A 144,179-nucleotide genomic window follows, 5' to 3' on the forward strand; every position below is an offset into this window, starting at 1 on the left:
CTGACCACTCCTTCTGACCAATGATTGGCCGGAAGAGCTTCTAAACAACGCTACTGTGCCCGTCTCCCTTTAAAACTAGCTTCATGTAGTCTCAAATGAAAGAAAGGCTTGTATTTATATAGAGCCTTTCATGACCTCAGGGCCTCCCAAAATGCTTTACAGCCAATGAAGTACTTTTTGAACTATAGTCACTGTTGTACTGTAGGAAACGGGGCAGCCAATTTGTGCACAGCAAGATCCCACAAACAGCAATGTGAGAATGACCAGATAATCTATTTTAGTGATGTTGGTTGAGGGATAAATATTGGCCAGGACACCAGGGAGAACTCCCCTCCTCTTCCTCAAAATAGTGCTGTGGCATCTTTTACATCCATCTGAGATGGCAGATGGTTTCAACGTCTCATCTGAAAGACAGCACTGCTGACAGTGCAGCACTCCCTCAGGACTGCACCAACTAGAGTATCATCATGGATCATATGCTCAAGTCTTTGGAGTGGGACCTGAATTCATGACCTTCTGACTCAGAGGCGAGAGAGCTGACACAGCCACAGCTGACATTTCATCCATTACCAGTGTGAATGTTTGTTGGGATGCCCTGGATTGAGATAACAATGTCCCTAGTGTTTCGGGCCATCCTAGATAATAGTGTCAATGTATAGCCTTAATACACATTTTCCAAATGCCTGCAGCCTGTGGCCTTCCTTTTAAAACCTGTACGAATCCACTTTGTTTCTAAGCCGAACACTTAAAAAAGTAACTTTTTTCCCAATTTTTTTCTATGGAAGAAATGGGCAAAAAAAAATTGGTTTACATCCAATGAGTTACTTTTGAAGTGCTGTTTTGTAGGCAACAATGGGAAGTAACTGCCCAATATTATTTCACCTCATGACCAGACAGATGATTGACTCTAGAGTTCATGTACAATTGGTACCAACTTGTCTTGCAGCCTGATCAACCCCGAGCTGAGCTTCTGACCCCATATCTTCTCCATCACAAAGACCGCCTACTTCCACTTCTGTAACGCCTGCCTCCGCCCCTATCTTAGCCCATCTGACGCTGAAGTTCTCATCCATGCCTTTTCCACTTCAGACTTGATAACTCCAATGCTTTTCAAGCTAGCCTCTTATCCTCCATGCTCTATAAACTTCAACTCATCCAAAACTCTGCTACTTGTATCCTATCCCACACCAAGCCCCGCTCATGTTGATTTGCTCCCAGTCCTCCATTGCTTCTAACTTAAAATTCTCATCCTTCTGTTCAAATATCTTCATGAACTTGCCCCTCCCTATCTCGATAACCTCCTCCAGGCCTACAACCTCCCCACCGCACTCTCCGCTACTTCGATTGTGACCTCTTGTGCATTCCTCCTTCCCTTTGCCCCACCGTTAGTGGCCATGCCTTCAGCTGCCTAGGCCCCACGCTCTGGAATTCCCTCCCTAAACCTCTCCATCTGTCTCTCCCCCTCTAAGACCCTTCTTAAAACCTACCTCTTTGGCCTAGCTTTTGGTCACCTGTCTTAATATCTCTTTCTTCAGTTCAGCGTCCATTTTTGTCTGATTACACCCTTGGGAAATGCCTTGGGATGTTTCTCTAAGTTAAAGGCACTTATATAGATGCAAATTGTTATTGTTTTCATGGCACTAATACAATATGAAGAGGCTAACCCTATGAGGTAGGATTTGCAATGATGTTTCCTATTAACCTTTACTTTTCCAAACAGATGTACAATTCCCTCCTAATAACCTCCTCCTGCCAGTCATGTGAGAGTATTATTCTGTAGAGATGATATCACAATCTCTCACAGTTTTCAGTCTGTGTTACTTCACGACTGCCTAACGCTGGCGTACACCGGGGATGTTCCCCATTACTGGTATGAATATAAGGGATGGTAGTGAGGAGCAGCAAACATCACCAATGACAACGCCATTCTGTGAAGTTCCACTTTTATGTTTGAAGGGAACCAGCTGTGGATTGACTGAGTACAAAGTCAACCGAAGCAGCAAGTTAAACTAGTCCACTCCTGACCGATTTGATACCTGGGGACACTTCAATTTCAGTCGATAAGAGATTTCCAAAGTGGCAAGAAAGCAGCTTTGGAGAGGTGAGTGGCAGCTCAGTGGCAAAAGGCAATCTTGTTGCTTCACAGGCAGGTGGGTTTAGAATGTTGCGGAGGGATAGCATCACAATGACCACTGTGAGATTGTGATTAAACAAAAGCTAGCGGTGCGATCCCTTACTGGGTAAAGGCGTGGGGCCCCCCGGGGGGGGAGGAGTGGGGTTTGCCTGATATAACACTGACAACACAAAGTTGCAGTTTCATTCTCCGGCTTGTGTTGGGTTAGCTGGTCTCAGTTGGGTCACTACTTTTGCCCTCATGCCCTTGGAGTAGGAAGGAGGGATATCAGCCTGGGTTGCTGCACCTGGTTGCAATCTGATACTCCACCCACCGCGGGATGGAAGATTCTCTGGTTGAACTCGACTGTTCGCAACCTCAGCATTCTACGCGACCCTGAGCTGAGCTTCTGACCCCATATCCATTCCATCATAAAATCCGCCTACTTCCACCTCTGTGGCATCGCCCACCTCCGCCTCTACCTCAGCCCATTTATCTTTGAAATCCTTTGTCGCGTTAAGATACCAGCTTTTTTTCCCCGGATTTTCTAAACTGAACTCAAATTCTTCCAACTGCCACAGTGGCATTTGAACTCACATTCTCTGGATTACTCGTCCAGTAACATAACCACTAAAACAACGACAACAACAACTTGCATTTATATAGCGCCTTTAACGTAGTGAAAACATCCCAAGGCGCTTCACAGAAGCGTTATCAGAAAAAATTTGACACTGAGCCGCATAGACGGATATTAGGACAGGTGAGAGGTAGGTTTAAAGGAGTGACTTAAAGGAGGGGAGAGAGGTGGAGAGATGGAGAGGTTTATGGAGGCAATTCCGGAGCTTAGGGCCTAGGCAGCTAAAGGCACAGCCACAAATGGTGGAGCGATGAAAATCGGGGATACCCAAGAGGCCAGACTTGGATGAGTGCAAAGATCTCGGAGGGTTGTAGGGCTGGAGGAGGTTACAGGGATAGGGAGGGGCGAGGACATGGAGGGATTTGAAAACAAGGATGAGAATTTTAAAATCGAGGCATTGCCGGACCGGGAGCCGATGCAGGTCAGTGAGCACCGGGGTGATGGGTGAACACTACACTGCCACACCCTGCCTGTTCTCCAGCATCTCTTGATGGCTAGTTTCGCAGCTGCATTGGAATTGATACCATGTACACCTCTTTCCTCCAACACGTCCATTCAGTTATGTCAACATTCAAGATTAGATTGGGTAAGTGGATGAAGGAAAAGAGGGGGGGGTGGGGGTGAAGGGATATGGGAACAGGGTGGATAAATGTGATTGGGACTATTTGCTCACATAGAGGCAAACGCCGACCTAGAATGTAATTCCTATATAGTTATCTTTTACCGAGATTCCTCAGTCACTCAGTTCCCTCCTCCACCCATTTCCCAGATCTGTCAACATTGGGGGAGTGTTGACAGTGACACAGATTGCAAACACATTACTCTCTCCCCCTCCAATATTCTCCCACCTCTCCTGCAACAGTGCAGTCCTGCGTGCGCCATTCACCTTCTGGCTCCTTGCCATGCGGCTATTCTTGATCTGTGAGCCGTGTCGGTGAGAGATGGCCGGTTGTGCGACCGCAGGGGGCATCACAACCATGATTGACTCCCTGCCCCCCCTTTCTTAGTCCAGGTATAGCTGGTAAACACAGTTAAATATGTGGAGCTCTGCTTATTTTTCAGAGCGACATACATTAAAATAATTAACATTTTAAACTAAAATCTATAATTGCCGCCACCCCTCCCAGGGTACAGGCCAAAAAGAAGGGAGCAAATTATTTTTTTAATTGTACAGAGTAAAAGGGGATTACATTCTTGAATAATTATACATATCAATATAATTCCATTCACTTTATGGCTAACCTCTCTCCCCCCACTTACTAATACCGGTGTCAAGATGAAAGATAAGATCCTCATATTCTTACCATTGGTTAAAAATGCAGGGGGAGCTACCCTGACACCCACCCTGCAACAACAACAACCTGCATTTATATAGTGCCCTTAACATAGTAAAACATCCCAAGGCACTTCATAGGAGCGATTATCAAACAAAAATTGACACCGAACCACATAAGGAGACATTAAGATAGGTGATCAAATGCTTGGTCAAAGACGCAAGTTTTAAGGAACGTCTTAAAGAAAGAGAGAGAGATGCAGAGGAAATGAGGTTTGAGGAGGGAATTCCAGAGCTTAGGGCCCAGGTGGCTGAAGGCACGGCCGCCAATGGTGGAGCGAAGGAAGTCAGGGATGCGCAAGAGGCCAGAGTTGGAGGAACGCAGAGATCTCGGAGGGTTGTAGGGCTGGAGGAGGTTACAGAGATAGGGAGGGGCGAGGACCATGGAGGGATTTGAACCTGAGGATAAGAATTTTGAAATTGAGGCTTTTGGGGACCGGGACCCCAATGTAGGTCAGTGAGCACAGGGGTGATGGGTGAATGGGACTTGGGTGTGAGTTAGGATACAGGCAGCAGAGTCAAGTCGAAACAAAGTATTTAGGTGTGAAATACAAAATGTCTGTGTAGTGCTTTAAGTCCCTTGTTTTCTTCATTTTGCTCATTTCAATCACTAAAGTTTTTTTGAATCATTGTATGTTTGAGAAATCCACACCAAAAAAACAAATAGTTCTGTTGCATTGGAAGATATTCTCCACCCTCATCCAATTTTTGGGGAAATAACAGGACCACTGTGGAAATTCATCTATTCTGACTCTATTTTCCAAGTTGCTCTTTACCACAACAACAACAACTTGCATTTATATAGCGCCTTTAACGTAGTAAAACGTTGCAAGGCACTTCACAGGAGCGATTATCAGATAAAATTTGACACCGAGACATATACGGAGATATTAGGACAGGTGACCAAAAGCTTGGTCAAAGAGGTAGGTTTTAAGGAGCAAGTTAAAGGAGGAGAGGTAGAGAGGTGGAGAGGTTTAGAGAGAGAATTCCAGAGCTTAGGGCTTAGGCAGCTGAAGGCACGGCCGCCAATGGTGGAGCGATTAAAATTGGGGATGCGCAAGAGGCCAGAATTGAAGGAGCGCAGGGATCTTGGAGGATTGTAGGGCTGGAGGAGGTTACAGAGATGGGGTGGGGGGGTGGCTTTACTCCCTTTCTTTTGGTTCTGCTTCAAGCCACTTACTACTGGCTGATCAAGGTAGTGGCCTAATCTTGGCCATCTCCCAGTGTACCTCTGCAACTGAAGTTAGATGCACACCATGTCGATTTGTGGTCTAATTTTGACATGCCTTCCCATACAAACCCACCATGCTCGTGACTCAGAGCCTTCTATCCAAACAGTCTCCCCTATCTGAGTTCCAAAAATCACTGCTTTGAGGATTGTGGACAGGACGTTGGTCGTACCAATCTAGGGTTAATGTTCGGTGGTAAGTCTAATTTTGACCTTTCATCTCCTCCTTATTTCTTAATAATCACTCTGATCCTGTCAATAACACTTGGCATGCTCATGGTGAGTCGCAGGTTTCTCTAAACCTGGCTTTGTTTTACTGCTTCTCTCTTACTCTTCTCCTTTTGCTGATCTCTCTCCCTCTCTGTTTCTCCTCTCTGTTCTGCTGGCCTCTGTCTGCTTTTCTGTTTTTTTCCTCTTTTCTTTTTCCTCTCTCTGTACTTCTGTCCACCTCTTCTCTTCTCCTTTCGTTTCAGCCAGGCGGTGGGTTGTCAGTGACGGGAGAGATCTGGCCAGCACCAGAGGAGGTGTCGAATGCCAGGTTGTCCGAGAGGTGAATGATCCATCCAGGGCCACAACTGGCAGGGTGTGATGGGTAGCACGAGAGGAGAAGGATTGGGCCAGGGCCGATTTTCTGGGTTGCGAGTACAGGGATGCATCCAGCAAGGACTGCAGACCAGGATTGTAAAGTAAGGTGGGTGACACTGTGGGGCATTGTGCCATAGCCCTAACTATCTTTGGGAGAACTGAAAGGTAGGTATAAAAGTGGTAAATATATAGACTTTACAGCTAAGATAACACCCTGGTGCGACATTCAGGTATGATGGTACTAGCACTAGCTTGACAAACAATTCTTGACACATAAAGACTTGGATTTATATTGTGCCTTTCACAACCTCAGCACGTCCCAAAGCGCTTTACAACCAATGAAGTGCTTTTGAAGTGAAGTGACATCACCGGCAGACGGGAAGTAAATGTGACACAAACAGGAAATCTCAAAAATATCTCATCCAGCACTTCTGAGAAGGCAGCACTCCCTCAGTACTGTCCTGAAGTGTCAGCCTAGAATATGTGCTGTACAATATGCTTATCTCATTACTCGACATATTTTGTATCAGACAGAATAAGTGAAGGGTTTATGATGATCCAAAGTCATCCAGGGCCCTCAGCAAATGTTGTTCCACAGTCCACTTCACGCCATCAGCACTTAGCTGAGTCTTCACCCTCATAAAATTTTCCGCACATTGGAAGGTCTAGTTTTTTTTTCTATCCCCAATTTTCTTCCCTCCCTTCCTCTCTTGGAAGTGTGGACCTACTCACCAGGGATATGGGTGCATTGGTGTCGGTCTATTATCTCTGATATCTTGTTCAAGTCACCATTATTCATGTTGGAGGCTCAACAGTGAGAGCTTGCAGGCTATCTGACTGGAGGACAACAGAGCTGAGTCCTGCCCTGTCCTCACCCACATCTACACACCCCGCACTTCCAATTGGATAACATTCAGAACCCGGACCAATTTTTCCTTTCTTAACACATGGGTTCTTAATGCAGGGAGACAAATCGTAGTGCTCCTACCACAGTCCCAGATGAGATCAGCGTTTGACCCTGGGACTTTCACAGTCTGTGTGACTCGAGATGGACACTTTCCTTCAGAGAATTGGGCACACAAAAGGGACTGTATTCTTAACAAAGATGTTACAACCAAGAATACTTGTTTCTTTAGATAAAGATGTCTCTTTTCTCAGCTGTGTAAAACAGTGAAAAAATTATTTCCTGTTACCCTTAATATTAGAAGTTAGGAAACAGTTCTTCACAAATCTCATTGAAACATATAAAATTCTGACAGGGCTAGACAGACTGGATGCAGGGAGGATGTTTCCCCTGGCTGGGGGGTCCAGAACGAGGGGTCACGGTCTCAGGATACGGGGTAGGACATTTAGGACTTAGATGAGGAGAAATTTTTTCACTCAGAGGATGGTGAACCTGTGGAATTCTCTACCACAGAAGGCTGTGGAGGCCAAGTCACTGAATATATTTAAGAAGGAGCTAGATAGATTTCTAGACACAAAAGGCATCAAGGGGTATGGGGAAGAGAGTGGGAATATGGTATTGAGATAGATAATCAGCCATGATCATATTGAATGGCGGAGCAGGCTCGAAGGGCCGAATGGCCTACTCCTGCTCCTATTTTCTATGTTTCCATACAAAAGGTGGTAGAAGTGTGGAACTCTCCCCCACAAAAAGCAGTAGATGCTAGCTCAATGAATAATTTTAAATCTGAGAGCGATAGATTTTTGCCAGCCAAGGGTATTAAGGGATATGGTGCCAAGGTGGGGGGATGGAGTTGGATCACAGATCAGCCATGATGTCATTGAGTGGCAGAACAGGCTCGAGGGGCTGAACGGCCTACTCCTGTTCCTATAACAGCCAAAAAGATAATGTTGCCGCAAAATACCCTTTGGTTGGCACTTCTGAAAGCAGCTAATGGTGAAGACGTTAAAATAAAGTCATGGTAATGCTTTGAAATAGTACTAATAAAAATGGTGTTTTAAACTGCAGGACATAACAACCAGGAAGAGGGTGAAAGGGGAAATGGGAGAGAGAGAGGGAGGAGGAGGGGGGGGGGAAGACTACAATTCCCATAACGCCCCGCGGCCCCGCCGCGCATGGCAGTTAGGGAGGGGAGGCGAGGCGGGACCAATGGGAGAGGGTTTTAGTGGGCGGCCGGGTGGCGGGCGGACCCAATGGGCGGCGGCGATGCTGGCGACGACGTCAGAGGGAGACGGCAAGCGATCCATGTGAGGTTAGCACACATGCGAGCCGGTGTCTTACGTCAGCGGGAGTCAGGCGGCGGAGAGCGGGGTTTGGACGGACGGACGGACGGAGGGAGAGGGAGAGAGAGGAGGAGGAGGACAGAGGGGGGAAGAAAATAAACACAAAAATAAAAAGACCGGATAAAGCAGCGGCGGAGCCGGGTGCTCGGGGCCGCGCGTGTGGTGTGGTGTAGTGTGCGTGTGTGAGCGAGTCCAGCCAGCCACTCTCTCACTCACTCGCCGTCTCTCTCTCTCTCTCTCTCTCTTCCCCCCGCCGAGGGCAGCAGCAGCAGCAGCAGCGGCAGCGGCGCTACGATCAGAAAATGGCGGACGATCCGACCGCAGCCGACAGGAACGTGGAGATCTGGAAGATCAAGAAGCTCATCAAGAGCCTGGAGGCCGCCAGAGGGTGAGCGAACATTTCAAAGACACACACACACACACACACACACACACGGGCTGCACTCACTTCACCTCACCCCCCCCCCCCTCTCCCCCTCCACTCCCCTCCTCTCCCCCTCCCCTCCTCTCCCCCTCCCCTCTCTCTGAGAGGAGGGGGCATGGGGCAGGGAAGGATTGGGGGGAGAGGGATTTGTGGTGGTCGGGGGGGGGGGATCTTACTCGAGTTGTTTCAAAATGGGTCAGAGAGGGGGGGGGCCACCACCTTGTGGCAATTTAATTCGAGACCCGGCTGCAATTTTTATATATATATATATATGTATGTTTTATTTATGACGCTATCTACGATTGTGTTTTTAAACTTCAAATTTTAAGCAAAGTTCAGGTCTTTCAAAGGCTATTAGGAGCCCACATATATGTGTGTGAATAGGTTGTTATATAAATTATCTGCGTGTGTTTGTGTAACACCCGACTGTTGCGCTGCATAAAAGGCTCTCCAGGCTCGATGGGACAAAAAAAAATTGCACAGTTCAGATGAAAGCTTTCAGAAGAATAATTTGCATTATACAGCTCCTGTTGTGATGTCCCAAAGCGCTTCAGCCAATTGAGTACTTTTTGAATTGTAGTCACTGCTTTAGAGAATAGCCAATTTGCGCACAGCAAAATCCCACAAACAGCAATGAGATAAATGGTTTAGTGATGTTGGTTGAGGGCTATTTTTGGCCAGCACTCCCCTGCTCTTCAAATAGTGCCATGGGATCTTTTACGACCATCTGAGGGGGCACATGGGGCTTCAGTTCAACATTTCATTTGAACGGTGGCACCTCTGACAACAACTTCCATTTCTATAACGCCTTTAATGTAGTAAAACCGTCCCAAGGTGTTTCACAGGAGCATCATCTGACAAAATTTGAGACTGGGTCACATAAGGAGATATTAGCTCAGGTGACCAAAAGCTTGGTCAAAAAGGTAGGTTTTAAGGAGTGACTTAGAGGAGAGAGAGGTGGCGCTTGGGCCCAGGCATCTGAAGGCAAGGCCGTCAGTGGTGGAGTGATGAAGTTTGGGGTGTGCAAGAGGCCAAAATTGGAAGAGCGCAGAGATCCTGGAGGGTTGTCGGCTGGAGATGTGGAGGGGTGAGGCCATGGAGAAATTTGAACACAGATGAGAATTTTAAAATTGAGGCGTTGCACAGTTCTCCCTCAGTACTGTACAGAGGCATCAGACTAAGATTATGTACTTAAGTCTCTGGAGTGAGGTTTGAACCCACTCGGAGGCCAGAGTGCTGCCACTGATGTTTGCAACTGAAGTCTAGTAACAATTTTCCCATAAATTTAGAAATATGATTGAAAAATCCAAGTGTGGAGTAATAAGTAGTACAAACTAGATAGTTGCACTCAATCTGCATTTCAGGACTCAGTGCAGTCGATGTAAATGGTTTCGTAACTGTTCTGTTCTCATCAGATTGTTGTGATTTTCCTTCAACTGGACAACATTGGGATTTTAGGCTAAAATGGAAGTTGAAGTCCTTGTAGATATGGTCACAATTACCTGATGTACTGGACCTCAGCAAATCAGTCTAGTTTAGGACGAGTGTGCTCAAGAGGAAAGTATCCCTCGTGTAAAATTTAACACTGTTAACATCACGTTTTGACCTCAGCTAGTGATTCAACTGTGAAAGGTATCACAGCCAACCTACTGTACTTGCCTGGCATCCACATGCACACACTTTGCAATAGCACAAGAGCCCTGCCTGTTTTGTGTCTCTGTCCACAACGGCTGAGAAAAGCTAACTCGGCATGGACTAGGAATTGAACTTGGAACAATCTGGTCTGTGTTTTCTTGCAATGCTGTTAGGAAGTTTAACTTGTGGGCCTGGGGACATTGGTCCTTGTTTGGGGTGATGAATCCCATGAATTTCTGCAATTACTTCATATAGTGGTATCCTGCCCAAGTACTGCAACATGGAAGCAGTGAAAATGCTGATCCGAGCAATAACAACATTTCCCCCCTCGTGCTGCCTTAATTTTCCGCTGCAAAACTTTTCGGGGCTGCCCGGCAGACAGAGTTCTCCTGGGATTGTTAAGAGTTCTAGGGCTTCTGGTGGAGTTGGCCCTTGCCGTATCCAATCACTGGAGCAGCAATCAACAAAGCAAACAGAATACTGTACCGTGTACCAAAACAGTAAAGTACAAGCTGGAGGAAGTAATGCTTAAATTGTACAGCGTTCTGTTTAGACTAGAACTTGAGTACTGAACCAGTCTAACCATTGAGACACAGGGGAGACATTCAAACCTCAGAGGCATGTTCAGGGAAATGACAGGAGACTGATTCGTGTTGATGAGGACTGAGTTATGAGGAGAGACTAAAAAAAACTTAGTCTTTTCAGCCTTGAAAGGAAGGTGACCTTGTATTACATACAGTCTACAGCACCGAAACAGGTCATTCAGCCCAACTGGTATATGCTGGTGTTTATAATCCACACAAGCCGCCTCCCACTATAATTAGCTCTTCCCACTCTGTCCCTAATCGAATTATACTGGCCGGGAAATTCCTCAGAGATGTTCCCGCTCCGCTGGTGCACCAGAGATGTGGCAGAAACCTTGTTCATGCATAAATGGGGTTTCTGTCGCACTTCCAGAAGAGTGCCTTGGAATGATTGTAAATGGTACAGAAAAGGTATATTCTGAACACTTAATTTAAATAAATCATCATTGGAGTAGGGAACACGGGGTTCAGAGGATTAAAGAGCAAATTTATCATGCTTGTGAGGGAGTGCAACACATAGAATGGGCTGGGTAGGGTAACATGGGAAAAATCTTGCAATTGTTTAAGGAACAGTTGGACATTTTGATGGGACTGTAGGGTGCATGAGTCGAAAGGCCTCCCATGTGCATGTCGGTCTTGTGATGCAGTCAGTATAAGGTGTTTGACAGTGCTTCTGTATGACTTGCCTGTTGAGATACATCCCTTGGTGGTGCCTCGTTGTTTTTCTATGTTTTGCATTTGGAGGCTGTCGCTCCTGTTGGTTACAATTTCACAGTTGCAACCAGCCCTTCAGCACCTTGCCACAGTAACAGTTCTTCATCTGTAAGTCTAGATAGTGACTGTTGGCAGACTATTTAGATGTGGGAACGTTGCAGCCAATCCCAGTCCATATACTGGCCTGATATCCACACATATACTTAGTTGTCAGAAGTGAGATTCAGGGTTGTTTATTCTCCTTCCCCCCCGCCCCCCCCACCCCTCCACTCACTTTGTGTGTGTATTTTCTTAGAGTGACCATTTCTTGGTTGTCAGCCCTATCCCCATCTCAGCAGAGTAGGTAACCTACTCCTGTGTCTCTGCTGTGACATCCATCAGGTGTGAGAGAGCAGCATAGTGATTTCTTATACTCTTCTGGCCCTTCTCTTTTCCTTCTCCCAAAACAAGGTGTTAGCCCTGGTTCAGTTATAGCGTGCTCGCCTCTTGAGTCAGAAGGTTGAGAGTTCAAGTCCCACTCTGGGGTCTGGAGCACATGATCTCGGTTGACACTTCAGTACTGCACTATAGGAGGTGCCGTCTTTCGGATGAGACGTTAAACCGAGGCCCTATCTGCCTCCTCAGGTGATTGTAAAAGATCCTATGGCACTATTGGAAGAAGAGCTAGGGAATTTCCATGAACTCCCGGTATCCTGGCCAATATTTATCCCTCAAAAAACATCACTTTTTAAAAAAAAAACAGATGGTGTCTGGTGTCTCTTTGCTGTTTGTGGAACTTTGTGCTCAAGTTGGCTGCTGCGTTTCCTTATAACGGTAACTACAATTCAAAAACTGCTTAATTGGCTGTGAAGCGCTTTGGGACGTCACAAAGGGCGCTATATAAATGCAAGTTTTTTCTGTGGCCAGGAAGTGGACTTGCCACTCAGTGGCACAGCAAATATGGGGCACGTGAGGTAGAGGAGTACAACCATGGCCCTGTATCATTTAACCTGTTTGTGCGGTGATTTGGGGTTCCATAGTCGTTTGGTGCTACATCATTATATTTCATTCACAGGTATGAAGCTCTGGATTTTGCAGCCTTAGCTGAGGCTTGCTAAAATTAGTAGCTGAAGCTGTGGCTGATCTCATCGGGTTAGCTTTTTCCTGTTGCCCAGACTGAGTGAGCAGCCATGTGACTTGTATGAAGAATGATGTTTACAGCACCCCAGCAAGATCTCCTTTGAATTGTTCACACTGCCGCAGAAAACGTAGTTGAATCGGACCCAGGAAACCCCGTCCAATCCTAAATGCATTAGATCTCCGGTACAAGAACTTCCAAAATAATGTTCTAATGGACTGAACTCTTGCCCCCAGCCACTTCTGCTGTAGATTTACCTGCACTTGTCCCCGAGCAATGGGTGAGGCCGCACTGAGCATAGCGTCAATCCTTTAGTTGGCAGCAGTGAGAATGAGATAAGCCCATTCATGTTCCCCAGGCTTCTGGGAGTTGCCCCATCAGTCACCGCTACTCCTGGAAAGAGTGAGGTCATTGCTTGATAAGAGCTTTCCTCTCTGACCGTTTGGTTCTCGGCCTCCTGAGATCACCTCTGCTTGCATGTGGGTTTTTATCCATGTTGCTTTGGTAATTGAATTGCTGGAGGATAACCTGATGATTTACCCACCCCCAGTTCTTTTTTAGCTCCCTTTGAAGGAACTTGCTGATATTGCCTTGTTTCCTCCCCCTCCCTCATAGTGCTCCTCACTAATACAGTTTTGCGACACGGGTCGGATCTATTTTGATCTTTTGTCTCATTGGGTGGATGGGGATGCAATTTGCAATGTATATTTTTCCCTTCATTTTTTTTCCTCACTCAGTGGCAAATCCTTGTGTAAGCCTAGACCATGAATGTCAGCAAGCTATTCGACCACGAAGGAACGGTCACAGCCAGGACATAACCTTTCCCCTGCCCGATGCACTTTTCTGTAGAGTTATATGTAGTTGAGGACTTGGGTGCTGGTATAAACCCCACGTCCTGTGAGAATACTTTTCATGAATTAAATAGGAACGGTATTTAAGGAGGCACCCATGTGTGCAGTGACCCATGGTTCTCGAACATGAAATTGTGTTATGGCAACATGGGTGGGCTAAACAAAGTCTGTTGTGACTAGGATTTTTAATAAGTGAGGAAGAGTGGAGCAGGGAACACAGGAGCCGCAACATCTCACAGCTGTGTTCTGAGGTTGACATTGTAATCAACTGGTGAATGGCTGTTGTTTCGGCTTCAGGTTTTGGTGAGGGAGCACGTTTTCCTCTTGTCCATCCCAACATTTCTCAGTGTATTTATGGACGACTGTCTTTTTCCTGGAGGCGATTCTCAAATCGTTGGGTGTGGAGCCATTAAAGGAGCAGTATGGGATAAATGTACAAGATCCACCTTTTCACCCAAAATCCTGGTGAAGTAAATCCCTCGACGTTTCAAATGTCCATGAGATTGCAGTGTCTAAACCTGAGTGTGCTTCTCCATTGCTTGGGTGAAACATTCGACCAGCATTCTTTTGCCATTTTGCTTCCACTTGTGTGCTTCTGAAAATGAATTACAGCAAATTTCTGTGCTTAAGCTTTATGAAGTTCATGTCTGGAGTGCTTGCTTTTGGCTTAAGGAATTAATTTGTTTTATTGTGCAGCCTGGTCACGCCTTCAGCAGATCAGACTATTGAGTACATCAGAGCCGAGCCCCATTTTGTCCACACAAATGCACTTTACAGCAGGGGTCACCGGATCGTTATTAGGAAAGAAAGATGAAGCAAGAACTTACATTTATATAGGAGCAAGAATCCTGACTGATTACAGCACAGAAGGAGGCCACTTGGCCTTTCGTGCCGGCTGTTTGAAAGAGCTATCCAATTAGTCCCACTCACCTCTTTCCCCATAGCCCTGCAATTTTTCCCTTTTCAATTATATATCCAATTCCCTTTTGAAAGTTACTATTGAATCTGCCACTCTTTCAGGCAGTGCATTCCAGGTTATAACAAGCCATTGTGTAAGAAAAAATTCTCCTCATCTCTGGTTCTTTTGCCAGTTACCTTGAATCTGGATCCTCTGGTTAACAAACCTCCTGTCAGTGGAAACAGTTTGTCCTTATTTACTCTGTCAAACCATTCATGATTTTGAACATCTATTAAATCTCCCCTTACTTTGCTTGCCCTGCCTTATCTGGGACCAGTTGTAGCACCCAGCTGGGTGAGATTAGCCAGTACAGCGCAGACTGGAGATAAGATTTGGGATCTCCTTCGTTCTTAAGGCTCAGTACTACACCAAGGGATTCACTTACCCTCTCAGCCACACGGGTGCCTCTGCCATATTCATATTCATATAAAAGAAAAAGTAGATATTGAGAATAACTGACTGCAAAGCCTTTGAACGTTGGCTTGCTCAGTTGGTAACGTGCTTGCCCTAGATCAGAAGCTCGTGGGTTCAAATTCCTCTCCAGGATTTGAGCACACAATCTAGGCTGATACTTCACTGCAGTGTCGAGGGAGTGCTTCACTGTTGGAGGTGCCGTCTTATGATTAGACACTAAATTGGGGCTCTGTCTGCCTGTTTCTGTGGACATTAAAGAACCCATGCCACTCTGAATGGGTTGTTATAACCCGGTGTCCTGGCCAAAATTCCTCCCTCATCCAATACTCCCAAAAAATACTGAGCTGAAAGTGCCATGTTCAATTGGTCATTCACCTCCTGGCTGTTTGTGGGATCTTGTGTACAGATTGGCTGCTGCATTTGCTTATATAACAGTGGCTGCACTTCAAAAACAATTCTTTGACCATGGAACATTTTGGGATGATTTCAGAACGTGAAAGGTGCTATATAAATACAAGTCTTCGCCTGTGATGGTTTATATAATACACACAGGTGGAATTCCATTCTTGGTGTGTTTTATTTTGCCAGCAGCAGATGTTGAGCTTGCAGGCTTCATGTAGTCTAATTCTTTGATTTGAATGACAGTGGTATAGGAATTCACTTCACGGGATTTTGAATGGGTACAATATACTGTGTGTGCATTGTAAGGCTGTGAAATTGAATTACTGCCTACAGCTTAAATCCACTTGTTCTTTATCTCGAAGTTTAAAAGTCCGTGTGTCTGATCCTTGGTGAGTGCAGTTTGAATCGTCATGCAATATTGGCGGTAACGTAATTTGGTTGAGAGATAATCTTGCTGAAAATGCAACGAAACCCATCCGTTGTGCTCCATCTGCCTGTTAAAGACTGTGAGGTATTTTTGCCTACTTTTCTCTCCTCTTCTGAGCGTACTGACTCCTGCTTGAGGTGCAAATCCATGATCAGTGCAGCTCTCTTGTATCTTGCACAAATGGCTGTTCTTCATGCAAGGGTATTCAACTGTGGAGGCGGACATTTTGACATTTGCACTTGCAGGTTGTCCCGAGTACACATTTGTAGTGTCCCGGCTGAGATCAGTTTAGCACAGACTAGGCAAGGAGCCGGGGTCCTTCTGGTCTGTGTGGCTCAGTGTTAGCCAGGCCATGTCTGAGGCACGATTGTAACCTTGGAGTCTGTTTCAAAGTGGTAATATGCATCTTGGTTCGGATGCCGTTAATGAGCGGCACCGGAATCTTTGTTACTGCCTCATACCATGCATCATTCTGTACACTTAATTCTAACATAAAAACCCTGATCCTTTAACTATCAGAACCTATTTTTTTTTATTCGTTCATGGGATGTGGGTGTCGCTGGTGAGGCCAGCCTTTACTGCCTACCCCTAATTGCGCTTGAGAAGGTGGTGGTGAGCCGCCTTCTTGAACCGCTGCAGTCTGTGTGGTGAAGGTTCTCCCACAGTGCTGTTAGGAAGGGATTTCCAGGATTTTGACCCAGTGATGATGAAGGAACGGCGATATATTTCAATATTGAGATAGTGTGTAACTTGGAGGGGACCGTGCAGGTGGTGATGTTCCCATGTGCCTGCTGCCCTTGTCCTTCTAGGTGGTAGAGGTCGCGGGTTTGGGAGGTGCTGTCGAAGAAGCCTTGGCAAGTTGCTGCAGTGCATCCTGTAGATGGTACACACTGCAGCCATGGTGCGCCAGTGGTGAAGGGAGTGAATGTTCACGGTGGTGGATGGGGTGCCAATCAAGTGGGCTGCTTTGTCCTGGATGGTGTCAAGCTTCTTGAGTGTTGTTGGAGCTGCACTCATCCAGGCAAGTGGAGAGTATTCCATCACACCCCTGACTTGTGCCTTGTAGATGGTGGAAAGGCTTTGGGGAGTCAGGAGGTGAGTCACTCACCGCAGAACACCCAGCCTCTGACCTGCTCTTGTTGCCACAGTATTTATGTGGCTGGTCCAGTTAAGTTTCTGGTCAATGGTGACCCCGAGGATGTTGATGGGCGATTCGGTGATGATAATGCGGTTGAATGTTAAGGGGAGGTGGTCATTGCCTGGCACTTGTCTGGCGCGAATGTTACTTGCCGCTTATCAGCCCAAGCCTGTATGTTGTCCAGGTCTTGCTGCATGCGGGCATGGACTGCTTCATTATCTGAGGGGTTGCGAATGGAACTGAATACTGTGCAATCATCAGCGAACACCCTCATTTCTGACCTTATGATGGAGGGAAAGTTATTAATGAAGCAGCTGAAGATGGTTGGGCCTAAAACAACCACTACCATCTTCCATTGTGCTAGGTATGACTCCAGCCACTGGAGAGCTTTCCCCGTGATTCCCATTGACTTCAATTTTACTAGGGCTCCTTGGTGCCGCACTCGATCAGATGCTGCCTTGATGTCAAAGGGCAGTCACTCTCACCTCACCTCTGGAATTCAGCTCTTTTGTCCATGTTTGGACCAAGGCTGTAATGAGGTCTGGAGCCGAGTGGTCCTGGCGGAACCCAAACTGAGCATCGGTGAGCAGGTCACTGGTGAGTAAGTGCCGCTTGATAGCACTGTCGACGGCACCTTCCATCACTGATGATTGAGAGTAGACTGATGGGGTGGTAATTGGCTGGATTGGATTTGTCCTGCTTTTTGTGGACAGGACGTACCTGGGCAATTTTCCACATTGTTGGGTAGATGCCAGTGTTGTAGCTGTATTGGAACATCTTGGCTAGAGGCGTGGCTAGTTCTGGAGCACAAGTTTTCAGCACTACAGCCGGGATGTTGTCAGGGCCTTTGCCGTATCCAGTGCACTCAGCTGTTTCTTGATATCACGTGGAGTGAATCGAATTGGCTGAAGACTGGTTTCTGTGATGGTGGGGCTATAAGGAAGAAGCCGAGATGGATCATCCACTCTGCACTTCTGGCTGAAGGTGGTTGCAAACGCTTCAGCCTTGTCTTTTGCACTCACGTGCTGGACTCTGCCATCATTGAGGATGAGGATGGGGATGTTCATGGAGCCGCCTCCTCTTGTTAGTTGTTTATTTGTCCACCACCATTCACGACTGGATGTGGCGGGACTGCAGAGCTTTGATCTGATCTTTTGGTTGTGGAATCGCTTAGCTCTGTCTGTAGCATGTTGCTTCCGCTGTTTAACATGCATGTGTTGTAGCATCACCAGGTAGGCACCTCATTTTTAGCACGGTGGTAGTGCCACACAACATGTTGGATGGTGTCCTCGGTGTGAAGACGGGACTTTGTCTCCACAAGGACTGTGCGGTGGTCACTCCTACTAATACTGTCATGGACAGATGCATCTGTGACAGGTAGATTGGTGAGGACGAGGTCAAGTGGTTTTTCTCTCGTGTTGGTTCGCTCACCACCTGCCGCAGGCCCAGTCTGGCATCTGTGTCCTTCAGGACTCAGCCAGCTCAGTCAGTAGTGGTGCTACCGAGCCACTCTTGGTGATGGACATTGAAGTTCCCCACCCAGAGTACATTCTTTGCCCTTGCTACCCTCAGTGCTTCCTCCAAAGTGGTGCTCAACGTGGAGGAAGACTGTTTCATCGTTTGTCTTGCCGGTGGGACAGGACGTACCCAGGGATGGTGATTGAAGAGTCTGGGACGTTGGCTTAAAGGTATGATTCTATGATTCTGGCTATGTCAGGCTGTTGCTTGACTAGTCTGTGGGGCAGCTCTCCCAATTTTGGCACAATCCCCAGATAATAGTGAGGAGGACTTTGCAGGGTCGACTGGGTTTGGTTTGCCTTTGTCGTGTCTGGTGCCTAGTGGTTCGATGCCAGGTGGTCCGTCCGGTTTTATTCTTATTGTGACTTTCCGTGGCGAGATTGTACAACTGAGCGGTTTGCTAGGGCATTTCAGAGGGCGATTAAGAAACAACAACATTGCTGTGGGTCTGGAGTCATGTCGGCCAGACTGGGTCAGGACTGCAGGTTTCCTTCCCTTAAAGGACATTAGTGAACCAGATGGGTTTTTATAACAATCCGGTATTTTCATGGCCACCATTACTGGTTTTTTTATTCCAGGTTTTATTTAATTGAATTTAAATTCCCCAGCTTCTGTGGCGGGATTTGAACTCATGACTCCGAATTAGTCCAGTCCTCTGGATTACTAGTCCACTATAACCACTATGCTACCGTACCCTGGTGATATCTGATGAGATGTACATCCTCTGATTTCCTCACCCCCCCCCCCCCCCCTCTTATTGCATTCTAATCCTTCTAGCAATAATCACAGGAACTGCAGGTTTTTATTTCCCCCTCAACGTTTCTCTCCTCTACTCCTGTGACTGAATTATTTAGATATGGTTTGACACCACCCACCAATGCAGTCTTGTAGTTTAATGCTGCTTAATTCAAATTTTTAAAATGTGGAATTCCCACTTTGCTTTATTTATGTTGCTTAATTCAAATGATTGTACAATTTTTAAAAAAAAAATTTGGTGGGGGTAACCTGTACCACCTCCCAAGTGGGTACTCCAAGCGAAAATCAATGGGCTATTCAAGCGAGGGATCCCCACAGCTGACTACCTTGTTCTCAATGGGTAAACATCCATACACTGGAATTGCATGGAGTCCGGTGGAATCGGGGGAGCCTGTGAAATTTGTTAAATAATTTTGGAGTGGTTTGCATTGATTTAAGGATCTCTGGCAGGACAGCAAGGGGGACAATATGGCACAGATCATGATTCAAACCTGGTAGTTTCCTGGACTTTGTGTATTTGCTAGCTCTTTCTGGTTCTCATTTGTGACTGGGCTTTCTTTATTTGAATTCTTATCACTTGTACTGATTTAACCTTCAATCCTAAAACTGGGGGAAAAAAATTGAAATGCTTATCACCTCTTAACCTGCTTTAGTAGTACTGAGAGCATTTTGTGTAAAACTATGACATGAAGTTGTTCTCCAGAGACAACATAAACGGGGAGTGATGTTCACAGACCATTGTTTCCTCCCCACCCCATTCATTAGATGTCGTGTGATGGACTTATGCACAAATTACCAGATGCCTCCAGCCAGCTGCTAGTAAAGCACAGAGCAGGAGTCGCCAAGTTTATTCAGTGGACTGGTACAATATGGTACTGGAAAAATCTACTTCACTGAGTTTAAATGTTGTGCAATCTGCTTGTGTAATCTTAATTTGTCATCTCAAACTGCTCGCACGGCTATTGTTGGACCAGTAACCACAAGCTTGTAAGGACAGGATCTAGTTCTACGGCTGGGTGTTTGCCACACTACAAAAAGTTTGCACATCTGCTGTTAACACTTTATTGAAACCCTTAATTGGCAGAAGGAAGGAAATTCTGACAGCGGGCCATTCAAACTTCAGCCATTTCGCGTTGCACTTCACTAAAATCCTACTAACGATACAGAACAGTAATGCAAGAAAGTACTGTGTGTTGAGGCATCTCACTGAGATTTCAAATTCATAGTACAACTGCGGAGGCTGTGCTTGCCTGTAATCCTAACTGGAGCTGTCTTGTGGAGAAGACTAAAGGATTAAGTTCCTATGCTTTCGGGGGTTACTATAGGTTTAGGTGATGTCAGCCCTCTGACGTGCCATCGCCCTTATACAAGGAATTGGAGGAAACCATTTAACAAAGAACCTCGCACTCTTGTTGGAGGTTGTGAAACCTCTTGTCTGGTCCCGCTGGGTGCCTCTGGAAGATGTTCTAGTTGAAAAGCTGGATGTCCCCCAATGGTGGCACTTGTGTCTGCTATTTGGGTGTGGCTGCAGCAGCGCATTCTTGCCATTGTTGGCCTGCATGAACCTTCCCTTGAAGTCAAGGAAGTTTGGGAAATTGCAAATGCAACTTATTGAAAATCTTGTGCTGCTACACCCAGTATAAGTGGGGAAAAGTTTGGCGCCGACTCAGTTACAGAATTGTGATATAAAAGGGTCCTCAAGAATGCTCTTGCGAGCTCGACTGCACCTGTTGAACAGATCTATTGCCTTTTTACTGTTCTCTGGTTCTTCAAAGATGCAAATGATGTCCCAAAATATATTGACTGCTTTCAAAATTGTGCAGTTTTGCAGGTTACTGTGGTCTACAGATGTGAACATTGGAATCCTAGTGTTGTGGCAGTCAGCAGATTGCTAAATGGTCAGTTGTTTTCATATCTCAATGGGATTTAATGAGATTTTGTTTTTTCTGATAAGCGGATGCGATGTAATAGGACCGGAGTAGAGTTATGACCTAGTGTAAAATGGAGCCTGTTGGAGACACCACACTATTATTGACGGCTGTTGTAGCACATAATTAAGGATGAATTGTTTTGCTGATGTACATCTTAAGCTGTGGCTGAACTATTTAGACACTAATAGCTGAGTACAGACATATTCAGGCTTGGGGAATTTGTGTGTATGGGTGCTGAGTCCCTTGTTGCAGATTGTTTTAAGTCACTATGCTCGTTAAAGCTAAATCATATTCAAACAGTTGGTTTTCAAAGTATATTCACTGAAGGTGTACTCGGCCTCATTTTAACTAGGTGAATCACCCCAAATCTATTCAAACCCAATGTATCCCCTTGGATCTATCCAATATTCCACTTTTTATTGGGGACTGGTTTTGTTTGTCTTAAGGGTGTCGTTTTCTGAAAGAAAGCGCAGGACAAGAAAGATATTGCAGTCCCTTGGTATCTGAAAGTAAAAAGACATTTTAGTGCCTCGGTTGGAGTCTGTCATTTTATATTATTTTCCAGTTGTCTTCTCCTGTTGCATTTTTTTTTAACCTCCCTGCAGAGGTTCTTTGGCTTATTGTGTCTCACTTTCAAGTGACTCGCGCTGGAAAGTACACTTCTCAATGTTGGAAGAGAACAGGATCTGGCTCAGCTGTGCTGCTCTCAATGTTTCATGGGTTCATATATGAAGAATAGCCACTTGGGTGAGTTATACTGGAGGCTGTGTGTGCCCATGGGACCAAGAGTTACTGCCTTCAGAATCCTGTGTTGCTGGAATCATTGGGTTTTCAGGCAAACAAGCTATATTAAGTATAGATTTCTAATCTTACTGGTGTTGGGAGGGTAAGCACTAGACAACTTAACTGTTGCTCTGTTTGTTGTGGGTATTGTTATATATACATTGAGTTTATAAAGCATAAAACACTGAAATACTCATCAGGGTCACTTTAGAAAGGCATTTTAAAAAAAAATTCAATATCTGGTCTTTGTCATTCAATCATTTGTTTGATTTAAGGCTCCATAGTGCCCATTTCCGTGCGCATTTGTATGACTCATCCAACCTGGGATTGACTGTTTTTCCTCTCCCCTCTCTTTCCACCCCCCCCCCCCCCCAAAAAATCTGAAGGCACTGATTCTTGCTGAGGTATGGGTGCATAGTTGCAGACAGCCTCCAGTATAACTCACATAAGAACATAAAAAATAGGAGCAGGAGTGGACCATCCAGCCCCTTGAGCCTGCTCAGCTGTTCAACAAGATCATGGCTGACCTACCGCAGCGCCATTTTCCTGCATTATCCCCATATTCAGCACAGGCACAGTCAAACTTTTCTCCAACTATTCTAAGTCCCTTTTCAAGTGTGCAGCTACTTTGAGAGCAAGGAGCTTTAATGTGCGGTTCCTCTTGTCAGTCGGTGGATGTACTTGGTTCTGCTCATTTACATAGGGTTTGGAGACCTGTTCCAAAAACTGGTTTATCAGCTGAATTGGTGATGGATCTGGGTAAGACTTCTGCAAGTGTTTTTCAAACGGTCCTTCATCCAACAGGAACTCAAACCAAATCGTCTGAGGCGGAGTACAGGGTCGGCTAGAGGTCATTGCCTCACGATCAGCTGCTTCTGCACTCATCCCTTGATGCCTTTAATATCTAGAAATCTATTGATCTCTGTTTTGAATGTACTCAGTGACTGGAATTCTCTACCCCAAAGGGCTGTGGAGGCTCAAAGATTCACCACTCTCTGGGTGAAGAAATTTCTCCTCATCTCAGTCCTAAATGGCCTACCCCTTATTCTGAGACTGCGACCCCTGGTTCTAGACTCCCCACCCAGGGGAAACATCCGCCCTGCATCTACACTGTCGAGCCCTGTAAGAATTTTGTATGTTTCAGTGAGACCACCTCTCATTCTTCTAAACCCTAGAGAATACAGGCCTAGTCTACTCAATCTCTCCTCATACGACAACCTCGCCATCCCAGGAATCAATCTGGTGCACCTTCGTGGCACTCCCTCTATGGCAAGTATATCCTTTCTTAGGTAAGGAGACCAAAATTGTACACAATACTCCAGGTGCGGTCTCACCAAGGCCCTGTATAATTGCAGTAAGACATCTTTACGTCTGTACTCAAATCCTCTTGTAATAAAGACCAACATACCATTTGCCTTCCTAATTGCTTGCTGCACCTGCGTGTTAGCTTTCAGTGACTCACTCAAGGACACCCAGGTCCCTTCGAACATCAACATTTCCCAATCTCTCACCATTTAAAAAAAAATACTCTCTATTTTTCCTACCAAAGTGGATAATTTCACATTTTTCCACATTATATTCCATCTGCCATGTTCTTGCCCACTCACTTAGCATGGCTATATCTCCTTGAAGTCTCTTTGCATCCTCCCCACAACTCACATTCCCACCTAATTTTGTGTCATCAGCAAACTTGGAAATATTACATTTGGTCCCCTCATCCAAATCATTGATATAGATTGTGAATAACTGGGGCCCAAGCACCGATTCCTATGGTACCCCACTAGTCACAGTCTGCCAACCTGAAAAAGACCCGTTTATTTTTACTCTCTGTTTTCTGTCTGTTAACCAATTCTCAATCCATGCCATTATATTACCCCCAATTCCTTGTGCTCTAACTTTGTTCACCAACCTCCTGTGTGGGACCTTACTGAAAGCCTTCTGAAAATCCAAATACACCACATCCACTGGTTCCCCCTTATCTATTCTACTAGTTACATCCTCAAAGAACTCCAATAGTTTAAAAAAAAATTCGTTCATGGGATGTGGGCGTCGCTGGCAAAGCCCGCATTTATTGCCCATCCCTAATTGCCCTTGAGAAGGTGGTGGTGAGCCGCTTTTTTGAACTGCTGCAGTCCGTGTGGTGAAAGTTTGTCAAACATGATTTCCCTTTCATAAATCCATGTTAACTGTGCCAAATCCTATTATTATTTTCTAAGTGTCCTGTTACCACATCCTTTATAATAGATTCTAGCATTTTCCCTACTACTGATGTCAGGCTAATAGGTCTGTAGTTCCCTGTTTTCTCTCTCCCTCCTTTCTTAAATAGTGGGGTTACATTTGCTACCCTCCAATCTTCAGGAACCGTTCCAGAATATATAGAATTTTGGAAGATGACAACCAATGCATCTACTATCTCTATCGTCACCTCTTCCAAAACCCTGGGATGTAGATCATCAAGTCCTTGGGATTTAATCGACTTTCAGTCCCATTAATTTCTCTCGTACTATTTTTTTTTTTACGAATACCAATTTCCTTCAGTTCCTCATTCTCGCCAGACTCTTGGTTCTCTATTTCTGGGAGATTTTTTGTATCTTCTTCCGTGAAGACAGACACACAGTATTTGTTTAATTTCTCTGCCATTTCCTTATTCCCTATTATAAATTCTCCCATATCTGTCTGTAAGGGACTCGCGTTTGCCTTCACCAGTCTTTTCCTTTTTACATACCTATAGAAGCTTTTACAGTCCATTTTTAGGTTTCTTACTAGTTTACTCTCATTTTATTTTCCCTTTATCAATTTCTTGGTCCTCCTTTGCTGAATTCTAAAATGCTCCCAATCCTCAGGCTTACTATTTTTTCTGGCAACTTTATATGCCTTTTCATTTGATTTAATACTATCTTTAATTTCTCATTAGCCACAGTTGGACCACTTTTCCTGTTGGATTTTTGTGCCTTAAAGGAATATATATTTGTTTCAAATTATGTATTAATTCTTTAAATGCTAGCCAATGCCTATCTACCGTCATACCTTTTAATGTAGTCCCCCAATCAACTATAGCCAACTTGCACCTCATACCTTTATAGTTTGTTTAGATTTAAGACCCTAATTTCGATTGAACTACATCACTTTCAAAGTTAATGAAGAATTCTATCATGTTATGGTCACTCTTCCCTAAGGGGCTCCATTACAACAAGATTATTAATTAACCTTTTCTCATTGCACAGTGCTAGATCTGAAATATCCTGTTCCTTAGTTGGTTCCTCAACATACTGATCTAGAAAACCATTCCAGGAATTTGTCCTCTACAGTATTAGTGCTAATTTGGTTTGTCCAATCTATATGTAGATTAAAGTCCTTCATGATTACTGTATTGCCCTTGTTACATCCATTTCTGATTCCCTGCTTTATACCATGCCCTACGTTGCCACTGTTTAGTGGCCTAGAAACAACTCCCACCAATGTTTTTTGCCCTTTGTTGTTTCTTAGCTTCACCCAAATTGATTCTACATCGTGATGAACTGAGCCAAGATCCTTTCTCACTATTGTACTGAGTGACTGCTCTTCATATGTGAACCTAGATAGTGAGTCAGTTATTCTTAAGTGTTGAAATGGTGTAGACTTCAGTCGCTAATTCTGGTAGTGCATTCCACAGCTTTGCCACCTTCGGTGTAAAAAAAATTTCTGCTGCTCTCTGTCCTAAATCTCTTACATTTAATCTTGTATCTATGTCCCCTGGTTCTAGATGTGTCTCAGCCACTGGGGGAAGTCTGTTTCTGTGTACTGTCTCATCCCATAATTATTTTGAACATCTCTGTCCAATCACCTCACAAGTTCCTCTGTTCTAATGAAAACAGCCCAATTTTTCAAGTCTGTCTTCATATTTGTATTTCCTCATACCAGGCAGTGTCCTATTGAATCTGCACTGAACCATCCCTATTGTCTCAACATCCTTCCCATAGCGTGGAGCCCATAACTGCACACAATACCCAAACTGTGGTCTTAAGGTCTCTTCCAACGTTGAGCTTTCCAGCAGAAATCACTGAATAGCTATGAAGAGTGGCTGTCTAATTGCAGTGCCTCAACTGCTACCCCTTGGCTGAAATCAGCTAACAATATATATTGGAGAATGAATCAGGGACTTTCTGCTCTGTTCATGACATCTTTGCCAATGGAGTCACTGAAGGGCTTTCATCATTAGTTTGAATTTTAAGGAATGCTGTACTCTGTTGCAGCTTCTGAGTGATTGTGTGTTCAGTTCAGTCTGTGACTCTTAAAATTTGAATTATGAGATTGCTGGCTTCCTGATTGGGGCAGGATTGTGGTGTCATGGTTGAGCTGTTGACCAAAGCTTCCTGACAGCACAACACTTGAGTGTGTGAGGGCTCTAGGATCTTTTAAAAGAACAACTGTGTGCTTTGTTTGTCTTCTGTGTTGCATTATGTACAGCTTACAAGGCAATTCCACGCAAAAGCGGGTACAGAACTGTAATTGAACTCTGAATCAGCTTGATGTGAAGAGTTCAGTTGTACAAGATTTTGTTTGAATGACTCGAGCTATTGTTAACAGGTGAATTTGCAAGCATGGAGAATTTTTATGGATTGTAAAATGTGAATGTTCCCTCTGCACTTTTAACTTTATTAAAAAAAAATGCAAACATCTTATTTGTAAAAGGAACCGAATTTAAAACATTTCCAGAATCCGTTGCAAATTCCCAAATAAGGTGGGTTGGTGGGAAAGTAATTTTTTTTTGCCAGTTTTCTCCCCATTCCCCAAAAGGTGCTGCTCATTCCGAGATAAAGTATCACTGTGTGGTAACGTAGGAACAGGAGTAGGCCATTCAGCCCCTTAAGCCTGTACACCACTCAGTTAGATTGTGGTTATGTTACTCGACTCCATTTACCTGCCTTTGATACTCTTACCTAACCAAAACCCATTAAATTCCGTCTTGAAAATTTCATTTTTCCCAGTGTCCACAGCCTTCTGGAGCAAAGTTTCTGATTTTCTCTGCCTTTTGTGTGAAGAAGTGCTTTCTGATTTCACTCCTGAATGGCCTAGCTCTAATTTTAAGGTTATGCCCTCTTTTTCTGGATTATCCCACCAGAGCAAATAGTTTCTCTGTATCTACCCTATCGAATCACTGGTTACCCTCTGACAACTTGTCCTCAGTAGCTGTTCTTTGTGTCAGTCTAGCCAGTGAGAGTTGGTAGACGATTCAGTTGTCATGGGCATCACAAATGACTGATCACTCAAAACCTACATGCGATTTGTGTGTCAATCTATTAAAAATCCTTAGTAAGACCACAGTTTGGACAGTACACTATGGGAAGGATGTTGACGCAATAAAGCGGATACAGAGCAGATTCACCTAGGATGCTGCTTGGTATGAGGATATGCAAATACGAAAACTCTGTAGAACTCCAATCTGCTTGATCGAATTTGGCGTTAGTGATAGGTGACAACAATCCTCAACACTGGATTCTCTTTCCAACCTCAAGATAAAAGGTCTGAACGAAAAGGAACCTCTTGACATGCCAATGAAGTTGCATCATAGAATCATACAGCACCGAAGGAGGCCATTCGGCCCATCATGCCTGTGCCTGCAGCTGTTTTACACAATAGGTTTCTGGTGCAGTAAATTTTGAATCTTTTAAAGGGGGAAGGCAAGTCTAGGATATCCCTCCCTGCTGGGCCGCTTCATGACATTAGTGGTGAGCAGCAATCAGCGGCTCTGCTGGAAACAGCTGGGGTCACAGTTTAAGGCCAGCTTGAGAGCTGGTGGTGAAGGCTGCCAGCTCTAGGGCAGGGTGTTGGCAGCTGGGAACTTTACAGCTGATCTGTGCAGTCATTTTTTTTCACTACAGAATGAGCGATTTAGAACGAATAAAAATTCCTCCCCCCCCCCCCCCCCCCCCCACACACACACACACCTTGTGTTCCCTTACAGCTTTCCATGTGTTAAAGTACGAGTGTCTGAGCTTTGTCTAATTGGGCCACTAGAGTATGTACCATGGAACCGTGGGGGACGGGAGGCACAAATAAAGTCTAAGTCTATGTTCTCATTAAATGTCACTGATGCCATCAGATCCAGATATTCTGTTATAGGATTTAACCACCAACAAGGCAACAGTGCTGAGAATAGCCCTTTCCAAACCCAGCCCACAGAATTCAAATATTACAAAATTGTCAATAAGAAATACAAGTGCAAATACTTGCTGGGTTCATTGCCAGGGCTCACAATCCACATTCGTGCCACGATGTAGTAGACTGGGCCCCCTCTCTTGTTAAAGAATGTTTCTGCCATTTCAGTATTACTCACAGCTTGTTGTTTCTTTAGGAATGGCACCAGTATGATTTCGCTCATCATTCCTCCCAAAGACCAGATCTCACGAGTAGCAAAGATGTTGGCGGATGAATTTGGCACTGCCTCAAACATCAAATCTCGAGTGAACCGTCTTTCTGTGCTGGGGGCCATTACGTCTGTGCAGCAGCGTCTTAAACTATACAACAAAGGTAGGTGTTTTCGGCGTTATCCAAAATTCTCCTCGGGGCTGGTGTGTTTTATGGTGGGCTGATTGACCCTACTGGTTACAGTGACCCTGTCAGTACCAGCAAATGCTTACAGTATGTGTTCACATGCCCAACCTATTCAATGGAAAATCCAAGTTAGTGAACACTATTCAACAAACCGATTGGGCTTCGAATGAACAGAGAGACTGAAGTAAATGATGAATAAAACCAATGAGGAAGCAATGTGAGATGAGAAGAAACGAGAAATGGTGAAAAGCAAATATTGAGAAGCTGAGACACTGATTGGTAGACGGTGCTGGAGAAAACCACAGAGGGCAAGTGAGGAATGAATTGTGGAGCCCAGAAAAATGGAAGGAAGGAAATGGGAGATGAGCTGAATCATGTATAAAAAGGGATGGGATGGAGTTAGGCAAAGAAAATGGACTCTGCTGTTTCCTGTTTTTATACCCAGAAGCTTACAATACTCATTTAAAAAAAAAAAAAAATCCTGGAGTGTTTGAGAAGACTTTTACTCCCGAGCTCCTGTCTTAAGCCCTTAATGTGATTTGTGCTTCTGATCAGTACGTTGCAAACTAAGCCCCATAGAGCAAGCCATGATACCACGGTGCCACTAGGATCTTATGGCAGTATGTGAGGTTTTAATCCAGGCACAGTCCAAGTGTGTTTTTCAAAACAAAAATTCAGTAAACATAATGAATGCATGACATTTTCATACTGTGTCCATTGAACAGGTATAAATGCCCAAAAGTACATTTGTGGATTCTGTCCTGTTAAAACTTGGATGCCTGCGGTGAACATTTTGAATACCCCACCAGCCTCCACGTTCAACGTATCATCGATCAATGTATTCAACTTATCATCCTCCACCATTTCCGCCACTTCTAGCAGGATCCCTCCCCTTTCAGCATTCCGAAGGGACCACTCCCTCCGCCACATCCCAGTCCATTCTTGCAACACCCGCTCTCCTCCCCAAGGCACCTTCCCGTGTGAGTGCAGGAGATGCAGCACCTGCCCCATCATCTCCCTTCCCACCATCCAGGGCCCCAAATACTCCTTCCGGGTGAAACAGCAATTTACTTGTCCTACTTTCAATTTAGTACACTGTATTCACCGCACACAATGCGGTCTGCTGTACACTGGGGAGACCAAACGCAGACTGGGTGATTGCTTTGCTCAACACTTCCATTCTGTCCACAAGCGTCACCCTGACTTGCCGGTCGCTTGCCGTTTTAATTCCCTGTCTCATTCCCACTCTGACCTCTCTGTCCTCTGTCTCTTACACTGTTCCATTGAAGCTCAATGTAAGCTCGAGGAACAGCACCTCATCTTTTGTTTAGGCACTTTACAAGCTTCAGGACTCAACATTGATTTCAATAACCTCATATAATCATTGCTCCCATTTTTTTGGACAGCAAGTGCTGGTAATGGCTCTGCTGCTGCCATTTATTGCTACTCCTGACCAATCTTTTGTTTCTTAACCGGTCCCATTTCCACCCTTGCCTTGCACCATCACCCCTTTTGTCATTTAATCACTCCTGCCCTCCACCCTATCACAGACATTCCCTTTTGTTCTTTCCTTCCTCCCCCCCCCCCCCCCACCCCTTTTTCCCTGGCTCTGTACTTGCTTAGAAGCTTTAACTCTTTTAACATCTTCCAGTTCTGACGACCTGAAACGTTAACTTTGTTTCTTTCTCTACATATGCTGCCTGACTTGCTGAGCTTCTCCAGCATTTTCTGATTTTATTTCAGATTTGCAGTATTCGTAGTATTTTGCTTTTGATTTTTAACTGTTTAATACTTGTCGTCATAGGTAGTGGGGATGTGATGAGTCGTGCACTTAAAGTACCAAGACATTTTTTTCCTTCACTATTGACACTTAAATAAGTATATAAGCAACACCAGGTCAGCATGTTGGTAACCACAGTGTTAGGGAGTTGCGTAGTTAAATGAGGCTAGAGCTCAAATACCATTCTTGATGCTTGAACTTCCTGCAAGTTCTGTGCTTTGCGAGTCTTACATGGGTAGTTTGGAATGGAAGGGAGAGTTTCGTCGGTCTTGGTGATTGAGTGTGGGGGCGGAGAGGGGAAACCAGAATGCTTTCAATTTGTGGATTTTCTGAACAATTGGGAATGTGATTGGGTGGGGATGTTTACTTCAAACACGAATACTTGATCTTACTGTATCTATCCTGTTTCTGCAGTACCGCCTAATGGCCTGGTTGTCTACTGTGGAACAATTGTAACAGAAGAAGGCAAAGAAAAGAAAGTTAACATCGATTTTGAGCCCTTCAAACCAATTAACACATCGCTATACCTCTGTGACAACAAATTTCACACAGAGGTAAGTAACTGTCAAAGTTCTTTGGGTATATTCACCTTAGTGTTGGGTCTCATGGTATATTCATCTTAGTGTTAGGTCTCACTGTACATACACCTTACAGTGCTAGGTCTCACTGTACGGACCCCTCCCCCCCCCCCCCCCCCCAAATGGATTGCAGCCCCATTCCCATCCAGTGACTTCTATTGGACAGTGCATGTTTGTGGTGACAGGCTCAGTTGTGATACCCCCATGGGTTAAAATAGTACACGCCACATGAATAACAGTCACTTAGCCGAAACATTATTTGGCAACAGTCGCTGCCATTCGGCACCAGCACTTGAGAGAAGGTGATGTGCAAACAAAATCTAGAGCTGCTTCTCTCATTCAGTCTTCTCTTCCTTCTAAAACTGAAGGCATTTAAAATCGAAGCTTGCCGAATTAACTGATTTCTTGATCGATTTTGTGCTCTGTTCCTTTTAAACTACATTGATCAATTTTGGTCCTTCATTTCGCTCTCTCAATTAACAATGCCATGCAGATATTCTGCCAGTTACAGTTGCATAGGATGTCGGAGTCTTGGGCCACAAAACTAAGTTCCTGTTAACTTGCAGATATCTCAAGCTACTGAGATTATCTCTGATTTAGGATTTATCCACCACTGAGACAACAGCAGCAAGATCAGCCCTTTCCAAACCTACAGGTCCACAAAATTCAAACAGGACAAAAGACCAAATAAATAACTTAATAATCCTGCATGACCTGGGCTTCCATGGCTGGATTGGGGCTCTCAGGCCACTTGTCAACCCATTACCCCAGGGTTTGACAGCTCTGCTGTAACTGGACAGCTCCCAGATTAATCACACGTTCTGTAGTTTAGGTGATGTTGAGTAATGGAGGACAATACTGTTGGTTGAAGGCGATATCCATTTTAGAAAAAAGTTTTGTTCAGAATTTCTCTTTGTGGAGCAGTGCCATTTCAGCCTTTTGGAGGAAAGAAGAAAGACTTGCATTTATACAGCGCCTTTCACAACCTCAGGATATCCCTAAGCACTTTACAGTGTAGTCACTATTGTAATGTAAGAAATGCAGTGCCCACAAACAGCAATGTTATAATGACCAGATAATCTGTTTTAATAATGTTGGTTGAGGGATAAATATTGGCCAGGACATTGGGGAGAACTCCCCTGCACTTCTTCGAAATAGTGCCATGGAATCTTTTACGTTCGCTTGAGAGGACAGGCGGGGCCTTGGTCTAACGTCTCATCCAAAAGACGGCACCTCGACAGCACAGCACTCACTTTGTATTGCACTGAAGTGGCAGTCCAGCTTATATACTCAAGTCGCTGGAGTGGGATTTGAGCCCTCAACTTTCTGCCTCAGAGGAGTGTGTGCTCCCACTGAGCCATGGCTGACACCACCTGTAGGGCCAGACGTAAGTGACTGTCCTTGGGTGGCTCATTCTGCTGACTGGGTTCGGGCCCACTGGTCCTGGGTCTGCTCCCACACGATTAAACTGTTCAGTAACAGCTGGGACTCTAGCCATGGCCCCTTACACAAGTTCTTCAATGGATATTTTACATGTTGAAGTCGCTTACATTGCCTGTACTTCTCTTGAAAGGCTCTCACCGCGCTTCTGTCAGACGACAGCAAGTTTGGGTTCATCGTAATCGACGGAACTGGTGCTTTGTTCGGTACTCTCCAGGGAAACACTCGAGAGGTACTACACAAGTTCACTGTGGATCTACCAAAGAAGCACGGTAAGGACAGAGAGCTACTGGGTCCTACAATTTGTAACATCAGATACACGACAGCTCTTCAGCCTTTCTAGTGTTTATTTGTCTCTCTGCTCCCATTCTCCATTTTAAGTTATTCATACTGTTACCCTTTTTAACTTTCGTTGCACTGACTCATATTTGAAACTTCCTCAGAAGCCTCGTGTCTCAGTACCTTGCCCAAGTGGGCATTTTTCATTTTTGAGTTTAACAGTGAGTATTGCCAGGCTGTTTGACCATGGGGGGAAGGAAAGGGCAATGTAGCCAAACCCAATCCTTTCCCACCTCAGTGTTCACACACCTGCAGTTTCCAGCTGGAATCATTAGATAGTGATTGAGAGCAGGATCCCAGGCTCACTCCTCCCCACTGACCCCCCCCCCCCCCCCCCCCCCAACCCAGACAACATCTCCAGCCCTGGAATCTGGAATCCTGAGACTAAATTCCAGCAACTCTATTGCAGAGATCAGCTAACCCAACACAACAGAGATCAAACCTTCACTCTGTTCGGCTGCTCCACATAGGTCAGTATATTAGTCAGTTTAACTATGGGAGGAGGGGGTGAGGAGCGGCGGTTGGTCCTGTTTTTAACAGTTATGTATTTTAAAATATTAAACAGACATTTAGATCCAAACTGGATTATAGAAATCTACTGAAGGGCACTGGAGAGGGTTTTGTTCTGAAAGCTATGCTGATGATCCGGGATAGTTGCAAAGACCAGCATCATACCTGAATCTGGACTGAGTGTTCATCAGCTCGGTGTGGCGATGGAACTGATTCCAGCCCTTTTAGGACTGTACTTGTGGAGGTTACTATATTCGTGCTTCACCAGCCAGTTCTGTGTGTCAATACAGTGCCTGTTAACGTGGGCAGGATTTGTCAATCTGAAACCATTTGCTTTCTGTTCTCATTTGGAACAGGGGCATCCCAAACTGTCTCCCATGGGCCACAGTAACCCAGTCCACAAAGCCTAGTCCACTCAGTACTATTTACACTTATATTTATTACCCACTGGTCTGTCCAATGTGGATTTTGTGGTTTGGAAAGGGTTGTTCTTAGCGCTGTTGCGTCATTGGCGGATAAATCCTAAATGAGAACCCCAAGATGGGTTAGCATTGTCAGCATGAGATATCTGGGAATGAATGGGTGCAGAGCGCTCAGCACTCCATTGTGTGCTCCTAAGTGGCCGAGGGGACGTTTGGCAACCTAGAAGAGTAAACCTGGTAATGTGGCATTGGACTTGATGTCTCAAACGTCCCAAGCTGGCTGACACATTGCAAGCTTACCATGTGTAGACCATTTCACCCTGCTCCATATAACTAATGAAACACGGGAGCTGCTGCTTGATAAATCTTCGCTGAAGATAGGCCTACGCGAAGGCCCGTTACAGAGACAAGCAGTAAATGCTGATGCTCCATCACCCCCAACTGGTGGATGTGATATGCACCCATACCATTGTAACAGTGCACTCGCACGTATTATAGTGAGTTCTGCTGTTGACTGTGACGCTTGGGTGGAGCTCCTGTTATCTGCTGTTTACCTGGAAAGGGCTCAAGCCCATACTTATCAGTGTCCAATGTCCAGCTAGTGACTGTCCTCTTGGGTGGGGCAGACAAGTAAGTTCTATTTGGGCTCGAGTTAGCTTCAACTTGACATGCCTGGTGTTGGAAGATTGCTATCAAGTCAGCAATTGATGGTTAAATCAATAATTTATGAGCTGGGCAGTTCTCTAGGGTACTGATAATTGTCCAGCCAGCCTGGTTTATTAATGGGACTTTGCATGGTATACCTGTCACTCAGTGCTAGCATTCTCCCCACTTGGATCCAGATAGTCCCATGAATCCATGCTCTAATGGTTAGGCTGGTCCCAGCCGGACAAGCAGCAGTATTTGTACCACTGCTCTGCTCAGTTGCACCATGAACTGGTTGACTTCCAGCAGTATCCCTGTACACACTTGGGGATCTTTAAACCTTGGCCCTGCCAGCCTTCGTTCAGCTCTCTGGACTTGAGTAAATGTGGTCTGTCCTTACAGGTAGAGTGTGTGCTGTCCATATCAGGCAAATGCAAACTATCTGTGTGGATTTCTCAGTTTGGCTTGGAGACTTAAACGTGGTGATTGGTTTCGATGCATCAAATATTCACCTGTCCAAGGAAATAAATTGAAATGTCTCCCTATCCTCATGTGCTACAAGGTGGAGATCATTCTTGTGTGGGCATCCAGCTATTTTTGTTTAGGATAGTCCTCGATGCAATGTGATTTGTACTGATTGCTCAGTCTCAAAGGAACCAGGATTGCTCACTAATATTTCACCTTAAATTCCTGTGGTGCGTGTGTACACTGTTTTTAGTTCTAACAAATTTCAATAAAATGGCATCTGTACTTTTGGATGAAACAAATTGCTGGCAATACACAGCAGAACTGACTAAGGATCCCTCCAAAAACATTGATCCTCAGATGCTGACTGACCTGTGCATAACTCAGTTGGTAGCAGGTTCTATTCTGCGACTTGCTGGGGTTCGGGAGTTTGAGCTCATGACCCAAGCTGCCACTCCAGGGCAGTGTGTCGGGAGTGCTGCATTGTATGGAGGAGCCTTCCTTCAAATGATGCATTAAACTGAGGCCCTGCCAGCCTGTTCAGATGAATGTTAAAGATCCCATTGCATTATTTGAAGAAGAGCAAGAACGTTTTGTGTCCTGGCTAACGTCCTTCCTACCAACACTAGTAAAATAACAGAGTGGTCATTTATCCGAATCTGGTTGTGGGATCTTGCCATGCACAAGGTGGTGGCTGTTTGTGACAAGTCATTGCTTCCAAAGTAATTCATTGTACGTGAAGCACTTTGAGACACACAGAGTAAGGCATCGTATAGATGCAAGTCTTGCTGTGCACTTCCAGCATTTCTGTTTGTTTCAGATTTCTCGTTGGCAGTTGTGAATATGGCTTTTCTAGGTATAGATTTTTCAATCCAAGTGTTTTGCATTTAAAGGCAGAGGAGGTCAGTCCGCCCTGCGTTTCGCTCGCCTGAGGATGGAGAAGAGGCATAACTACGTGCGGAAGGTGGCAGAGACGGCTGTGCAGCTCTTCATCAGCAGCGACAAGGTGAACGTGGCGGGTCTCATCTTGGCTGGATCGGCTGATTTCAAAACCGAGCTCAGCCAGTCTGACATGTTCGATCCGGTAAGCTGATGCAGAACGCTAACTGCGCACTAAGTGAAAACGGTAACATATCGAACTGCCGGCAGACCTGCCGAGCCTGGATTTCCCGGCTAAACACAGCCATTTACACGTGGACTCTGTCAGCTGGGCCCACCCGCCATTTATTTCTGTAAATGTTCAATGGTGGTGGTGGGTGTGGGGAGGTGGACTTGATAGTGATTTCGAAGTTGGCCTTTCATCTCGCATCTATGTTTGAATCCAGACAGATTGGGTTGCCCGAGTGTGAATTATACAGTTAGCTCTTATACTTTCCCCCCAATATAAACACCTGCATTTTAAACATCAGGTTTTTGTTTTCACCTAAATTTCCCATTTGCCAATGTGACGATTTATATGGTATTTTGCAATTTGAGAGTTTTGAGTTTTGCTTCTTTTAACCTCATGTGGGGACAGCTCTCGATGAGCTCACCGTCTTCCCTCCTCTCCCGCATCAAAAAGTAAACCCCACAATTTCATTTGCCAGTTTTCCCCCCATTGGGTTAACCTTATAGGACCTTCCTATGTGAGGCTGGACTACTGAGTCAAACATGGTAACTGAGCTCGGTCCTCTCCTCACCGGGAATCCACACCTGCACTTTCCAGCAGGAATCTCCGGATAACGACCAGGAGAGGGGAGCCCCTGCCCGGAATGTGTTTTTATTTTAAACCCCTGAGCCCAGCACTGTTGAAGCTCATTGTTCCCCAACCCCTCTCTGTACAGGCTGGAAGCAGTGAGCTCAGCACCGCTTAGCAATTGAAGCTGCAACTTTAAGAACATGAGAAATAGGAGCAGTGGGCTACTGGCCCATCGAGCCAGCTTCGCCATTCAGTAAGATCATGGCTGATGATCTACCTCAACTCCACTTTCCTGCCTGATCCCCCATATCCCTTGATTCCCTTAGTGTCCAAAAATCCATCGATCTTAGTCTTGAACATACTCAATGACTGAGCATCCCCAGCCCTCTAGGGGGGAGAATTCCAAAGGTTCGCAACCCTCTGAGTGAAGAAATTTGTAATCAGTGCTAAATGGCCCACCCCTGATCTTGAGACTATGACCCCTAGTTCTCGACTCTCCAGCCAGGGGAAACAGCCTCTCAGCATCTAGACTTTGCTGCTCTGTTGCTAAACTGGGCAATGTCTGTGCTCACTGGGCCGTGTTTAACATGGCTTGCAAAAAAAAACTATTTTAAGACCTTTATGCTCAGTGAGTTAAGTAGCACCATTACTGTAACATTGCAACTTTCACTCAGAAGAGAATAACTTTTTTTTCCTTTTGATTTTCACTTTGATTTGAATTTCTTTATAAACTTAAACACACTGGAATTTCCAGGTAGACAAAAACCTGAAATCAAAGACAGCATCTTTCACAATAGGTGATTGTGAAATCTGGAGTCCAGCGGGTGTTCAGTTGTTCTGTGAGCAGATATTGCACTAGTTTTTGGGAGTTGAGAAAGGTGATCCTGCCTGTGGATGAAATCAGAGCTGCCTGATCTCAAATAAACCCCCAAAACAATAATTTCATTGGGTGGGGGGGAAGGGGGGATATTTGTGGACTGAGTGTATTTTTAAACTACATCTTATGAAGTCTACTTGTTTATTATTAACAAGTAGACTTGTAAATTATTATAAACAAGACGACAAGTAATTAGCTAGAGTCCGAGGTGCAGACATTGCAATGCATCAGGGAGGGGGGAGAATTATCTGGACACTTTGACCCAGAAGGCAGTCACACCCCCTTGGATTAGGTAGTGGTTTAGATTTGGTTAGTGATCAGGGACAGGAGGATGTCACTGCAAAGTCAGGCAGATGATAGGACCCCAGATGCAGTGGTGGGGGAGCCTCAGCCTTTGCCCTTGTCCAATAGGTACGAGGTACTTGCTCCCTGTATGGATGAGAACAAAGACTGCAGGGAGGATGGGCAAATTGACCACAGCACCATGGTACAGGAGGCCATTCAAGTGGGGGGATCGAAAAAGAATGTGGTAGTGCTAAGGGTTATTACAGTCGGGGATAGATACTGTCCTGCATCCGCAACCGGAGTCCCGAAGGCTGTGGTTGCCTGCCTGGTGCCAGGGTTAAGGAGATCTCCTCGCAACTGTAAAAGATCTTGAAGCAGGAGGGGTGGATCCAGTTGTGGTGGTCCACGCAGGAACCAATAACAGGTAGAACTAGGAATGAGGTTCTGGAGAGGGAGTTTGAGGAGCTAGGGTCCAAATTAAAAGGCAGAAACTCAAAGGTGGTAATCTCTAGATTACTACCTGAGCCACGTGCAATTTGGCGTAGGGACAAACGGATTAGATGATTAAATGCATTGCTGACAGATTAGTGTGGGAAGCAGGGGTTTCAATTCATGGGGCATTGGCACCACTACTGGGGAAAGATGGAACTGTTCCTTTAGAATGGGCCCCACTTAAACCGGGTTGGGACCAGTGTCCTGGAGAATCGAATAACTAGGGCGGTAGATAGACCTTTAAACTAATAACTTTGGTGGGGGGAGGGGGTTCAGGTAAGGGTAAATTTGTAAATAAATCTAAAGAGAAATGTCAAAGCTATAGAGCAGAGTAGTGATTTGGGTAAAAACAAGCAGTGTGTGTCAGGAAGGGACAGAGTTTAACAAAGGGAATAGGGCATTAGTGACTAAGGTCACATCAGGGCAAAATAGTAAAAAGTAAAAATTAAAGGCGCTGTATCTGAATGCACATTCATAACAAGATAGATGAATTAATGGCACAAATAGAGATAAATGGGTTTGATCTAGTAGCCATTACTGAGACGTGGTGTCAGGGTAACCAAGGTTGGGAACTAAATATTCCAGGGTACTTGACTTTTAGAAAAGACAGACAAATGGAAAAGGTGGAGGGGGGCGGGTGGGTAGCCCTAATAATGAAGGATGAGATAAAGGCAGTCGTGAGAAATGCTCAGTAAATCAGGATAATGTAGTGCAATGATCATGGACTTTAATCTTCATACAGACTGGGCAAATCAAATTCCCAAAAGTAGTTTGGAAGATAAGTTCATGGAATGCATTCAAGTCAGTTTTCTAGAACAGTATGTCGAGGAGCCAACTAGGGAACAGGCTATTTTAGATATCTAGTATTGTGTAATGAGACAGGGTTAATTAGTAATTTTACAGTAAAGGATCCTCTAGGCAGAGTGATCATAATATGATAGAATTTCACATTGAGTTTGAGAGTGATGTAGTTAAATCTGAAACTAGGGACTTAAATTTAAACAAAGCCAATTCCGTAGGTATGAAGGGCGAGTTGGCTACGGTAAATTGGGAAATTAGATTAAAAGATATGACAGTAGGTAAGCAATGGCGAACATTTAAAGAAATGATTCATAATTCTCAACAAGTATACATTCCCTTGAGGAATAAAAACTCCATGGGAAAAGTGATTCAACCGTGGCTATCCAGAGAAATTAAGGATAGTATTAGATTAAGAGGCTTACAATGTTGCCAAAAAGAGTAGTAAGCTCAAGGACTGGCAGGGTTTTAGAAATCAGCAAAGGATGACCAAGAAATTGATAGAGGGAGAAAATAGAATATGAGAGTAAACTAGCAAGAAATATAAAATCAGATTGTAGGAGCTTCTACAAGTATGTAAAAAGGAAGAGATTAGCGAAAGTAAATGCGGTCCCTTAGAGGCTGAGACAGGAGAAATTATAATGGGGAATAAGGAAATGGCAGAGATATTAAACAAATATTTTGTATCTGTCTTCACAATAGAAGACACAAAAAACATACCAGAAATAGTGGGGAACCAAGGGTCTAATGAGAGGGAGGAACTTAAAGTAATTAATATTAGTAAATAAAAAGTACTGGAGAAATTAATGGGACTAAAAGCCGACAAATCCCCTGGACCTGATGGCCTACATCCTAGGGTTTCAAAAGAGGTGGCTGCAGAGATAGTGGATGCATTAGTTTTAATCTTCAAGAATTTCCTCGTTTCTAGAACGGTCCCTGTGGATTGGAAGGTAGCAAATGTGACCCTGCTATTCAAGAAAGGAGGGACAGAGAACAGGAAACTGTAGGTCAGTTAGCTTGACATCAATAGTAGGGAAAATGCTAGAACCTATTATTAAGGACATAGTAACAGCGCACTTAGAAAATCACAATATGATTAGGCAGAGTGAACACTGTTTTATGAAAGGGAAATAGTGTTTGACAAATCTATTAGAAATTTTTGAGGGTGTAACGAGCAGGGTAGATAAAGGGGAACCAGTGGATGAAGTATATTTGGATTTTCAAAAGGCATTTGATAAGGTTCCACACGAGGTGGTTACACAAGATTAGGGCTCATGGGATTGGGGGTAATATATTAGCATGGATTGAGGATTGATTAACGGACAGAAAACAGAGTAGGAATAAACAGGTCATTTTTGAGTTGGTAGGTTGTAACTGCAAAGATCAGTGCTTGGGTCTCAGCTGTTTACAATATATATCAATGACTCAGATGAGGGGACTGAGTGCAACGTATCCAAGTTTGCTGGTGATATAAAGCTAGGTGGGAAAGTAAGCTGTGAGGAGGACGCAAACAGATTGCAAGGGGATATTGACAGGTTAAGTGAGTGGGCGAGAAGGTGGCTGATGGAGTATAATGTGGGGAAATGTGAACATAAGAAATAGGAGCAGGAGTAGGCCATCTGGCCCCTTGAGCCTGCTCCGCCATTCAACAAGATCATGGCTGATCTTCTACCTCAACGCCATTTTCCTGCCCAATCTCCATATCCCTTGATGCCTTTAATATCTAGAAATCTATCGATCTTTGTTTTGAATGTACTCAATGACTGAGCCTCCACAGCCCTCTGGGGTAGAGAATTCCAAAGATTCACCACCCTCTGTGTGAAGAAATTTCACCTCATCTCAGTCCTAAATGGCCAAGCCTTTATTCTGAGACTGTGACCCCTGGTTCTAGATTCCCCACCCAGGGGAAACATCCTCCTCGCATCCACCCTGTCGAGCTCTGTAAGAATTTTGTGTGTTTCAATGAGATCACCATATTCTTCTAAACTCTAGAGAACACAGGCCTAGTCTATTCAATCTCTCCTCATACGACAACCCCGCAATCCCAGGAATCAGTCTGGTGAACCTTCGTTGTACTCCCTCTATGGCAAGTATATCCTCTCTTAGGTAAGGAGACCAAAATTGTACACAGTACTCCAGGTGTGGTCTCACCAAGGCCCTATGTAATTGCAGTAAGACATCTTTACTCCTGTCCTCAAATCCTCTTGTAATAAAGGCCAACATACTATTCACCTTCCTAATTGCTTGCTGCACCTGCATGTTATTAACAGATGAAATTATCCACTTTGGTAGGAAGAATAGAAAAGCAGACTTTTTTTTAAAAGGTGAGAGATTAAGAAATGTTGGTAGCCAGAGGGATTTGGGTGTCCGTGTACATGAATCACAAAGTTAACATGCAGGTACAGCAAGCAATTAGGAAGGCAAATGGTATGTTAGCCTTTATTGCAAAGACGTTGGAGTATAAGAGTTAGGAGGTCTTGTTGCAATTATGTAGGGCTCTGGTGAGACCACACCTACTGTGTATAGTTTTGGTCTCATTACCTAAAGGAGGATATACTTGCTGTAGAGGGGGTGCAACGAAGGTTCACTAGATTGATTCCTGGATGAGAGGATTGTCCTATGAGGAGCGATTGAGTAGAATTGGCCTGTATTCTCTGGAGTTTAGAAGAATGAGAGGTGATCTCATTGAAATGTATAAAATTCTTAGAGGGTTTGACAGGGTTAGAGGCTGAGAGGCTGTTTTCCCCTGGCTGGAGTGTCGAGAACTAGGGATCATAGTATCAAGATAAGGGGTTGGCCAGACGAGGAAAAATTTCTTCACTGAGGGTTGTGAATCTTTGGAATTCTCTACCTCAGAGAGGAGTGGATGCTCAGTCATTGAGTATAGTCAAGACTGAGATCGATAGAATTTTGGACTCCAAGGGGTTTGGGGATAGGGTGGGAAAGTGAAGTTGAGGTAGAAGATCAGCCATGCTTTTATTGAATGGCGGAGCAGGCTCGAATGGCAGTATGGCTTACTCCTGCTCCTACTATGTTAACTTTTCCCTCTTTCTGCCCCCCCCCCTCCCCCATTTTAATAGTTAATTTCCACCCTCTTGCTCAGAAGGCAATCACCCTAAGTCTAGTTACAGCCCAAAAGGCAGTAGTTGCCTCCAGTACCTCATGTGGCCAGCATTCATATGTAAATTTGGACATCGAGTACTGGTAGGATATTTGACTCCGGACACCATCCCATCACAGCTCAGCCTGAGCCTGTTTTTTTCTTTTTTCTTTCTTTCTCTCCCAATTGTAGCCCCCCGCCCCCACCCAACTGCTGCCCTGACTGGGGTGAGCCAACTCTACTACAGCCCGTAGGTCACCTGTGGTCCTGGGCTTTGACATTCTGCCCCTCAAAGCCCAGGCAGCTCGGTTCTATTTGTGTTTATATTTCTTATTTGCTGGTTTGCCCTGATTGTGTTTTGTGCTTTGAGAGGCTGTTCTTGGTGCTGTAGCCTCATTGCTCGATAAATCCTAAATCAGAACGCCAAGATCTGCTGGTGTCAGCAACCTGAGAGATCTGCAAATTAAGGAAAACAAACAATATCCAGTTTATATGTGTCTGTGGAGGCTCTGAGCTCCACCCACGTGGGTCATGGATATGATGAGCTTGTTCATCCATGGGATCGAACACCAGGACTGCCTGGTTTGCATGATTCACAACTGCTGTGGTGGTTCCTTTAATCACTCACCATTAGGGAAGCCACTTGCATTTCTTTTGCACTTAAAAGCCATGCAGGTTTGAACTGGGAGACTGTGCTACTCTTTGGTGCTGCTTTGTCTGTTTAATGTGTGTTTTCCTACAGCTAATTACTCAATGGTTGTCTCGTTATGAATCTTGTTCCTTATGTGTTTGTGCACAGCGATTGCAGAGCAAAGTACTGAAACTGGTGGACATCTCCTACGGAGGTGAGAATGGTTTTAATCAAGCAATCGAGCTGTCGGCTGAGGTTTTGTCCAGTGTGAAGTTCATTCAGGAAAAGAAACTAATAGGTGAGAAATCCTTGGTGTGATTCATTGTAAGACTGCAGTCTTTATTCGGCCATCTGACCAGAGTTGATTAGATAAAGAAATTGCATTTATATAACGCCTTTCACCACCTCCGGCTGTCCCAAAGCGTTTTATGGCCAAGTAAGTATTTTTGAAGTGTAGTCACTGTTGTAATGCAGGAAAAGCGGCAGCCAATTTGCACACAGCAAGATCCCACAAAAAAAATAATGCATTAATGACCAGATAATCTGTTTCAGTAATGTTGGTTGAGGAATAATTATTGGCCAGGACACTGGGGAGAGCTCTCCAACTCTTCTAGCAGTGCTATTGGATCTTTTACATCCACCTGAGAGGGCAGATGGGGCCTCGGTTTAACGTCTCATCCGAAAGACAGCACCTCTGACAGTGCAGCACCCCCTCAGTACTGCACTGAAGTGTCAGCCGAGATTATGTGCTTAAGTCTCTGGAGTGGGACTTGAACCCACAACCTCCTGATTTCAAAGCGAGAGTACAACCACGTGTTAGTATATATTAGATGAAGCATTATATTGATTTTTGTACAAGTATATAAACGGTGAAACTTGATGTATTTTTATTCTATACAAAAGTTTACACCATTTTTCGGGTCATATCAGGTGTTGTCTGCCCTGCAGTGACCCATTTCAGTGGGTGTTCCTCCTGTAGCCGTAGACCCACAGCTGAGCCTTGTGCTGCCCTTACCCGCTCTCCATATATATGAGCACTGCTGAGCAGGGATGAGAGGATAGTGACCAGGGGTAGGAACCCTGGCATTTATTTTCCTCTTCTGCTAAGAGAAGGGGCACTGAGGCCAATTGTAGGGCCCCATATGCTGGGCCACAGTCAGCTGAACATTGAATAGGAATTGAACCTTGGAGCCTCTGGTCTGTAAACTCAGTGACGGAATCCCATTACCAACTGGGCTGTCGGAGACCTGGATAAGCCATTTCTCAAAGTACCTCTGTACTTTAACAACAATTGGAGTCTAATTACTGAGGAGGCGCTGGTGTCTACAATTCTTTTAAAACCTGATGATTTTGTTTGAACACTTGCTTGAAGCAATAAGTAACAAATAGCAACTTTATGTATATTTTCCTCCCTCCCATTAAATATGGAAGAACAGCTCCCCCAATAACACGGTGGGTCACTGTATCACTGAGCCATTGAACCAGCAGTCCCCAGGCTCAATCCCTGGGTTTTTATGAAGTTAGCCAATCTCTATTGGGACATGAAGAGGTGAACCAGCCAGTGTTCCTGCTTTTGGCTGGTATCCAGCACTCCTGGTGAATTCAGTGCCAGGCTCTGCTGTGATGCCCTCCATGGTTGAACAGCCTGCTGATGCTGCCCATTGCGACTGGTATGAAGAATGGCCACTTGGGCAAGATCCAGAAACCAAACCCCAGATTCAGAGAGAGGGAAGAACTACAATTTGTAAATAAAACCCAACACGTTCACTAAAACATTCTCTCTCATTTTCCCAGGAGTTCAGAATGTGTTTGTTCAAGGTCTCATTTTTTCCAATTTATGTTTTAAAATTTAGGACGATACTTTGATGAAATCAGCCAGGATACGGGGAAATACTGCTTCGGAGTGGATGACACACTGAAAGCGCTGGAGATGGGTGCAGTTGAGATCCTGATAGTTTATGAAAATCTGGATATAATGCGATACGTACTCCGCTGTCATGGCACAGAAGGTAGTTGGAGATCCTTCACTGTCAGTTCTTTAGGGTCGTACTGAATATCCATAGAAAAGACAGGATGTAGTTGTTAATATGTGACTTTGTATCTGGGCCAGAATAGGCAGACTTACTAACTGTCTTCTAATTTCCCAGAAGAGAAAATCTTGTATCTGACACCTGAGCAAGAGAAGGATAAATCTCATTTCACGGACAAAGAGGTACAATTTCATTATACTCGAAGCAGTAACAAATGGGCTGAATGGCATTTGTTTGAGGCTTTGTATTCAAAAGTTTGAGCTTGATTAAAACGAGATGAGATTGAATAGAATGGACATAGTACCTGGGGTCTCTTAACAGTGACACACGTGACAGGTCACTGTTTGTGTTCACTCTTTCCCCTCCTGAGATGGTACTGACTCACTCTGGGATATGGTCCCATGGGTGCTCATTTATATAGTGCCCTTAAACGTGGTATAATATTCCACGGTGCTTCACAGTGCAAAAAAACAAAAAAATTAACATCGAGCCCAAGAGGGAAACATTCGGACAGGTGACCAAAAGCTTGGTTAAGGAGGTAGTTTTTAAGGTGCATCTTAAATGAGATGGAGATGTTTCGGGAGGTAATTCCAGATCTTGTGGCTAGACAACTCAAGGCACAGCCTCCATTAGTGGGACTAAGGGGATGCAGATGAGGCCAGAATTAGAGAAATGCAGAGTTCTCGGAGAGATGTAGGGCTGGAGGAGGTTCTGGCAGGCAGTTTAATTATGAAGATCTCAGTCAAGAAATTGAGTGTTCTCAGCTTCTACAGATACTTTTCTGTCGGTCATTGATCAAGAGTGGGAACCCTGACTGAGTTTTATTTTTTCCAACTTCTTGACCAGAGGAGTTGCACAGTTCTCTGATACTAGGGATTAGCCTCGTGAGCAGGAGTGAAGTCTCATGCTGGCTGGGTGAAATTTTTTCACAGCTGTCCTGATTTTTGTTTCCTCCGCAATTGAGGATCCCAGGTACTATGTCCATTCAAACTGTAGGAAACGCCCAGCAGCAATACTACAGGTTTTGTCATAACAAACTGGATTGTGTGTGGAGATTAAATGAGATTTACTGTTTCTGTACTTTATTGGAATTATTACTCCAAGTCAGTGACAATGCTGTGCTTGAAATGAAAGCAGTCTGGGTGGAATCTCACTGTGATTCTTCCCTCTAAAATGTTGCAGATATCTTGTACTTGAGTGAGATGGTGTATTTGGGTAAGAGCCGATGACATCATAGACTGTGGCACTGTTCATTTTGCGTGCCATTTTAGACACTCAACCCTGGACTCAAGGACTGGATGAGTGCTGAATTGACAGTCCTGGGTGTAGCTATGTTGAGCAGTGTAAAGGTGAATGAGCCTGTTCAGATTTCAGTGATTAGCAAAGTCTCGGTTACATAAAGTGAAACTCATTTTGGTTCTTTCTCTCTATTTATATAAACAAAAATAATTTAGACTGGACAGGAACATGAGCTGATAGAAAGCATGCCTCTCTTGGAATGGTTCGCCAACAACTACAAAAAATTTGGAGCTACGCTGGAGATCGTCACAGACAAGTCACAGGAAGGATCCCAGTTTGTGAAAGGCTTTGGTGGCATTGGTGGTAAGAGCTGTGTCTTAGCGCTGTGAATTGGATAGCCCGCCAGCTGACTAATGATTGTGGTATAACATACTAAAGGCTACGTGCGATGCCCACCACATACTCCTGTCTACCCCTAAAAGCAGTAAATGTCATCTTGCCAGGCCACTGTGTTCAGGCTAAGACTAATAGTTAGATTTATTTACAAGTAAGATAATCTCACAGAAGCAGAAATATGTTGCAAGACACTAATAGCATAGATGTGGAAAACAAAGACGTTAAAATATCTTCAGGAAGTGTTTCTTACACAGTCCAACTGTCAGTGCCACAAACTAAACCAAACTGGGAAAAATATATTGAACATGAAACAAAAGATGAGTAAACTGGCAATAGTGTTGCAACAAAAGAAGCCTTTCATGTGGCGGGTGTTAATTTTGAGAATTTAATTATCTTGCTCTCTGGATATCCCCAGTAGTTTAGCAATTATACCTGATAGAAACTGCGTACTCCTACCCCCTCCCCTCGAGTCTGAAACCCTGCATATGTTAACCTTTCAAAGAAACCCTGACCCAACCTTCAAACAAACTTCAGCTCATCAGTTTCTGACCAGGCAGCCTCACCAGCAAAGCAAGCCAAACAACTCCCATTGAAACTGTGGATGAATCAAGACCGTGTTGTGTATTGACTTAAACCCCCCAAGGTCATGTTTCTGATACCAGGTTAAAATTCTCATCTGCTCTTTCAATATAAAGTCATATTTTATAAAAGATACAATACGGATTTTGTTTGCCTAATTTGATATCTGAGGAGATAGGCAAAGAATGTCAATACATGGGGCATAAATAGTGGAGCCGACAAAGGTGATAGCTGTTCATCAAACATGAGAGACCTGGAACTATCTCTTCAGAAAATTGAAATCAAACAAGTTTTTCATTTACTATCAAAAGACAAGGAAATCGAGACGCAGCCTAAATGTCTCAAGTTCAGTCACTGACCCAACTTTATCTGTCAGATAGTGAAGAGGCTCCACCGTAGAGCAAATCTCGAGGGTGGGCTGACAGCGGCTGGATGAGAGAAATATTCGAACTTGTTATAAAAACAGAAAATGCGAGAAAAGCTCAGCCAGCGAGGCAGCATCTGCGGAGAAAGAAACAGAGTTAATCTTTCAGATCGAAGTCCTTTCATCAGAACTGGAAGATGTTAGAGTTTTTAAACAAGTACCGAGCCAGGGAAGGGGGAGGGGAGAACAGAACAAAAGGCAAGTTCTGTGATAGGATAGAGAGCAAGAGTGATTAAATGACAAAGGATGATGGTGCAAGGCAAGGAGGGTGGTAATGGGACAAGTAAGGAAACAAAAGATCCGACTAGATTGTTAATGGTAACAGCAGAACCATAACCAGCAGCTGCAGTCCAATAAATAATAAAAAAAAATCATTGAAATCGATGTTGAGTCCAGAAGGTTGTAAAGTGCCTAAACGAAAGACGGTGAGCTGTGCATATGCTGGCAAGCTGCTCAACTATGGTGAGCATCACAGAGCCTGCTCTTTAATGGTGCCCACGTGCTTCCATCTTGTAACAGGGATCACTGCAGTTATTAGGAGTGGGGGGGGGGGGTTGCTGCCTCTGCCCTTCATCCAGCTTTTGGGATGTCCCGGTGATCTGTAGCAACCCAATTCCTCCCTTGGCTGAGATTAGCAATCACAACACAATATGGGCATGACTGCTGGGCCTTTCTGGTCCCTCTGGCTCACAAGCTAGAGGAGCGGAGTATTTTTGTTCCTCAATGTGTTTTTTCTTTGAGAGTAAAAATTTACTTCTCTGGAGTTTAACTGTATTGGGCTCACATTACCAATGTAGGTCACCTGCATTGGATAATTATTCATCATTTGCACAAGGAACTCGCATGCCCTTGTGGATAATGGTTTATGATGTTAACCATCGCTCAGTTGGTAGTGATCTCGCCTCTGAGTCAAAGGTTGTGGGTTCAAGTCCCACTCCAGAGACTTGTGCATATATTCTAGGCTGACACACCCTGAGGGAGTGCTGCACTGTCGGATGTGCCGTCTTTCAGTTGAGACGTTAAACCGAAGCCCCTCATCAGGTGGACGTGTAAGATCCTGTGCCACTATTCGAAGAACAGTTGAATTCTACCCGATGTCCTGGCCAATTTTTATCAACCAACATCACTAAACAGGTTATCTCGTGATTATCTCAGTGCTGTTTGTGGGACCTTGCTGTGTGCAAATTGGCTTCCACCATTCTTACATTACAACAGTGACTACACTTCAAAAGTACTTCAGTGGCTGTTAAAGTGCCTTGATTCATCCTGAGGTTGTGAAAGGTGCTGCATAAATGCAAATTCTTTGTTTTCCTAAACAGGTATCCTGCGGTACCGTGTGGACTTTCAAGGTATGGAATACCAGGGAGATGAGGACGACTTTTATGACCTGGACGACTACTAGGTAGTCTGGACAAGGTCTGGCTACAGGTGCCTAACCCTCCAACATCCAACCCAAGGAGTGAAAATCTACAGCGGAATAATCAATCCCTGCCTTAGAACAGACATTTACAGAACTTGTGATACTCTAAATACATTGGAGATGGTGAATTTAAAAAAAATAACACACTTCGATTTGTTATAGTGTCAATACAGCAGCAACACCAAACTACTGTGTTCCTAATGCCAGTTTGGACTAATCTTTTGAGAAATTTCATTTTTTTTTTAATTTTTACTTCAATGGGACTCTTGTTGCTGTTGTATTTTATGAAATTGAGATTTTTTTTACCTCCATATGTCGAGGCAAATAATAAAAACGGAATGCTATCGAACTTCATTTCTGCAGGCTGAATGGATATGAGCTATCTGTTTCTCCCCCTTGGAGAGAGTTTATATATTAAAAAAAGACAACTTGAGTAACTTCTGCAGTGTATGACCCCATTTACATGGGTATTATTGAGCTATGGCTGTACGTGAGGGGGAGGGGGGAAGAATCGGCCTTTGTCGTGCAAGTAAATAAAGTTAATCTCTTTGAAATAAAGCGGTGAAGCGAATTTTCAGATTTGTGACCAATATTCTTTTGGTTTCCGCCTTTGTGGGGGGAGGAGGAAAGGCTCCCTCCCAAGCCTTTTTAAAAAAAAAAAATATGTATTTAAAAAAAAGGGGGAGGTTTAAACAGCATTCTGGCTGCTGCTAGGTATTCTATGTAATTCTAGGTATTGCCAGATGTGTGCTAGCGGTATCTAGTGGTGGTAAAAGGTTCCTTGAGCAAGTTTTGTACCTGCGGTGGTCTCGATGGTTTTAGACAAGAGCTCCCATTCTGTTGTATTAACAAAGGGTTTCCTTTGGCTGCTCATGAGTCGAGAGTCAGTAAGTTCTAACGTTGGGACTTGTGATGGTTTTGATCTGGATGGACATGTATTGTATTAACTGAGGATCTGCTCCATATTGGGGTTTATTGTTGGTCTAGCATGAACTTGAACTGGGCATACCCTTGAGAGCAAGCTGTGGGTTGCAGCCTCTGCTGCACAAACTGCAGCTCAAATCTGAAAATTGATGTCTGTTTTTCTTTGAAACATCACCCAAATTCTAGCAAAGGCAGCCAGGCACCATCATCCCCTCATGAAATGCTGGTATCACATTTTCATTGGAGTTTGGATTTGTGCCGAGACAGTGCAAGGAACCTCACATTTTAAACCGCTAGGGTAATGATCCAGTAAACTGGATGGACACAGGGGGAGGGGGGAGGGGGTTGTTACTTAACCGAAGCGGTAACAGGAATCAGATTGTTTTAACCAAATTGTAGACAGGTTGAAATAGAACATTAAAACCACACACAGCAGTGAGGCCACATTAGTGTAGTGGTAGTGGCTGTGAACATTGCCATTGGGCTGGAGCTGTATTGAATTGTTGGGCGCACATTGATTGGGGAAACGATGGGGTGCAAATGTCAAAAGAAAGCCTTGTTGAGTAGCCTGTTCACTGAAATCTCTTGGTGGATGGGATCTGGTGTTCCTTGTAGTGCCTGAAGCAGTCACTTGTTAATACAATCGAGGAAAGGTAATTAGGACTGTTAATTGGATTGCATCACTTGTCATACATTTCAATAATGAATGCTCAAAAGTGGAGTGAAGTTATGTACGTTAGAAGTGTGACAAATGAATGTACATTTTTACATTGCATACAAGCATATTGTTTGGAGTGACTGCTTGCAACATGCACTACATATATGTTGGAATCAAACCCATTTCTGCTAACCTGTGGAGTCTTTTATTAGGTAAGAGGAAGGCAGTGATTTTTCTTATTAATCAGCATGGCTGTGATTGTGTTGAGATGTGGTTATTTATCTAATGATTGAGGAGAGAGACGTGTCCTGATTGTACAGTTTTCAACAACACAGAGCACCTCCTTCAAACTCCTTAACTCAGTTCCATTATGTACAGTGCAGTTCACTGGCCACTGTAACACAAATCGGGTTTTGTTTCCTATCTGACAAACTTCCAATGCATAGCACCATTGCCATTAATCAGCAGGACCCTCCTATTCCATAATATCAGTGACCTATGCTACTTTGTAGTGTAAGTAACTCATGCACAGTTCCCAAATTCTGTTTCTGACTAGATGTATATTTAATTTAGTACAGTTGTACTCTGTAGAAAGTTGTCAATTTGAAACCAATATACCACTGTGCTTCTGTTCACCAAGATTAGAATATATTAAGTTTTCAAAAACCCTCTGAGTACTGAAATCCGTTTGCAGCTTTTGAAATGTGCTTTTCTGTCAAAACATCCAAAAGTGTTTTTCTGTTTTAAGTTAGTAAATTTCTAATGCTGAATATATAAAGTAGAATTTAGAAAGAAAATATGCAGAATATTTTACGGTATTCATGAAATGATTGCAATTCTGTTTTTGTCATTTTGGCCTTTGAAGTTTTCAGTACTCAAAAGGATTTGTGTAGAACTCCCGTTGAGTTTCATAAGTGTGAATATACGATGTCCTATTCTATTCGTCCTGCCCAGCCCTGTCCAAAAGAGAGAATTGTGCTGGACCATGCTTTTAGCACTGGGTTGCTCAAACTGTGTAAATGGGGCCATTTTGATACATAAACCAGAAGAATATATATATATATAAATAAATATATATTTACTTTTTCAAATAGCCCACTGCTTGGTATAAGAAGTATGCATTGGAAAGTATGCAGCTCCTTTTGTAGTTTTAATGTTTACTATTTAAGTTTGGAAATGATGCCAAAATGTTTTTTGTATTTCTTTGACCAATGTATTCTCCTGAAATGGAAGTAATCTGTTGAATTGAGAGAAAGGGGTAGATCTCAGCTTTCATGCACTACAGCCTCTGCAGAAAGATCCCAAGCAGCAACTTGGTGTTGTGATGTACAGAAATGGAGAAGAGTATTAAAACCATATTTAAGAATATCATTGGTTTGAGTCTTTTTATTTTGGGCTGTGTTGGAGGAAATGTGACTTATGGACTGGGCTGAAGATTTCCCCTGATGCAACAGTTGCCAAAAGGCAGTGTGTAACTGGGCCATACAAGGTAGATGATGCCGGGTTTGATCCTCTGTCTGCGTTGTCAGCTGATCTCAGCCATGGTGGCAGTGGGAACAGTTGGTCTCAGTTCCCCTAGACTAAGGAGAGCAAAACCAGCCCAGATTCCTGCTATATGACTGCTTATCCCGTGAGCCCTACTGGACAGAGCTGGCATGGCTGTTGGGTGAGGACAGGATCAGGCTCAGCTCTGATTCCCCGAGTCAAGTAGTGTGTCAATACTTGCTGTGTAGGCTTGTACATGAAGAATGAGCATTTGGGTCAAGTACAGGATGGTACCTAGCAAGAGAAGGGTGGGGGGAGCAAACTGGCAAATAATGGTACTGTCTTCTATGGAATCCCAGTTAAGAATGATAAAATGTGTGCAATTACATAAATCTATTTACTTCCATTGATGTGTAAGTATTGAATCGCATCACAGGGTCAATATAGGGGAGGAAGGCCATTCAACCCATGTTCACTCATCCACTCAAAGACCTTACAATTCTTTTCTCCCTCCCCTGTTGTTACATTGACAGTGTCACCCATATCCCAAGAACAAATTTAAAGAAAAAGCTTTTTGAGGTGGTCTGTACAGGTATTTCGCGTTTGGAGGGTGTACGGGGTGAATACAAATGTGCTTCAGCTTCATGGCAGGGGTCGAGAGAGGATAAGGAGCTGCATGTAAGATGAAGCCTATAGCTTGCTACCTATACATGAGCCACAAGGTACTAGGTAAAGGAGTGTGGGGTAACAGGTTGGTTGGTGTGTGCACCAATTTCAAATCACTGGTTGTAGCTCTGTGTGTATTTGTAAAAAGCAATGATTTTTATTTTGTTTAGAAACATAAGACCAGGAGGAGGCCACTCAGCCCCATAAGCCTAGGGTTGCCAGCTCTGGTTGGAGTCATTTCTGGAGGTTGCATCACATGACATCTGATCATGTGATGCCTGATCACGTGACATCTGTTTACATGACTATTACAAATGTTATTGCATTCACCTTAGAAAGGTTGGGTCCCCTGTACTTCAGAATTTTTGCTTGTGGTTTCCTGCCAGCAGCTGTTGTGCGACAAGAACCAGGAAGCCTCCCGTGAGCAGGGGAAAGGGGGAAACGAGAAGTTGCAGCACAGGTGGAGGCCGTCAGCCTGTGGTGCTGGCCCCCCTGTGACCCCCAGATCCTTTTATCTTCCTTTTCAGATATTTCATTCCCTTTCATATTGAATTTTAGTCTCTACCTCAATAGCGACATGCGGTGGAGGATCCCACGGTCTAATAGCCCTCATTTCAATAACCTTCCTCCTCCCTTCCCCCTTGGTTCTTCCACTTTACTGGCTGCACCTCTCTCAATGTTGCTCCAACTCCATGTTGTTGATGCTCCTGGCTCTGCAGACAGTGATAGTGCCCACCTGCACCCCTTCTCTCTTTCCCCCATCCCATTCTTTTCCCCCCCCCCCAACACCCCGCTTGAGCCCCAGTCCCCTTCTGTTCTCCCCCCCCCCCCCCCCCCCCACAACCTCCCATCCCTGTCTCCTTTGCTCCCGAGCCCCCATCTCTTCCCGAGCACCCAGTCTCCATCTCTCCCTGTGCCCCCATTCTCTAGTCTCCATCTCTGCCCCGAGTACCCAGTGTCCATCTCATTCCCCCACCTGATTTCAGAGACTCAAGTGCTGAGACCCCACCGAATGTTGACACCCCACCTCCTGATTCTCCAACCCTCCCTCCGGCTCTCTACGGCGGTGGTCGGCTGATGTCACTGAGCCGGGGGCTTCTCAGCAGCAGTGACATGGTGGGGGAAGGAGGAGGACTATGGTGGGAAATTTAAAGTGATTTCGCCATGTAAATAATCTCAATAAAAATGTAATCCAATAATCTCCCAGCCGCTAGAGGCGGCGGCGTCCTGGGCACCCAGGCCCCATGTCAGGAGATTCCCAGTCAATCCTCAGGCTTGTGAACTCTCCTCGAGCCTGTTGCACCATTCAATTAGATCAACTCCATTAACCTGCTTTTGCTCCATATCCCTTGATACCCTTAAGTAACACAACTATCAATCTCAGTTTTGAAAATTTCAATTGACCTCACAGCCTTTTGGGGGAGAGAGAGTTCCAGATTTCCACTGCTCTTTGTGTGAAAAAGTGCTCCCTGATTTCCCTCCTAATTGGCCTAGCTAAAATTTTAAAGTTATGCTCCCTTGTTCTTGATTTCCCCCCCCCCCCCCCACTCCCCTGGCCCTGCCCTGAGGAAATAATTTCTTTTTAACATTTTAAACACATCAATCTGATCAGCCCATGACTTATACGCTCAAGTTTATGCAACCTGGCCTCATAATTTAACTCTTTTAGCCCCAGTATCATCCTGTGAATCTGCGCTGCACCCCTCCCAAAGCCAATATATTCTTCCTGAGGTGCGGTGCCTAAAACTGAACACAGTACTCCAGGTGGGACCTGACCAAGGTTCTGTACAACTGAAGCATAACTTTCCCCACCCTGCTTTAAAATCCAGTCCTCTTGAGATAAAGGCCAACATTCTATTAGTCTTTTTGATTAGTTTTTGTACCTGTGCACTAGCTTTTAATGATTTGTGTAGTTGAACTCCCAAATCTCTCTGCTCCTCTACAGTCTCTGCTATATTATTTCCTAAATGATGAGAAACCAATCAAATGGAGATATACTTCTATTATTATAAATATATATGGGGACTGTAAACTGGATCTTCTCATTGGGAGTCTTATTGAAGGTTTGAGCCCCTCGTTCTCAATGTTAATGAAACTTCAGCTGAGATCCAGAGACAGTTCTGTCCCCACTCCTCGGAACAGTTTTAACCCCTTCACTGTGGCCCTTCAGTACCTGCTCCAAGTTCCCATTCTTCATGTGTGACCCCTAAGAGTGAGTGTGAGCAAGGTGTTTAACTGACAACCTCCATTTCACCAATGGCCTCGCATCCTCTATAAACTCCAACTCGTCCAAAACTCAGGTGCCCTTATCCTGTCCTGCATTAAGTTCGTTGCTCATCACTCTCTGTCCTCACTGACCTATACTGGCCCCTTGTGGATTTTGAAAGTATGTTCCCTCTCCCCTGCCCTTAACCCTATCTCCATATTCCCTGTTCCTGACTATAGCTCTCTGTCCCTGTCTGTGTCTCTCTGTCCATCTTCAATATCTCTCTCTGCCTGTCTACCTCTGTCTCTCTCAGTTTCTCTCAGTCATCTCTCTCTGTTCCTGTCTCTCAATCTCTCTCTCTTTTGTGCCTGTCTCTGTCCTTTTTTAAAAATCTATCTCTATATCTCTGTCCCTTTATTTCTGTCACTGTATCTTTTTGTCTATCTCTGTCTCTCTCCTCTTTCCGTCTATTTCTCACTGCTCCTGCTTCTCTCTATCCCCGTACACTCTCTCTCTCCCTCTCACTGTCCATGTCCATATGTCTGTCTCTTACTCTCTCTGCCCCCCTCAATCTGTCCCTCTCACTCTCTACCTTTTTTTCTCTCTCTCTCCCTTCATGTCCCTATGTTCTGTCTCTTACTCTCTCTGCCCCCCTCTCTCTGTCTGTGTTTCTTTCAATCTTTCCTTCTCTTCACAACTGATTTCACGGCCATTATTTGATATCCGCAGATGTTTCGATAGTTTGTCATCTTTCTAAATGATAAGATGAATTAATTTGCTGAAGCAGTTAACAGCTCGCTTAGATCCTGCTCCTGAGAACAGCACCACCTGGTGTACAGGCTGAGCATTTACCTGTCCTTAACATTAAGTCGCATCAGGCATTGTGGAGCTGGGAAAAAACAAAGACTTGCTTTTATGTTGTACCATATTGTGTCTCCCTGAAGTATCCCAAAGTGCTTGACATACAATGAGTTACTTTGAAGTGAACTGAATCTCATGTAAGGAAAGGTTCTGCACACAGCCAGTTGTGTAGGGATTCCGGGAAACAATCACTTTGCCTTGAAATATTAGTCATGATGTGGAGATGCCGGTGATGGACTGGGGTTGACAATTGTAAACAATTTTACAACACCAAGTTATAGTCCAGCAATTTTATTTTAAATTCACATGCTTTCGGAGACTTCCTCCTTCCTCAGGTAAATGTTCAGGAGCTCCTTGAAGCCTACGCATTTATACATATAGAACAATACATGGTGTTTACAGAATGCCCCTGCAACTGCCCGTTGCCAAGGCAATCACCGTGTTCAGACAGAGAGGTGTCACCTGCAGAACCCCCGAATACACATTCAACAAAAAAACAAACAGGAAAAAAAACAGAGAGGGGCAGAAACGCTGCCTACATGAAAACCAAGAGCAGGAAGCTTGAGAAACTCGGCATCACCACCAGCAACGACCAAGCTTCCCCTGGTACCACGGTTGCAACCACAGGGAAGTCTATTGTCAATTTATCCGACCACACCCTTCAACCAGACGAAATCGAAGTTCTCAGCCGAGGGCTCAATTTCTGCCCCACTACCAAAATGGACCCCACTAGTCTCGCGGCGGACACAGAGGAATTCATCAGGAGAATGAGGCTCCGGGAATTCTACCACAAACCCCAAGATTTCAGCAGCGAACCCAATGAGACAATCGACGATCCGGAACAGCAGACAGAGGGATCCGCGGTACAGCAACCGAAGAGGAAAGAGTCAAACTGGACTCCTCCGGAGGGTCGCTGCCCTCAGCTGGACATGTATGCTCAAGCTGTCAGGAAATGCGTCAATGCCAGATTCATCAGCCGCACTCAGAAGACAGTCCAGAATGTCACCCGAGCACAACGCAACGCCATCAACGCTCTCAAGACCAACCGCAACATCGTCATCAAACCAGCGGACAAAGGAGGAGCCATAGTCATACAGAACAGAACAGACTATTGCAAAGAAGCATACCGACAACTGGACAACCAGGAACACTACAGACGGTTACCCGCAGATCCGACCAAAGAACACACCCACCAGCTCAACAAACTGATCAAGACCTTCGATCCAGACCCTCAAAGCATCCTACGCACTCTCATCCCACGTAATCCCCGCGTGGGAGACTTCTACTGCCTCCCAAAGATACACAAAGCCAACACACCCGGACGTCCCATCGTATCAGGCAACGGAACCCTGTGTGAGAACCTCTCTGGATACATCGAGGGCATCCTGAAACCCATCGTACAGGGAACCCCCAGCTTCTGTCGCGACACTACAGACTTCCTACAAAAACTCAGTACCCACGGACCAGTTGAACCAGGAACACTTCTCACCACGATGGACGTCTCGGCACTATACACCAGTATCCCCCACGATGACGGCATCGCTGCGACAGCATCAATACTCAACACCAACAACAGCCAATCTCCGGAAGCCATCCTACAACTCATCCGCTTCATCCTGGATCACAATGTCTTCACCTTCGATAACCAGTTCTTTACCCAAACACACAGAACAGCCATGGGGACCAAATTCGCACCCCAATACGCCAACATTTTCATGCACAAGTTCGAGCAGGACTTCTTCACTGCACAAGACCTCCAACCAACACTATACACCAGATACATCGACGACATTTTCTTTCTATGGACCCACGGCAAGGAATCACTAAAGAGACTACACGATAACATCAACAAGTTCCATCCCACCATTAAGCTCACCATGGACTACTCCTCAGAATCAGTTTCTTTCTTGGACACACGAATCTCCATCAAAGACGGGCACCTCAGCACCTCACTCTACCGCAAGCCCACGGACAACCTCACGATGCTCCACTTTTCCAGCTTCCACCCTAACCACGTCAAAGAGGCCATCCCCTATGGACAGGCCCTGCGAATACACAGGGTCTGCTCAGACGAGGAGGAACGCGATGGACACCTACAGACGCTGAAAGACGCCCTAGTAAGAACGGGATATGACGCTCGACTCATCGATCGACAGTTCCGACGGGCCACAGCAAAAAATCGCATAGACCTCCTCAGGAGACTAACACGGGACGCAACCAACAGAGTACCCTTTGTCGTCCAGTACTTCCCCGGAGCGGAGAAACTACGCCATGTTCTCCGCAGCCTTCAACATGTCATCAATGAGGACAAACACCTCGCTATGGCCATCCCCACACCTCCACTACTCGCCTTTAAACAGCCACCCAACCTCAAACAGACCATCGTTCGCAGCAAATTACCTAGCTTTCAAGAGAACAGCGTCCACGACACCACACAACCCTGCCACGGTAACCTCTGCAAGACATGCCAGATCATCGACACAGATACCACCATCACACGAGAGGACACCACCCACCAGGTGCATGGTTCATACTCCTGTGACTCGGCCAACGTTGTCTACCTCATACGTTGCAGGAAAGGATGCCCCAGAGCATGGTACATTGGCGAGACCATGCAGACGCTGCGACAACGGATGAACGGACACCGCGCAACAATCGCCAAACAGGAGGGTTCCCTCCCAGTCGGGGAACACTTCAGCAGTCATGGACATTCATCCACCGACCTTCGGGTAAGCGTACTCCAAGGCGGCCTTCGAGACACACGACAACGCAAAATCGTCGAGCAGAAATTGATAGCCAAGTTCCGCACCCATGAGGACGGCCTCAACCGGGATCTTGGGTTCATGTCACGCTACACGTTACCCCACCAGCGAACAAATGTTATCTGTTTTTAATATAATGGGTCATTTGCTGGCTTTCTCTGCCTTCCGGATGTTTCTGCCTCTCTCTGTTTTTTTTCCTGTTTGTTTTTTTGTTGAATGTGTATTCGGGGGTTCTGCAGGTGACACCTCTCTGTCTGAACACGGTGATTGCCTTGGCAACGGGCAGTTGCAGGGGCATTCTGTAAACACCATGTATTGTTCTATATGTATAAATGCGTAGGATTCAAGGAGCTCCTGAACATTTACCTGAGGAAGGAGGAAGTCTCCGAAAGCTTGTGAATTTAAAATAAAATTGCTGGACTATAACTTGGTGTTGTAAAATTGTTTACAATTGAAATATTAGGCCAAGTAACAGCCCAGAGGGGGGCAGGATATCAGCCCTAGGATTGGTGATATGAGTCATCAGAGGCAGTTGTGACAGGAGGCGGAAGGATTGTTAAGGTAGCAGTTCATTTTTAATCTCAGAAACGCCTAGAGGGCAACTTAGAAGACTAAGAAAAGCTGACAGAGCCTCAAACGGCTGAGAACTCAAGAATGCCCCTAATTACTAGCCCGTGACATATGAAAACAAGTAGTTATGTGGGCTGAGTAACTTAAGCTGTAGACATAACCAGAGAAAGAACTTGTATTTCTATAGTACCTTTCATGACCTCAGGACGTCCCGAAACGTTTCACAGCCAATGAAGTACTTTTGAAGTGTAGTTACGGTTGTAATGTCGGAAACACAGCAGCCAATTTGTGCACAGCAAGATCCCACAAACAGCAATGAGTTAAAGGACCAGATAATTTGATTTAGTGATGTCAGTTGAAGGATAAATATTGGCCAGGACACCGGGGAGAACTCTCCTGTTCTTCAAAATAGTGCCTTCGGCTCTTTTATGTCCGCCTGGGAGGGCAGACGGGGCCTCGGTTTAACGTCTCATCCGAAAGACAGCACCTCCGACAAGACAGCACTCCCTCAGTACTGCACTGAAGTTCTGGATCAACTTTCCTTCACTTGTGCTGAATCATAGAATCATTCGGCCCATCGTGCCTGTGCCAGCTCTTTGAAAGAGCTATCCAATTAGTCCAACTCCCCTAGTCTTTCCCCATAGCCCTGCAAAGTTTTCCTTTTCAGGTATACCTTCAATTCCCTTTTGAAAGTGACTATTGAATCTGCTTCCACCACCCTTTCAGGCAGTGCATCCTAGATCATAACAACTCGCTGTGTAAAAAATTTTTTCCTCATCCCTCCTCTGGTTCTTTTGCTAATTACCTTAAATCTGTGTCCTCAGGTTACTGACTCTCCTGTTACTGGAAACAGTTTCTCCTTCTTTACTCTATCAAAACCCTTCATGATTTTGAACACCTCTACTAAACCTTCTCTGCTCTAAGGAGAACAATCCCAGCTTCTCTAGCCTCTCCACATAGCTGAAGTCCCTTATCTCTGGTACTATTTTAGTAAATCTCCTCTGCACCTTATCTAAGGCCTTGACATCCTTCCTAAAATGTGATGCCCAGTGTAGATAGAGGTACACCCTCAGGCGTCATGTCAGATAGAAAGAGCAAATTGTACCATCAAAACAATGTTAAAAAGGTGGTTGAAGAGTCAGGAAAAGATTAGGATTTAAAGGTAACCCTGATTTTAATGGCTATCCGTGGGAATGTCTCTTCAAATATGGGAGCAACTCCCTTTGAGGCAATGACCAGGCAGTCCAATGCAGCTACCAGAGTGCCTTTTCTGTACACCCATGACAGGATTACAGAAAGACGAAGTAGCCGCAGAACAGTGGGTGCAGCAGTTGGTTCAACACGTGGAGGAAATACATAATACACAGGTAGCAACAGCAAGTGGATACAAGGTGTTCAGGAAAGATAGGGAGGGAAAGAAAGGAGGTGGGGGGGTGGTGGCAGTATTGATTAAGGAGAATATTGTAGTGCTGGAGAGAGAGAGGATGTCCTGGAGAAATCAAAGATAGAATCTATTTGGTTAGAGTTAAGAAATAAAAGACGTGCCATTTCACCACTGGGTGTATTCTATAGGCCACCAACTAGTGGGAAAGATACAGAGGAGCAAATTTGCAGGGAAATTACAGAGAGGTGCAAAAGCCATAGAGTAGTGATAACGGGGGACTTCAACTATCCTAACATAGACTGGGATAACAATAAAAATATAAGGGGCAAAGAGGGAGAGGAATTTTTGAAATGTGTTCAGGATAATGTTCTTAACCAGTACGTTTCCAGCCCAATGGGGAAGGAGGCATTGCTGGATCTGGTTCTGGGGAATGAGGCGGGCCAAGTGGAGCAAGTGTCAGAAGGATTAGAATACCTATGGAAAAGGACACAGACCTCTCTAAAGTAAAAATACTCAATTGGAGGAGGGCCAATTTCAATGGGACGAGAACAGATCTGGCCTGGGTAAATTGGAATTAAAGATTGGCAGGCAAAACTATAATTGAACACTGGGCGGCCCTTAAAGTGGAGATGGTTCAGGTACAGTCTAGGTACATTCCTATGAGGGAGAAAGGTAGGGCAACTAAAACCAGAGCTCCTGGATGACAAAATAGATAGTGAGAAAGATGAAACGGAAAAAAGGGGCGTATGTTGGATGTCAGGTTGATAACACAAGTGAGAACCAGGCAGAATATAGAAGTGAGGGGAAGTGAAAAAGAAAAAGAAAAAGAGGGGCAAAGAGAGAGTATGAGAATAGATTGTCAGCCAACATAAAAGGGAATCCAAAAGTCTTCCATAGGCATGTAAACAGTAAACGTGTAGTAAGAGGAGGGGTGGGGCTGATTAGGGACCATAAAGGAGATCTACTCATGGAGGCAGAGGGGATGGCCAAGGTACTAAATGAGTAGTTTGCATCTGTCTTTACCAAGGAAGAAGATGTTGCCGGAGACTCAGTAAAGGAAGATATAGTTGAGATACTGGATGGGCTAAAAATTGATGAAGAAGAGGTACTTGAAAGGCTGGCTGTACTTAAAGTAGTTAAGTCACCCGGTCCGGACAGGATGCATCCTAGGTTGCTCAGGGAAGTAAGGGTGGAAATTGCGGAGGTACTGGCCATAATCTTCCAAACATTCGTAAATATGGGGGTGGTGCCAGAGGACTGGAGAATTGCAAATGTTACACCCTTGTTCAAAAAAGGGTGTAAGGATAAACCCAGCAACTATAGGCCAGTCAGTTTAACCTCAGTGGTGGGGAAACTTTTAGAAACGATAATCCGGGACAGAATTAACAATCACTTGGACGAGGTGGATTGATTAGGGAAAGCCGGCACGGATTTGTTAAAGGCAAATCGTGTTTAACTAACCTGATAGAGTTTTTTGATGAGGTAACAGAGAGGATAGATGAGGGCAATGAAGTTGATGTGGTGTATATGGACTTTCAAAGGACGTTTGATAAAGTGCCGCATGGTAGGCTTATCATCAAGATTGCAGCCCATGGAATAAAAGGGGCAGTAGCAACATGGATACAAAATTGGCTAAGTGACAGGAAACAGAATAGTGGTGAACAGTGGTTTTTCGGACTGGAGGGAGGTGTACATTTGTCTTCCCCAGAGGTCGGTGCTGGGACCACTGCTTTTCTTGATATATATTAATGACTTGGACTTAAGTATGCAGGGCACAATTTCAAAATTTGCAGATGACACAAAACTTGGAAGGGTAGTAAACAATGAAGAGGATAGTGATAGACTTCAAGAGGACATAGACAGGCTGGTGGCATGGGCGGACGCATGGCAGATGAAATTTAATGCAGAAAAATGCGAAGTGATACATTTCGGTAGGAAGAACGAGGAGAAGCTATATAAACTAGAGGGCACAACTCTAAAAGGGGTACAGGAACAGAGAGATCTGGGGGTATATGTGCACAAATCGTTGAAGGTGGCAGGGCAGGTTGAGAAAGTGGTTAAAAAGCATACAGGATCCTCGTCTTTATAAATAGAGGTATAGAATACAAAAGTATTGAAGTCATGATGAACCTTTATAAAACACTAGTTCGGCCACAACTGGAGTATTGTATCCAGTTCTGGGCACCGCACTTTAGCAAAGATGTGCAGGCCTTAGAGAGGGTGTAGAAGAGATTTACTAGAATGATTCCAGGGATGAGGGACTTTAGTTACATGGATAGACTGGAGAAGCTGGGGTTGTTCTCCTTGGAACAGAAACGGTTGCGAGGAGATTTGATAGAGGAATTTAAAATCATGAAGGGTCTAGACAGAGTAGATAGAGAGAAACTGTTCCCATTGGTGGAAGTGTCAAGGACCAGAGGACATAGATTTAAGGTGATTGGCAAAAGAACCAAAAGGTGACATGAGGAAAAACTTTTTTACACAGCGAGTGGTTAGGATCCGGAATGCACTCCCCATATCCTTTGATTCCCTTAGAGTCCAAAAATCTATTTTCCTCAGCCTTGAATATACTTGACGACTCAGCATCCACAGCCCTCTGGGGTCGAGAATTCCAAAGAATCACAACCCTCTGTGTGAAGAAATTCCTCCTCATCTCAGTCTTGAATGGCCGACCTCTTATCCTGCGACTATGCCCCCTAGTTCTCGACTCTCCAGCCAGGGGAAACAACCTCTCAACATCTACCCTGTCAAGCCCCCTCAGAATCTTATATGTTTCAATGAGATCACCTCTAATTCTTCTAAACTCCAAAGGCCCATTCTACTCAATCTCTCCTCATAGGACAACCCTCTCATCCCAGGAATTAATCTAGTGAACCTTTGTTGCAGCGCCTCTAAGGCAAGTATATCTTTCCTTAGATAAGGAGACCAAAACTGTGCACAGTGCTCCAGGTGAGGTCTCACCAAAGCCCTGTGCAATTGTAGTAAGACTTCCCTACTCTTGTACTCCAACCCCCTTGCAATAAAGGCCAACATACAATTTGCTTTCCTAATTGCCTGCTGTACCTCCATGATAAATTTTTGTGTTTCATGTACCAGGACGCCCAAGTATCTCTGAACACCAACATTTAATAGTTTCTCACCATTTAAAAAATATTGTTTTTCTATTCTTCCTACCAAAGTGAATAACCTCACATTTCCCCACATTATACTCCATTTGCCATCTTCTTGCCCACTCACTTAACCTGTCTATATTCCTTTGCAGACTCTTTGTGTCCTCCTCACAGCTTACTTTCCCACTTAGCTTTGTATCATCAGCAAACCTGGATACATTACACTCGGTCCCTTCATCCAAGTCATTAATATAGATTGTAAATAGCTGAGGCCCAAGCACCGATCCTTGCGGTACCCCACTACTTACAGCCTTCCAACCTGAAAATGTCCTGTTTTTCCCCATTCTCTGTTTACTGTCCGTTAACCAATCTCCTAATATATTACCCCCAACCCCATGAGCCCTTATCTTGCGTAACAATCTTTTATGTGGCACCTTATTGAATGCCTTATGAAAATCCAAATATACTACATCCACTGATTCCCCTTTATCTACCCTGCTAGTTACATCCTCAAATTCACACCCCTACAAGTCACACACCATCCCGACTTGGAAATATATCGTCATTCCTTCATCGTTGCTGGGTCAAAGTCCTGGAACTCCCTACCTAACAGCACTGTGGGAGAACCTTCACCACACGGACTGCAGCGGTTCAAAAAGGCGGCTCACCACCACCTTCTCAAGGGCAATTAGGAATGGGCAATAAATGCTGGCCTTGCCAGCGATGCCCACATCCCATGAACGAATAAAATAAAAACTCTAATAAATTTGTCAAACATGATTTCTCTTTCATAAAACCATGTTGACTCTGCCTAATCAACTGACACTTCCAGGGATACCAAGAGTGGACGTGTTTTCATCCTGGACAATCCTAGAAATTCTCAACGCTACCTAGGAGACCCCAGGGGTGAGATTTTGTATTAGTGCAACATGGGCGATAGTGAACGGACGGCACATTTTATACCCCACACGATTTTCTTTTCCATTGGAGTTAGTGTAACTCAGGCTGTCCGTTCACCATCGCTGTTTTGAGCGACCTTCAAAGAACAATTTCAACCCAGCCTCATATTTTCAGAGCAGCTTTTTAAAGGGAAAAGGAGATGGGATTTCTATGCGGAGTGATTAGTGACACTCTGCAGCCACTTCCCGCTCTCGGACCCTTTGGTAACGTCACTCCCCATGCAAACGGGAACGGATCAAGTTCTCTGATGACATCACTTCCTGATGGCCGAAGTTCACCCTCCCAGGGGCCTGTGCCTCGCTGCCTGAAGGTGTTGTTTTAAATCAATCTGTGCGGCTGAATGAAGGAGCTGTGGAGTCTTTGTCTTTTTCTTTGTGAGGATCTGTCACTAACACTACAATAGCTGCTTTTGGTCATTTTTTTGCTTTCAATTCGTAGAGTTACACTTGATCAATAAACTATTTTAGTTGTATAATTGCTGTGGGATTATTCTCAGTAGTGATATTAATCTCAGTATTGATGCTATTCTCAGCAGTGATATTAATCTCAGTATTGATATTAATCTCAGTATTTAATCTCAGTAGTGATATTAATCTCAGTATTCATATTAATCTCAGTAGTGATACCAACCTCAGTAGTTAGTGAGTTAGTGTTACATGAGATGGTGCTGTGCTCCATGTGGTTTCTCTGTGCTACAGTTGATTGTCCGATGAACTACTTCAGTTGTATAATTGCAGTGCTATTAACCTCAGTAGTGATTTGTGGCAGTATCATCAATGACCACATTAATCGTTGGTAGTGACTCAGGGTCTCCCAGTAGTTACACGAGACACAGTGAGGACCTGAAGGATTCCCCAAGATGAATTCGGCATTACATGCTGTACTCACGTGGGCTCGTGCAGTGAGGAAAAGTATGAGGCCACATGGAGCCCGGCACCGGTCTTGTGTAAATACCAGGAATCCACCTGTTAGGGAATGGATGTTCTTACTTATAAACTTATAAATTATTCTATGAGATAAGAGGGTTCAAAGGCATTTATTGTCTTTCATAGGAATTAATCATTAAAATGATAACTATTACTACCAATAATCACGTATATACAATGGTAAACATTACTAATTATAATCACACATACACAATGATAACTATTATTAATAATTACACATATACTATTATCAGCTCTCAGCTGCAAGGAAAAGAACAAGACTGTCCGTCCTATCCCCACATCACCCCTCTTATATTTATCTTAGTTTCTGTTCTCACTGACCGCCGAAAAAAAGAGATTTACAAGAATGTTGCCAGGGCTTGAAAATTGCAGCAACGAGGAGAGATTGGATAGGCTGGGGTTGTTTTCCTTGGAGTAGAGGAGGCTGACGGGAGACTTGATTGAAGTGTACAGAACTATGAGGGGCCCAGATAGAGTAGACAGGAAGTACCTGTTTCCCCTAGCAGAGAGTTCAAGAACTAGAGGACATAGATTTAAGCTGATTGGCGGAAGGATTAGAGGGGACATGAGGAAAAACATTTTTTACCTAGAGGGTGGTGGGTGTATGGAATTCGCTGCCCGAATTGGTGGTAGAGGCAGGGACTCTCAACTCTTTTAAAAAGTACCTGGACCTGCACCTAAAGTGCTGTAAGCTGCAGGGCTACGGACCGGGTGCTGGAAAGTGGGATTAGAATGGGCACCTGGTTGTTCTTCGAGCCACTGTGGACACGATGGGCCGAATGGCCTCCTTTTGTGTTGTATCTTTTCTATGGTTCTATAACTATTATTACCAATAATCACACATATACAATGATAAATATTAATAATTACATATATCAAGATAACTATTATTAATAATAATTATACAGCTGCTTGATTCGCTTACGGTACAAGATCAGAGAATTCACCACATCACAGGTTTCAAGCTCGAGGGGATTGGTTAGCCAAGCCTTGTCAAATTGTGAAGTATCTATTCTAACAACCCTCTTTCACTCTAGTTACGAGGATCCGTATGTTTCAAGTATTACCTCATCCAAATAGCTGCAATAACTTCAGTTTTAACAAGAGTAACTCCCCACAACTTGACTCACTCCCTAATTTTCCAGATCTACGGCAGGTGCCTTTTCAAGTCTAGAGTTCACAGAGACAGTTTTATGGCCACTCCTTATCAGCTGATCTGACTGGAATCTCTTTTACTAACTGAACATTGCTAACAGAAACTCACTTAAAAGCTAAAGTTAATATGAAGAATTTAACCGTGGTTAATGCAGTCGTGCCTGCCACTACTGCAATTCACTACTGTGATTAGTGCAGGCGTGCCTGTTACTATAACGATTCACTACTGCGATTAATGCAGTCCTGCCTACCACTACTATGATTCACTACTGCGATTAATGCAATCGTGCCTACCACTACTATGATTCACTACTGCGATTAATGCAGTCGTGCCTACCACTACTATGATTCACTACTGCGATTAATGCAGTCCTGCCTACCACTACTATGATTCACTACTGCGATTAATGCAGTCCTGCCTACCACTACTATGATTCACTACTGCGATTAATGCAGTCCTGCCTGCCACTACTATGCTTCATGACTGACAGTTACACAACTAAAGTAGTAAAATTAGACAACTGAAGGAGACAATCAATTGTAACACCACGAATTGCAAGCCAACTCACCAAAAGCAGCTATTTTTAGTGTTAGTGACAGGCCTTTACAAAGAAAAGCACAATGATCTCACAGATCCTTAAAAGCAGCAAAGCACTAAGCACCTGACATCATCAGAGGGGCAGGCCTGGATGTGACATCATCGGAGCCCACACCCAGAAATGATGTCACCTCAGGCCCCAGAAACCGGAGTGAATTCATCCGATCAGCCCAAAGCAGGCAGTGACGTCATCCAATGAACCCGAAACAGGCAGTGACGTCATCCAATGAACCTGAAACAGGCAGTGACGTTATCCAATGAACCCGAAACAGGCAGTGACGTCATCCAATGAACCCGAAACAGGCAGTGACGTCATCCAATGAACCTGAAACAGGCAGTGATGTCATCCAATGAACCTGAAACGGGCAGTGATGTCATCCAATGAACCTGAAACAGGCAGTGACGTTATCCAATGAACCTGAAACAGGCAGTGACGTCATCCAATGAACCTGAAACAGGCAGTGACGTCATCCAATGAACCTGAAACAGGCAGTGATGTCATCCAATGAACCTGAAACAGGCAGTGACGTTATCCAATGAACCTGAAACAGGCAGTGATGTCATCCAATGAACCTGAAACAGGCAGTGACGTCATCCAATGAACCCGAAACAGGCAGTGACGTTATCCAATGAACCTGAAACAGGCAGTGATGTCATCCAATGAACCTGAAACAGGCAGTGACGTTATCCAATGAACCTGAAACAGGCAGTGACGTCATCCAATGAACCTGAAACAGGCAGTGATGTCATCCAATGAACCTGAAACAGGCAGTGACGTCATCCAATGAACCTGAAACAGGCAGTGATGTCATCCAATGAACCTGAAACAGGCAGTGACGTTATCCAATGAACCTGAAACAGGCAGTGATGTCATCCAATGAACCTGAAACAGGCAGTGACGTCATCCAATGAACCTGAAACAGGCAGTGACGTTATCCAATGAACCTGAAACAGGCAGTGATGTCATCCAATGAACCTGAAACAGGCAGTGACGTTATCCAATGAACCTGAAACAGGCAGTGACGTCATCCAATGAACCTGAAACAGGCAGTGACGTTATCCAATGAACCTGAAACAGGCAGTGACGTCATCCAATGAACCTGAAACAGGCAGTGACGTCATCCAATGAACCTGAAACAGGCAGTGATGTCATCCAATGAACCTGAAACGGGCAGTGAAGTCATCCAATGAACCTGAAACAGGCAGTGACGTTATCCAATGAACCTGAAACAGGCAGTGATGTCATCCAATGAACCTGAAACAGGCAGTGATGTCATCCAATGAACCTGAAACAGGCAGTGATGTCATCCAATGAACCTGAAACAGGCAGTGATGTCATCCAATGAACCTGAAACAGGCAGTGACGTCATCCAATGAACCTGAAACAGGCAGTGATGTCATCCAATGAACCTGAAACAGGCAGTGACGTCATCCAATGAACCTGAAACAGGCAGTGACGTCATCCAATGAACCTGAAACAGGCAGTGATGTCATCCAATGAACCTGAAACAGGCAGTGATGTCATCCAATGAACCTGAAACAGGCAGTGATGTCATCCAATGAACCTGAAACAGGCAGTGACATCATCCAATGAACCTGAAACAGGCAGTGATGTCATCCAATGAACCTGAATCAGGCAGTGACATCATCCAATGAACCTGAAACAGGCAGTGATGTCATCCAATGAACCTGAAACAGGCAGTGACGTCATCCAATGAACCTGAAACAGGCAGTGATGTCATCCAATGAAGCTGAAACAGGCAGTGATGTCATCCAATGAACCTGAAACAGGCAGTGACGTCATCCAATGAACCTGAAACAGGCAGTGATGTCATCCAATGAACCTGAAACAGGCAGTGATGTCATCCAATGAACCTGAAACAGGCAGTGACGTTATCCAATGAACCTGAAACAGGCAGTGACGTTATCCAATGAACCTGAAACAGGCAGTGACGTTATCCAATGAACCTGAAACAGGCAGTGACGTTATCCAATGAACCTGAAACAGGCAGTGATGTCATCCAATGAACCTGAAACAGGCAGTGATGTCATCCAATGAACCTGAAACGGGCAGTGAAGTCATCCAATGAACCTGAAACAGGCAGTGATGTCATCCAATGAACCTGAAACAGGCAGTGATGTCATCCAATGAACCTGAAACAGGCAGTGACGTCATCCAATGAACCTGAAACAGGCAGTGACGTTATCCAATGAACCTGAAACAGGCAGTGACGTCATCCAATGAACCTGAAACAGGCAGTGACGTCATCCAATGAACCTGAAACGGGCAGTGACGTTATCCAATGAACCTGAAACAGGCAGTGATGTCATCCAATGAACCTGAAACAGGCAGTGATGTCATCCAATGAACCCGAAACAGGCAGTGATGTCATCCAATGAACCTGAAACAGGCAGTGATGTCATCCAATGAACCTGAAACAGGCAGTGACGTTATCCAATGAACCCGAAAGAGGCAGTGATGTCATCCAATGAACCTGAAACAGGCAGTGACGTTATCCAATGAACCTGAAACAGGCAGTGACGTTATCCAATGAACCTGAAACAGGCAGTGACGTCATCCAATGAACCTGAAACAGGCAGTGATGTCATCCAATGAACCTGAAACGGGCAGTGATGTCATCGAATGAACCTGAAACAGGCAGTGACGTCATCCAATGAACCTGAAACAGGCAGTGATGTCATCCAATGAACCTGAAACAGGCAGTGACGTTATCCAATGAACCTGAAACAGGCAGTGATGTCATCCAATGAACCTGAAACAGGCAGTGACGTCATCCAATGAACCTGAAACAGGCAGTGATGTCATCCAATGAACCTGAAACAGGCAGTGACGTTATCCAATGAACCTGAAACAGGCAGTGACGTCATTCAATGAACCTGAAACAGGCAGTGATGTCATCCAATGAACCTGAAACAGGCAGTGACGTTATCCAATGAACCTGAAACAGGCAGTGATGTCATCCAATGAACCTGAAACAGGCAGTGACGTCATCCAATGAACCTGAAACAGGCAGTGATGTCATCCAATGAACCTGAAACAGGCAGTGACGTTATCCAATGAACCTGAAACAGGCAGTGACGTTATCCAATGAACCCGAAACAGGCAGTGACGTTATCCAATGAACCTGAAACAGGCAGTGACGTTATCCAATGAACCTGAAACGGGCAGTGATGTCATCCAATGAACCTGAAACAAGCAGTGATGTCATCCAATGAACCTGAAACAGGCAGTGATGTCATCCAATGAACCTGAAACGGGCAGTGATGTCATCCAATGAACCTGAAACGGGCAGTGATGTCATCCAATGAACCTGAAACAGGCAGTGATGTCATCCAATGAACCTGAAACGGGCAGTGATGTCATCCAATGAACCTGAAACAGGCAGTGATGTCATCCAATGAACCTGAAACAGGCAGTGATGTCATCCAATGAACCTGAAACAGGCAGTGACGTCATCCAATGAACCTGAAACAGGCAGTGATGTCATCCAATGAACCTGAAACAGGCAGTGACGTTATCCAATGAACCTGAAACAGGCAGTGACGTTATCCAATGAACCTGAAACAGGCAGTGACGTCATCCAATGAACCTGAAACAGGCAGTGACGTTATCCAATGAACCTGAAACAGGCAGTGATGTTATCCAATGAACCCGAAACAGGCAGTGACATCATCCAATGAACCTGAAACGGGCAGTGATGTCATCCAATGAACCCGAAACAGGTAGTGACATCATCCAATGAACCCGAAACATGAACTGATGTCATCTGATTGACCCAAAACAGGAAGTGACATCATCTGAGTCTCAGCTATCAGGATTAGTTTAACAGTTTTAGGGATCTGTTCCCACAATAAAATGCTGGAAACATGGGTTCAGTGAATGTGGTTTGAAAAGTGTGTAAATGTGTCAGTGAGTCAGTGACCTGGTGAAATGACACAGCCCCGGCCTCGTAGTCTAACTGAACTCGGATCCTGCTGTTAGTCCCGATTGGTGGGAGGTCAGTGAACCGGGAATTGTGCCGGGCTCTGAGAGAACCAAAACAAGAATAAAAACCCAAACACCAGGATTTACTGCTGTCTCCACGAGAAGAATTTCTCCCCTCCCTCTCTATATTCCCACACACAATCCCTATTTCCTAGTAAATCCCATCAGTCTCCACATCCCAGGAATGGGATCCTGAGGGGAAACTCTGGGAGCAGAGGACTTGGGGATACAATTTAAGCCTCTCTGGGTGAGATGGGTAGGGCTGTTTCTGTTCAGTCCATGTCACTGATCTCAGATCATCAGAAAAAAACAAGTTCCAGTTTGCTGTCTTTGGATCCAGGCTCATCGGTGACCTTTGCCCGAGAGAGGAGAGAAGAGATTGGTCAGACAGGGTTATTCCACTCAGATCAATGATTGACAGCTGCAGGGTGGGAGTGTCAGTATTCGCCAGACAGTGTCAGCCCCATATTACCTCTTAGACTGTGTTCATCCCCTGTTAAATAAATGGCCTTCGATCAGAATCCCTGTTAAATAGCAGTGTGTGGGTCCCAGTGCTGTACACTCAGTGCAAACACTGCAGTGGAGACACACAGTAGCAGTCAGTTTAATCACACAGGCACTGTTTAATCACAATCGCACCGTGCACACGTTCTCCCAGATACAATGGAGGGGATTCACCGGCACACAACACATCCCACAGACTCACAGTTACAGCCCCACAATCTCAGCACTGGCTGTACTGGGAACACACAGCTCACAGGAGTGTGCCTTGGGCTCTCTCCCTCCTGTTACTGTTCCATCCTGAATACAGGAGTGTGCCCTGGGCTCTCTCCCTCCTGTTACTGTCCCATTCTGAATACAGGAGTGTGCCCTGGGCTCTGTCCCTCCTGTTACTGTCCCATCCTGAATACAGGAGTGTGCCCTGGGCTCTCTCCCTCCTGTTACTGTTCCATTCTGAATACAGGAGTGTGCCCTGGGCTCTCTCCCTCCTGTTACTGTTCCATTCTGAATACAGGAGTGTGCCCTGGGCTCTCTCCCTCCTGTTACTGTTCCATCCTGAATACAAGAGTGTGCCCTGGGCTCTCTCCATCCTGCCCACAGCTTGATTAAAGCCTCCATCAGTTTACAAACAGTACCGCGGATTCACCTGAGAATTCGGATGACTCTTATGTCCCTTCGGTTAGTCCCTGTTCACTGTGAGTTCCCCAGGACCCCCCTCCAGCCCTGAGTCTGAGACTCGGACCAATTCCGAGTTGTGTAGAGGAAAGAGGTGCAGGAACTCAACCCTCGAATCCTCTGAGCTAAACCCTGGCTGAAGAAACACCAGATAAAAACAAAGAGTTAAACAGAAATGAATCACTGCCCCCGTGATCCTTGTGTAAGATTATAAACAGACGGTGGGATATTCCCGCTCTTCCCGTGATCCCAGTCGACAGCTGGAGGATGTTCCCTGGGACAGGGGCTGCCCCAGAGGAGCTGTGTGGGGGAGGAGTTACCTTCGATGGGCCCCTGTATTTGGTGGAAGCTGGCACTGTAAACAAAGCACACGGTGATTGGAAATTGTGACCCAGCAAGGTCCAGCCTCCTTCATATTACTGGATGGTGGGGTTATATAGAGTCTTTACATTTCTCTGTAATTAAATATTAGCACATCCCCTGTGGCATTGCTCACACTCAGCGGGCCAGGCAGCATCTGTGGAAAGAGCAAACAAGTTGATGCTTCGGGTGCTGCCCCATTCATACTTTGGGGTCAAAGAGTCCCGGGGGTTCCACAGGGTCACTGCCATTTCCAGGGGGTCCCTCTGCCCATCCCTTACCAGGCCACTGATGGTAAGGGTACACAGCCAGAGGCAGGGACCAAGATATCACACTGTGTTTGGCCCGGCCGGGACCCAGACAATCAGCGGAGGCCGGTTTAGTGAGTGAGTCGAGGTATACGGGTCTCCCGAGGGGCAAATATGTGCCCCTGAAGAAAAGTCCCATGACCTGAGCAACCCCAGCCCAGGGGCGGGCGGGCACGGCAGGAGTGGCCTGGGCGCCCACTGGCCCCATGTAAATTAGGAGCCTCGCTGACCTCGCAAAGTCCAGCAGGAGCAGGAGGGCCGGGATCTCCACCCACTGATTCTCATATATGGGTATTTCTGGAATGGGTGGGTGGGTTTCTGAAGTGTCTGGTGTTACACTGTTGTTTCTCTTGACACCTGCTACCTGTTGGAAGCAGACCAGCTGTCTCCTCCATTCAGAGAAACTCTTCAACAGCTTTCCTTTCAGCTCATTGATTCGTGTCTGAAACCCAAACCAACTCTCATTACAAACGGCCCTTCCACACAGCTCTTACCCTGAGCACACGGCACTTTCCAGGTACGGGACAGTTTGTTTCGATCACTACTCGATCACCCGTTAAAAATAGACAACCAGTGGGGGGGGGTCTACTGGGAGAGAAAACAGAGTTTAACGAGTATTGCCTTGAGTTTAAAAGAAAGAGCACTGTATTTAGACTGTGTATGGCACTGCCATCTGGTCCATCCACACCTGGAGTGATGGGTCCAATTTTGGTGCCCACACCTGGTGAAGGAGATTGAGACTCTGGAGAGGACGGTGGCCAGAATGACAAGTAGTCTGATGGATTTTAGTTCTGAGTTTCGGCTCCGAGAGATAGGGTGATTTAGAGAAAGGCAGGCTGAGAGGGACATGATTGAGGTTTTTGAAATGATTGAGGGATTGTTGGACTCAATCGTTGGGTGAGGTACTTGAGATGCATCGGGATGGTAGGAGTAGAGGGCCTGTGTATAAAATCCATAGGCACAGAGTTAGGTTAGACCCCAGAGTCCTCGATCTCTGGAACAGACTCCCTGAACATGTGGGGGGTATGGAGTCACTCCCACCCTTTAAAAGGGAGCTGGGGAGGAATTTCCCAGAATTTGTCCTGAATTGTCTGCAGGTTCCAGAGTAAATCCCGTTCCACTTTTCCCGACCTTTATTTCAGCTTCTGATCTCTCCAAGTCTCGCTGTTTGCTGGAACAATTCTGCTGGACTCCCCAAAGCCTCTCGATTTCTCTCTCCAATTCTTCCTGTCCACAAAAAGCAGGACAAATCCAATCCGGCCAATTACCGCCCCATCCGTCTACTCTCAATCATCAGCAAAGTGATGGAAGGTGTCGTCGACAGTGCTATCAAGCGGAGTAGCAAAGATGTTGGCGGATGAATTTGGCACTGCCTCAAACATCATGGGCATGATTTTAAAAGGGAAAAACGGGCAGATTGGGGGCTGGGGGGCATTCAGAATTGCAACCATTTTGGACCCGACCCCAACCTGCCCACTTCTAGTTTTCACCGGGGGGCGACCAACCCGCTCCCAGGAGGCAGGTTGGTGATTAAAACCTTTCAAGGAGGCTGCGGGACCCCATTTTTCCAGAATTTCTGATTTCAACCCCTGGCGGCCGGGAATCCCTGGTCTTCTCATTCACGCCACATGAAAGGAGGTGAGAAGACCCGAAATGAACAGGTTAGTGCCTTTCTGGCACAGCTTGTGGGCCCGGACGAGCAGGAGTGCTCTCCCCAGGCCCAACAAGCCTACCTGCAGCGACCCCCGACGATCGCGAACGCCCCCCTGATCTCTGACCCCCCCCCCCCCAAGGATCACGGACCTCCCCCCCACCTCCTTGACTGCTGAAGTGTTCCCCGACTGGGAGGGAACCCTCCTGTCTGGCGATTGTTGTGCGGTGTCCGTTCATCCGTTGTCGCAGTGTCTGCATGGTCTCTCCAAGGCGGCCTTCGAGACACACGACAACGCAAAATCGTCGAGCAGAAACTGATAGCCAAGTTCCGCACCCATGAGGACGGCCTCAACCGGGATCTTGGGTTCATATCACGCTACACATAACCCCACCAGGGAGGAAAAATAAGTTATCTGTTTTTAATACAACTGGCCATTCTTTGTCTCTCTCTCTCTCTCTGTCTTTGTAATCTGACCGCTTGCGTATTCAGTGGTCTTAGGTGTAATGTTCCTCTGTCTGAACACCATCCATGCAGAGGTGTGATAACAGGCAGTTGGGAAGATTATCTGTAATCAACAGGCATTGTTCTGTGACTATATATGCGGTGCTTTGATGGAAACCTTCACACACCTGACGAAGGATGAAAGCTCCGAAAGCTTGTGATTTTCAAATAAAACTGTTTGCCTATAACCTGGTGTTGTAAGATTCCCAATGATCATGGACACCCTCCACCGATCTCCGACCCCCTCAAGGATCACGGACCCCAGAGCTGATCCCCGAACCCCCCCAAGGATCGCGGACCTCCGCGATGACCCCCGATTCCGACATCCCCCCACCGTGACTGTCCCCCAATCCCTGCCCCATGACTGACTCCCCGCCCGTGACACCCATGCCCACCGGTGCCCCCGTGCCAACCCATGCCACTGTGCCTTCATGCACACCTACGCCCCCGTGTCTATTCATGCCCCTGTGTCCATCCATGTCCCCCCCATCATCCATACAAAAACTTACCTGAACATGTCCTCTCCCTGGCTGCTCTCCCATCCATCTGAGACGAGCCTGACAATCAGGCCGGTCAGTCGGACAGGAAACCGACAAAAAAAAAGACGTCCTTACGTCAAAATCGTAAGGACATCTGGGAAACCCGTACTTCCGGGTTTCCGGTCCTCAATTTGACCCCCTCAGCCCCCTTCCCGGCTCGGGGTCAAAATCACGCCCCAAATCTCAAGTGAACTGTCTTTCTGTGCTGGGGGCCATAGAATCATAGGCCTCTTGTGTTCAAAGTTATTGAAGTCCCCTTCCCGCGACTTAGTGGGTAAAGTGTAACTGGCCTGATGTGTTGACCGTGTGCTCCACACGGCCTCGGTCTCATTAAACTGGGGCAGGGAAAAAGAATAAGTCAGGGTTTCCCAATCTGATAGTTATTCAGTGGAAAGTCCAAGTTAGTAAACACTATTCGACAAACAGGTTGGGCTTCGAATGAATGGAGAGACTGAAGTAAATGATGAATAAAACCAATGAGGAAGCAATGTGAGATGAGAAGAAACGAGAAATGGTGAAAAGCAAATATTGAGAAGCTGAGACACTGATTGGTAGACGGTGCTGGAGAAAACCACAGAGGGCAAGTGAGGAATGAATTGTGGAGCCCAGAAAAATGGAAGGAAGGAAATGGGAGATGAGCTGAATCATGTATAAAAAGGGATGGGATGGAGTTAGGCAAAGAAAATTGACTCTGCTGTTTCCTGTTCTTATACCCAGAAGCTTACAATACTCATTTAAAAAAAAATAATCCTGGAGTGTTTGAGAAGACTTTTACTCCCGAGCTCCTGTCTTAAGCCCTTAATGTGATTATGCTTCTGATCAGTACGTTGCAAGCTAAGCCCCATAGAGCAAGCCATGATACCGCGGTGCCACGAGGATCTTATGGCAGTATGTGAGGTTTTAATCCAGGCACAGTCCAAGCGTGTTTTTTTTTAAATCAGTAAACATAATGAATGCGTGACATTTTCATACTGTGTCCACCTGAACGGAGATAAATGCCTAAAAGTGTAATTATTGATACTGTCCTGTTAAACTTGGGTTATCCAGAGAGAACATTTTTAACTGCTTAATTCTTGGCCACAATACTTGTCATTATAGGTAGTGGGGATGTGATGTGAGTTGTGCATTTAAAGTACCAAGACATTATTTTCCTTCACTATTGACACTTAAACAAGCAACACCAGGTCAGCATGTTGGTAACTACAGTGTTAGGGAGTTGCGTAGTTAAATGAGGGTAGAGCTCAAATACCATTCTTGATGCTTGCACTTCCTGCAAGTTCTGTTCTTTGCGAGTCTTACATGGGTAGTTTGGAATGGAAGGGAGAGTTTCGTCGGTCTTGGTGATTGAGTGTGGGGAGTAGAGGGGGAAGAGAGAGTTTCATCGGTCTTGGTGATTGAGTGTGGGGAGTAGAGGGGGAAGGGAGAGTTTCGTCGGTCTTGGTGATTGAGTGTGGGGACGGAGAGGGGGAAGCAGAATGCTTTCAATTTGTGGATTTTCTGAATAATTGGGAATGTGATTGGGTGGGGATGTTTACTTCAAACATGAATACTTGATCTTACTGTATCTATCCTGTTTCTGCAGTACCGCCTAATGGCCTGGTTGTCTACTGTGGAACAATTGTAACAGAAGAAGGCAAAGAAAAGAAAGTTAACATCGATTTTGAGCCCTTCAAACCAATTAACACATCGCTATACCTCTGTGACAACAAATTTCACACAGAGGTAAGTAACTGTGTCAAAGTTTCTTTGGGTATATTCACCTTAGTGTTGGGTCTCATGGTATATTCACTGTACAGTGCTAGGTCTCATGGTATATTCACCTTACAGTGTTAGGTCTCATGGTATATTCACCATACAGTGTTAGGTCTCATGGTATATTCACCTTACAGTGTTAGGTCTCATGGTATATTCACCGTACAGTGTTAGGTCTCATGGTATATTCACCATACAGTGTTAGATCTCACGGTATATTCTGAGGGACAGAATCTACAGGCATTTGGAGAGGCAGGGACTAATTAGGAACAGTCAGCATGGTTTTGTGAGAGGAAAATCATGTCTCACGAATTTGATTGAGTTTTTTGAAGGGGTAACCAAGAAGATAGATGAGGGCTGTGCAGTAGACGTGGTCTACATGGACTTCAGCAAAGCATTTGACAAGGTACCGCATGGTAGGTTGTTACATAAGGTTAAATCTCATGGGATCCAAGGTGAGGTAGCCAATTGGATACAAAATTGGCTTGACGACAGAAGACAGAGGGTGGTTGTCGAGGGTTGTTTTTCAAACTGGATGCCTGTGTCCAGCGGTGTGCCTCAGGGATCGGTGCTGGGTCCGCTGTTATTTGTTATTTATATTAATGATTTGGATGAGAATTTAGGAGGCATGGTTAGTAAGTTTGCAGATGACACCAAGATTGGTGGCATTGTGGACAGTGAAGAAGGTTATCTAGGATTGCAACGGGATCTTGATAAATTGGGCCAGTGGGCCGATGAATGGCAGATGGAGTTTAATTTAGATAAATGTGAGGTGATGCATTTTGGTAGATCAAATCGGGCCAGGACCTACTCCGTTAATGGTAGGGCGTTGGGGAGAGTTATAGAACAAAGAGATCTAGGAGTACAGATTCATAGCTCCTTGAAAGTGGAGTCACAGGTGGATAGGGTGGTGAAGAAGGCATTCAGCATGCTTGGTTTCATTGGTCAGAACATTGAATGCAGGAGTTGGGATGTCTTGTTGAAGTTGTACAGGGCATTGGTGAGGCCACACTTGGAGTACTGTGTACAGTTCTGGTCACCCTATTATAGAAAGGATATTATTAAACTAGAAAGAGTGCAGAAAAGATTTACTAGGATGCTACCGGGACTTGATGGTTTGACTTACAGGGAGAGGTTAGACAGACTGGGACTTTATTCCCTGGAGAGTAGGAGGTTAAGGGGTGATCTTATAGAAGTCTATAAAATAATGAGGGGCATAGATAAGGTCGATAGTCAAAATCTTTTCCCAAAGGTAGGGGAGTCTATAACGAGGGGGCACAGATTTAAAGTGAGAGGGGAGAGATACAAAAGGATCCAGAGGGGCAATTTTTTCACTCAAAGGGTGGTGAGTGTCTGGAACGAGCTGCCAGAGGCAGTAGTAGAGGCGGGTACAATTTTGTCTTTTAAAAAGCATTTGGACAGTTACATGGGTAAGATGGGTATAGAGGGATATGGGCCAAGTGCAGGCAATTGGGACTAGCTTAGTGGTATAAACTGGGCGACATGGACATGTTGGGCCGAAGGGCCTGTTTCCATGTTGTAACTTCTATGATTCTATGATTCACCTTACAGTGCTATGTCTCATGGTATATTCACCTTACAGTGCTAGGACTCACAGTATATTCACCTTACAGTGCTAGGACTCACGGTATATTCACCTTACAGTGCTATGTCTCATGGTATATTCACCTTACAGTGCTCGGACTCACGGTATATTCACCTTACAGTGCTATGTCTCATGGTATATTCACCTTACAGTGCTAGGTCTCATAGTATATTGATGTGGAGATGCCGGTGATGGACTGGGGTGGACAAATGTAAGGAGTCGCACAACACCAGGTTATAGTCCAACAGCTTTATTTGAAATCACAAGCTTTCGGAGCTTTGCTCCTTCGTCAGGTGAGTGAAGAGTTGCATAAAGGCACAGCATATATAGTCAGAGAACAATGCCTGATGATTACAGATAATCTTTCTAACTGCCCTTTATCACACCTCGGCAGAGAGATAATCACAACAATCAAAGGAGTGAATGGTGTTCAGACAGGTTAGTCAGGGAAACATTACATCCAAGAATACTGAATACACAAGGGGTCAAATCACAAAGACAGAGAGAGAGACCAGAGAGACCAGAAAGACAGAGAGAGAGAGAGAGAGAGAATGACCAATTGTATTAAAAACAGATAACTTTTTTTCACTGGAAATCGCAGCAGGTCCGGCCACATCTGTGTATGGAGAACAAGCCAACTACGACTTGAGTCTGGATGACTCTACGTCAGGTGGTGCTCTCTCTCGCGCCCACTCTCTCTTTCACTCACTCTCCCTCTCTTTCACCTGCTATCTCTCTGTCTCTGTCGCCCGCTCTCTCTCGCCCCCTCTCTTTCACCTGCTCTCGCTCTCTCTCGTGTTTATATTTCTTATTTGCTGGTTTGCCCTGATTGAGCTTTGTGCTTTGAGAGGCTGTTCTTGGTGCTGTAGCCTCATTGCTCAATAAATCCTAAATGAGAATGCCAAGATCTGTTGGTGTCAGCAACCTGAAAGATCTGCGAATTAAGGAAAACAAACAATGTCCAGTTTATATGTGTCTGTGGAGGCTCTGAGCTCCACCCATGTGGGTCATGGATATGATGAGCTTGTTCACCCATGGGATCAAACACCAGGACTGCCTGGTTTGCATGATTCACAACTGCTGTGGTAGTTCCTTTACTCACTTACCATTAGGAGAGGCTCTTGTGTTTCTTTTTGGCACTTAAAAGCCACGCAGGTGTAGGTTTGAACTGGGAGACTGTGCTACTCATTGGTGCTGCTTTGTCTGTTAAATGTGTGTTTTCCTACAGCTAATTGCTCAAAATGGTTGTCTCGTTATAAATCTTGTTCCTTATGTGTTTGTGCACAGCGATTGCAGAGCAAAGTACTGAAACTGGTGACATCTCCTACGGAGGTGAGAATGGTTTTAATCAAGCAATCGAGCTGTCGGCTGAGGTTTTGTCCAGTGTGAAGTTCGTTCAGGAAAAGAAACTAATAGGTGAGAAATCCCTGGTGTGATCCATTGTAAGACTGCAATCTTTATTTGGCCATCTGACCAGAGTTGATTAGATAAAGAAATTGCATTTATATAGCGCCTTTCATCACCTCCGGCTGTCCCAAAGCGTTTTACGGCCAAGTAAGTATTTTTGAAGTGTAGTCACTGTTGTAACGCTGGAAATGCAGCAGCTAATTTTCACACAGCAAGATCCCACAAAAAAACCAATGAGATAATGACCAGATAATCTATTTTAGTGATGTTGTTTGAGGAATAAATATTGGCCAGGACACCGGGAAGAACACCCCTGCTCTTCTTTCAACAGTGCTATTGGATCTTTTACATTTACCTGAGAGGGCAGATGGGACTTCGGTTTAACGTCTCATCCAAAAGACAGCATCTCTGACAGTGCAACACTCCCTCAGCACTGAAATATCAGCCTGGATTATGTGCACAGTGGGATTTGAACCATGATCTCCTGATTTCAAAGCAAGAGTGCTACCACTGAGCCTGCATATGTTAGATGAAGCAGTCTATTGATTTTTGTACAAGTATATAAACGGTGACATTTAATGTATTTTTATTATGCTATACAAACGTTTACACCATTTTTCGGGTCATATTAGGTGTTGTCTGCCCTGCAGTGATCCATTTCAGTGGGTGTTCCTCCTGTAGCCGTAGACCCACAGCTGAGCCTTGTGCTGCCCTTACCCGCTCTCCATATATATATGGACATTTTTGAGCAGGGGTGAGAGGATAGTGACCAGGGACAGGAACTCTGGCATTAAATTTCCTCTTCGGCCAACAGAAGGGGCACTGAGGCTAATTGTAGGGCCCCATATGCTGGGCCACAGTCAGTTGAAAGGGAATTGAACCTTGGAGCCTCTGGTCTGTAAACTCAGTGACGGAATCCCATTACCAACTGGGCCATCGGAGACCTGGATAAGCCATTTCTCAAAGTACCTCTATACTTTAACAACAATTGGAGTCTAGTTACTGGGGAGGCGCTGGTGTCTACAATTCTTTTAAAACCTGATGATTTTGTTTGAACACTTGCTTGAAACAATAAGTAACAAATAGCAACTTTATGTATATTTTCCTCCCTCCCATTAAATATAGAAGAACAGCTCCCCCAATAACACGGTGGGTCACTGTATCACTGAGCCATTGAACCAGGAGTCCCCAGGCTCAATCCCTGGGTTTTTATGAAGTTAGCCAATCTCTATTGGGACATGAAGAGGTGAACCAGCCAGTGTTCCTGTTTTTGGCTGGTATCCAGCACTCCTGGTGAATTCAGCGCCGGGCTCTGCTGTGAGGGCCTCCGTGGTTGAACAGCCTGCTGATGCTGCCCATTGCGACTGGTATGAAGAATGGCCACTTGGGCAAGATCCAGGAAAACTGCTGGTGAAACCAAACCCCACCATCAGAGAGAGGGAGGAACTACAAGTTGTAAATAAAACCCAACACGTTCACTAAAACATATTCTCTCTCATTTTCCCAGGAGTTCAGAATGTGTCTGTTCAAGGTCTCATTTTTTCCAATTTATGTTTTAAAATTTAGGACGATACTTTGATGAAATCAGCCAGGATACGGGGAAATACTGCTTCGGAGTGGATGACACACTGAAAGCGCTGGAGATGGGTGCAGTTGAGATCCTGAGTTTATGAAAATCTGGATATAAAGCGATACGTACTCTGCTGTCACAGCACAGATGGTAGTTGAAGATCCTTCACTGTCAGTTCTTTAGGCTCGTACTGAATATCCATAGAATGGTATTAAAAGACAGGATGTAGTTGTTAATATGTGACTTTGTATCTGGGCCAGAATAGGCAGACTTACTAACTGTCTTCTAATTTCCCAGAAGAGAAAATCTTGTATCTAACACCTGAGCAAGAGAAGGATAAATCTCATTTCACGGACAAAGGTACAATTTCATTATACACGAAGCAGTAACAAATGGGCTGAAGGCATTTGTTTGAGGCTTTGTATTCAAAAGTTTGAGCTTGATTAAAACGAGATGAATTGAATAGAATGGACGTAGTACCTGGGGTCTCTTAACAGCAACACACATGACAGGTCACGGTTTGTGTTCACTCTTTCCCCTCCTGAGATGGTGTTGACTCACACTGGGATATGGTCCCATGGGAGCTCACATGTCACCCAATGGTGATTTTTCATGGATGAACCTAGATAACAACAACTTGCATGTATATAGTGACTTTAAATGTAGTATAATGTCCCACGGCGCCTCACAGGAGCGTAATCAGACAAAGCAACTGACACCTAGCCCAAGAGGGAGACATTAGGACAGGAGCGTCTTAAAGGAGCAGAGAGGGAGATTAGGGAGAGAATTCCAGAGGAGAAGTGGTAAAAGGAGGCAATTCCAGAGGAGGAGAGGCGGAGAGGTTTAGGAGAGAATTCCAGAGGCGGAGAGATTTAGGGACAGAATTCCACAGGAGGAGAGAGAGGCGGAGAGGTTTAGGGAGGGAATTCCAGAGGGGGAAGAGAGAGATGGAGAGGTTTAGAGAGGGAATTCCAGAGCTTGGGGTCTAGACAGTTAAAGGTACGGCTGCCAATGGTGGGGAAAACGAGGCCAGAATTAGAGAAATGCAGAGTTCTCGGAGAGATGTAGGGCTGGAGGAGGTTCTGGCAGGCAGTTTAATTATGAAGATCTCAGTCAAGAGATTGAGTGTTCTCAGCTTCTACAGATACTTTTCTGTCGGTCATTGATCAAGAGTGGGAACCCTGATTCAGTTTTATTTTTTCCAACTTCTTGACCAGTTCTCTGATACTAGGGATTAGCCTCGTGAGCAGGAGTGAAGTCTCATGCTGGCTGGGTGAAATTTTTTTCACAGCTGTCCTGATTTTTGTTTCCTCCGCAATTGAGGATCCCAGGTACTATGTCCATTCAAACTGTAGGAAACGCCCAGCAGCAATACTACAGGTTTTGTCATAACAAACTGGATTGTGTGTGGAGATTAAATGAGATTTACTGTTTCTGTACTTTATTGGAATTATTACTCCAAGTCAGTGACAATGCTGTGCTTGAAATGAAAGCAGTCTGGGTGGAATCTCACAGTGATTTTTCCCTCTAAAATGTTGCAGATATCTTGTACTTGAGTGAGATGGTGTATTTGGCAAGAGCTGATGACATCATAGACTGTGGCACTGTTCATTTTGCGTGCCATTTTAGACACTCAACCCTGGACTCAAGGACTGGATGAGTGCTGAATTGACAGTCCTGGGTGTAGTTATGTTGAGCAGTGTAAAGGTGAATGAGCCTGTTCACATTTCAGTGATTAGCAAAGTCTCGGTTACATAAAGTGAAACTCATTTTGGTTCTGTCTCTCTCATTCTTTTAAAAACAAAAATAATAATTTAGACTGGACAGGAACATGAGCTGATAGAAAGCATGCCTCTCTTGGAATGGTTCGCCAACAACTACAAAAAATTTGGAGCTATGCTGGAGATCGTCACAGACAAGTCACAGGAAGGATCCCAGTTTGTGAAAGGCTTTGGTGGCATTGGTGGTAAGAGCTGCGTCTTCGAGCTGTGAATTGGATAGCCCGCCAGCTGACTAATGATTGTGGTATAACATACTAAAAGCTACGTGCGATGCCCACCACATACTCCTGTCTACCCCTAAAAGCAGTAAATGCCATATTGCTGGATCATTGCGTTCAGGCTAAGACTAATGGTTAGGTTTATTTACCAGCAAGATAATTACACAGAAGAAGAAATATGTTGCAAGATATTAATAGTATATATGTGGAAAACAAATGCCAACTCGCTGCATAAAGATGTTAAAATATCTTCAGGAAGTGTTTCTTACACAGTTCAACTGTCAATTCTACAAACTAAACCAAACTGGGAAAAATATATTGAACATGAAACAAAAGATGAGTAAACTGGCAATAGTGTTGCAACAAAAGAAGCCTTTCATGTGGTGGGTGTTAATTTTGAGAATTTAATTATCTTGCTCTCTGGATATCCCCAGTAGTTTAGCAATTATACCTGATAGAAACTGCGTACTCCTACCCCCTCCCCTCGAGTCTGAAACCCTGCATATGTTAACCTTTCAAAGAAACCCTGACCCAACCTTCAAACAAACTTCAGCTCATCACTTTCTGACCAGGCAGCCTCACCAGCAAAGCAAGCCAAACAACTCCCATTGAAACTGTGGATGAATCAAGACCGTGTTGTGTATTGACTTAAACCCCCCAAGGTCATGTTTCTGATACCAGGTTAAAATTCTCATCTGCTCTTTCAATGTAAAGTCATATTTTATGAAAGATACAATATGGATTTTGTTTGCCTAATTTGATATCTGAGGAGATAGGCAAAGAATGTCAATACATGGGGCATAAATAGTGGAGCCGACAAAGGTGATAGCTGTTCATCAAACATGTGAGAGACCTGGAACTATCTCTTCAGAAAATTGAAATGAAACAAGTTTTTCATTTACTATCAAAAGACAAGGAAATCGAGACGCAGCCTAAATGTCTCAAGTTCAGTCACTGACCCAACTTTATATGTCAGATAGTGAAGAGGCTCCACCGTAGAGCAAATCTCGAGGGTGGGTGGTGGGGGGGTTGGTGTGGGGGGGAGAGCTGACAGCGGCTGGATGAGGGAAATATTGTAACTTGTTCCCTTTAATATTTTAGGGGGCAATGGAGGGGTGGGGTATGAGTGAGGGGAGAATCCCTCGCTGCACCCTGTGATTTAAACACTAAAAGAGAAGCTGCGTTGGACCGAGAGCTACCTGTGGGTTACTGAGCCCCCAGATGGCCAACAGTACAGGTCGTGCATGAGATGTAGTTCTGGACCGTTTGATGGGGGAGTGTTTCCAAATGCGTACTCGAAAACCCCACGCTTATAGAAACATAGAAAATAGGAGCAAGAGTAGGCCATTCGGCCCTTCGGGCCTGCTCCACCATTCAAAATGATCATGGCTGATCGTCTAACTCAGCACTCTGTTCCCGCTTTTTCCCCATATCCCTTGATCCCTTTCGCATTAAGAAATATATCTATCTCCTTCTTGAATACATCTAATGACTTGGCCTCCACTGCCTTCTGTGGTAGAGAATTCCACAGGTTCACCACCCTCTGAGTGAAGAAATTTCTCCTCATCTCGGTTCTAAATGGCATACCCCGTATCCTGAGACTGTGACCCCTGGTTCTGGACTCCCCAGCCATCGGGAACATCCTCCCTGCATCTCGTCTGTCTAGTCCTGTTAGAATTTTATATGTTTCGATGAGATCACCTCTCATTCTTCTAAACTCTAGTGAATATCGGCCTAGTCGACCCAATCTCTCCTCATACGTCAGTCCTGCCATCTCAGGAATCAGTCTGGTAAACCTTCTCCATCAACCTTTATGGAGGGTGTGGTAGAATGACCAGCCTCTTTTCCCACCCCTTGGAGGCACAGAACCACAGGCAACAATTTACTCCGACCCGCTCAGGGCACATTGCCATCCAACTGTGTTCAGTATAATATCGGTGTTTGAACTGTAAAATGTTGTAAACTAAACCCGATGTGTCATTGGATGTGCTATGCCCCAGTTCTGTGTCTTCCTCTCCTGACGGGGCTGTGACACATTTTGCAGGCAACCCTCTCGTACCTTGCCAAAGTAGCCATTCTTTATTTGTGAGCTGTGCATACAATGGCAAGCTGCTCAACTATGGTGAGCATCACAGAAGAGCCTGCTCTTCAGTGGTGCCCACGTACTTGCATCTTGTAACAGGGATCACTGCAGAGTCAGTAGGAGCGGGGGGGTGGTGGGGGCGGGATGCTGCCTCTGCCCTTCACCCAGCTCTTGAGATGTCCTAGTGAACTGTAGCAACCCAACTCCTCCCTTGGCTAAGATTAGCAATCACAACACAATATGGGCATGGCCGCTGGGATATTCTGGTCCCTCTGGCTAAGTACAATGGGCAACGCGTTTACTCACGAGCTTGAGGAGCTGAGTACTTTTGTTCCCCAATGTGATTTTTCTTTAGTGTGAGAGTAAAAATTTACTTCTCTGGAGTTTAACTGTACTGGGCTCACATTACCAATGTAGGTCACCTGCATTGGATAATTATTCATCATTTGCACAAGGAAGTTGCATGTCCTTATGGATAATGGTTTATGATGTTAACCATCGCTCAGTTGGTCGTGATCTCGCCTCTGAGTCAAAGGTTGTGGGTTCAAGTCCCACTCCAGAGACGTGTACATATATTCTAGGCTGACAAACCCAGTACAGTACTGAGGGAGTGCTGCACTGTCGGGCATGCCATCTTTCAGATGAGATGTTAAACCGAGGCCCTGTCTGCTCTCTCAGTTGGATGTAAAGGATCCCACGGCACCATTCAAAGAACAGGGGAGTTCTACTCACTGTCCTGGCCAATGTTTAACAACCAACATCAATAAAACAGGTTATCTGGTGATTATCTCAGCGCTGTTTGTGGGACCTTGCTGTGTGCAAATTGGCCACCTGTCTTACATTACAACAGTGACTACACTTCAAAAGTACTTCATTGATTGTAAAGCACTTTGGAATGTCCTGAGGTTGTGAAAGTCCCTAGATAAATGCAGGTCCTTTTTGTTTTCCTAAACAGGTATCCTGCGGTACCGTGTGGACTTTCAAGGTATGCAATAATAGGGAGATGAGGACGACTTTTATGACCTGGACGACTACTAGGTAGTCTGGACTAGGTCTGGCTACAGGTGCCTAACCCTCCAACATCCAACCCAAGGAGTGAAGATCCACAGCGGAATAATCAATCCCTGCCTTAGAACAGACATTTACAGAACTTGTGATACTCTAAATACATTGGAGATGGTGAATTTAAAAAAAAATAACAAACTTCAATTTGTTATAGCGTCAATACAGTAGCAACACCAAACTACTGTGTTCCTAATGCCAGTTTGGACTAATCTTTTTAGAAATTTCATTAAAAAAAATTTACTTCAATGGGACTTTTGTTGCTGTTGTATTTTATGAAATTGAGATTTTTTTACCTCAATATGTTGAGGCAAATAATAAAAACGGAATGCTATCGAACTTCATTTCTGCAGGCTGAATGGATATGAGCTATCTGTTTCTCCCCCTTGGAGAGAGTTTATATATTAAAAAAAGACAACTTGAGTAACTTCTGCAGTGTATGTCCCCATTTACATGGGTACTATTGAGCTATGGCTGTACGTGAGGGGGAGGGAGGAAGAATCGGCCTTTGTCGTGCAAGTAAATAAAGTTAATCTCTTTGAAATAAAGTGGTGAAGTGAATTTTCAGATTTGTGACCAATATTTATTTGGTTTCCGCCTTTGTGGGGGGAGGAGGAAAGGCTCCCTCCCAAACCTTTTAATATATATGTGTATTTAAAAAAGGGGGAGGTTTAAACAGCATTCTGGTTGTTGCCAGGTATTCTATGTAATTCTAGGTATTGCCAGATGTGTGCTAGCGGTATCTAGTGGTGGTAAAAGGTTCCTCGAGCAAGTTTTGTACCTGCGGTGGTCTCGATGGTTTTAGACAAGAGCTCCCATTCTGTTGTATTAACAAAGGGTTTCCTTTGGCTGCTCATGAGTCGAGAGTCAGTAAGTTCTAACTTTGGGACTTGTGATGGTTTTGATCTGGATGGACATGTATTGTATTAACTGAGGATCTGCTCCATATTGGGGTTTATTGTTGGTCTAGCATGAACTTGAACTGGGCATACCCTTGAGAGCAAGCTGTGGGTTGCAGCCTCTGCCGCACAAACTGCAGCTCAAATCTGAAAATTGATGTCTATTTTTCTTTGAAACATCACCCAAGTTCTAGCAAAGGCAGCCAGGCACCATCATCCCCTCATGAATCGCTGGTATCACATTTTCATTGGAGTTTGGATTTGTGCCAAGACAGTGCAAGGAACCTCACATTTTAAACCGCTAGGGTAATGATCCAGTAAACTGGACGGACACAGGGGGAGGAGTTGTTACTTAACCAGAGCAATTGGAGAGAAGCAGCAACAGGAATCAGATTGTTTTAACCAAATTGTAGATGGGATGAAATAGAACATTAAAACCACACAGATCAGTGAGGCCACATTAGCGCAAAAGTAGTGGATGGGATCTGGTGTTCCTTGTCGTGCCTGAAGCAGTCACTTGTTAATACAATTGAGGAAAGGTCATTAGGATTGTTAATTGGATTGCATCACTTAATCTTCCATACTCAAGGGAGTACAAGCCTAGTCTATGCAACCTGTCCTAATAATTTAACCCTTTTAGCCCCGGTAGCATCCTGTGAATCTGCACTGCACCCCCTCCAAAGCCAATGTATCCTTCTTAAGGTGCGGTCCCCAAAACTGAACACAGTACTGCAGGTTGGGTCTGACCAAGGTTCTGTGCAACTGAAGCATAATTTCCACCCCTTTGTAATCCAGCCCCCTTGAGATAAAGGCCAACATTCTATTAGTCTTTTTGATTAGTTTTTGTACCTGTGCACTAGCTTTTAATGATTTGTGTAGTTGGACTCTCAAATCTCTTTGCTCCTCTACAGTATCTGGTTTCTCACCGTTTAGGAAATAATTATAGCAACCAAATGGAGATAAACTTCTATTATTATAAATATATACGGGGACTGTAAACTGGATCTTCTCATTGGGAGTTCGTCTTGTTGAAGGTTTGAGCCCCTCGTGAGTGAATGAGTAAAGGACATGAGTAATAAGTAAAGAACCTGGAATAATAATCATGGGAGATTTTAACTATCCCCAAATAAACTGGCAAGAAGAGGTAGGTAAAGGGGTACAGGGAAAAGAGTTTTTACAAAAAGGGAAGGTCATAGGAACATAGGAACAGGAGTAGGCCGTTCAGCCCCTCGAGCCCACTCCGCCATTTGATAAGATCATGGCTGATCTGTGATCTAACTCCATATACCTGCCTTTGGCCCATATCCCTTAATACCTTTGGTTGGCAAAAAACTATCTATCTTATGCTTGACCAACCTTATTGAATTCTTTGAAGTAACAGAGTAGACAAGGGTAATGTAGTAGATGTAATATATTTGGATTTTCAAAAGGCCTTCAATAAGGTACCGCATTGAAGACTCATGACTAAGGTCAGAGTACGTGAAGTCAGGGGACAAATAGCAGAATGGATAGCAAGCTGGCTACAAAACTGAAAACCAGAGAGTAGGGGTTAAAGGTAGATACTCAGACTGGCAAAAGGTGAGAAGTGGTGTTCCACAAGGATCGGTGCTGGAACCACTGTTTTCACCATTTATATACACGATTTAGACTTGGTCATCGGAAGTACAATTTCAAAATTTGCAGATGACACCTAATTGGGGGGTATAGTTAATATCGAGGAAGGACTATAAATTGCTCCCACCGGTGTTTTCTGCCCCTTGTTATTTCTTTGCTCCACCCATACTGATTCTACATCCTGATTTTCTCAGCTAAGATCCTTTCTCACTACTGTCTTTATCTCATCCGTTATTATCAGGGCTAGCCTCCTCCTTTTCCATTTTGTCTGTCTTTTCTAAAAGCCAAGTATCCTGGAATATTTAGTTCCCAACCCTGGTCACCTTCCAACCACGTCTCAGTAATGGCTACTGGATCAAACCCATTTATCTCTATTTGTGCCATTAATTCATCTATCTTCTTATGAATGCTTTGCGCATTTAGATAAAGCGCCTTTAATTTTTACTTTATTTTTCCCTGATGTGACCGTAGTCACTAATGCCCTATTCCCTTTGTTAAACTCACTGTCCCTTCCTGTCACACTCTGCTTGTTTTTACCCAAATTGCTATTCTGGGTTCCATATTATAAAAAGGATACTGAGGCACTGGAGAAGGTGCAAAAAAGATTTACCAGGACGATACCAGAACTGAAAGGTTAGACCTATCAGGAAAGATTGAACAGGCTGGGGCTCTTTTCTCTATAAAAGAGAAGACTGAGGGGTGACCTGATAGAAGTCTTTAAGATTATGATAGGGTACATGTGGAGAAAATGTTTCCACTTGCAGAGGAAACCAGAACTAGGAGCCATAAATATAAGATAGTCACTAATAAATTCAATAGGGAATTCAGGAGAAACTTTTTTATCCAGAGAGTGGTTAGAATGTAGAACTCGCTACCACAAGGAGTAGTTGAGGTGAGTAGCATAGATGCGTTTAAGGGGAAGCTGGATAAACACGAGGGAGAAAGGAATAGAAGGATATGCTGATAGGGTGAGATGAAGTAGGGAGGGAGGAGGCTCATGTGGAGCATAAACACTGGCATGCACCTGCTGGGCCGAATGGCCTGTTTATGTGCTGTACATTCTATTTAATTCTATTTAGTTCTCAATGTTAATGAAACTTCAGCTGAGATCCAGAGACAGTTCTGTCCCCACCCCCGGACCAGTTTTAACCCCTTCTCCCCAGACGGGGTTGAATCTTGCTCCGGTATAGTCCCCAGGGCACTGTGGCCCTTCAGTACCTGCTCCAAGTTCCCGTTCTTCATGTGTGACCCCTAAGAGTGAGTGTGAGCAAGGTGTTTAACTGACAACCTCCATTTCACCAATGGCCTTGCATCCTCTATAAACTCCAACTCGTCCAAAACTCAGGTGCCCTTATCCTGTCTTGCATTAAGTCCCAGTTGCCCATCACTCTCTGTCCTCACTGACCTATACTGGCCACTTGTGGATTTTGAAAGTATGTTCCCTCTCCCCTGCCCTTAACCCTATCTCCATCTTCCCTGTTCCTGACTATAGCTCTCTGTCCCTGTCTGTGTCTGTATCTCTCTGTCCATCTTCAATATCTCTCTCCGTCTCTCTTCTGTCTCAGTTTCTCTCAGTCATCTCTCTCTGTTCCTGTCTCTCAATCTCTCTCTCTTTTATCTCTGTCCTTGTCTCTGTTTTTATCTGTCTCTATATCTCTGTCCCTTTATTTCTCTCTCTGTCCATCTCTATGTCTCGCTGACTTTCTCCCTCTCATTTTCCTTCGCTCTATCCCTGTCTCTGCTACTGCCTCTCTCTTGCTGTCCCTCTGCCTCTCTCTGTCTCCGTACCCTCTCTTTCCCTCTCACTCTCTACCTCTCTCTCTCCATGACTCTATGTCTGTCTCTTGCTCTCTCTGCCCCCCTCACTCTGTCCCTCTCACTCTGTCCCTCTCTCTCCATGTCCCTGTGCTCTGTCTCTTGCCCTCTGTCCCCCTCTCTCTCTCCATGTCTCTATGTCTGTCTCTTGCTCTCTCTGCCCCCCTCACTCTGTCCCTCTCTCTCTCCATGTCCCTGTGTTCTGTCTCTTGCCCTCTCTGTCCCCTTCTCTCTCTCTCCATGTCTCGATGTCTGTCTCTTGCTCTCTCTGCCCCCCTCACTCTGTCCCTCTCTCTCTCCATGTCCCTGTGTTCTGTCTCTTACCCTGTCCCCCTCTCTCTCTCCATGTCTCTATGTCTGTCTCTTGCTCTCTCTGCCCCCCTCACTCTGTCCCTCTCTCTCTCCATGTCCCTGTGTTCTGTCTCTTGCCCTCTCTGTCCCCTTCTCTCTCTCTCTCCATGTCTCTATGTCTGTCTCTTGCTCTCTCTGCCCCCCTCACTCTGTCCCTCTCACTCTGTCCCTCTCACTCTGTCCCTCTCACTCTGTCCCTCTCACTCTGTCCCTCTCACTCTGTCCCTCTCACTCTGTCCCTCTCACTCTGTCCCTCTCACTCTGTCCCTCTCACTCTGTCCCTCTCACTCTGTCCCTCTCACTCTGTCCCTCTCACTCTGTCCCTCTCACTCTGTCCCTCTCACTCTGTCCCTCTCACTCTGTCCCTCTCACTCTGTCCCTCTCACTCTGTCCCTCTCACTCTGTCCCTCTCACTCTGTCCCTCTCACTCTGTCCCTCTCACTCTGTCCCTCTCACTCTGTCCCTCTCACTCTGTCCCTCTCACTCTCCATGTCCCTGTGTTCTGTCTCTTACCCTATGTCCCCCTCTCTCTCTCCATGTCTCTATGTCTGTCTCTTGCTCTCTCTGCCCCCCTCAATCTGTCCCTCTCACTCTCCACCTCTCTCTCTCCATGTCCCTGTGTTCTATCTCTTGCTCTCTCTGCCCCCCTCTCTCTCTCTGTGTTTCTTTCAATCTTTCCTTCACTTCACAACTGATTTCACGGCCATTATTTGATTTTCCCAGTTGTTTCGATAGTTTGTCATCTTTCTAAATGATAAGATGAATTAATTTGCTGAAGCAGTTAACAGCTCGCTTAGATCCTGATACCGAGAACAGCACCATCTGGTGTACAGGCTGAGCATTTACCTGTCCTTAACATTAAGTCGCATCAGGCATTGTGGAGCTGGGAAAAAACAAAGACTTGCTTTTATGTTGTACCATATTGTGTCTCCCTGAAGTATCCCAAAGTAATGAGTTACTTTGAAATGAAGTGAATCTCATATAAAGAAAGAACCTGTATTTCTATAACGCCTTACATGACCTCAGGACGTCCCAAAAGGCTCCATAGCCAATGAGGTACGTTTGAAGTGTAGTCACTGTTGTAATGAAGGAAACGCGGCAGCAAATTTACACACAGCAAGATCCCACAAACAGCAATGGGATAAATGACTCAATCATCTGTTGGTTGAGGGATAAATATTGGCCAGGGCACCAGGAGAACTTCGCTGCTCTTCTTCAAATAGTGCCATGGAATCTTTTACATCCGCCTGAGAGGGCAGACGGAGCCTCAGTTCAACATCTCATCCGAAAGACGGCACCTCTGACAGTGCAGCACTCCCTCAGTACCGGCACTGCGAGTGCCGAGCTGTATTATGTGCCTATGACTCACGATCAGTCTACCCTGTGACTCACACGACCTGTACCTCGCTACGTGATTCACTCTTAATGCCCTCTGAAACAGCCCAGCAGACCTCTGAATCATACAAACAATCGCTAAAGTCAAGAAGGCAGCCCACTAATATCTTCTCAGGTTAACAGAAAGCAGAGAATAGGGTTTAAGGGTAGTTACTCAGACTGGCAAAAGGTGGGAAGCCATGTTCCACAGGGATCGGTGCTGGGACCACTGGTGTTCACAATTTACATTAACGATTTGGAGTCGGTAATCAGAAGTACATTTTTAAAATTTGCGGACGACACTTAATTGGGTGGTGTGGTTAATACTGAGGAGGACTGCGACAAAATACAGGAAGACACTAATAAACTTACAGAATGGGCGTGTAATTGGCAAATAAATTTCGAAATAGATAAGTGTGAGGTGGTGCATTTTGGTAGGAAGAATAAGGAGGCCGCATACTACTTGAATAATAAGAGTCTAAATGAGATAGAGGAGCAAAGGGATCTAGGGGTACAGATACACAAATCACTAAAAGTAGCGATGTAGGTTAATAAGGCCATAAAAAAAGCAAACCAAGCACTGGGGTTCATTTATAGAGAGATAGAATTGAAAAGCAGAGAAGTTATGTTAAACTTGGTTAGACCACACTTGGAGTACTATAAACAGGTCTGGTCTCCATATTATAAAAAAAAGATATAGAGACACTGGAGAAGGTGCAAAAAAGATTCACAAGGATGATACCAGAACTGAGAGGATATATTTATCAGGAAAGGCTGAACAGGCTGGGGCTCTTTTCTCTAGAAAAGAGAAGGCTGAGGGGTGACCTGATAGAGGTCTTTAAGATAATGAAAGGGTTTGATAGGATAGATGTAGAGAAAATATTTCCACTTGTGGGGGAGACCAAAACTAGTGGTCATAAATACAAAATAGTCGCTAATAAATCCAAAAGGGAATTCAGGAGAAACTTCTTTACCCAAAGAGTGGTGAGAATGTGGAACTCGCTACCACAAGGAGTAGTTGAGGCGAATAGCATAGATGCATTTAAGGGGAAGCTAGATAAGCACATGAGAGAGAAAGGAATTGAAGGGTAACCTGATAGGGTGAGATGAAGTAGGGAGGGAGGAGACTAGTGTGGAGCATAAACACCGGCATAGACCAGTTGGGCCGAATGGCCTGTTTCTGTGCTGTAGTTTCGATATAATTCGATGGAACTCCATGTAACAAGGGATGGGTGATAAATGTGTCCCACACCCTGAGAGCAAATAAAAGAAAAAGAATACTTGAGCCCCACAAACTGTATGCCTGCAATGAAGAAGAAGACAGCAACTGGGGACATATGACTGAACTGGAGGCTTTAGCAATTGCCTACAATGCTGGGGAATTGAATGGATTCTCAATCTTTTCCACACAAAGGGAAATAGAAATCTGGAACTCTCTCCCCCAAAAGGCTGTGGATGCTGGGTCAATTAGAGCTTTCAAGATTGAGATCGACAGATATTTGTTAGGTAAGAGTATCAAAGGATATGAAGCAAAGGCAGGTAAATGAAGTTGAGGTACAGATCAGCCATGATCCAATTGAATGGTGTAACAGATTTGATGGGCTGAATGGCCTTCTCGCGTTCCTTTGTATTAGAGCCGTAAGGATTTCAGATACGTTAGTGTAGAGGGTGGGACTGCAGCCCAATGAAACACAAGAAGCTCGTACAGCAGCACTCGAAAGAACCAGTCCAGCAGGTTAAATAATGTGGGTACAGGTGTCAAAAAGGGAATGGTTCTGCACACAGCCAACTGTGTAGGGATTCCAGGAAACAGAATCATTTTGCCTTGCAATGTTAGGCCAAGTAACAGCCCACAGTAGGCAAGATATCAGCCCTGAGACTGGTGAAATAAGAGGATCATAGGCGGTTGTGACAGGATGTGGAAGGATTGTTCAGATGACAGTTCATCTTAATGATTTTCCATTCATTTTAAGCTCAGAAATACCTACAGGACAAACTAGAAGACGAAGAAAAGCTGACCAGCAACTTCAAAATAGCTGACAGAGCCTCAAAAGGCTGAGAACTGAAGAATACCCCTAATTACAAGCCCCTGACATGTGAAAACAAGTAGTTATGTTGGCTATTGATATAACCAAAGAAGCGCTTTGGGACGTCCTGAAGTCGTGAAAGGTACTATAGAAATACAAGTTCTTTCTCTGGTTATATCTACAGCTTAAGTTACTCAGCCCACATAACTACTTGTTTTCACATGTCACGGGCTTGTAATTAGGGACGTACTTCAGTTCTCAGCCTTTTGAGGCTATGTCAGCTATTTTGAAGTTGCTGGTCAGCTTTTCCTCGACTTCTAGTTTGCCCTGTAGGTATTTCTGAGCTTAATGTGAATAGAAAATCTTTCAGATGAACTGTCATCTGAACAATCCTTCCCACATCGTGTCCCAACTGCCCATATAAATACAAGGGGGGTTAAATTGGTGAACCTCCAAATCCAGGCACGGGCATCACGGTGCCCAATTAGTCCGCGCCCGGTGGTACCTACACAGCCAGCACATTAGATTGGTGCTGCAACTTAATTTACCTGATCGATGCGCAGTGTGGAGCCCAAGCTGCGTTCATCTCTCCATTTTCTCTGTTCTTTCCACTTCTCACCAGCAGGGGGGGCCCAAATCACGTATGAGCGGCTCGCACCTCTTAAAGGCAGGCTGCACCTCTTATTTGCAAAAAATAAGATGGGTCTGCACAGAGATCAGACATCGCACATGTAAAACACAGATGCAGATCCCATCCCTATGTTTACAAACTGTTGAGTTATGTTAAAACATCGAATAAAGGTTGTGAACTACTAAATCCCACATCCTCCAATCTGCACGCCGGAACCCTCCAATCTGCTGATCTGAGTTTGTACTGTGCCTGCGAGAGAGCGTGCATCAAGGTTCTCTGACGATGTACTACCAGCCTTGGTGCAAGAGGTGGACAGAAGGAGGGGCATCCTATATCCGCAGGAGGGCAAGAGGCCGTCCAGACATATACTCAAGAGGCAGTGGGAGGCAGTAGGGGATGAAGTCAATGCCAGGCGCATTGCACCACAAACATGGATGTAGTGCAGGAAGAATTTCAATGCTTTGACACGAGTGGTCAAGGTGAGTGAGGTCAACTGTCAAGTGGCATCTCCCAACTACACCATTAGTCGCATCTACTGCTCCACACACTACACCCCCCATCACCCACATACCAACTAACTCTTTCAATTGGTATTCAACTCTCCCAATCAGATGCTTCCTCTCACCCTCACACATTACCACTGTTGCAAACCGCCCACCCACAACACACAGGTCACACACATTGGCAGCTATTCAATCATGACAGGCACATCACCCAAACATCCTGCACGACATATCCCACTTTCTTGCAGAAGGCAGCGCATAACAGGAGGCAGCGAGTGGCAGTGGCATTTAGCCCCTCGAGCCTGTTCTGCCATTCAATAAGATCATAGCTGATCTGTGACCTAACTCCATATACCCTCCTGTTTATGCTTCTCATGAGACTCCTCCCACCCTACTTCATCTCACCCTATCATCATAACCTTCCATTCCTTTCTCCCTCATGTGTTTATCTAGCTTCCCCTTAAATGCATCTGTGCCATTCGCCTTATCCACTCCATGTGGTAGTGAGTTCCACATTCTCACTACTCTCTGAGTATAGAAGTTTCTCCTGAATTCCCTATTGGATTTATTAGTGATTATCTTATTTTTATGACCCCTAGTTTTGGACTCCCCCACAAGTGGTAACATCTTTTCTACGTCAACCCTATCGAACCCCTTCATAATTTTAAAGACCTCTTCAGGTCACCTCTCAGTCTTCTCTTTTCTTTCCTGAATACCTAATAAAAAAAAGGAAAACACGAGAGAATCCAAACTGACAAAGAGCCTGGTGTTTCAAGGAACAAAGGACTTATTTGTTGTATTCTGCACTCCATTCCAAACAATGGTGCACAGATATCTCCGGTCCGGGTTTTCTTGATAAAATAAAGGGTGAAATCTGTGTTCAGGCATTGTGACAGGGAGATTAATTTTAAAACCACAAAACAGCAAATTATTTCAGTTTATATACATTTTATATCTTCTATAAAAACGCTCAACTGTACTCAGAAAGCAGCAGTGACTGGATAGTGATCAGGAGCAGGGGACCATGGCTGATTTTCCTGCTCCCCTGTCAAGGAGCTCTGAAGCGGGTTGTGGAGTCTGATTGATGTCCGGCTTCCTCCCCTCAGATCAGCCAACTTGGCACGGACTGGAGATAGAACCTGGACCAGTTTTGTTTAAAGTAATTGTATTGAGAGATCTACAGGAGGAGGGACTGGGTGGTACAATGGGCTGGAAACCTGTCTTTTCACCCTCTGTGGATCTAGGTTCAAATCCAACTCAGACGGGTCACAGGCCAGGATGTAGAGCCGTGTCATAGAGTCATAGAGTTATACAGCACGGATAGAGGCCCTTCGGCCCATCGTGTCCGCGCCGGCCATCAGCCCTGTCTACTCTAATCCCATATTCCAGCATTTGGTCCGTAGCCTTGTATGCTATGGCATTTCAAGTGCTCATCCAAATGCTTCTTGAATGTTGTGAGGGTTCCTGCCTCCACAACCCTTTCAGACAGTGAGTTCCAGACTCCAACCACCCTCTGGGTGAAAAAGTTCTTTCTCAAATCCCCTCTAAACCTCCCGCCTTTTACCTTGAATCTATGTCCCCTTGTTATAGAACCCTCAACGAAGGGAAAAAGCTCCTTAGTATCCATCCTATCTGTGCCCCTCATAATTTTGTACACAATGGACTGTTTATGGCCTGATCTGAGGCCGTTTGTTTTTTAACCAATCCCCAGGTGAGTAAAACTCTCTCGGGACTGAGGCAAAATAACTAGACAGCTTGAGATCTACAACAACAATAACTTGCATTTATATAGCGCCTTTAACATAATAAGGAGGCTCTGTAAACACCCCCATCCTCAATGATGGCGGAGTCCAGCATGTGAGTGCAAAAGACAAGGCTGAAGCGTTTGCAACCATCTTCAGCCAGAAGTGTCGAGTGGATGATCCATCTCAGCATCCTCCTGATAGCCCCACCATCACAGAAGCCAGTCTTCAGTCAATTCGATTCACTCCACATGATATCAAGAAACGGCTGAGTGCACTGGATACAACAAAGGCTATGGGCCCTGACAACATCCTGGCTGTAGTGCTGAAGACTTATGCTCCGGAACTAGCCGCGCCTCTAGCCAAGCTGTTCCAGTACAGCTACGACACTGGCATCTACCCGACAATGTGGAAAATTGCCCAGGTATGTCCTGTCCACAAAAAGCAGGACAAATCCAATCCAGCCAATTACCGCCCCATCAGTCTACTCTCAATCATCAGCAAAGTGATGGAAGGTGTCGTCGACAGTGCTATCAAGTGGCACTTGCTCACCAATAACCTGCTCACTGATACTCAGTTTGGGTTCTGCCAGGACCACTCGGCTCCAGACCTCATTACAGCCTTGGTCCAAACATGGACAAAAGAGCTGAATTCCAGAGATAGGAAAAGCGGCAGCCAATTTTCACACAGCAAGGTCCCACAAACAGCAATGAGATAATGACCAGATAATCTGTTTTAGTGATGTTGTTTGAGGAATAAATATTGGCCAGGACACCGGGAAGAACGCCCCTGCTCTTCTTCCAGCAGTGCCGTTGGATCTTTTATGTTCACCTGAGAGGACAGATGGGGCCTGGGCTTAACGTCTCATCCAAAAGACGGCACCTCTGACGGTGCCACACTCCCTCAGCACTGAAATATCAGCCTGGATTATGTGCTCAGTGGGACTGTGAACCCATGGCCTCCTGATTTCAAAGCAAGAATACTACCACTGAGCCCACATATGTTAGATGAAGCATTCTATTGATTTTTGTACAAGTATATAAACGGTGACATTTAATGTATTTTTATCACGCTATACAAATGTTTACACCATAATTTAGGTCATATCAGGTGTTGTCTGCCCTGCAGTGATCCATTTCAGTGGGTGTTCCTCCTGTAGCCGTAGACCCACAGCTGAGCCTTGTGCTGCCCTCGCCCGCTCTCCATATATATATGGACATTTTTGAGCAGGGGTGAGTGGATAGTGACAAGGGGCAGGAACTCTGGCATTTATTTTCCTCTTTGGCCAACAGAAGGGGCATTGAGGCTAATTGTAGGGCCCCGTTTGCTGGGCCACAGTCAGCTCAACATTGAATAGGAATTGAACCTTGGAGCCTCTGGTCTGTATACTCAGTGACATAATCCCATTATCTCTATTGGGACATGAAGAGGTGAACTAGCCAGTGTTCCTGCTTTTGGTCGGTGTCGAGTACTCCTGGTGAATTCAGTTTCGGGCTCTGCTGTGATGCCATCCATGGTGGAACAGCCTGCTGTTGCTAACCATTGCGACTGGTATGAAGAATGGCCACTTGGCAAGATTCAGGAGCGACCAAACCCCAGCATTAGAGAGAAGGAGGAACTACAATTTGTAAATAAAACCCAACACGTTCACGAAAACATATTGAGCGCTACACGGACTCTGACATCCAAGATGGCATCTTGGATGCACATGCACGTTTCCAGTGTGACATGCGCCGGACGCTATCTTGGCATAGGAGTTAGCCCAGGCGTAGATAATGAACGCTGGAATCATGTAAAGTGGGGAGAAAATGGATACAACGCTGATTTAAAGTGATAGACACCATTTTGGGACTTAATGCTCAACTCAACAGTCTTAACCCCGACCATCTGAACGTGTCTTAGAGTGCCTGAAGGGCCCTCCACCAGCGCTATTTAAAGGGACCATGCAGGATTTACAGGTTAGTGGCTGGATTATTGCTTCTGGCTGCTGAGGCATTTGTAACTATTATGGGAGGTCTGCTATACTTGAATACTAGGACAAGGGGACATGGCCTATCATTTAGAGCCAGGACGTGCAGGAGTGAAGTTATGAAATGCTTCCACATGCAAAGGGTGGGAGACATTTGGAACGCTCTTCTGCAGACGGCAGTTGATGCAAACTCACTTGTGAATGTTTAATGCGAGGTTGATAGATTTCTGTGAACCAAGGGTATTAAGGGATATGGGGCTAAGGTGGGTATATGGAGTTAGGTCGCAGGTCCACCATGATCTCACTGAATGGTGGAACGGCTCAAGGGGCTAAATGCCACTGCCCACTTGCTGCCTCCTGATATGCGCCACCTTCTCCTGCAAGAAAGCCGGATGTGTGTCTGGGTGATGTGTCTGTTATGGTTGAATAGCTGCCAGTGTGTGTGGCCTGTGAGTTGTGAGTGGGCGGCTTGAAACAGTGGTAATGTGTAAGGGTGAGAGGGAGCATCTGGTTGGAAGAGTTGAGTACTGATGGAAAGAGTTTGTTGGTATGTGGGTCACGGGGGCTGTAATGCGTGGTGCAGTTAGTAGGATTTGCCACTTGACAGTTGACCTCACTCATCTTGACCACTCATGTCAAAGCATTGAACTTCTTCCTGCAATGCATCCATGTTCATGATACAGTGCACCTGGCATTGATTTTGTCCTCTGCTGCCTCCCACTGCCTTTTGGATATATGTCTGGACGGCCTTTTGCATCCCCCCCCCCAACACCCGCTTCCGCGGATATAGGATGTCCCTCCTTCTGTCCACCTCTTGCACCAAGGTCTCTAGTGAATTAGCAGAGAACCTTGGTGCATGCACTCTCGCAAGCCTGGTACCAACTCAGATCGGCAGATCGGTGAGGTCTGGCGTGCAGATTGGAGGATGTGGGATTTAGTAGTGCACAACCTTTATTCAATGTTTTAACGTAACTCATCAGTGTGTAAACATTTGGATGGGACCTGCATCTGTGTTTTACGTGTGCGACGTCTGATCTCCGTTCAGACTCCGTGCAGACAGTAGACTGTTATTTTCAGCAAATAACAGGTACCAGCTACCTTTAAGAGATTTCAAAGAAACATCCTCCCTTTAAGAGATTGGTCGAAAGTGCAAATTGCATTGAGTTCACTTGCAAGGCCCGGAATGGAACGCTGATTGTAGGTCAGTACTCAGACCGGCCAAAATTCACGTCCTGCCTGCGCAGGGGTCATTAGGCGCGGGGTAATAGCGCATCACGCCCAAAAACGGCCCATATCCAATTTTTCTCCCCCATTCTCTCTCATTTTCCCAGGAGTTTAGAATGTGTCTGTTCAAGATCTCATTATTCCCAATTAATTTTAACATAAAAAATAGGAGCAAGAGTAGGCCATTCGGCCCTTCGGGCCTGGCTGATTGTCTAACTCAGTACCCTGTTCCCGCTTTTTCCCCATATCCCTTAATCCCTTTAGCATTAAGAAATATATCTATCTCCTTCTTGAATATATCTAATGACTTGGCCTCCACTGCCTTCTGTGGTTGAGAATTCCACAGGTTCACCACCCTCTGAGTGAAGAAATTTCTCCTCATCTTGGTTCTAAATGGCATACCCCGTATCCTGAGACTGTGATCCCTGGTTCTGGACTCCCCAGCCATCAGGAACATCCTCCCTGCATCTAGTCTGTCTAGTCCTGTTAGAATTTTATATGTTTCAATAAGATCACCTCTCATTCTTCTAAACTCTAGTGAATAGAACAATATCTAGCGACAGGTGTACAAGGACACCGATGTCTCGTTGCACCTCCCCTTTTCCGAATCTATCACCATTCAGATAATAATCTGCCTTTCTGTTTTTACAACCAAAGTGGATAACCTCACATTTATCCACGTTATACTGCATCTGCCATGTTCTTGCCCACTCACCCAACTTGTCTAAATCACATTGGAGCCTCTTTGCATCCTCCTCACAGCTCACATTCCATCCCTGCTTTGTGTCGTCTGCAAACTTGGAAATGTTACATTTAGTTCCCTCATCCAAATCATTGATATATATTGTGAATAGCTGGGGCCCAAGAACTGATCCCTGCGGTACCCCACTAGTCACTGCCTGCCACCCGGAAAAAGACCCGTTTATTCCTACTCTCTGATTCCTGTCTGTCAACCAATTCTCAATCCATGCCAGTATATTCCCCCCAATCCCATGTGCTTTAATTTTGCACACTAACCTCTTGTGTGGGACCTTATCAAAAGACTTCTGAAAATCCAAATACACCACACTTCCACTGGTTCTCCTCTATCTATTCTACTAGTTACATCCTCAAAAAACTCCAGTAGATTTGTTAAGCATGATTTCCCTTTCATAAACCCATGCTGAATTTGTCCAATCCCGTTAATGCCCTCCAAGTGTTCTGTTATCACATCTTTTATAATAGACTCTAGCATTTTCCCCACTACTGATGTTACTTTGATGAAATCAGCCAGGATTTGGGGAAGTACTACTTCAGAGTGGATGACACACTGAAAGCGCTGGAGATGGGTGCAGTTGAGATCCTGATAGTTTATCAAATCCAGATATAATGTGATATGTACTCCACTGTCATAGCACAGAAGGTAGTTGGAGACCCTTCATTGCTGGTTCTTTAGGGTCATACTGAATATCCATAGAATTGGTATTAAAAGACAGGATGTAGTTGTTAATATGTGACTTTGGTATTTGGACCAGAATAGGCAGACTTACTATCTTCTAATTTCCCAGAAGAGAAAATCTTGTATATGATACCTGACCAAGAGAAGGATAAATCCCATTTCACGGAAAAAGAGGTACAATTTCATTATACACGAAACAGTAACAAAAGGGCTGAATGGCATTTGTTTGAGGCTTTGCTTTCACAAATTTGAGCGTGATTAAAACTAGATGAGTTTGAATAGAATGGACGTAGTACCTGGGTTCTCTTAACAACACACATGAAAGGTCACAGTTTGTCTTCACATTTTCCACTCCTGAGATGGCACTGACTCACATTGGGACACGGTCCCATGGGAGTTCATGTGTCATCCAATGGTGATTCTTCATGTATGAGCCTAGATAACAACAACTTGCATTTATATAGTCACTTTAAATGTCCCACGGTCCCTGGACAATATTTATCAACCAACATCTCTAAAACAGATTATCTGGACATTATCACAGTGCTGTTTGAGGGACCTTGCTGTGCGCAAATTGGCTGACGTGTTTCCTACATTACAACAGTGCCTACACTTCAAAAGTACTTAAATAAAAACAGAAAATGAACTGAAACGTCTGATGAAAGGTCTTCGACCTTAAACATTATAACTCTGTTTCTTTCTCCACAGATGGTGCCTGACTTGCTGAGCTTCTCCAGCACTTTCAGATTTCCAGCATCCGCAGTATTTTGCTTCAAAAGTACTTCACAGGCTGTAAAGCGCTTTGGGATGTCCTGAGGTCGTGAAAGGCGTTATATAAATGCAAGTCTTTTTTTTCCTAAACAGGTATCCTGCGGTACCATGTGGACTTTCAAGGTATGGAATACCAGGGAGAAGAGGACGACTTTTCTGACCTGGATGACTATTAGGTAGTCTGGATACAGGTGTCTAACCCTCCAACATCCAACCCAAGGAGTGAAAATACACAGCGGAATAATCAATCCCTGCCTTAGAACAGACATTTACAGAACTTGTGATACTCTAAATACATTGGAGATGGTGAATTAAAAAAAAAACGCACTTTGATTTGTTATAGTGTCAATGCAGCAGCAACACCAAACTACTGTGTTCCTAATGCAAGTTTGGACTAATCTTTTGAGAAATTTCATTTTAAACAAAAATTTTTACTTCAATGGGACTCTTGTTGCTGTTGTATTTCATGAAATTGAGATTTTTTTTTTACCTCCATATGTCGAGGCAAATAATAAAAACGGAATGCTATCGAACTTCATTTCTGCAGGCTGAATGGATATGAGCTATCTGTTTCTCCCCCTTGGAGAGAGTTTATATATTAAAAAAAGACAACTTGAGTAACTTCTGCAGTGTATGACCCCATTTACATGGGTACTATTGAGATATGGCTGTACGTGAGGGGGAGGGGGGAAGAATCGGCCTTTGTCGTGCAAGTAAATAAAGTCAATCTCTTTGAAATGAAGCGGGAGGGGAGTGAAATTTCAGATTTGTGACCGATTTTTTTTGGCTTCTGCCTTTATGGGGGGAGAAGGAAAGGCTCCCTCCCAAACCTTTAAAAAGTACATATATAGTATTAAAAAAAGGGAGGTTTAAACAGTATTCTGGCTGCTGCCAGCTATTCTATGTAATTCTAGGTATTGCCAGATGTGTGCTAGCGGTATCTAGTGGTGGTAAAAGGTACTGTATCCTTTGTTTTGTACCTGCGGTGGTCTCGATGGTTTTAGACAAGAGCTCCCATTCTGTTGTATTAACAAAGGATTTCCTTTGGCTGCTCGTGAGTTGAGAGTCAGTAAGTTCTAACTTTGGGAATTATGATGGTTTTGATCTGGATGGATGTGTATTATATTAACTGAGGATCTGCTCCATATTGGGGTTTATTGTTGGTATAGCATGTACTTCATAGAATCATAGAAAGATACGGCACAGAAGGAGGCCATTCGGCTCATCATGTCCGTGCCAGCCAAAAAAAGCTATCCAGCTTAATCCCACTTTCCAGCACTGGGTCCATAGCCCTGTAGGTTAGGGCACTTCAAGTGCACATCTAAGTACTTTTTAAATGAGTTGAGGATTTCTGCCTCGACCACTCTTTCAGGCAGTGAGTTCCAGGCCCCCACCACCCTCTGGGTGAAAAAGATTTCTCACCAGCTCCCGTCTAATCCTTCTACCAATTACTTTAAATCTATGCCCCCTGGATACTGACCCCTCTGCTAAGGGAAATAGGTTCTCCCTATCCCTCTATCTAATCCCTTCATAATTTTATATACCTCAATTAAATCTTCCCTTAGCCGCCCTTGTTCCAAAGAAAACAACCCCAGCTTATCCAATCTTTTCTCATAGCTAAAATTCTCCAGTCCTGGCAACATCCTTGTAAATCTCCTCTATACCCTCTCTAGTGCAATCACATCTTTCCTGTAATGTGGTGACCAGAACTGTACGCAGTACTCAAGCTGTGGCCTAACCAATGTTTTATACTGTTCCAACATAACCTCCCTGCTCTTATATTCTATGCTAATAAAGGAAAGTATCCCAAATGCCTTTTTAACCACCTTATCTACCTGTCCTGCTACCTTCAGGGATCTGTGGACATGCACTCCAAGGTCCCTGTGTTCCTCTACACCTCTCAGTATCGTCCTATTTATTATGTATTCCCTTGCCTTGTTTGTCCTCCCCAAATAAACACACCCTCACACTTCTCTGGATTGAATTCCATTTGGCACTTCTCTGCCCACCTGATCAGTCATAGGAACAGGAGTAGGCCATTCAGCCCCTCGTGCCTGCTCCACCATTTGATAAGATCATGGCTGATCTGTGATCTAGCTCCATATGCCTGCCTTTGGCCCATATCCCTTAATACTTTTGGTTGCCAAAAAGCTATCTATCTCACATTTAAATTTAGCAATTGAGCTAGAATCAATTGCCGTTTGCGGAAGAGAGTTCCAAACTTCTACCACCCTTTGTGTGTAGAAATATTTTCTAATCTCACTCCTGAAAAGGTCTGGCTTTAATTTTTAGACTGTGCCCCCTACTCCTAGAATCCCCAACCAGCGGAAATAGTTTCTCTCTATCCACCCTATCCGTTCCCCTTAATATCTTATAAACTTCAATCAGATCATCCCTTAACATTCAAAACTCCAGAGAATACAACCCCAATTTGTGTAATCTCTCCTCGTAACTTAACCCTTGAAGTCCGGGTATCATTCTAGTAAACCTACGCTGCCTCCAAGGCCAATATGTCCTTCCGAAGGTGCGGTGCCCAGAACTGCTCACAGTACTCAGGTGCGGTCTAACCAGGGTTTTGTATAGCTGCAGCATAACACCTGCCCCTTTGTACTCCAGTCCTCTCGATATAAAGGCCAGCATTCCATTAGCCTTATTGATTATTTTCTGCACCTGTTCATGACACTTCAATGATTATGTACCTGAACCCCTAAGTCCCTTTGGGCATCCACTGTTTTTAACTTTTTACCATTTAGAAAGTACCCCGTTCTATCCTTTTTTGATGCAAAGTGGATGACCTCACATTTGTCAACATTGAATTCCATTTGCCACAATTTTGCCCATTCACCTAATCTATCAATATCCCTTTGTAATTTTATGTTTTCATCTACACTGCTTACAATGCCACCAATCTTTGTGTCATCGGCAAACTGAGATATGAGACTTTCTATGCCTTCATCTAAGTCGTTAATAAATATTGTGAATAATTGAGGCCCCAAGACAGATCCCTGCGGTACTCCACTAGTCACATCCTGCCAATGTGAATACTTACCCATTATCCCTACTCTCTGTCGCCTTTCGCTCAGCCAACTTCCTAACCAAGTCCGTACTTTTCCCTCGATTCCATGGGCTTCTATCTTAGCTAACAGTCTCTTATGTGGGACCTTATCAAATGCCTTCTGGAAGTCCATAGAAATAACATCCATTGACATTCCCCTGTCCACTCCTTTAGTCACCGCTTCAAAAAATTCAATCAGGTTTGTCAGGCACGACCTACCTTTCACAAATCCATGCTGGCTCTCCCTGATTAACTGAAAATTCTCGAGGTGTTCAGTCACCCTATCCTTAATTATGGACTCCAGCAATTTCCCCACAACAGATGTTAGGCTAACTGGTCTATAATTCCCCGGTTTCCCTCTCTCTCCTTTCTTAAAAAGCAGAGTGACATGTGCAATTTTCCAATCTAGAGGGACAATTGATATCTTCCTGTGATCTACAGCTTTCCTCTTCACTGTCAACCACATGGCCAATTTTTGTATCATCTGCAAACTTCTTGATGAAGCCCCCCCCCTATTCAAGTCCAAATCATTAATATATACCACAAAAAGGCAAGGGACCTAGTACTGAGCCTTGCGGGACCCCACTGGAAACAGCCTTCCAGTCGTAAAAACACCAGTCAGCTAATTACCCTTTGCTTCCTGCCACTGAGACAATTTTGGATCCAACTAGCCACTTTCCCTTGGATCCCATGGGCTTTTACTTTTTTACCAGTCTGCCATGTGGGACCTTGTCAAAAGCCTTGCCAAAATCCGTGTAGACTACATCAAATGCATTACCCCCATCGACCCTCCTTGTTACCTGCTCAAAAAATTGCGTCAAGACAGTGCAAGGAACCTCTCATTTTAAACCCCTGGTGTAATGATCCAGAAAACTGGACGGACACAGGGGAGGAACTTAACCAGGGCAATTGAAGAGAAGCAGTAATAGGAATCTGATTGTTTTAACCAAACTGTAGACAAGTTCAAATAGAAAATTAAAACCTCACAGAGCAGTGCGGCCACATTAGTACAAAAGTCTCCTACACTGTCCTAATGCAGCTCAACGGAAGCTCAAGGAACAGCACCTCACCTTTTGATTAGGCACTTTAAAACCTTCCGGACTCAACACTGATTTCAATAACTTCAGATCATAACCGCTGCTCCCATTTTTTCAGACAGCAGGTGCTGATAATGGTTCTTCAGTTGCCATTTGCACCTACTCTAGACCCATCTTTTGTTTCTTTACCTGTCCCATTACCATCCTCCTTGCCTTGCACCATCATCCGTTTTGTCATTTAATCACTCCTGCCCTCCACCCTATCACAGACCTTCCTTTTTGTTTTCTCTTTCCCCCTCCCTCCCCCCTCTTTCCCCTGGCTCTGTACTTGCTTAAAAACTGTTAAATCTTTAACTTCTTCCAGATCTGATGAAAGGTCATCGACCTGAAACGTTAAGTCTGTTTCTTTCTCCATAGATGCTGCCTGACTTGATGAGTATTTCCAGCATTTTCTGTTTTTATTTCAGATTTCCAGCATCCGCAGTATTTTGCTTTTGATTTAGTACAAAAGGTAGTGGTTGTGAACATTGGCGTTGGGTTCGAGCTGTATTGAATTGTTGGACGTGCATTGATTGGGGAAACGATGGGGTGCAAATGCCAAACGAAAGCCTTGTTGAGTAGCCTGTTCACTGAAATCTCTTGGTGGATGGGATCTGGTGTTCCTTGTAGTGCCTGAAGCAGTCACTTGTTAATACAATGGAGGAAAGGTCATTAGGATTGCTTTATAATATAATAAAAACAGAAAATGCTAGAGAAGCTCTTCGACCTGAAATGTTTCTTTCTCCACAAATGCAGCCTCCTTGCTGAGCTTCTCCAGCATTTCCTGGTTTTATTTCAGATTTCCAACATCCGCAGTATTTTGCTTTTGAATTAGGATTGTTAATTGGATTGCCTCACTTGTTATACATTTCAATAATGAATGCTCAAAAGCAGCGTGAAGCCATGTAAGTCAGAGGTGGGACAAGTGAATGTACATTTTTACATTGCATACAAGCATATTGTTTGGAGTGACTGCTTGCAACATGCACTACATATATGCTGGAATCAAACCCATTTCTGCTAACCTGTGGAGTCTTTTATTAGATAAGAGGAAGGCAGTGAATTTTCTTATTAATCAGCATGACTGTGATTGTGTTGAGATGTGGTATTATTTATCAAATAATGGGGGAAGAGAGATGTGTACAGACAGCATAACTTTCTAAAGATGTATTAGAGCCGTAAGGAACTCAGATACATTAGTGTAGAGTGTGGGACTGCAGCCCAATGAAACACAAGAAGCTTGTACAGTCGAAAGAACCAGTCCAGGTTAAATAATATGAGTACAAGCACAGGCGTCAAAAAGGGAAAGGTTCAGCACACAGTCAGCTGTGTAGGGATTCCAGGAAACAGAATAATTTTGCCTTGCACTGTTAGGCCAAGTAACAGTGGGCAAGACATCAGGCCTAGGCTGGTGAAATAAGAGGATCATAAGCGGTTGTGACAGGATTTGGAAGGACTGTAAAGAAGGCACTTCATCTGAAAGATTCTCCATTGATTTTAAGCTCAGAAATGCCTACACGGCAGCCTGGAAGACCAGGAAAAGCTGACCAGCAACTTCAAAATAGCTGGCCAGCAACTTCAAAAAAATGCGGGAATCCCCATGGAACGGCTGGAGATAAAGGAGAGTGGAGAGAAAGTGCGGGAATGCCCCAGGGGCCGGAGATAAAGGAGAGTGGAGAGAAAGTGTGAGAATCTCCCAGGGCCCGAGATAAAGGAGAGCGGAGAGAAAGTGTGAGAATCTCCCAGGGCCCGAGATAAAGGAGAGCGGAGAGAAAGTGCGGGAATGCCCCAGGGGCCCGAGATAAAGAAGAGCGGAGAGAAAGTGTGAGAATCTCCCAGGGCCCGAGATAAAGGAGAGCGGAGAGAAAAAACAAAAATAATCAAGGAGTGACAGCATGTAGTGGTTGGTTGGTGAGTATTACGTTTTTTTTTGCTCTCTAAGCTAGGGCAGTGGTTTAAACAAAGAGCTGGGAAACTATAACTTGCTATTACTTTATTAAATTAATAACTTAAACTAGATAAACTAATTAGTTAATAAAACTAAAAATAATCAAGTGAATAAAAACTTTAACTAATTAAATAAATAAAACAAGGTTAGATAGGCATGGCAGGGCAGGTGGTGTGTGGTAACTGCAGCATGCGGGAGTTGGTGGAGACCAGCGAGATCCCGAGCAACCACATCTGCAGTAAGTGCCTGCAACTCAAGGAACTTCGGGTCAGAATTGTCGATCTGGAGTCCAAGCTGCAGACATTATGATGCATCAGGGAGGGGGAGAGTTAGCTGGACAATTTGATCCAGGAAGCAGTCACACCCCTTAGGTAGGGTTTAAAATAGGTCAGTGGCCAGGGACAGTTGGATGTGACTGCGAGTCAGGCAGGTATGGGGACCCAGGATGCAGTGAGGGAGGAGCCTCAGCCCTTGACCTTGTCCAACAGGTACGAGGTACTTGCTACCTGTATGGATGAGAACAAGGGTTGTAGGGAACCACGGCTCCGTGGTACAGGAGGCCATTCAAGTGGGGGGAGTAAAAAGGAATGTGGTAGTGGTAGTATAGTCAGGGGGTTAGATACTGTTCTCTGTAGCTGCGAGCGGGAGTCCCGAAGGCTGTGTCGTCTGCCCGGTGCCAGGGTTAAGGATATTTTTTAAATTTATTCACAGGATGTGGGCGTCGCTGGCAAGGCCAGCATTTATTGCCCATCCCTAATTGCCCTTGAGAAGGTGGTGGTGAGCCACCTTCTTGAGTGAGATTTTTACAACTGAGTGGCTTGCTAGGCCATTTCAGAGGGCAATTAAGAATCAACCACATTGCTGTGGGTCTGGAGTCACATATAGGCCAGACCGGGTAAGGGCAGCAGGCTTCCTTCCCTAAAGGACATTAGTGAACCAGATGGGTTTTTACGACAATCCGGTAGTTTCATAGAGTCATGGAGAGTCATAGAGTTATACAGCACGGATAGAGGCCCTTCGGCCCATCGTGTCCGCGCCGGCCATCAGCCCTGTCTACTCTAATCCCATATTCCAGCATTTGGTCCGTAGCCTTGTATGCTATGGCATTTCAAGTGCTCATCCAAATGCTTCTTGAATGTTGTGAGGGTTCCTGCCTCCACAACCCTTTCAGGCAGTGAGTTCCAGACTCCAACCACCCTCTGGGTGAAAAAGTTATTTCTCAAATCCCCTCTAAACCTCCCGCCTTTTACCTTGAATCTATGTCCCCTTGTTATAGTACCCTCAACGAAGGGAAAAAGCTCCTTAGTATCCATCCTATCTGTGCCCCTCATAATTTTGTACACCTCAATCATGTCCCCCCTCAGCCTCCTCTGCTCCAAGGAAAACAAACCCAATCTTCCCAGTCTCTCTTCATAGCTGAAGTGCTCCAGCCCTGGTAACATCCTGGTGAATCTCCTCTGCACCCTCTCCAAAGCGATCACATCCTTCCTGTAGTGTGGCGACCAGAACTGCACACAGTACTCCAGCTGTGGCCTAACCAGTGTTTTATACAGCTCCATCATAACCTCCTTGCTCTTATATTCTATGCCTCGGCTAATAAAGGCAAGTATCCCATATGCCTTCTTTACCACCTTATCTACCTGTTCCGCCGCCTTCAGGGATCTGTGAACTTGCACACCAAGATCCCTCTGACCCTCTGTCTTGCCTAGGGTCCTCCCATTCATTGTGTATTCCCTTGCCTTGTTAGTCCCTCCAAAGTGCATCACCTCGCACTTTTCCGGGTTAAATTCCATTTGCCACTGTTCCGCCCATCTGACCAACCCATCTATATCGTCCTGCAGACTGAGGCTATCCTCCTCGCTATTTACCACCCTACCAATTTTTGTATCATCAGCGAACTTACTGATCATACCTTTTACATTCATATCCAAGTCATTAATGTAGACCACAAACAGCAAGGGACCCAGCACCGATCCCTGTGGTACCCCACTGGCCACAGGCTTCCAGTCACAAAAACAACCTTCGACCATCACCCTCTGCCTTCTGCCACTAAGCCAGTTTTGTATCCAAAGTGCCAAGGCACCCTGGATTCCATGGGCTCGTACCTTCTTGACCAGTCTCCTGTGGGGGACTTTATCGAAGGCCTTACTGAAATCCATGTATACCACATCCACTGCGTTACCCTCATCCACACGCCTAGTCACCCCCTCAAAAAATTCAATCAAATTAGTCAGACATGATCTTCCCTTGACAAAGCCATGTTGACTATCCCTGATTAATCCTTGCTTCTCCAAGTGGAGACTAATTTTGTCCTTCAGAATTTTTTCCAATAATTTTCCTACCACTGATGTTAGGCTCACTGGCCTGTAGTTCCCCGGTTTTTCCCTACTCCCCTTCTTGAATAATGGTATTACATTAGCGGTTCTCCAGTCCTCTGGCACATCCCCTGTGGCCAGAGAGGTTCTGAATATATGTGTCAGAGCCCCCGCAATCTCCTCCTTTGCCTCACACAGTAGCCTGGGATACATTTCGTCCGGGCCTGGGGATTTATCCATTTTTAGGCCTGCTAAAACCGCCAATACCTCCTCCCGCTCGATGTTAATATGTTCGAGTATATCACAGTCCCCCTGCCGTATTTCTATGTCTACATCGTCCTTCTCCATAGTGAAAACAGATGCAAAAAATTCATTTAAAACCCCTCCTACACCTGCCGGCTCCACACACAGATTGCCATTTTTGTCCCTAATGGGCCCTATTTTTTCCCTAGTCATCCTCTTACCCTTAATATACTTATAAAACATCTTAGGATTTTCCTTTATTTTGCTCGCCAGTGTTATTTCATGGCCCCTCCTTGATCTCCTAATTTCTTTTTTAAGTATCCCCCTGCACTCCTCCGTCTTTAGCCTTTTGTATCTGCCAAAAGCCCTCCTTTTTTTCCTAATCCATTCTCGTATATCCCCTGACATCCAAGGTTCCCTGGAGTTCTTGGAACCACCCTTGACCTTTACAGGAACATGTTGCCATTGTATGGTCTCAATCTCCCTTCTGAAAGACTCCCATTGCTCCGATGCGGATTTTCCTACAAGCAGCTGATCCCAGTCCATTTTGGCCAGATCCTGCCTTATCCTATTAAAATCGGCCTTCCCCCAATTTAGAACCTTTATTTCCGGCCCCTCCCTGTCCTTTTCCATGACCACCTTAAATCTCACCAAATTATGGTCACTGTCACCAAAGTGCTCACCTACTAGCACTTCTTCCACTTGGCCGGCCACATTCCCTAGAATTAGGTCCAGTACCGCCCCCTCTCTTGTAGGACTTTCTACATGCTGGCTCAAAAAGCTCTCCTGGATGCACGTTAAGAATTTTGTACCCTCTAAGCCTTTTACACTCTGAGTATCCCAGTTAATATTGGGGAAGTTGAAATCCCCCACTATTATTACCCTATTATTTGCACAATTTTCTGAGATTTGCCTACATATCTGTTCCTCTATCTCCCCCTGACTGTTTGGGGGCCTATAGTACACTCCCATCAAAGTGCTTGCCCCCTTTTTGTTTTTAAGCTCCACCCATATGGCCTCATTAGAGGAACCTGCTAATATATCATCCCTCCTTATGGCAGTAATTGATTCTTTAATTAATATTGCGACCCCCCCTCCTCTTATACCTCCCCCTCTGTCTCGCCTGAAGATTCTGTACCCCGGAATATTGAGCTGCCAGTCTTGCCCCTCCCTCAACCATGTCTCTGTGACAGCAACAATATCATACTCCCATGTGTTTATCAACACCTTCAGTTCATCCACCTTATTCGCAAGACTCCTTGCATTAAAATAGATGCCATCCAGCCTTGCCCTCACATATTTGCCCTGTCTTCCAAGCTGACTTGTTTTTTTCTCTATATTTGGCTGCACATCACCCCCTATTGTAGCTCCACTCTGTATCCCATCCCCCTACCAAGTTAGTTTAAACCCCCCCCAACAGTGCTAGCAAACCTCCCCGCAAGGATATTTGTCCCGCTCTGGTTCAGATGCAACCCGTCCGACTTGTACAAGTCCCACCTTCCCCAGAAGCAGGCCCAGTGATCCAGGAAACTGAAACCCTCCCTCCTGCACCAACTCTTTAGCCACGCATTCATCTGTTCTATCCTCCTATTTCTATACTCACTAGCCTGTGGCACTGGGAGTAATCCAGAGATTACAACCTTTGAGGTCCTGCTCTTTAATCTGCTACCTAGCTCCCTAAATTCTTGATGCAGGACCTCATCTCCCTTCCTACCTATGTCGTTGGTCCCAATGTGGACCACGACCTCTGCCTGCTCACCCTCCCCCTTGAGAATGCCCTGAAGCCGCTCAGTGACATCCATGACCCTGGCACCAGGGAGGCAACAAACCATCCTGGAGTCACGTTTACGGCCACAGAAATGCCTGTCTGTTTCATGGCCATCATTATTGATACTAGTATTTTTAATTTCAGATTTTTATTTAATTAATTGAATTTAAATTCGCCAGCTGCTGTGGTGGGATTTGAACTCATGACTCTGGATTTTAGTCCAGGCCTCTGGATTACTAGCCCAGTAACATAACCACTATGCTACCGTACCCTTATCGCCTTGTGGCTGGAAAAGAACTTGGAGGACGAGGGGGAGGAACCAGTTGTCGTGGTCCACGTAGGAACCAATGACATAGGTAGAACTAAGAATGAGGTTCTGCTGAGGGCGTTTGAAGAGCTAGGGTCTAAATTAATAAGCAAAGGTAATACCTCAAAGGTAATAATCTCTGGATTACTACCTGAGCCACGCGCAAATTGGCATAGGGTCAAGCAGATCAGAGAGTTAAACGCGTGGCTGAAAGAGTGGTGTGGGAGGCAGGGGTTTCAATTTAGGGGGCACTGGTACCAGTTCTGGGGAAAGAGGGAGCTGTTCCATTGGGACGGGCTCCACTTAAACCAAGCTGGGACCAGTGCCCTGGTGAATCGAATAACTAGAATCATAAAATGGTTACTGCACGGAATGAGGCCATTCGGCCCATCGAGTCCGTGCCGGCTCTCTGCAAGAGCAATCCTGCAAGTCCCACTCAACCGCCCTATCCTCATAGACATGCAAACTTTTTCCCTTCCAGTACTTATCCAGTTCCCTTGTGAAAGCCACGACTGAATTTGCCTCCACCACCCCCTCAGACAGTGGATTCCAGATCATAACCAGTCGGTGTGTAAAAAAGTTTTTCCTCATGTCATCTTTGGTTCTTTTGCCAATCACCTTAAATCTATGTCCTCCGGTTCTCGACCCTTATGCCAATTGGAACAGTTTCTCTCTATCTACTCTGTCTAGACTCTTCATGATTTTGAATACCTCTATCAAATCTCCTCTCAACCTTCTCTGCTCGAAGGACAATAAGCCCAGCTTCTCCAGTCTATCCGCCTAACTAAAGTCAGTCATCCCTGGAATCATTCTAGTAAATCTCTTCTGCACCCTCTCTAAGCCCTTCTCATTATTCCTAAAGTGCAATGCCCAGAACTGGACACAATACTCCAGTTGTTGCTGAACCAGTGCTTTATAAAGGTTCATCATAACCTCCTTGCTTTTGTACTCTATGCCTTAATTTATAAAGGCAAGGATCCCTTATGCTTTCTTAATCGCTTTCTCAACCTACCCTGTGACATTAAACGATTTGTGCACATGTACTCCCAGACCTCTCTGTTCCTGCACCCCTTTTAGAACTGTACCCTTTAGTTTATATTGCCTCTCCTCATTCTTCCTACCAAAATATATCACTTCAGACTTTTCTGCGTTAAATTTCATCTGCCACGTGTCCACCCATGCCACCAGCCTGTCTTTATCCTCTTGAAGTCTATCACTATCCTCCTCACTGTTCATTACCCTTTCAAGTTTTGCGTCATCTGCAAATTTTGAAATTGTGCCCTGTACACCCAAGTCCAAGACATTAATATATCAAGAAAAGCAATGGTCCTAGTACCGACCCCTGGGGAACACCAATGTATACCTCCCTCCAGTCTGAAAAACAACTGTTCACCACTACTCTCTATTTCCTGGAGGGTTCAAGTGAGGGGAAATTTAGAAATCTAAAAAGAAAAGTCAAGGCATTAGAGCAGTGTAGTGATTCGGGTAAAGATAAGCACAGTGCGACAGGGAGGGACAGAGAGTTTAATGATAATAGTACATCAGCAAATAAGGTTAATTCAGGGATAAATGGTAAAAAGTTAAAATTAAAGGTGTTTTATCTGAATGCACGAAGCATTCGTAACAAGCTAGATAAATTAATAGCACAAAAGAGATAAATGGATTTGATCTAATAGCCATCTCAGGGATGTGGTTGCAAGGTGACCAAGGTTGGGAACTAACTATTCCAGGGTATTTAATGTTTTGAAAAGTCAGACAAAATGGAAAAGGAGGAGGCGTAGCCCTGATAATAAAGGATGACATAAGGACAATAGTGTGGAAGGATCTTGGCTCGGAAGATCAGGAAGTAGAATCAGTATGGGTGGAGATAAGAAATAACAAGGGGCAGAAAACACTGGTGGGAGTAGTCTATAGGCCCCCTAACAGTAGATATACTGTTGGACAGAGTATTAATCAAGAAATAATAGGAGCTTGTAACAAAGGTAATGCAATAATCGTGGGGGACTTTAATTTTCATATAGACTGGACAAATCAAATTGGCAAAGGTAGTTTGGAGGATAAGTTCATGGAATGCTTTTGAGACAGTTTCCTAGAACAATACATCGTGGAACGAACCAGGGAACAGTCTATTTTAGATCTTGTGTAATAAGACAGGTTTAATTATTAATCTCATAGTAAGGGATTCTCTGGGGAAGAGTGATCATAATATGATAGAATTTCATATTGAATATTTAAGTCAGAAACTAGAGTCTTAAACTTAAATGAAGCCAATTATATAGATGCAAGGGGCGAGTTGGCTAAGGGAGATTGGGAAATTAGATTAAAAGGTACGACAGTAATGGCAAACATTTAAAGAAATATTTCATAATTCTCAACGAATATACATTCCATTGAGAAAAAGAAACTCCAGGGGAAAAATGATCCACCCGTGGCTAACTAACGAAATTAAGGATAGTATTAGATTAAAAGAGGCTTGTAATGTTGCCAAGAACAGTAGTAAGCCTGAGGATTGGGAGGGTTTTAGAAACCAGTAAAAGGATGACCAAAAATTTGATAAAGGGGGAGAAAATAGTATGAGAGTAAACTAGGAAGAAATATAAAAACAGATTATAAGAGCTTCTACAAATATGTAAAAAGGAAGAGAGAGGCAAAAGTAAACATAAGTCCCTTAGAGGTTGAGACAGGAGAAATTATAATGGGGAATAAGGAAATGATAAAGACGTTAAATAAGTATTTTGTATCTGTCTTCACAGTTGAAGGCATAAAAAACATACCAGAAATAGTGGGGAACCAAGGGTCTAATGAGAGTAAGGAACTTGAAGTAATTAATATTAGTAAAGAAAAAGTACTGGAGAAATTCAGGGGACTAAAAGCCGACAAATCCCCTGGGCCTGATGGCCTACATCCTAAGGTTCTAAAAGAGGTGGCTGCAGAGATAGTGGATGCATTGGTTGTGATCTTCTAGAATCTAGGAAGTTTTGGAACGGTCCCAGTGAATTGGAAGGTAGCAAATGTAACTCCGCTATTCAAGAAATGAGGGGGGAGAGAAAACAGGGTACTACAGGCTAGTTAGCCTGACATCAGTCATCGGGAAAATGCTGGAATCCATTATTAAGGAAGTGGTAACAGGGCACTTAGAAAATCATAATATGATTAGGCAGAGTCAACATGGCTTTACGAAAGGGAAATCGTGTTTGACAAATCTACTAGAGTTTTGTGAGGATGTAACTAGCAGGGTAGATAAAGGGGATCCAGTGGATGTAGTACATTTGGATTTTCAAAAAGCATTCGATAAGGTGGCACACAAAAGGTTGTTATACAAGATAAGGGCTCAAGGGGTTGGGGGTAATATATTAGCATGGATTCGGATTGGTTAATGGACAGAAAACAGAGAGTAGGAATAAACGGGTCATTTTCAGGTTGGCAGGCTGTAACTAGTGGGGTGCTGCAAGGATCAGTGCTTGGGCTTCAGCTATTTACAATCTATATTAATGACTTAGGTGAAGAGGCCAAGTGTAATGTATCCAAGTTTGCTGACGATACAAAACTAGAAGAGATAAGAGTACAAAGGCGTATTGATGAAACATGGCTGGGTTCTATTGGGACTTCTCTAGTTCAAGGTTTAGTCATATTCGTTGTTATAATTCTTATAGCTTATTGCTTACTTAAATGTTGCTGTGCTATGATGTCTAATTTGGGTATAAATATATCACCCACTAATTTAATGGTACAAGTAGAGACGGGAGGAGATGAGGTGCAGGAAGAATTTGAACAGCTAGCTAAGGTAATGCTCTACTAGTATATTGTCCTTTATGAAGGACAAAAGGGGGGAATGTGGAAATGCATAAAGAGATACTTGACCATATTAATGTAGAAATGCATGAAGAGATACTTGACCATATTAATGTAGCAATGCATGAAGGGATATTTGACCATATTAACTCTTTGTTAGCTCACATAATGGGGTAGCTACAGCACACACAGAGAAGCACAATTGTGTAATTACATTTAAGCCTTGGTATGTTGATAATTAAGTTAACTGAGCAGGTGCTTAGTACCATCTGGCCCCCCTTGCAGATAAGGGTATTGCTGACTACAAAAATATAATGAGAATACAGTTTCTTGAAAGGCCACGTGACCTTGAGACTGACTTCAGCCCTACTGATAACCAGGACAGAAATGTGGGGAGGATGAGAATGCTCAGGTCTACGAGCCAAGATAAAAAAAGGGCTATGGACATTCGGAGGGGGCAGGCTCACTACTTGATTGACTAACTACCTGAGCCAATAAAGAATGTACGTGTACGCCCATATTCTATGACAGGTGGGCGTTGGTACTGAACTGTATAAACATGAGCTATTTCTTGAACTCAGCGAAGACGTAGCCTCAACCATTGTTTGAGGCACACTTCCACTTGTACAAGTTTCTTAATAAATTCTCGCTTGTCTGAATTAAGTGTTTGGGTGTTAATGCATTGTATAGAATAAGTAATATCAAGTTTAAGTTTTCGACAAGGAGGACACAAAGAGTCTGCAAAGGGATATAGACAGGTTAAGTGAGTGGGCAAGAAGATGGCAGATGGAGTATAATGAGGGGAAATGTGAGGTTATTCACTTTGGTAGGAAGAATAAAAAAATTAATATTTTTTTAAATGGTGAGAAACTATTAAATGTTGGTGTTCAGAGGGATTTTGGTGTCTTTGTCCAGGAAACACAGAAAATTAACATGCAGGCACAGCAAGCAATTAGGAAGGCAAATGGTACGTTGGCCTTTATTGCAAGGAGAATAAGAGATAGGAAGTCTTGCTACAGTTGTACAGGGCTTTGATGAGAGCACACCTGGAGTACTGTGGTAAGTACAGTTTTGGTCTTCTTACCTAAGGTTGGATATACTTGCCTTGGAGGCAGTGCAACGAAGGTTCACTAGATTCATAGAAAGGTCATAGAAAGGTTACAGCATGGAAGGAGGCCATTCGGCCCATCGAGTCCATGCCGGTTCTCTGCAAGAGCAATCCACTCCCCCGCCCTATCCTCACAGCCCTGCAAATTTTTTCCTTTCAAGTACTTATCCAGTTCCTTTTTGAAAACCACGATTGAATCTGCCTCCACCACCCCCTCGGGCAGTGCATTCCAGATCCTAAGCACTCGCTGTGTAAAAAAGTTTTTCCTTATGTCGCCTTTGGTTCTTTTGTCAATTACCCTAAATTTATGTCCTCTGGTTCTTGACCCTTCTGCCAACGGGAACAGTTTCTCCACCTATTCTGTCTAGACTCTTCATGATTTTGAATACCTCAATCAAATCTCCTCACAACCGTTTCTGTTCCAAGGAGAATAATCTCAGCTTCTCCAGTCTATCTGGCCGCAGGCATGATTCCACGATGGTGTGTTGCCTCCTGGGATGATTGATTCCAGGGATGAGAGGGTTGTTCTATGAGGAGAGATTGAGAAGAATGGACCTATACTCTCTGGAGTTTAGAAGAATGAGAGGTGATCTCATTGGAAACGCATAAAATTTTTAGAGGGCTTGACGGGGTAGATGTGGAGAGGTTGTTTCCCCTGGCTGGACAGTCTAGAACTAGGGGGTGTAGTCACAGGATAAGTGGTGCTATAGAAATGCAAGGACATGGATAAGGAGGAATTTCTTCACTCAGAGGGTAGTGAATCTTTGGAATTCTCTACCCGGAGGGCTCTGGATGCTCTGACATTGAGTATATTCAAGATGTGGAGATGCCGGTGATGGACTGGGGTGGACAAATGTAAGGAATCTTACAACACCAGGTTATAGTCCAACAATTTTATTTTAAAATCACAAGCTTTCGGAGATTATCCCCTTCATCAGGTGAATGTGACGAAGGGGATAATCTCCGAAAACTTGTGATTTTAAAATAAAATTGTTGGAGTATATTCAAGACTGAGACAGATAGATTTTTGGACTCTAAGGGAATCAAAGGATATGGGGATTGGGCAGGAAAGTGGAGTTGAGGTTGAAGATCAGCCACGATCTTATTAAATGACGGAGCAGGCTCGAGGGGCCATATGGCCTACTCCTGCTCCTACTTCTTATGTTCTTATGACTGAGCCTCAAAGGCTGACAGCTCAAGAATGCCCCTAATTACAAGCCCGTGACATATGAAAACAAGGAGCTATGTGGGCTGAGTAACTTAAGCTGTAGGTATAACCACAGAAAGAACTTGCATTTCTATAGTACCTTTCATGACTTCAGGACATCCCAAAGTCAATGAAATGCTTTTTGAAGTGTAGTCAATGTTGTAATGTGGGAAGCGCAGCAGCCAATTTGTGCACAGCAAGTTCCCACAAACAACGAAGAGATAAAGGACCAGATAATCTGTTTTAGTGATGTCAGTTGAGAGATAAATTTTGGCTAGGATACCGGGGAGAACTCCCCAGCACTTTTTCAAAATAGCGTCATGAGATCTTTTATATCCACTTGGTTTAATATCTCATCGACAAGACGGCACCTCCAACAGTGCAGCACTCCCTCAGTACTGAATTAAAATTCTATATGAACGTTCCTTCACTTGTACTGAATCATAGAATCATACAACACGGAAGGAAGCCATTTGGCCCATCGTGCCTGTGCCAGCTCCTCGAAAGAGCTATCCAATTAGTCCCACTCCCCTGCTCTTTCCCCATAACCCTGCAAATTTTTCCTTTTCAAGTTTATATCCAATTCCCATTTGAAAGTTACTATTGAATCTGCTTCCACCACCCTTTCAGGCAGTGCATCCTAGATCATAATAACTCGCTGCGTAAAAAAAAATTTCCTCATCCCTCCTCTGGTTCTTTTGCCAATTCCCTTAAATCTGTGTCCTCTGGTTACTGACCCTCCTGCCAGTGGAAAGTTTCTCCTTATTTACTTTTCAGAGTTTTGTGCCTTCTGCAAACTTTGAAATTATGCCCTTTATTCCTAAGTCTAGGTCATTAATATATATCATAAAGAGCAGTGGTCCTAATACCGACCCCTGGGGGACACCACTGTATACTTCCCTCTGGTCTGAAAAACAACCATTCACCACTACTCTCTGCTTTCTGTCCCTCAGCCAATGAGAGAGGGAAGGATGAAAAAAAAAAGGCTGAAGGAGAAATCCAAATGTTGAAGGGACACAATTGATGGCATTTTTACAGGGTCCGGAAACACTGTTCCCCAGGAAAATGTTGAATTTTTACCTGCATTATGGTTAATTTTAAGCCCTTTTATATTTCATAATTGACAATTGTATAATTTGAAATAGGAGAAAGAAAGTGCCATTTGGATTTGCAACAGACCAACCAGACTCATCATTTCCCCAATAGTTAACACTCACTCACCCACATCCCAATGTCCAGATTCACAAAGGCATTCCACCCCCTCCAGACTCATCATTTCCCCAATAGTTACCTCAACACTCACTCTCTCACATCCAAGACCCAATGCCCAGGTTCACTCCATGTGGTAGCGAGTTCCATATTCTCACTACTGTCCGAGTATAGAAGTTTCTCCTGAATTCCCTATTGGGTTTATTAGTGACTATCTTATATTTATGACCCCAAGTGCGTGGGGTTTATATCGAGTCCAAAGTTGGCCCTGGCTGCCATTGCCTTTTGCTTTATCATATCCGGTTTAAGAACAGAGATTCAGTTAGAAAATCTCCCAAGAAAACGAGTTGAAATCCTGCAGTACTTTGGGTGAATTACTTGGGATTCTGAAACACTGCCTTTTACAATGAGGTGAAATAAAGTTCACACACACAAAAAAGAGAAAACAATTCCAAGGGGTTAAAGAGATGCATTGATTGAGCATGTGCGAAGGCCCGTTGCCACAGTAACAAGTAGACCTGGTTTGGCCTGTATAGCGTGTGCCTCACCTGTGGGAAAAAGGTCACCGGCCCCCACTGCTGTAAACAAACAACATAACCTCCCCCGTCACACTGCATATGGAAGAGGAGCAGGCCATTCAGCCCCTCGAGCCTATTCCGTCATTCAATTAGAGCATGGCTGATCATCCCTCAATCTTCTATATTCAAGAGAATACAAGCCTACTTTATGCAACCTGTCCTCATAATTTAACCCTTTTAGACCCAGTATCAATGCGGTAAATCTGCACTACATCCCCTCCAAGGCCAATATACTACTTCCTGAGGAGTGGTGCACAGAACTGAATGCAGTTACTTCAAATGTGATCTAACCAGAGCTTTATACAACTGTAGCATAACTTCCACCCCTTTGTATTCCAATCCCCGAGACAAAGGCCAACATTCCATTGGCATGAAGCACAGGAACTGGCGAGGAATCGCCTTCTCCACCAACGCCATCCCAGAACTTCCGGTTCAGTAGAATAGATGTGCGGAGCCTACTGCTGTCGAGCCCTGCAGGCACGATTTAGAGGGGAAAAAATGTAAGTACAGGTGAATGGGATAGACACCACTCCAATCCCTTTGGTGGGACAGGGTGGCACAGTGAGTGAAGAACATAGCCTGGTATCTCTACAGAGCTGGGTTCAAATCCAGCTCAGACTTGATGGGTGAAATTCCTACTCTATCTGTTACCAGTGTGTTTAGGGCAGTATCAGTAAGTCCCTAATGAGCATGGGCCCACAGCACAAAACTGTCCTGAATCTGGAACTGACTATCACACTCAGCAAAGATACCCGGATGGTGGGGGGAAACGGGAAATGTCACACTGGTGCCAGGAGGGAGTTTAACTCTGCCTTTCACTGTGTTATACATGATCTGTCCTGAGAATGCTTGATGGGTCAGGGTACTAGTTTTACATTGCACCAAACCTGTGTTTCTACTGCGTATTACCCACAACGCTATATCTAACCCACGGAGCCATAGCTAACCCACATGTCAGCTATGGCTCAGTGGTAGTACTCTTGCCTCTAAGTCAGCATGCTGTGGGTTCAAGTCCCACTCCTTGGACTTGTACACAAAATCTAGGCTGACACACCCATGCAGTACTGAGGGAGTGCTGCACAATCGGAGGTGCCGTCTTACAGATGAGATATTAAACCTAGGCCCCATCGGCCCTCTCAGGTGGGTGTAAAAGATGCCATGGCATTATTTCAAAGGCAGGTGAGTTATCACCATTTTCCTGGCCCTTTTTATCCCTCAACTAACATCACTAAAAGCAGATTATCTGGTCTTTATCACATTGCTGTTTGTGGAACTTTATGCAAATTGGCTGCCGTGTTTACATTACAATAGTGACTAAACTTCAAAAGTACTTCATTGATTTTAAAGCACTTTGGGACATCCTGAGGTTGTGGAAGGTGCTATATAAATGCAAGTTCTTTCTTTCTTCATATTCTGTAACTAACTCACGTCCTGTATCAAACCCAGGGTCCTGTATCAAACCCAAGGTCCTGTATCAAACCCAGGGTGCTCCATTCCTTCCAAAGCCCCTCAGATGAGGCCCTTCACTAAGCTGTTGGTAATGAGTAGGCCTGGTATGTGGCATTGACTAAAACATTGTGACTGACACATCACAAACTGTTTCTCCATAGGCCCTCCCACCACACTGAAAGCACGTCTCCATGATATGGCTGATGAGGAAATTCTGAGACATGGGGATAGCGCTGCAGGAAGGCATTACCTGGAGGCCAGGTGTGAGAACACATGCTCATTTCACCAGGATTTGGGAGTTCTTCGTTCCAGAGAGGGAAGCAGTGGCTGCTGAAGCTGTGTCCCACCAACTGGTCCAAACACCATTCAATGGGGGATGGGTGCAGAGTGTGTGCCTGTGATGTGATTGGGAAAAGACAATTCATTCACAGATTATGGTGGGCTACACTGCTGACCATGAGGAGATCCCGGCCCCTGCTTTCTGCCCAGCCAGGGCTCAAATCCACATTTGTCAGGTGTCTAATCAGCAACTAGTGACTCTCCTCCATGGGGTAGGAGGTGGCTCCAAAATCTGGTGTTGGAACCAAATCCAAACTGTGGTAGACTTGGCCATCTCAGGCTTGAACCAGGCAAGTCCACAGTACTCCAGTACATTGGATAGTGTAGCTCATTAATGGAACCAGGACAGGGTAGAACTGTCACCAACTGCCGTGGCTCCACACTACCATGCACACAATGATCAAATGGATGGAGTGGTTCTAGCAGGACAAGTAGTGGGAAAGTTACCAGGGCTCTGTGCTGGTGAGTTGTGTGGTTTTCGTTCGTTAAACTCCAACAGTAGCCTGTGCACCGTGGGGGAATCCCTGAACGTTGGCTCTGCCTGATGGCTCAACAACAACAACTTGCATTTATATAGATCCTTTAACGTAGAAAAACATCCCAAGGCGCTTCACGGGAGTGTATTCAGACAAAAATTGACAAGGAGCGTCTTGATGGAGGAGAGAGAGGTGAAGAGGTGGAGAGGCGGAGAGGTTTAGGGAGGGAATTCTGGAGCTTGGGGCCTAGACAATGAAGGCATGGCCGTCAATGGTGGAGTGAAGGAAGTCGGAGATGTGCAAAAAGCCAGAAATGCAGGAATGCACAGTTCTTGGAGGGTTGTAGGGCTGGAGGAGATTACAGCTAGGAATAGGGAGGAGGGAGACCATGGAGGGATTTGAACACAAGAATGATTATTTTCAATTTTAGGCATTGGTTTAAAGAATTGTCTGGCTTTCAAACAGTTTAATCAGTGACCTGGAACCCCTGAAGTGAATGGGTCAACAGAAGGGGATTGGAGATGGACATGGATTGTGTCAAGGGAAATAGAGATGTAAACAAAGACGAAGTATACTGACACACCTTGTCTGGGGAATGGGAATACTGACACACCTTGTCTGGGGGATGGGGATACTGATACACCTTGTCCGGGGAGTGGGGATACTGACACACCTTGTGTGGAGAATGGGAATACTGACACACCTTGTCTGGGGAATGGGAATATCGACACAGCTCGTCTGGGGAATGGGAATGCTGACACGCCTTGTCTGGGGAGTGGGAACGCTGACACGCCTTGTCTGGGGAGTGGGAACGCTGACACGCCTTGTCTGGGGAGTGGGAACGCTGACACGCCTTGTCTGGGGAGTGGGAACGCTGACACGCCTTGTCTGGGGAGTGGGAACGCTGACACGCCTTGTCTGGGGAGTGGGAACGCTGACACGCCTTGTCTGGGGAGTGGGAACGCTGACACGCCTTGTCTGGGGAGTGGGAACGCTGACACGCCTTGTCTGGGGAGTGGGAACGCTGACACGCCTTGTCTGGGGAGTGGGAACGCTGACACGCCTTGTCTGGGGAGTGGGAACGCTGACACGCCTTGTCTGGGGAGTGGGAACGCTGACACGCCTTGTCTGGGGAGTGGGAACGCTGACACGCCTTGTCTGGGGAGTGGGAACGCTGACACGCCTTGTCTGGGGAGTGGGAACGCTGACACGCCTTGTCTGGGGAGTGGGAACGCTGACACGCCTTGTCTGGGGAGTGGGAACGCTGACACGCCTTGTCTGGGGAGTGGGAACGCTGACACGCCTTGTCTGGGGAGTGGGAACGCTGACACGCCTTGTCTGGGGAGTGGGAACGCTGACACGCCTTGTCTGGGGAGTGGGAACGCTGACACGCCTTGTCTGGGGAGTGGGAACGCTGACACGCCTTGTCTGGGGAGTGGGAACGCTGACACGCCTTGTCTGGGGAGTGGGAACGCTGACACGCCTTGTCTGGGGAGTGGGAACGCTGACACGCCTTGTCTGGGGAGTGGGAACGCTGACACGCCTTGTCTGGGGAGTGGGAACGCTGACACGCCATGTCCGGGGAGTGGGAGTATTGACTCACCTTGTCTAGGGAGTGGGAATATTGACTCAACTTGTCTGGGGAATGAGAATACTAATTCATCTTGTCTGGGGAATGGGAATGCTAATACACCTTCAGATGGATTTTAAGGAGGGTCCTAAATAAGGAGAAGGAGATGGAGAGGTGAAGGGTTTAGGGAAGGAATTCCAGAATTTCTAGGCTGCCAACTGTGAAGTGAGGAGCAAGATGCAGAAGAAGCTGGTGTCAGAGGAATGGAGAGTTGGAGCGGTGGGGATGTGTGTTGTAGTGATGAGGAAGATTACAGAGATAGGGAGGGGGGAGGCCATGGATGGATTTAAAGACAAGGATGAGAATTTTAAATATGACCAATGTAGGTCAACAAGGGTAGTCTGGAGGTGACATAGCAATGAAATTAAAAGGGATGAGGACAATTAAAGGGAAGTTGCAGGATAGGACTGACAATAACTCTGAAAGCCTTTGGAAAGGCTCTGAAGGCATCTCAAACTATTGTCAGCCTTTTCCAAGCCTGCAGGAAGGGAGGGAGGTCTAAAGTGTGACAGGCAGAAATGAAGGGAAAGGAAACCCAAGGTTCGGGTGAGTCTGTAGACAAGTGACAGTGCAGCCTAGCACCAACCTCCAGGAGGTGGAGGCAGCTTGGGGGCTGTAGCTGACTAGTACCATCATTGGCTGTGTCAGCTTGATGGTAGCTGCAGATGTCCTAACAGCAGTGGTACAACATCTGGCTGGCTGGTGACCCAACCTTGTGAAGGCAGTTCCCTGGGTAGGCATTGTAATGCCTTCAAACTTGGTTGGTGTTATCTTGGTGGGTGTGGTCAGTGAAACTATTTGACTCTTGGTCATCCCTGCCATCCCTTCTTTCAAATGGTACCAAGGATAACGTGACACACGGTGACTGGGGGGCTACCAAAATAATCAAGCAGTCATATATCTTACAGATGATGTCAGGTCTGTTGTCCCAGCTTCCTTTGGTGACCTGCACTTATTGTTCAGCGGAGAGAGATATGGTCATCCCTGTCCGCAGATGTGTGTCTGTGTGGAAGTAACTTCGGGTGGGCAAAAGATCAAGCATATCACTGAGTAGATGAAGTGAATGAATCAGCCAAAGATCGGTGGTCACCAATAAACCAATAAATAGATTCTTTAGGGTCTGGAGAAAGAATTACATTGATTTGAGAATTGACCCAAATGGCTGAATTAAGGCTTCATCAGCATGGAGATTGGAAAATCCTGTGGAGCGTGCTGTACAGATAGAAGACTGCAATGAACCAGCGGCATCCACACTGCTGCACAGTCCAGCTAATGGGAGGGCAATAAGTGTGGAACACATTCATGCCCAATTGCTAAAAGCTGCTCTTGGTGAGTGGGGGTGAATGGCCATGGTCCTACAGATCAGTGCCAAGAACAAGCAACTCTAATTGGAGCTAACATGTCTGAGATGGCGAATAGGATTATGTTTGAGGCTCACACCCTCTCCAGGTTCTACAGTACAGTGAGGGTCTTATCCATACAAAGGGAGATCCCAATGAGCTTGAAAACTGCCAGGGGATCTCAGTAATACCAACGGCTCTTCAGGGATTTCTTCAAGGTTGTCAAAGTATTTATTGCAGATACGTTGGAAGCCTGTAGAGCAATCGTAATGGAAAATGATGGAATTCACACTTGTGAACAGTATGGTGGGCAGTATGTCGAATTATACAATATTGCAGGAAGTCAGAAGACTCAGGGAAACCATTTATATTGTTTTCAATGGTCACTGTAAGGCTTTTCACCTTGTGCCTCATACAACCTTTAGGAAAAAGCAGGAGGTTATGAGATACACAGTCCTCCTCAATATCTTCATCAGTGATGAGTTGGATGGCACCGTGAGGGCCGGCTGGGAATGTCTGTTCAGGGTATTTCTGAGAGAATTGCAGTGCTCCTTTTCACACATAATAGTATCCTAGTAGGTACAGCACAGGAGGCGGCCATTCGGTGCCTGTGCCGACTCTTTGAAAGAACTATCCAATTAATCCCACTCCCCTGCTCTTACCCCGTAGTCTTGCTATTTTTTCCACTTCAAGTATTTATCTAATTCCCTTTTGAAAGTTATTATTGAATCTGCTTCCACCACTCTTTCAAGCAGTGCATTCCAGATCATAAAAACTCGCTGCGGAAATTTTTTTTGCCCCACGTCGCCTCTGGTTCTTTTGCTAATTGTCTTAATTCTGTGTCCTCTGGTTACCGACTCTTCTGCCACCAGAAATAGTTGCTTCTTATTTACTCTATTGAAACTGTTCATGATTTTGAACACCTCTATCAAATCTCCTTTTAACCTTCTCTGCTCTAAGAAGAACAACCCCAGCTTCTCCAATCTCTCCACGTAACTGAAGTCTTTCATTCCTGCTACCATTCTAGTAAATCTCCTCTGCAACCACAGTAAGGCCTTGACATCCTTCCTAAAGTGTGGTACCCAGAATTGGACAAAATACTCCAGCTGGGGCCTAAACAGTGTTTTATAAAGATTTAGCATAACTTCTTTGCTTTTGTACTTTTTGCCTCTATTCATAAAGCCAAGGATCCCATATGCCCTTTTTAACAGCCTTTTCAACTTGTCCTGCCACCTTCAAAGACTTGTGAATGTACACCCCCAGGTCTCTCTGTTCCTGCACCCCCTTTAAAATTGTACCATTTAGTTTATATTGCCTCTCCTCATTCTTCCTACCAAAATGAATCACTTCACACTCCTCTACGTTAAATTTAATCTCCCATGAGTCTGCCCATTTCGCCAGCCTGCCTATGTCCTCCTGAAGTGTGTTACTATCGAGTGTAATGTAACTTCTCTGCTTTGCAATTCTATCCCTCGAGAAATAAACCCCAGTGCTTGATCTGCCTTTTTTATGCCCTCATTAACCTGCGTCACTACTTTTAGTGATTTGTGTATCTGTACCCCTAGAGCCCTTTACTCCTGGAACCATAGAAAAGATACAACACAGAAGAGGGGCATTCGGCCCATCGTGTCTGCGCTGGCTCGAAGAATAACCAGTTGCCCATTCTAATCCCACCTTCCAGCACCCAGTCCGTAGCCCTGCAGCTTACAGCACTTTAGGTGCAGGTCCAGGTACTTTTTAAAAAGAGTTGAGAGTCCCTGCCTCTACCACCAATTCGGGCAGCGAATTCCATAGACCCACCACCCTCTAGATAAAAAAGTTTTTCCTCATGTCCCTTCTAATCCTTCCACCAATCAGCTTAAATCTATGTCCTCTGGTTCTTGAACTCTCCGCTAGGAGAAACAGGTACTTCCTGTCTATTCTATCTAGGCCCCTCATAATTTTGTACACCTCAATCAAGTCTCCCCTCAGCCTCCTCTGCTCCAAGGAAAACAACCCCAGCTTATCCAATATCTCTTCATAACTGCAAATTTTCAAGCCCTGGCAACATTCTTGTAAATCTTCTCTGCACTCTCTCCAGAGCACTTACGTCCTTCCTGTAATGTAATGACCAGAACTGCGCACAATACCCCAGCTGTGGCCTTACCAGCGTTTTATACAGTTCCATCATTACATCCCTGCTTTTGTATTCTATACCTCTGCTAATAATGGAGAGCATTCCGTATGCCTTCTTCACAACCTTATCTACCTGTACTGCCACCTTCAGGGACCTGTGCACATGCACTCCAAGGTCTCTCACTTCATCTACCCCTCTCAATATAGTCCCGTTTACTGCGTATTCCCTTTTACTGTTTGCAAGTTATAGTTTTGCAGCTCTTAGTTTAAACCACTGCCCTAGCTTGCAGAGCAAAAAAAACGGTAATACTCACCAGCTGTCCTGTGAAGTCACTCCTTGATTATTTTTTCTCTCTCCGTTGCTCCTTTATACCAGGCCGCTGGGGGGGATTCCCGCGCTTTCTCTCCACTCTCCTTTATACTGGGTCGCTGGGGCCGATTCCTGTGCTTTCTCTCCACTCTTCATTGCTCCTTTATACCAGGTAGCTGGGGCCGATTTCCACGCTTTCTCTCTGTTGCTCCTTTATACTGGGTCGGTGGGGCTGATTCCCGTGCTTTCTCTCGCCGCTTTCCACTGCTTCTTTATACTGGGCCTCTAGGGGGGATTCAGAAGAACATAAGAAATAGGAGCAGGAGTAGGCCACACGGCCCATCGAGCCTGCTCCGCCATTCAAAAGATCATGGCTGATCTTCGACTTTCACTTTCCCACCCGATCCCCAAATCCCTTGAATCCCCTAGAGTGCAAAAGTCTATCGATCTCAGCCTTGAATATATTCAACGACTGAGCATCTACAGCCCACTGGGGTAGAGAATTCCAAAGATTCACAACCCGCTGAGTGAAGAAATTCCTTCTCATCTCAGTCTTAAATGGCTGACCCCTTATCCTGAGACTATGTCCCCTAGTTCTAGACTCTCCAACCAGGGGAAACAACCCCTCAGAATCTTATATGTTTCAATGATATCACCTCTCCTTCTAAACACCAGAGAATATAGGCCCATCCTACTCAATCTCTCCTCATAGGACAAACCTCTCATCCCAGGAATCAATCTAGTGAACTTTCATTGCACCATTTCTGAGGCAAGAATATCTTTCCTCAGACCAGGAGACCAAAACTGTATACAGTACTTCAAGTATGGTCTCACCAAAGCCCTGTACAATTGCAGCAAGACTTCCTTACTCTTGTACTCCAACCCCCTTGCAATAAAGGCCAACATGCCCTATGCCTTCCTAATTGCTTGCAGTACCAGCATGCTAACTTTCTGAGCTGCTTATACGAGAACACCCAAATCTGTCTGAACGCCAACATTTAATAGTTTCTCACCATTTAAAAAATATTCTGTTTTTTTATTCTTCCTACCAAAGTGAATAACCTCAAATTTCCCCACATTATAATCCATCTGCCACCTTCTTGCCCACTTGCTTAACCTGTCTATACCATTTTGCAGACTCTTTGTGTCCTGCTCACAGCTTACTTTCCCACCAAGCTTTGTATCGTCAGCAAACTTGGATACATTACACTCGGTCCCTTCATCTAAGCCATTAATATAGATTGTAAAAGTTGAGGCCCAAGCACTGATCCTTGCGGCACCCCACTAGTTACAGCCTGCCAATCTGAAAATGACCCCTTTATCCCTACTCTGTTTTCTGTCCGTTAACCAATCTTCTATCCATGCTAATATATTACCCCCAACTCCATGAACCCTTATCTTGCGTAACAACTTATCAAATGCTTTTTGAAGATCCAAATATACTACATTCATTGGTTCCCCTTTATCTACCCTGCTAATTGTATCCTCAAAAAACTCTAATAAATTTGTCAACACGATTTCCCTTTCATAAAACCATGTTGACTCTGCCTAATCACATTATGATTTTCTAAGCGTCCTGTTACCACTTCCTTAATAATGGATTCCAGCATTTTCCCGACGACTGATGTCAGGCTAACTGGCCTGTAGTTCCCTGTTTTCTCTCCCCCTCCTTTCTTGAATAGCAGGGTTAACATTTGCTACATTCCGTTCTAGATTTTAAAGAATTTTGGAAGATCACAACCCATGCATCCACTATCTCTGCAGTCACCTCTTTTAGAAGCCTAGGATGTAGGCCATCAGGTCCAGGGGATTTGTTGGCTTTTAGTCCCATTAATTTGTCTGGTACTTTTTCTCTACTGATATTAATTATTTTAAATCAAAAGTTCTGACAAAAGGTCTTCGACCTGAATCTGTTTCTTTCTCCACAGATGCTGCCTCACTTGCTGAGCTTTTCTGTTTTTGTTTTTAATTACTTTAAGTTCCTCACTCTTATTAGCCCCTTGGTTCCCCATTATTTTTGATATGCTTTTTATGTCTTCTACTGTGAAGACAGATGCAAAATAATTGTTTAACGTCTCTGCCAATTCCTTATTTCCCATTATAATTTCTCCAGTCTCAGCCGCTAAGGCACCAACGTTTGCTTTTGCTACCCTCTTCCTTGTTACATGCTTATAGAAGCTCTTACAATTTGTTTTTGTATTTCTTGCTAGTTTACTCTCATATTGTATTTTCTTCCCTTTTTATCAATTTTTTGGTCATCCTTTGCTGGTTTCTAAAACTCTCCCAATCCTCAGGCTTACTGCTCTTTATATCTGGCCGCAGGGGGGATTCTCACACTTCGAGAGTAGATGAAATGGGAAAGGAGGAGGGCGGGGTGTGCACAGCTTGAAGGTCTGAAGATCATAAACGATCTGAAAAATCTATTCATCTCTGCCAAACAGTGAAATAATGCTCACATAATCTTATCAGCTTCAATTAATCTGCGGTTTTCAGGCTGGTATATGTAGCTCAGTCAATGCTAAAGACGTTCAATGGTCTGGCTCCACATATATGATCAATAACCCAATCTGCTTCATAAACCTGCCCATCAGGTGCTCACTGAGACTAAATCCATTGGTCACAATGATACCTCAGCTTTGCACCCTGTGCCAATCCACCAACATTTTTGCTGATTAATCAGTCTGAAGTATTGTGAAGTGATTCCCTCAGCCGTTTGGAGACCCCCCCCCCCTCCTACCTGGAATATTCGGCTCCAGGTTGAGTTCTGGGCCATTGAGCACTCCCGAGTCTCGCTCTAATCCAGGGCTCTCAACCCCACGGTCTGCAGGTCCATCACTTTCATCCGGCCCTCACAGGCCGACTGGCTCCCGGGGACTTTTCCCGAGTCCGCCCCCCATACCTTGACCGATGAATTCGGAGCTCTCGGACTTTCCCGGGGATCTGAGGCCTTTTGCGGCTCCTCCAACCAGAGCGTCACCTTTTCCCGCTCTCTGCCGCCGCTCGCGCTTTTGCCGTTGGGTTTTGATCCTCAGCTCGCGCCCGACCTTCAGCCACTTCACTTTGGGGCGTGGAACTCCTCCGCTCTGCAGTTAAATACCGTTTTAAACGAGGTATATCTGTTACTAAAAGATGGAAGAGTGAAATAGGAAAGTAGAAGTGGTTCCATGGGGAGAGATTGAGCTTTGCCACGCATTAAAAAAGGAGCAAAACACTGAAAGAAGACTGAGAAAAAGATGGTTGTGTGAAAGGGACTGGGATGTGAAGGTGGTGACAGTGAGCTTCCTCTCTGAGACGAAATCCAGGGACCACTTACACCATGAGACCAAATCCATTGACTACTTACACCGAGAGACAAATCCAGGGACCACTTACACTGAGAGACCAAATCCAGGGACCACTTACACTGAGAGACCAAATCCAGGGACCACGTATACTGAGAGACCAAATCCAGGGACCACTTACACTGAGAGACCAAATCCAGGGACCACTTACACTGAGAGACCAAATCCAGGGACCACGTATACTGAGAGACCAAATCCAGGAACCACGTACACTGAGAGACCAAATCCAGGGACCACTTACACTGAGAGACCAAATCCAGGGACCACGTACACTGAGAGACCAAATCCAGGGACCATGTACACTGAGAGACCAAATCCAGGGACCACTTACACTGAGAGACCAAATCCAGGGACCACGTACACTGAGAGACCAAATCCAGGGACCACTTACACTGAGAGACCAAATCCAGGGACCACGTACACTGAGAGACCAACTCCAGGGACCACGTACACTGAGAGACCAACTCCAGGGACCACGTACACTGAGAGACCAACTCCAGGGACCACGTACACTGAGAGACCAAATCCAGGGACCACGTACACTGAGAGACCAACTCCAGGGACCACGTACACTGAGAGACCAACTCCAGGGACCACGTACACTGAGAGACCAACTCCAGGGACCACGTACACTGAGAGACCAAATCCAGGGACCACGTACACTGAGAGACCAAATCCAGGGACCACGTACACTGAGAGACCAACTCCAGGGACCACGTACACTGAGAGACCAAATCCAGGGACCACGTACACTGAGAGACCAAATCCAGGGACCACGTACACTGAGAGACCAAATCCAGGGACTACTTATACTGAGAGACCAACTCCAGGGACCACTTACACTGAGAGACCAACTCCAGGGACCACTTACTTGATGGGAATTAGAGTGCCTCAGTATGGGCAATGGATATAGTGGCGTCACCAGCTCTAGTGAAGGCGAAAGGCGAGTAATAGGTGAAAATATGATGGTGGAATCAGATGCAGACTGGTGGGACCTGGTGACATGATATTGTCAGAAGCAGCTCGATGAGTGAAGGTAACCAGCGCAACACCTGGATCCACTTGTTCTTGCGCCAAAATCCCAAAGACTAATGCCCCTGATGTCTTTTTCTGTGAGAAATGTAGAACTGTGAAAGAAGGTAGGATATTGGACTCAGGCCAGAATGTGGTTCCTTGAGTGAACAATTCATGAGGCTGTTTTGTGACCTGTCTGTGTGAGATTAAAAAAAAGCATGAAATGAAAAAGGATGCGTTTAGTGACAGGCGTTGTCAATAGAAGTTTCTAACCCTAACCCCTAAGCGTAACACCCCACCCACTCGCCCAACCACTAATTGCAATCCCAACCAATAACCACTAACCCTAAATTGTGCAGTGTCAATAGTGCAATGCAGGTTGTGTTGTGTCAATAGGCATTGCAATGTCACCAATGATGCAGGCCGGCCATGTTGTCAATAGTCACTCTGAATGGGGGAAAAAAGGTAATCCAATGAAACCTTGAAAAAAACCAGAAGGGAGATACTTGATTTGAACAGAAAAGGTTACTGCGTAAGGCACGCAGATTGCCGTGGGAAGGAAGGGCTCCTCTTTTCCCCTCTTCTTGCAGTTTTGCTCCCCACTGTGGAGGACACAGAGAAAATGCTAACAAAGTGTGTGCAGCAGAGAGTATTATGTGCTTGTGGCTTATAGCTAATAATCATTGAGGCAGACAGTTGCATAACAGATTAGGAGTACAGGAAGTCAAACAAGACAGGTGCATTCCTGACCAGAATGGTAGGTGGCTCAGTCTCAGGACCATTCTGACTTTGTGCCCTTTCTATTAGGACTCATCCTTTTCATATTCAACACATATTTCAGAGCGATATGATAAAAATGTTTAAAATGATGAAAGGTGGGACGTGGTAGATAGAAGCAGGCTGTTTCTAGTAGTTGAGGGGTCAAGTCGAGGAGACATAGGGGTCGATTTTAGGATGGCCGAGTGGGTACGTTCGTGGCAGGGGGGCTCCGAAAATTGGGCATTCCCGGGGCGGGTCCGGAGCCCGGCTCCAACCCGCCCACTTCCTGCTTCCCCAGTGACGCGCTTAGATGCGCGCGCAGCCCCCGCATGCAGAACTCCCACCGGCAATTAAAGCCGGCGGGATCCCAATTAAATCAATTATTTTGATACTTCAGGTCGTTAGGAGACCTGATTTGGAGACTAATTTAGGAGGGGTGGGATTTTCATCCAAACTGAGCGTGTTTCCTGTACTGGGGGAAACACTCCCAGTTGAAATGGACGTGTTGCAGCCACCAGCCTGTGGCAGCTGCAAAGGTCCATTTGAAGTGTGGCGGGGGAGACCCTCACTCATTGCAGGAGGCTACTCTGTCACTTTGGACAAAGTTTGGCCTGCACCACCCTCCTCCTAACACAAAAAATCACCAACTTGCAACCTCAACCTTGGTGTGCAGAGACATTTACCTACCTTGCAGACCCCCTCAAACATACATCTTCCGGATGGGGGTCGCCATAGTTGCAATCATGACCTCCTCGGAGGACGAAGAGCATCACCAGCCTCGCCGGCCACGCTGTCCACCTCTGACACGTGGAGCTCCACAACACTGTGCTGTGACACATCCACCTGCACAGCAGGAGGGAGGGCAACCGCAGAGAGAGATGCGTTGCAGAAAGCACTACCCTCACCACAGGGTCTACAGACCGAGGCTCAGCTTCCTGGACCTCTCTGAGGAGCAGTGCACACGGAGGCTCAGAGTCACTCGACATGTAGTCGTGGACATCTGCAGCCTCCTTGGTGCCGAGCTGCTCCCAGCTGGCCCGAGCACCATCTTCTTACCTGTCGCTGTCAAAGTCACCACTGCCCTCAACAACTTCTCCTCCGCATCCTACCAGGGTGCCACCGGGGACATCGCTGACGTCTCTCAGTCGTCTGCACAAAAGAGCCCTGCAAATACACCTGCACCCACTCTGCAGTGACACAATGGGTGGCATCAGGTGTGGGTCTTCATGGTGATCCTCAGGAAAGGGAATTATTGCACAAACCAGACAAGATTTGCAAAGACATGGCAGTAGTGGCGATAACAAATTTTAATGTTTTTTTGCAAAACAAACAAAAGTAAATCAAAAACATGACATTTTGTCTTACACCCTTGTGCATCCCCTTTGTGCTCACAAAACCTTCGCCTTACGTTTACGGGAACCCCTTCATGGTGCTACCCCTGTGGCTTCAGCAGAGGTAGTGGCAGGTTGCTCTTGTCCATGTCCTGACCGATGAGATGCTTTGCGCGGACGCCCTCTGGGTTTCGGTGCCCGTGAGGGCCCCTCCAAAGATTGCTCCACCTGCACCTGTGCAGGGGCAGACTCGGCCACCTGGAGAGGGGGCAGCATTGCGGGTACTGGTTGAGAGGAGGGCAACGGGTGAGACATGGAAGCGCTTTGAGTGGCGTCCCCACTTCCATGTCCCCTTTCACCATCATCTCTCTCCTGGCCCAGGCCCACATCACTCCTTCCACCCTGCTGGACGACAATTTGGAGGACTTGTGTGAAGCCTTGGAAGGCCAGTTGTAAGGTATCTGTCAGCCTGTTTAAGGCGGCAGAATGTTGCTCACCCTGAATCCGAATGGCCGTTGTCAGGGCCTGAATAGACTCATTGTTGACCCGTGCTTGAAGCTCGATGGAGGCTAGCCTTTCCTCCATCGCAGACATTCCCGCACCTACCCGCAACACTATCTCAGAGATGCCTTCACGTCCCTGTGACAGTATTCCACTCATGTAGGAGTTGGACCCCTCCATCCTCTGCGCGATTGTGGAGAGTGCGCGTGGCAATTGTTCCAGTACCTCGGCAATGTGCTGCTGGCCCTCGATGACTCTCCTTTTCATGGCTGGCCCCCTGGAGAAGAGTGCTCCCACCAACGCGGACTCTCCATGACTGCCCCTGCCACCAGGGTCTGCTCGTGCTTCCATGTGCAAGCCCAACTAAGTGAGGACGGGGACCCACTGAGGTGTGTGTATCTGCGCTGGTGGATGGCTGGCTCAGATGTGACGATGCACCCTCAGAGGCTGGCAGGTCCTCTGAGGAATTGCCTTCCGCAGTCACGGCGCTCGCAGATGGCCCTTGCAAGAGAACAGAAAGCAATATTAAGCATGTGGACAGATGTTGAGATGCTGCAGATGCCAAGTGATGCTAAGATCATTCGCTATCTTGAGTGCTGAGTGTTAGATTTCTGTCACCAGCCGCTTGTGCACGCCCAGTCTCGGCGTCCGCCACGGACAGGCACTCCAGCGTCTGGCTTACTTCCAATGCCTGCTGCTCCGCGTCTGTTAAGACCACCTGGTGTGGCGGGCCCCCTCCGGTCCTTGCCCTCTCCCGGGCATTCTGGCATCTCTTCTATCAAGGCAAAACACAGAGAGGCGTGATTGAGTGATGGTTGCATAGTGACCTGCTGCATGCATTGTGTGGGTGGGGGTGACCGTGAGGGAGATGCATGGGAGGGTGCGTGTGAGACATAGCCATAAGATTGTATGAGGATTGGGTTGCGTGGTAGTGCTCGAATGGGAACTGGGGCGGTGAGTAAGTGCAGGCAAGGTGAGGATGATGGTTGAGTGGATGTGAGGAGTGATGCGAAAGCGTTGTGGTGGCAGTGCAGAAGGAGTTGTGTGGTGGTGGAGGTGATGTGGAAGACGGAGTGTGGGAGAATGCGTAAGTATACTCACTTTGGCTGACCTGGTTAGGTCATTAAAGCGCTTCCTGCACTGGACCCAGGTTCGGCACACATTGCCGCTGCTGCTGACCTCCTCGGCCACCTCCAGCCAGGTCGTCTTGGTGGCAGAGGGAGGTCGCCTCCTCCCTTCAGATGGGAACAGAATTTCCCTCCTCCTCCTCCTCACCCCATCGAACAGCACCTGGAGTGAGGAGTCAGAGAACCTTGGAGCAGCCTTGCCTCTGGCCTGCTCCATGCTCCAAAATTGTTTCTTTGCTGCAGGAGGAGCATTGGAGGACTGCCCCTTTAAATAGGGCTCCTCCTGCTGTCAGCCTGTGATGCGGGTGCGCAGTGCGCCCACTGCGCAGGTCTGGAATGGGAAACCCGGAAGCACGCATAAGTACCTTCAATTAGGCTGCGATTGCGTGTGGAGCACCCTGAATTCACTGGGCGCGTTACCCACGTGCCCAGTCGACCCCCCACTGCCAACCCGCCTCCCTCCTAATATCGGGCCCATAGATACAAGATTAAATGTAAGAGATTTAGAACAGTGATCAAGTGAAACTTCTTTACACAGAGTTTTGTGGAATTCACTTCCAGAGTTAGTGGTTGGGGTACAGAATTCTGTAGTGACAAGCGGTCGTTGTGTTTTTATCCAAGACAGGCTTCAGCCTTGTCATTTGCTCCAAATGCAATGGTTCAAGCTAAGAGGTGTAGGGTTTTTGTTTTACTCTCGTTACTCTTTAGGGTAATCAGAGGTGAGATCAACCAAGACTTTATAGCTTTCAAACTAATTGTTTTTATCAACATTGAAGTACAACCAGTTTTACAGATAGAGATTCATACAACCTTCAAGTCAGAGCTGGGACCAATGTCCTTGCATGGGAGGTTCACCAGTTCTGTGGGGGAGGGTTTAAACTAATTTGGCAGGGGGTTGGGCATCAGGATGTAGCATTGGAAAGGAGAAACAAGGTGCACAAAGGATTGGGAGTGACAGATAGCACTAGAGTAAGAAATAGTATAGTATTAGATGGGATCAGACTAAGAGGAATACCAGAAGGACCAAGATAGGTTTACAGTGCATGTATGTAAATGCACGAAGTGTGGTAAACAAGGTTGGTGAGCTGCAGGTGCAATTAGCCATATGGGAATATGATGTTGTGGCGATAACGGAGACCTGGCCCAAAAAAGGGCAGGATTGGGTACTAAGTATTCCTGGATACATGGTGTTCAGGAAAGATAGAGAAGGAAAGAAAGTGGGTGGGGGGGCGGTGGGGATGGCAGTATTGATTAAGGAGAATATTGCAGTGCTGGAGAGAGAGGATGTCCTGGAGGGGTCAAGGACAGAATTTATTTGGTTAGAGTTAAGGAACAATAGAGGTGCCATTAGACTACTGGGGTAGTCTATAGGCCACCAACTTGTGGGAAGGATATAGAGGAGCAAATTTGCAGAGAAATTACAAAGATGCGCAAGAATCATAGAGTAGTGATAATGGGGAACTTCAACTATCCTAATATAGACTGGGATAGTAATAGTGTAAAGGGCAAAGAGGGGGAGGAATTTCTGAAGTGTGTTCAGGAGAACTTTCTTAACCAGTATGTTTCCGGCCCAAAAGGAAGGAGGCATTGCTGGATCTGGTTCTGGGAAATGAGGTGGGCCAAATGGAGCAAGGGTCAGTGGGGGAACATTTAGGGAACAGCGATCATAGTATCATAAGGTTTAGATTAGCCACGGAAAAGGACATGGATCACTCTAAAGTAAAAATACTCAATTGGAGGAGGGCCAATTTCAATGGGATGAGAACGGATCTGGCCTGGGCAAATTGGAATCAAAGATTGGCAGGCAAAACTGTAATTGAAAAATGGGTGGCCTTTAAATTGGAGATGGTTTGGGTACAGTCTAGATACATTCCCACGAGGGAGAACGGTAGGGCAACTAAAACCAGAGCACCCTGGATGACAGAAGAGGTAGAGTAAGATGAAGCAGATAAAAGAGGCGAATGGTAGATGTCAAGTTGATAATACAAGTGAGAACCAGGCTGAATATAGAAAGTTCAAAGAGGAAGCGAGAAAGGAAATAAGAGGGGAAAAGAGAGAATATGAGAATAGACTGGCGGCTAACATAAAAGGGAATCCAAAAGTCTTCTATAGACATATAAACAGTAAACAGGTGGTAAGAGGAGGGGTGGGACCGATTAGGGACCAAAAAGGAGATCTATGCATGGAGGCAGAGGGCAAGGCTGAGGTACTAAATGAGTACTTTGCATCTGTCTTACCAAGGAAGAAGATGCTGCCAAAGTCACAGTAAATGAAGAGGTTGTTGAGATACTGGATGGGCTAAAAATTGATGAAGAGGAGGTACTAGAAAGGCTGGCTGTACTTTAAGTAGATGAGTCACCCGGTCCAGATGGGATGCATCCTAGGTTGCTGAGGGAAGCAAGGGTGGAAATTACGGAGGTACTGGCCATAATCTTCCAATCATCCTTAGATATGGGGGTGGTGCTAGAGGACTGGAGAATTGCAAATATTACACCCTTGTTCAAAAAAGGATGTAAGGATAAACCCAGCAACTATAGGCCAGTCAGTTTAACCTCGGTGCTGGGGAAACTTTTAGAAACAATAATCCGGGACAAAATTAATAGTCACTTGGACAAGTGTGGATTAATAAAGGCAAGCCAGCATGGATTTGTTAAAGGCAAATCGTGTTTAACCAACTTGATTGAGTTTTTTTGATGAAGTAACAGAGAGAGTAGATGAGGGCAATGCGGTTGATGTGGTGTATGTGGACTTCCAAATGGCGTTTGATAAAGCGCCACATAATAGGCTTGTCATCAAAGTTGAAGCCCATGGAATAAAGAGGGTGGTGGCAGCGTGGATACGAAATTGACTAAGTAATAGGAAACAGAGAGTAGTGGTGAACAGTTGTTTTCAGACTGGCGGGAGGTATACAGCAGTGTTTCCCAGGGGTTGGTACTAGGACCATTGCTTTTTTTGATATATATTAATATTGGACTTGGGTGTACAGGGCATAATTTCAAAATTTGCAGATGACTCAAAACTTGGAAGGGTAGTGAACAGTGAGGAGGATAATGATAGACTTCAAGAGGATATAGACAGGCTGGTGGAATGGGCGGATAGGTGGCAGATGAAATTCAAAGCAGATAAGTGTGAAGTGATACATTTTGATTGGAAGAATGAAGAGAGGCAATATAAACTAAAGGGTACAATTCTAAAAGGGGTGCAGGAAAAGAGAGATCTGGGGCTTTACGTGCACAAATTGTTTAAGGTTGCAGGGCAGGCTGAGAAAGCGGTCAAGAAAGCATACGGGATCCTGGGCTTTATAAATGGAGGCATTGAGTACAAAAGCAAGGAAGTCATAATGAACCTTTATAAAATACTGGCTCGGCCACAGCTGGAGTATTGTGTCCAGTTCTGGGCATCGCGCTTTAGGAAGGGTGTGAAGGCCTTAGAGACGGTGTAGAGATTTACTAGAATTATTCCAGGGATAAGGGACTTCAGTTACACGGAGAGACTAGAGAAGCTGGGGTTGTTCTCCTTAGAGCAAAGAAGGTTGAGAGGAGATTTGATAGAGGTATTCAAAATTATGAAGGGTCTAGACAGAGTAGATAGAGAGAAACTGTTCCCAATGGCGAAGGGGTCAAGAACCAGAGGACATAGATTTAAGGTGATTGGCAAAAGAACCAAAGGCGACATGAGAAAAAACTTTTTTACGCAGCGAGTGGTTATGATCTGTAATGCACTGCCTGAGGGGGTGGTGGAGGCAGATTCAGTCATGGCTTTCAAAAGGGAATTGGATAAGTACTTGAAGGGAAAAAAATTGTAGGGCTATGGGGATAGGGCGGGGAAGTGGGACTACCTGGATTGCTCTTGCAGAGAGCTGGCATGGACTCAACGGGCCAAATAGCCTCCTTCCATGCTGGAACCATTCTATGATTTGAACTCGAAACTCAGAACGGCCAAATCTTCTGCTTCGGGAGACTGAGAGGTTAATTCTCTATCGATATCCTGCATGGTGTTCTTCTGGACTGCCTCTGGTCTATCTCTGGTCTGTCTCTGGACTTTCTTTGGTCAGTCTCGTGGACTGTTTCTGGTCAGTCTCGTGGACTGTCTCTTGTCTGTCTCTGGATTGTCTCTGGACTGTCTCATGGACTGTCTCTGGTCTGTATAGAATGTACAGCACAGAAACAGGCCATTCGGCTCAACAGGTCCATGTCAGTGTTTATGCTCCACACGAGCCTCCTCCCTCCCTGCTTCATTTAACTCTATCAGCATATCCTTCCATTCCTTTCTCCCTCATGTATTTATCTAGCTTCCCCTTAAATGCATCTTTGCTATTCACCTCAACTGCTCCTGGTGGCAGCGAGTTCCACATTCTCACCACTCTCTGGGTACAGACGTTTGTCATAAATTATTTATTGGATTTATTAGTGACTATCTTATATTTATGGTCCCTAACTTTGGACTCTTCCCCCACAAGTGGAAACATCTACCCCATCAAACCCCTTCATAGTTTTAAAGACCTCTATTAGGTCGTCCCTCATAGAATCATGGAATGGTTTCATAGAACCATAGAAAAGATACAGCACAGAAGGGGGCCATTTGGCCCATCGTGTCCGCGCCGGCTCAAAGAACAACCAGGTGTGCATTCTAATCCCACTGTCCAGCACCCGGTCCGTAGCCCTGCAGCTTACAGCACTTTAGGTGCAGGTCCAGGTGAACTTTTTAAAAGAGTTGAGGATCTCTGCCTCTACCACCAATTCGGGCAGCGAATTCCATACACCCACCACCCTCTGAGTAAAAAAGTTTTTCCTCATGTCCCCTCTAATCCTTCTACCAATCAGCTTAAATCTATGTCCTCTAGTTCTCTGCTAGGGGAAACAGGTACTTCCTGTCTACTCTATCTGGGCCCCACATAATTTTGTACACCTCAATCAAGTCACCCCTCAGCCTCCTCTGCTCCAAGGAAAACAACACCAGCCTAGCCAATCTCTCCTCGTAGCTGCAATTTTCAAGCCCTGGCAACATTCTTGTAAATCTTCTCTGCACTCTCTCCAGAGCAATTACATCCTTCCTGTAATGTGGTGACCAGAACTGCGCATAATACTCTAGCTGTGGCCTTACCAGCGTTTTATACAGTTCCGTCATTACATCCCTGCTTTTGTACTCTATACCTCGGCTAATAATGGAGAGCATTCTGTATGCTTTCTTCACAACCTTATCTACCTGTACTGCCACCTTCAGGGACCTGTGCACATGCACTCCAAGGTCCCTCACTTTCTCTACCCCTCTCAATATATTCCCGTTTACTGCGTTTGGATGAGGGAACTAACATTTCCAAGTTTGCAGACGACACAAAGCTGGGGTGGTATGTGAGCTGTGAGGAGGATACAAAGAGGCTCCAATGTGATTTAGACAAGTTGGGTGAGTGGGCAAGAATATGGCAGATGCAGTATAACGTGGATAAATGTGAGGTTATCCACTTTGGTTGTAAAAACAGAAAGGCAGATTATTATCTGAATGGTGATAGAGTGGGAAAAGGGGAGGTGCAACGAGACCTGGGTGTCCTTGTACACCAATTGCTGAAAGCGAGCATTCAGGTGCAGCAAGCAGTAAGGAAGGCCAATGGTATGTTGGCCTTCATTGCAAGAGGATTTGAGTACAGGAGCAGGAATGTCTTACTGCAGTTACACAGGGCCTTGGTGAGACCACATCTGGAGTATTGTGTGCAGTTTTGGTCTCCTTATCTGAGGAAGGATGTCCTTGCCATGGAGGGAGTGCAACGAAGGTTTACCAGACTGATTCCTGGGATGGCAGGACTGACATAGGAGGAGAGATTGGGTCGACTAGATCTATATTCACTGGAGTTTAGAAGAATGAGAGGTGAGCTCATCAAAACATATAAAATTCCAACAGGACTAGACAGACCAGATGCAGGGAGGATGTTCCCAATGGCTGGGGAGTTCAATACCAGGGGTCACAGTCTCAGGATACGGGGTATTCCATTTAGAACCGAGATGAGGAGAAATTTCTTCACTCAGAGGGTGGTGAACCTGTGGAATTCTCTATCACAGGAAGCAGTGGAGGCCAAGTCATTAGATGTATTCAAGAAGGAGATGGATATATTTCTTAATGCTAAAGGGATCAAGGGATATGGGGAAAAAGCAGGAACAGGGTACTGAGTTAGACGATCAGCCATGATAATTTTGAATGGCGGAGCAGGCCCGAAGGGCCGAATGGCCCACTCTTGCTCCTATTTTCTATGTTTCTATGTATTCCCTTTTACTGTTTGCCCTCCCTAAGTGCATTACCTCACACTTCTCCAGGTTGAACTCCATTTGCCACTTTTGCGCCCACTCCACCAACCATTGATATCTTCTTGGAGTCTACAGCTATCCTCTTCACTATCAACTGCACGGCCAATTTTTGTGTCGTCTGCAAATTTGCCAATCACGCCCCCTACATTCAAGTCCAAATCATTAATAGATACCACAAACAGCAAGGGACCCAACACTGAGTCCTGTGGCACACCACTGGAAACGGATTTCCATTCGCAAAGACTCCTGTTACTGAGTCAGTTTTGGATCCAATTCGCCACATTTCCCTGTATCCCATGGGCTTTTACCTTTCTGACCAGTTTGCCATGTGGGACCTTGTCAAATGCCTTACTAAAATCCATGTAGACAACATCAACTGCACTACCCTCATCAATCCTCCTTGTCACTTCCTCAAAGAATT

General features: G+C 45.1%; 1 protein-coding gene across 3 annotated transcripts; it reads left to right on the forward strand.

Annotated features, from left to right (window-relative positions):
- The first annotated feature begins 8,061 nt into the window (after positions 1 to 8,061).
- Positions 8,062 to 51,405, forward strand: LOC137332601 (eukaryotic peptide chain release factor subunit 1). Of its 3 annotated transcripts, none has more exons than XM_067996555.1 (11): positions 8,062 to 8,112; positions 8,410 to 8,531; positions 28,130 to 28,305; positions 30,524 to 30,663; positions 32,261 to 32,399; positions 35,402 to 35,592; positions 42,538 to 42,667; positions 44,223 to 44,378; positions 44,517 to 44,581; positions 45,854 to 46,001; positions 48,357 to 51,405. In XM_067996555.1, the coding sequence occupies exons 2-11, from the start codon at positions 8,446 to 8,448 to the stop codon at positions 48,437 to 48,439; spliced, it is 1,314 nt and encodes a 437-aa protein (XP_067852656.1). In that variant the 5' UTR covers positions 8,062 to 8,112; positions 8,410 to 8,445; the 3' UTR covers positions 48,440 to 51,405. The 3 variants fall into 3 exon arrangements, with proteins under 3 accessions (XP_067852656.1, XP_067852655.1, XP_067852654.1); XM_067996554.1 differs by having other exon boundaries at positions 8,070 to 8,112; positions 8,407 to 8,531; XM_067996553.1 differs by lacking the exon at positions 8,062 to 8,112 and having other exon boundaries at positions 8,137 to 8,531.
- The last annotated feature ends 92,774 nt before the right edge of the window (positions 51,406 to 144,179 follow it).

Source organism: Heptranchias perlo, chromosome 14 (genome assembly GCF_035084215.1).
Source record: "Heptranchias perlo isolate sHepPer1 chromosome 14, sHepPer1.hap1, whole genome shotgun sequence".
NCBI lineage: Eukaryota > Metazoa > Chordata > Chondrichthyes > Hexanchiformes > Hexanchidae > Heptranchias > Heptranchias perlo.

Bases quoted from the DNA above. Each gene is read 5' to 3' on its own strand.
- LOC137332601 (XM_067996555.1), top strand. From the start codon at position 8,446: ATGGCGGACGATCCGACCGCAGCCGACAGGAACGTGGAGATCTGGAAG. The intron at 30,664-32,260 runs GTAAGTAACTGT...TTCTCTTGAAAG, and splicing joins ACAACAAATTTCACACAGAG to GCTCTCACCGCGCTTCTGTC. The intron at 46,002-48,356 runs GTAAGAGCTGTG...TTTCCTAAACAG, and splicing joins AGGCTTTGGTGGCATTGGTG to GTATCCTGCGGTACCGTGTG.